The sequence below is a fragment of the Tripterygium wilfordii genome, chromosome 18, assembly GCF_013401445.1.
Source record: "Tripterygium wilfordii isolate XIE 37 chromosome 18, ASM1340144v1, whole genome shotgun sequence".
NCBI classification, from domain to species: Eukaryota; Viridiplantae; Streptophyta; class Magnoliopsida; order Celastrales; family Celastraceae; genus Tripterygium; species Tripterygium wilfordii.
The window spans coordinates 7,936,252-8,052,610 of NC_052249.1; the positions used below are offsets into that span (position 1 = coordinate 7,936,252).

The window sequence follows — 116,359 nt, forward strand, 5'->3', positions numbered from 1 at the left end:
AATTCGTTATCGTGAAAGTACCATGGATAGACAATTTCAATGTCTCAAAAAGAGCACACACTTTACCTCTCAACATTGTTTTGGACCGTGCCTTTTTCAACTTCCTTGCTCTTGTCCGCATGCCTTTCAAAGTTGGAGATAGCTTGCTAGTAACAAGGGAAGTAGCCATGAGCTCGTTGGATATTGGTGATGATGGGGTCTTTTTGCCTTCATTGCTATCACCATCCACATATTCAACAACCTCATCACTTGAAGCCGTTTTTGTCAATAAATTCACTCTCTCATGGCCTACCATATCAACATGAAGGCATTCTCTAATGACATCCGGACTCTTCATAGCCTTAAAAATTTTGAACTCAATGGTCTTGTCAAAGACTGTCATTGTGAGCATGCCCTTTTCCACATCTATAATGGTCTTTGTGGTAGCCATAAAACCACGGCCTAGAATGAGTGGTACATCTCTTGTCGGATTAGGTTCACCCTCCATATCAAGCACCAGAAAATCCACCGGAATAACAAAATCACCCACCTTTACTAAAACATCTTCAACTAACCCAAAAGGATGCACTAAAGAGCGATCGGCTAGTTGGAGAGTGACTGAAGTTGGTTTCAACTCACCTATCTTCAAAGTAGTGTAAACAGAATAAGGCATGATATTTACACTTGCACCAAGATCCATCAAGGCCTTTTCAATTTCTTTCTCTCCAATAATACAAGGAATGGTAAAGCTACCCGGATCTTTTAATTTGGGCGGGAGCTTCTTTTGTAAAATAGCACTCGTTTCTTCGGAGAGAAATACTTCTTCATGATCACCTATCTTCCTTTTGTTAGTGCACAACTCCTTCAAAAATTTTGCATATGCGGGAATAGACTTAATTGCCTCAATGAGTGGAATATTAATCTCCACTTTCTTCAAAACTTCAAAAATATCCCGATTATACTTGCTTTTCTTAGCTGGGGCAAGACGAGATGGAAAAGGCACTTTTGGAACATACTCTTCTACTTCCGGCTTTTCCTTCTCAACATGAGGTATTTTGGAAGCACTTGGCTCCACCACTATAGGCTCATCATGATTCTCACCTTCAAGCTTTTTATACTCAATCTTGTTATCCACATTTTTCCCACTTCGCAAAACAGTAATAGCATTAGCATCCTCATACTGCTTAGGATTTACCTCAGGTTGACTCGGCAGCTTTCCTGGCTGTCTTTCACTCAAGGCATGAGCAAGTTGTCCTACTTGCATTTCAAGCTTTGCGATAGATTGAGTATTACTGGAAACAGTTTGTTGCAACTGAGTCATTGACTTGCTCATCTCTGCTTGGGAATGTTGCATTGTGACTTGTGATTGAGCAAGCTGGGAAATAAGGTCCTCCATAGTAAACTTCCTTGCATCTTGAGAAGGTGGTTCTTGTCGTGGAGCTTGCCACGGTCTGGGCCCTTGATTGAAATTCTGGGGTGAAGCATAGGAGAAATTGGGATGATTCTTCCATCCTGGGTTATATGTGTGAGAAAAGGGATCATTCTGCTGCCTATGAAAAGGTTGAACTGCATTAACTTCCGCTTCAGGAAATGTCCCACTTCTAGAACATACATGAGTAGGATGATCGGTGCCTCCACAAATGCCGCAAGGATCCAAATTTCTGCTCAGCAAAGTCACTACGGCATCCAATTTCCTAGCCACAGATGCCATCTCTGTATTTGAACCACTAGCCTCATAAACCATGTGTCTAGGAGCATCAAGATCACGATTATCCCATTGTGAGGAATTTGCCACCACAGTCTCAATAATTTCATTGGCTTCAGTTGGTTCCTTAGCCATAATATTTCCTCCAGCAGCTGCATCTAACCTATGGCGGCATTCATCAGCCAGATGTTGGTAGAAGTATGATATAATCTGCCATGGCAAGAATTGATGATGTGGGCAACCAATCAATAAAGTTTTATATCGCTCCCAAGCCTTAAAAAGTGGTTCTCCCTTGTTCTGCCTGAAATGGAAAATCTGATCCCTAAGCCTCTGTGTCCTTGACTGAGTATAGAACTTCTGAATAAACTTAGCAGAAAGTTGTTCCCAAGAAGTGATAGAATTTGGTGGCAGAGTCTTGAACCAGATCTTAGCACTTTCCTTAAGAGAAAAAGGAAATAGCTTCAACCGTATGAACTCTTCAGATATGCCTTGAATTTTTTGAGTGCCACAAATCTCCAGAAAATTATCAATGTGATCACTAGCATCTTGATTTTCTGCTCCTGAGAATGATGGGAGCATGTTAATCACATGACATTTAAGCTCATAAGATAGATTTGGCGGAATGGTTGGTAATATGATGCAAGATTGTCTAGTAGAGAATTGTGGCATAGAGTAGTCCATGATAGTAACAGGAGCATTTGCATTGTTGCCAACTTCTTCACGATTTTCAGCCATGCTTGCTTGTTCAGAATGTTCTCCCAAAATTTTGTCACTAGACGAACTAGAGCTAGATGTAGGAGAAATAGAACGAGTGGAAGATTTCTCCTCAAGAAGATCCTTGTCTCTCTTGTTCCTTCGTGCACGTTCCAAGTCTAGATCAACAGGAAGAATTTCTGTATCTTGAGAACGCCTTCCTTGCATGAACTACAAACAAGAAAGAAAAGTATAAAGATCACTAATTATCAAGAAAGAAAGAGCTAAACTAAGTATGTAAGTATCTATGTATATAAACAAGAATGGATCAAATATAAGCAACCATCCCCGGCAACGGCGCCATAAACTTGTTGGGTCTAAATTAACCTTACTAGCAAGTGTACTAGTCGGCGACTACAGCACAATGATAAGCAAGGGTCGAATCCACAGGGACGGTGTTATGTTTAATCCAAATGTATATTTGTATGTATATATGGACAATGCAATCAAAAGTAAAATTCAACTCAAGATTGTTTGGTTTGGTAATTCAACTAAAACAAGCAAACAGCAAAGTGTTTTTGGTATTTTCTTAGAATTAGGATGCAACTAATGCAAATGAGATGATTTAACAAATATGAGATGAACACCAAGGCTTCGGAATCCCCCTTGGGAAATGACTTGGAATGACATAAATTCACACACATATTTGCTAATTCGGGCATAACGAATCCGTACCTAAGTCGGTTTTAGCGCACTTAAGCCAAATCTCCCTAAAATCGATTACTAGCCATCTTATTGGTCTAGGTCGGATATTCCTAAATACATTCTAGCCATCTTATTGGTCTAAACATGCATAGGAATTTATGGAGTTCTATGGAGATTAGGATTCATACAAAATTGTCACCTAATTAAAGGGAGACACATTCATAATCAAGTGTTTCAAGAAGCATAATCTACTTGACATATTATTGTCTAAGCAAATTCTCCAAACAATTTCATCCAAAAACCTAAAGTGTTGGCCAAACACCACAAGCATGAAGAAATTGCAATCAAACATAAAAGCACAAGATTTATACCCAAATCAACTCATATATATGTAAATCAAGTCATAAACAAAGTCATCAAACCCAAGGCTTCATCCTAGCCTTGGCACAAGAGATTTAGTTACACATAATGAGAGAAAAACACAAAAGGAGAGATGAGAAAATCATGAATAAACCCAATTAGTTGAGTAGATCCAAGTTGAGCTGAAGAATCTCTCCTCCTAGCTCCAAGAATCGCCTTCCCCCTCTGGTTTCGCTCCCCAGAAAATCAGTTCTCGGTTAAAAAGTCCCCGCAGCTCGGACAAATCGCGACTTAAAACATCCCAGAAAATTGCTTTTTGCGCCTAGGCGCGTTGTTTTCACGCCTAGGCGCACCACGCCTAGGCACACGCCTAGGCGCACGCCTAGGCGCAATCCTAGGCGTGCACAACTTCAAATTTAAGTCCAACTCTCTGTACTGGGTGTGTAGGAGTGATCCTGGGCGTGCACAAATTGTGCGCCTAGGCGCGTTACCCCTAGGCACATGATTAAAATGACCATAACTTCTCCATATGACCTCAGATTTGCATGATTTTAGATTCTACGGAAAGCTTGAGATGTCTAGTTTCCAATGCCTTTTGTTGCGCTCTATTCCAATAACGTGACAGAAAGTTATGACTATTTGAACACACGAAGGTCGGTGGACATTTTCTTCAATTCAGCCCTTTTTCCGTCGCTTTTCTTCCAAACCGCAATCAACCTATCAAAATACAAATCAACACATAAATACACTCATTATTTATCAAAAGAAAGCTTAAGAGGGGGATATTTCTACCAAAAACAATAGGTATTATCATACCTATCAATGGTTCAGCCCACTAGTTTTGAGACAGAGGGCAAGGAACAACTGGTATGTATACTGAAGAAATCCATTTATGGACTGAAGTAGACATCAAGGTAGTGGTATCTTAAGTCTGACGAGATTGCCACTTCTAATGGTTTTAAGGAGAATCTTGCGGATGAATGTATATATTTGAGGGTCAGTGGGAGTAGCTACATATTTATGGTGTTATATGTTGATGATATACTGCTCGCAACTAATGACATTGACTTGTTGGCTGAGACAAAGGAGATGTTGTCAAACCATTTTGATATGAAAGATTTAGGAGAAGCCTCTGTTTTGTACTAGGCATTTAGATTCTCCGTGATAGATCTAATGGTATAATCGATTGTCTCAAAAAACTTATATTGATCGCATTCTGAAAAGATTCAATATGCAATCTTATTCTCTTGAAAAAATACCACTTGTGAAGGGTGACAAGTTCTCCAAGGCTCAATATCCTAAAGATGAAATTGAGAGAGGCCACATGAAGGTAGTCCCATTTGCATCTGTTGTTGGCAACCTAATGTATGCTCAAGGGTGCACATGTCCAAATATTGCTTTTGCAGTGGATGTGCTAGGCTGTTACTTGAGTGATCCTGCTCAATACCATTGGCAAGGGGCTAAGAAAGTCCTTAGATATCTTTAGGGGACCAATGATATTAGGTTGACATATCAGCGAACCAACACTCTTAATATAGTTGGATTTTGTGACGTTGATTATGAAGGCTGTGTGGATGATTTGAAATCCACTTTTGGTTATATCTTTATGATGGCCGGACGAGCTATTTCATGGAAAAGTGTCAAACATACACTCACAAGCATAGCAAGTGGTGTGTTATGAGGTGACGTGTCACGCGATGTGGTTACGAAATTTTGTTTTCAATTTGCCAGTTTTTAACTCCATTTCTAGACCACTGAGGATAAATTTGTGACAATTCTACTGCTATATCTTACTCTCAGAACACTGGAGGCCCAAAGCGCTCTAAGTACATTGATATTAAGTTCTATTTTGTGAAAGAGAAGATAGCAGAATCCCTCATTGACATTAATGTATACACGCCTACAAGCAACATATTAGCAGACCCATTAACAAAAGGCTTACCTATATTCATGTTTCAAGAGCACATCTCCCGAATTGGATTGATAGGAGCCTAGTTGTTTTGAACTAGTGGGAGTTGTGTTGCTATTTGTATAAGCATATTATTATATGATTGCCACACGTTAAGAGCATCTATGGTGCATGGTTATATGTAATTGTTATATACTGTCCGCATATTGTTATGCATTACTGGAATGGCCATTTGTTGCAGCTACATGTTGGAATACACTTTTTTGATTAAATAAGTAGCTATTTTAATTATGTAGTCCAAGTGGGAGAATGTTAGTATTATTTTGTGGATTGGCATAATTGTTTTGTATGCAACTCATTCATAGTGTATTCAGGCCATAATGGGATGGACATTTGTTCCCAATGATGCAAGAGGCCCATGGGTACACTCTAGTATAAAGTTTTGGCTAGCTCATTGAGTCGAAAGTCTTCTCTCACATTTATGGTCTAAGCCCATTTGGTATTGCCTAATATTGTCATTAGTGTAAAATTAATGGCATAGGGGCATTTAGGGTATTTGAAACATGTGTAAGTGTGTGGAAGAGAATTCTAGGAAAATCAAGAAACCCACAAACACACACACATGTAGCTCTCTATCTCCATCTTGGATGTGCTTGAGCTAGAGAAGGCTTTCAAGAGTTGTATTCATCACCCTTTTGCCATGGCTGAGCTTCTGACGACATTTCCGAAGACAGCACCAATAACTCCACAACTACCACAAGCTCTATCAAATAATGGATATGGAGGTATGTCCTTGATTTTGTTTTAAATGGGTTTGATATGCCTTAATTGTCAAATGGATTCTTGGGAGCTTGATTTGAGTCTAACAGTTCTTACTGGCTTACATTGAAGCAGAATGTAGTATCGAATGAAACTTTTTACGAGTTGCAATTTGCTAGCTTACTATGATTGTTATTGTTATATATTGTTACTGTAGTGCAGATCCTTCCCCAATCCCTACTGTCTAGGTCCTTAGTTTTGTGATTTTCTCGAGGTCCATATTGCTACATATTTGGCTAACTACACTAAGGGTACTGCATATTTGCCTACCCTTTTAGTCTTTGACAACTTAAGCTTCCAATCTTCCATTAATCAATTCTATTTGGGACTTTTTTTTGTAGTCAATAATATGATAATATCAATTTATCACAATATGAGTATGAGTTGGGCCTGATCTTGCCCTTGAGGACAAGGACAAACTCAAAGGGGGAAGGCATGATGAAAACCAGGGTCGTCACCTTAAAAATGCATACAATCGAGCTAGACGTTTGCGTATCAAGGAGGCTGGGGAAGGTTCAGGAGTACGTTCCATGCATGGGAACATTAATGTGCATAAGAACATTAATTGGGGTTCAAGGGTCAACGATGTGGGGCATATTGGTGAGAAAGATTCAATGAAGATGCTGATGGCGTGATTCAAGGAGCAGTTAAGGGAAAGAATGGGGCTAATGAAAGTGGCTGTGATTGCCAACTCAAGATCCCGAGCAATCAGGGATTCCTAGGAGTGGGAATTCTGATTTTGTTAACTATAATTAGCAGCAATAAGGGTAGCTAATTGATGTTACCATCACTAGAAATATTTCTTTCTATAATTATCTTTCTTATTTCGTTCAGTACTGATATATATAGCTAAGTATGCAACGAAGGAAGTTATGAAATAATATCAACGAGATCTTATTCTCAACAATTGTTAGCCTTGCTTACCTGAGTTTGAAGGTTAATTAAGGCTCAAGAATACTATGGGATTCATCACACTCATATCAGATTAGCTAAATATGATTTCCCAATATTGGGGGACGTCCGATACACTAAGGACCAGACTATTCTCCTATACAAATTTTGGACCGTTGGATTTTATAAGCCCAATCCGACTATCCAAAATTTTGGCCCAAATTTGCCTCATTCAATCGATCGCTTTCTTCTTCTAATCACAATTTGCTATTCTCTCTCTTATCTTCATGCAGGGTCAGAGGAAAAATATTCAATTCAATGGTTTGTTTTATTTCTCAGGCATCACTTCCCAATCCAAAGAGATTTATCTCGACCACAAGTAGGCAGTAGCAAGCAAATATCAGAGGCATTTCAAGAGACATTTTTAACTTCATTTTCATGTCCTTGTACATCATATTCTTACTTCATTTTTATCTTCTCGCGTCTGTTGATTTTGGGATCTGATCTTGGGAACATGAGAAGCCATGATTTTAGTTCATGTATTTCATCTCTTTCCCCTAGATGCATTTATTTTCGAATGCTACACAAAACCTACATTTCTTCATGCTTCTCTTTTTCCTCTCATTAATCTCTCTTGCGGTGACGATCAGATCTCCCATTATCTACGTATTTGCACGAAATCGACTGTCTGAAGAGCGATGTCTGCTTGCTTTCTCTATTCTCTTCAACTACTATTTGAGTTAAGAGATTACCCATCCATTTGAGAGTGTGTATATCTGATAGCGAGCTCCTTCACATCGTCCGCGAGTTCTGGTGGTGGCGGCCCTGTGATCGAGATGGGAAGCAAGTCGGCTGCTGCCTAGATTTGGCGACCTATTTCAGGTATGATTCCTATGACGATGATGTCTTGACGATTACTGTTGATTTTTGATTTTTTTAAAAAAAAACTGAATTGGTGTTTTTCCTCTACTTATGATCTTTGCTTTGTCCTTGATTGTGTAACAAAACTGAATGGCATTAACGGATGAATTCAGTACGAGTTTGGGATCCGTCTATTCTTGATTGGAAATCTGGGCTTCTCCTTTTTAAGTTAAATTAAAGAACATAAATAATTTCGGCCCTTGTGTGCTCTTATTCCCAGAATGTTAACTGAATGCTTCTATGGATGAATTCACTACAAGTTTAGGATGTGTCTTTTCTTGATTGGAAATCTAGGCTTCTCCTTTTTAAGTTAAATTAATGAACATAAATAATTTCGGCCTTTGCTTGCTTTTATTCCGAGAATATGTTAGCTTTATCCAATTTTGGCCCTGTAACCAGCCAGCCTGGGGTTACAGGTGTATGTAAGTTTATGTATTCGTCCCAATAGTTATATTTTCAATTACTCCTAAATCTGTGGGTGATCTTATCTAATGAGATTGCGAAGTACATCAGCCTTGGGAATTTTAAGGTGTCGGAGCTTTCAAGAGATAGTATCAATGGACCAGAGAGATATTCGCTCTGAAGTTTATCGGAGAGCCCAAAAGGTATGCTTCTTTGTTATTTCACCCATCATTCTTTTATTTGCTTTTGTTTTGATTTTCGGGAAAAAAAATTGCAATTGTAATTGCATTTTTAGTTTTGTCTTTTGCAAATTGACTTCGTTTTATAGTTTTTTTCATCTGAATCGGTGTGTTACACTAAAAAAGCCATTTATTTGGATTTATTTCTTGATTATGCGAACTGAGTATTTATAAAGCCTAGGCCTATGACTATAAATCTATAACAGAAAAAAGGTGGAATCCAAATTGATTTCTTATGTTGGATTTGTGCGATTGACCCCAAATTGTTATGGGTTAAAGTTTTGATACTGTTGAGGCTTTGAAACATTAGCATTGATATTCTTTCTAAGCATTGTTTTTTTTTTGCAAGATTTGCGACCTAGAGAACGGTGTTGACATCTTGGTTGCTGCCCCTGCCCCTCGGAGCCTAATGGATATGGTTGAGAGAGGAAAAGTTTCTCTTAAAATGGGCAAATGCCTGGCTTTCTTCTTTTTTATAGATACACGAGGAGGAATTTGCTTATGAAACTAGGATTAAGATTAGTGTTGTTTATGGAGGAGCAACCATCGTGCAGCAGGTACTATGACGCTTTCCTCTCTTTGATGAAGTGTGAAGTTCTTTTTCCACCTGGAAAGAAAGAGATTATTGACGGTTTTGTATCATTTTTTACTTGAATGTTCACAATTGGTTATATGCTCTGGTGTATTTACCATAATTGAGATTATCGATTTGGGTTCATTGTTCTGTTCTCTGTGTGTGACTAATTTGAAAAGAACTTTCACATGATAGATTGGAGTATCACTGTAGACTATTATCTTCTTTTTTTTGTTGTGTGTATTTATTTTTAATATGTTCAAATTTGTGCGGTATTATAATATTTTTATTTCAACTGAATCGGTATCTTGCTTAAAAAAATGCCATTTATTTAGATATGGGTTTTGGGCCTCAGATTAGGAAAATTGTCCAGCAAATGGGCATGCCTCCCCTGGTAAGGGAGGCATTGCTTTTCAATGCCACTTTTCCTGAAGAAATTCAGGTCTTTTTCTCCGTGTTGAAAACTTCTCAAAGTTGAGGGTGCTTAATTGTTGTTGCATGAGGGGGGGTTACAGAGTTGGCATATATGATGTAACATTCTTTGCTGAATATGGAAAACATTGCATTAAATGTTACTCTGTTTACATTTCATTTCACCAATTGTTCACATTGTTTATCAGGTTGATTGCGTTATATTCAGTCCACAAATGATTCATTTGCTACATACTTTGATTTGAGTCTCCTAATTCACTCTTTAAGCTCTTTGATTTACTCATACAAAAAATGCAGTCGAAGTTATTATTTGTTTCCAAATTGCTCGGAGTGTCATACTGTGTGTCTGGGAGGCGGGGAGTGTGTGTGTAGCTCTCAAGTTTATTTACAACTAGCTACACAGTTTTGAATTAAATGAATTTGACAAAAAAAGAGAAGTGCATGTAAAGGTGAATCAAAACTTTTGTACGATTTGTTGAATAATCTGTCTTTCATGTGCCATTTGCAATTTTCTTCTTTGATTTATATATTTAATGTCTTCTTAGTATTTTAATGGAGATCGTCACCTCATCTCATATCTTATTATTAAGTATAAGTAAATGCCGCGCTAGCGCGGGTATACAGTTAGTCCTAGTGAGAAAAACAAGAGAAACAAACACAAGTTCCTTAATTTTAATAAAGAAAAAGAAAATCAAATATGAGAACTCATCTCCATCAAGTATTACAAAGCAAGGGAAACAAACACAAGTTCCTTAATTTCAATAAAGAAAAAGAAAATCAAATATGAGAACTCATCTCCATCAAGCATTACAAAGCGACAATGGAGAGACCATTAATTAATAAATTGAAGATGGAGATCAAGAACATGAGGCACCCACTCACTCTGTGCCAGACTCATACTAGGCGTAACTTGACGTAGGCACCAGGGGAAGGTAAGAGCGACACGATCCCCCATGGAGTATGATTGGAGTGAGATCTGATGGAGTAGCCCCAAATTTGTTGAGAAGAAGAGGATGTTATATAATAGTACTGTAAGATAGATTTAGAACAAAAATGTAGACCGGTGGATTGGCCTAATAAAATCCAACTGGCCAAAATTGGTACAGGACAATAGTTCAATACTTTGTACTGGACATCCCCGGGTCCGATTTTCCTTTATTTTAGAGAATAAATATAGAGAACTAGTGAAAAATATTTTTTCACTAGATTATCTATAATTTACCTATTTTATGACAGCTTTAGTGGTTCCCCATATTTGGGTAACCACTATAACACTACTTACTAATAAAATAATATTTGATAAAGACAATAATTGGGTGTATCATAAAAGTTAATAAAATATTAAGAAAAGAGAAATTATTATTTTAATGAAGTAAAAAATATGATAGAAAAGTGATGAAGTATTTGTGTGATAAAGAAGCTGCAAACTAGATAACAGTGGCATTTTGTTCATATTTTAAGAAATCTGTTAAAAAAAACTGATAAAGGTGCTCTTGGGAGGGGCTTCTAACAAGGCGAAACAAATCTTGACGGAGGGAGTAATGTTTTATATGGGTGACAGAATTGCATGAGTGGACAGAGAGCCCTTTATATAGTTGCTTAAGTAACTCAATCCATCAAAGAGTCATAAATGCGTACAAAACTCTTATCTCCTTCTAAGGTGAATGTATCATATCTATATTTATTTTGATTAATGTGATACATTGATATTTATAATACATGACTTTGATTAATGTATCCAATGTATCTAGGGATCGAGACTATCATGAATTAATAGAAATGGATGATCAATAAAGATGAATTTATAATGATTGATGTACATTATGTTATTTATTCAGTCCACATAACTGACGTGGTCGCGCAAAATTTTTCTAAACATGAATTTATTTCGGTGTTACTTATATGTAATAGATTGACTACCTTTAGAGGTGCAGTCAGTCTCAAATTTGGCTGCTTTATATAATTATATCTGTTTCATGTTCTTGTACTCTCTTTGGTTTGGTAATGTAAGTAGTTTGCCTTCAATCTTTATTATTTTTGGTAGTTCTATGTCGCTCTTTTGTGTCGCCACAAAGAGTACTTTTTTAAAAAAAGAAAAATTTGTCAGAGCAAGACATCCTCTCAAGCTACTGCACTTGTAGTAACCCATGTTCCAAACAATCATTGAAACAAATTAAAATAAGTAAGAACCAGAAACAAATCACCAAACAATGCGCTGTAGGTTCAAGTTTCAAATATTTGTAGAAGTTAAACCAAAAATTACGTACCTTGGATGAGGAGAACCTTTGATTGGTTTTTGTCCATATTTTCTCCAAGAATAATCATCTGGTGGAATATCAGACATTTTGAGGTTAGTCGCTGGAACACTCAGTACTCTCTTCATTCTCATCTTTTTGTATAAGAAAAAGGTAAACTTTTGTGGGTTCAAGAGTGCGTGAACTGATGCATAATTAAGACAGTTTGTGTGCTAGTGGGTGCATACATCCATGTGTAATGTAAGTGAGAAGGGCAAGTTAAGGCCTATGTTAGCGCCATAGTTTCCCAAGACCATTTCAAGGGACCCCAATAGGAAACGCACTTAACAACCCAATAAGACATTGTTACCTAATTAGTGCACTCTAATGACATAAGTTTTTGCTTTCCAATATTTTCCTGCCAAAGAAAGTAGATAGTAATCATGTCATCAAGGTAATAAGTGATTGAACAATAAAATTTAGAGTAAGAGGTGCTGGTTTTAGAGAAGGATTACATGCACATCCATATGGGAATACCATTGCTTCTCTACGGTCCATACTTGCAGGTTCATGCCACAAGCGAATATCAGAGCTTCTCTAAGGATACACTAGAAGCAAAGTAATAACAACTGAATCAGGTTCACCATTTGCGGTTAAAACTTAAAACTAACAAAATGTTGAATATTTTAAGAATCAAAACACTAACCACAACAGAAATCCCAAAATTTATCATTTACAGGCCACACCAAACAAAATTTACAAGTGAAACAGGAGTTCCAGTCTACTTTAGAAAATTACAGATGCAGCGACATTTGTATTGTCGCCGCACATAGGTTAATTCATTGCGGCGACAAAATTGTCGCCGCTAATTTCGCCACATAAAGTTATTAATGTTGTAGTGAGTGGACATGAGTTTGATTATCAGGAATGACATACCCACTAATCAACCTAGAATTGTTGACGATTTTTTTCTCTTTGCAACAAGGCACAATTATATATACCATGTAGTTTTGGACACCAAAATGGATAGGGTAGGCCCTGTGTAATAGCCTGCAAGTCACGCGCGCCAGACAAACACATGGTAATTACATGTACGAGTTCGGTATGAATCAAACTCACAATCTCCAAAGAATGAAGAATCTCTCCTAATTGTTAGCTCGGAAGTTGATTCTTATACGATGTTGTGATTAATACGTTACGCATTATTGTGTTATTATTAGTAGCACAAGAGAGGATTCAAATCTTGTTTTAATCCAAATCAAGAAGTAAGATACCACCACTAAGAGCTCTTATATTATTAATTTGAACAACAAAGATAGGGATCTCAGTAATAACTATCCCAGAAACATCACAACAGTATGTGACATGCATTTATTGGGTGTGGTGACATCATAGCAAGGGGCCCATTGGAAACTACATCTAATGAATGCATGTCACACACTGCTGGGATGCTTTTGGGATGATTATCATTTTTGTAATTTGAATTGGTTAACAACAAATTAAAACATTTCATAATTAATTGTACATTGATTTAACTTTCATTACTTTTAAGAGAAATAGATGCAAACATAATTGGAATGTATTTTTTTACCTTTTTTTTTAATATTCCACACATAATTGGAGCAGTTTAGCTAATTTATCAACTGAAATACAACTCAGAAGAAGCAAAGAGAGAGCTATGAAGAGAAGTACTAGCATTAGATGAACCCTTTTTCCTGGAAAACAAGTCTCCCACCAGAGGAATTATTGGCTTCTTCTTCACCATAACCTTCCTCTCTCTTTGACTTCCAAAGCGACCATAATTCTCTTGCTGATGACCAACGCTTAATATTTGAGCCAAAGTTGGATTATTCTCCCTCGCCGCTGCACTCTTAGCCGCTGCAGCCGCCTCAGCCTCCGCCATCTTCGACCTGTTCTTATGAAGCTCGGCATTCAACGAAGCCAATGCGATCTCGGTCTCGGACTCTCTCTCCTTCAGCAACTTCAGCTCCACCTTTGTCTCCTTCAGCTCCGCCTCAATTTTCTGCAAAGTATCCAAAACCCAATCTTCATTAATATTATTAATCTTGACGCTCGGTGAAGATGATGATGACCTAATGGTAACGGGGCGCGGTGAAGATGATGACTTAATGGCAACAGGGCGAGTATGGGGCGGCTTTGGAGAATACATTTCTCCGGTAAGAAGGCGCTCGCCGAAGATGGCTATGGCTTCCTTGACAGAGCTGAAAGGACGGGAGGTGTCCACGGTGGAGGCGTAGTCGTCGACGTCGACGTCTTTGATTTGGGTGTCCATGGTGGAGGCAGGGAGGGAGGGAGGTAGAATGAGATAGGAGAGTGAAGAAAGAGTATTATTTGATGATTGGTTTGGTGGGTTTTCTTTGCTTTTACTCTAAAAATATTACTGAGGAAGGAGATAGGTGTGGGGGGAGTGAGACTGTTGTTTCAAGGTGAAGACAATATCAGAAATTGGGGTATATGCATGGATGAGAGGGGTACGTCTTAGCTACTTGTGTGCTTATGAACCTCAAGTGAAAAACTAAAATTAAAGTTATTGCATATTATTAGTGGATTTCTTTGTGTATTAAAACATTTTAGGTACGTATGCATGTCAAATGGCTAGATTAAGATGGTTTGATCATGACATCATGTATTTATAAAATATATATCAAAATCAATTTATTAGGTAATGATGGTTTTGATCATGTATTAATGTATGCACATATCACTGACCAACCAGTGACCATGGTCACATAAGAGTAAGCTATAAGAAAGAAAAATATTGTGGACGAAAGAAACACTATAAATATCGGCAAAAAATATGTACTTATTTGCTCAAAAAAAATATAATTATGTCATAACTCATAAGGGTATTTGATGCGCATATTATTACACACCTTTTTGCTTGTGTTTTTGTTTGAATTGATGTTTTGTTTATCAAAATGATATCAGGTTCTGCATAAATTCTAAATTTTGTGCTTTTCAGCTCCTTATTGTATTTTATAAAGGATATCAAGCGAAATTGGACGTTGTTGTTGATGTGCTAAACTTACGTCCGATAGCCGCTCGATCCACACTCGAGCGTAGATGTCATCAGAAAGACCAAAGAGTTAAACTCAATAGGTGCTCGACAAACACTCAAGAGACGCTCGAGTATCCTGACAAAATGAGGAATTCGAGAATTAGAAGTTTGACTTGTTTTAGGAGTTTTCTTTGAGATTTATGTGTTTTCTTATTATTGAAGAAAACCCTAGGTGGTGTAGGTTAGTTTCCAAACGATATAAATACTTCCTTATAAACCAAGAAGGGAGGTGCATTCTCTCCAGCTTTAAATTATTAGTTTCTTTGTGCTATGTCAAGTGTTGATTGCTGTACTTAATTGACAATTGAACTGTGATGCTTAGCTACCATCTAGGTTTGATTGTTCTAATGCAATTCATCGTAGACGCCATGCTCGGATTGAGAATAGCTTCTTATAATGTAACACCATGACTATCTAGACATAGACACCATATGCTAGGATTCATGTGATCGCTACATAAGTTGTCATAGATCTAATTGTGTTCTTATTTGTTAAACTAATCTAGAAGCCATGGATAGTTACAAATTAATAATAGACGTAGTAAGTTAGACGCCATGACTACTAGATGAATTAGGGGACTAGGTCTTTGACATACATTAAGGAATTGATAATTGGCAACTAAAGGTTAAGTACAATAAAGATGGTTAAATCGAAATCCTAGCTCACCAATTTGTTTGTTCTTTGCATGTTTCTTATAATCTTCTCTTCTAATTTCATACTTGTCCAACCATAAAAAATCTTGACTTTTTATTCTGTGATACTATAGTGAATTTTGGAATTAGAATAGACTAATATTCAATCCTCGTGGATTCGACACTCGTATTTGCTAAGCTATACTACTATTGATTCGTACACTTGCGAGTATAAACTGAGTTTTGAATCACTATAATTTTGGTGGCTCGAAATCTCACATCAAGTTTTTGACACCGTTGCTGAGGATTGAAATTATTAGTTTGTTTCTAATTTCAATTTTTTCTCAGTATTGCCGAATCTTTTCTTATGTATTTTATTTGATCTGTTTTCACCAGTGAAAAATATGGACGCAACAAATGCTGAAAAAGATTATGTCAAAGCGCTGGATTGAAAATTATTCTGGGAGCAACTCAGGATGAACCAGAAAAATGTTTCATGTATGGACGGAAAGCTACGGATGTCTAGTTTCTGAAGAAATTTACGGTTTGTCAATCGAGTTTCAGACGAAGAAGAAATTGAGGATTTTGCGATGACTGCGCAGAGCCAAAGTCTACGCAGGAATTGCTTCCTGAGTCTCTTCACTTTCAGGTTGTGTCGCTCTAACTCAGTACTTTTTCTTGATGCTATTTTTCACATTAGTCCATGCAAGAAGGACATTGCATAATTCAAGTGTAGGGCCCGTGGAAACAATTTTGTTTTGTAGAAGAAAAAAAACCCGCAATGTCTTATGATTCTCATGCACAAAATTTGATGAATATAATGTTGTGATTAATTGAAGCACTGATGAATCTTGTTAAGGAATCATGCCCAATTGAGTGTCTATATCTTGAGCGTTGTTTATCTTGCGTGATCCAATAATTTGAATACTTGTATTGAGGGGTATGAGGTGACACTTAATGTTGGATACTTGTGATATGTCGGGAACATTAGTTTTCTTAAGTTACACGCCCGGAAAAAAAATTTTAAAAAAAAAGAAGGAAAAATAAAAAATATTATAAGTGGATTTTTCTCGTGGGTTTTCTACTGAGTAACTGGGCCTCTTGCCTAATAAGCAGTGAGTTTCGCATAAAAAAGTAGATCATTGGTGACTTCCACAGTGACTTGCTCAGCCTCATAGCCTTTTTGACTTGAGTTACTAGATCCGTAGGGGTGTCTCTAGACCTAATGCCCTAGGCCAATTGGATTGAGAGTCATTGGTTGAAAGCTTGTTACATGAGTCAATTAGAAAGCTTAAGGGGGTAAAGCATTGCATAAGTCACGAAAAAATTTTTGTTTGCTTTCATAATAAATTAAATAACCCAATGTGCTTACTTATTTTTGCTAATGATTTCTGATATGCTATGATTGTGTTCATGTTGAGTTGTTATTCAAATCCCTATATAAGTGTTGTTTCACATTCCATAAGCACGTTGGATATAATGAAGTCTGCGAATGAAAGCTTGTAATGGAAAATGTTGCCCTAATGCTTGGTTTGTTGGTGTGAATTTGAAAGCAAGATTGTATTCACATGTTTCTATTAGTGGAATAACTTGACATTGTGGTGTCTTATAATGTTTGTGGGTGTCGTTCTTGTAAACCATCACAAGACTATAACTCATCCACTATGGACACTTAGGGGTTTAAAGGATTGTGTCACATGCTAAGTACCACTACAATTCCTGCGACAGTGAGTTAGTTTTTTTTTTTTTAGTTTTTCTTTTTATAATTTTACTAGACGACGAGCAAAAGATAAGTGTGGTGGTATTTGATGCACATATTATTACACATCTTTTTTCTTGTGTTTTTAGTTTGAATTGGTATTTTCTTTATCGAAATGAGATCAAATTCCGCATAAATTCTAATTTTTGTGCTTTTCAACTCCTTATTGCATTTTATCAAGGATATCAAGCGAAATAGGAACGTTGTTGTTGATATGCTAAACTTGTGTAGATGTCATCAGAAAGACCAGAGAGTTTACGCTCAACTGGTGCTAGACAGACGCTCAACAGATGCTCAAGCATCCTGACAAATTAAGAAATCCGAGAATTAGAAGTTTGACTTGTTTTAGGAGTTTCCTTTGAGGTTTATGTGTTTTCTTATTATTGAAGGAAATCCTAGGAGTTGTGGGTTAGTTTCTAATCAATATAAATACCTCCTTATAAGCCAAGAAGGGGGGAGAGCCGTATTTTCTCTAGCTTTAATTTTGACGTAACAAATAATGTTGCAACAAAACAGAGAATAATGAAAATCACACAGAATACACATGTTTAAAGATATTCAGCAGACTGTCTACTCCTTAGACGAAAACAACGAAAGTTTCACTAATATGAATGAAGATTATATAGAATTTTATTGTGAAAACCTCTTGAAAGGACCCAAACCAAGTTTGGGCCCTTGTACCTTTAATAAATGTTAGTCCATTGATATGTAGGCCCACAACTTTAAAATATTAGGTTTTCATCTTAAACTAAAAAAGAAAGAGAAGAAAAAAGAGAGGCAACATCAAAGAGAGTAGGAATTTAGAAAGGTTTTGTCAAATTATTTCAAAAATTTTAGTTCAAAAAATGTTTTGTTGAGTGAGATATGGATAGAGTTTTGCTATATATTTTTGATATGGACATAATTTTAATGGTGATTTCGTATCATTTCCTACTATGAATCCTTCCTAATAAACTATCCAAAAGTGTATGTGAATTGACGAAAAAGTTTAATGTATATTGTTTATGTCTCTATTGACTTTGTGACAACTGACCCATTTGTCAGGGGACTATACTGAGTGTATTGTGACTGATATTACTATGTGACTATGATAGGGACTGTAGCAAGGCCATAGAGGGAAATAAAAGTTTTAAAGTCTTCTTCTTTTTGAATTTTCTGGTTTGTCTACTTATAAGTTTATAGCTTACAGTTTTGTTTTCCAAATGTTTTTCAGATGAAGAACTTGAGCATGGGGTGCATGGGAAGGGATATCGAAGTCATGTTATTTTATTTTGTCAAGAACTTAGTTTATTTTATCTACTTTTTTTGTAGGAAGTTTTGAGCTAAGTGAATTTGAATAAGTATCCAAACATCGATAGATTAGGATGTTTAAATTTATTTAATAAACTTTGTTTCAATTTTGATATGATAGAGTATTGCGTTAATTGTATTAATAGATTTTGAGTTTGGGTTAAGTTTGATACTTTTTAGCTTTGCATGCTTGTGGGGTTATCTATAGTATGGGGTGTTGCCATGTCTTTGACCTTCGGGTTTGGGGCGTGACAACTTAATAGTATCGGGCTAACCTTATGATTGGGTAGTTATAGGATCATGATTGTATGAGTCCATTTGAGCATTAGTGACAAAAGTTCTCTAATATTATTATCAAACAAAGCCTCAATGATGAGATATAATGTATTAAGAGTTTGGAAAAAAAACCACTTAAATTTTGTGGATTTGCAAATTTGTTTTTAATATTGAAACGGAGAATATAATGATTATATATATATTAGAAAATAGTTTTTGCATAATCTGAACAAGGTGCCGAGTAGTACAAAGATTGAAAACATCACTCAAGTGGTGCATGTCTACAAAAATTAAAAAAAAATGTCACAATCTCATAATTATGTGAAATTTGATTGAGTGACTCAAATCGACATGGTTGTAGCTACTTGAATTTGCAATTTTATATGGAATTGTGTATGTTGTGAATTGAATTATGACACTCAAATTTCGAGTTTGGTTGAATTGAATCATTGTGTGTCAGTCTTCACATGCTTGTTATGATTTTGCAATTTACGAACCAATTATGAATTCATGATTCCTACATGATTGGAGTTTATTTTTCTATGCTTGTGCCATGTAAATCTCCGAGGAAGGATTAGTATTAGGGTTCTTTAATGTGGAATCTTAGAGTCCTTTGTGTTACTGTAATTCAATGGGTAAAGATGATTAAATGTGACTATGAATTGTAGACAAGGGTTCACCAACCATTTTTTTCTTCCCTCGTTGTTCTAGATAGGAGGTGGATTGGTAAGGTGGCTAGGATTTGGGTGCATGCCTTGAAATCATATACTAATGTTTATAAGAGTTTGAATGTTTCTTTAGATTGGAGGATTAAATTGGCCAAAGGAAAGAATTGTGGTTTTTTTCTATAATAATAAAAATGGTGTTTAGAATGTCTTGAGTTAATGATAGACCTGCATAAGAGGAGTGATCCTATACAACAAGGTGGGACAGGTGGTTTACCGAATCTCGTTAAACTTGTGTCTTCCGTGTGATTGCCATTATTTTCTATTTTGTTTTTGTATTATTTGTTACGTCGAATTAAGTCGGTATTATTCACAGCAAATTGGTATCAGAGCGAGGTTCAATGGCTCTAGCTAAATTTGACGTAGAAAAGTTTGATGGTGAGCATAGGTTCAAGTTGTTGCGTGCCAATATGCACGCACTTCTGCGCTAGCAAGGGTGTGCGAAGATTTTGGATGCGGATGAGGCAGCCAAATTGTCCAAAGAGGAGATCCAGAAGTTAGACATACTTTCTTCTTTGCGGCAACCCTTGACATCTTTGGGGTTTTGTTGATTCGCTTTGGTTGGGAAGAGTGTGAGAGAGTTTGTTGCTCCAAATGAGATTTCGGGTAGTTCTTGCCATTAAAAGCTTTTCTCATTGAAATTCTATGTAACCTTCGTTCATATTAGTGAAACTTTCGTTGTATTCGCCCGAGGAGTAGGTAGTTTGCCGAACCTTGTTAAACTTGTGTCTTATGTGAGATTGTCATTAGTCTCTATTCTGTTTTCGTATTATTTGTTATGTCGAATTGAGCCAGTACTATTCACAACACTAGGGGTTCAAAGGCTTGTTGAATATACTAAATACAACCATGATATCTACGAAAGTGAGTTATATATTTCAATTTGATTTACTTTTATTTATCTTTCAAAGTTGAGTTACGAATAAGACTTCACATAGCAGTATAGTCCAGCGCCAATTTGGCACATTTGGACCTTTAAACAATTTTATCTAGGGCTAAACACCAAAAAAAAAGGGAGAAGCATGTTGGAGTCGAAAAAGAAGGAGAGGTTGGAGCCTTCTTCTACCTTGGAACTTTTGGAGTGTTCTTTTGGGTTTCTTCTATGACTCTATTAACCATATCTTTCCTTAAGTTTATCATAAACTACGTCATTTTTCTAGGGCTCTAATGTAGCCTAATCATGATAACTCAGTGATTTTAGCCGATATTGTTAATTAAGTTATTTTCCATGTTTGATTAAATATTGTTATGATTAGTACTTTTGAATATTTGTCTAACATTTAATTGATTTGATGCTAAATTGAGACATGAATGTGAAGTTTAGGTTTTCCTTCTTCCAATAGATGCCATAGGTAACATGGTTAAAAAAAGAATGTAAGATCATGACTTGTGTTAGTTTCTTAAAAATTTTTCTTATTATCTTAACTTAAATGTTAGGAATAACAAGGGTTGGTAATCAATAATACTTTTGATAATGCCAGGAATGGATTGAAGAATGAATTAGAAAAAATCAACTATCAATATGAATAATAATTGAGATTAACGTACTAAGGAAATGGGGTAGGATTGATTATGGTGAAATTAGATGCTCTAGTGCTTTAATTAATCGAATTCATCACTTATTTTTACATTCTTGTTTTCTAAATTTTTTAGTTAATGATTCAATTCTCATCATTTGGTCATTCAAATAGAATTTAGGATTAATCGTAATTAATAATTAATAAAATTGATCAATCTCGTGAGAGATTATTTTCTTGTTAGTATTACTATTTGTTCAATTTGTACAATTGCAAAGTTGCACGACAATATCATAATATAATATTTTATCAACTGACGTAAGAATTATGATGGTATTTGGTGTCTTCTATGCTGGACATGAGATATCAAAAATCCTGCTATTGGGAACAGGAGTATTGTGGTTATAGATGATGAAAATCCAGGTGTATTAGGACTTGCTGTCAGTCCAAAGGTCTTGATGATGTGTTGCACCCAGTCTGACCTTTTCACCAAATGGACTGCGTGTAGTTAGAGAACACAAAGTTGTTGGCTCGAGGTTTGCCTTCAGGAAAAAAGGACTTAAAATTCTTGTAGTGTCAATATGGAAAAAAGCAAGAGAAAGAATACTATCACTAGAATAAAAAAAGACTTCTAATGGAGGGAAATGAAAAAAATACATTCTTGAAATGCATCAAAAATTTCATTGAAAATGGATACACCTTGAGATGTAAAAAGGCATGCTTTACAAGCTAAATTAAAGACATAGCCGCAGAGGCTTTTAATAAAGGAGTGAAGACACTGGGTCTGTGGTTGATGCGGAGTGCTTGTAGACTTCTCTTATTTCTTCTTTTATAATGCTCATGATGATCACGATGATGTCTCTTCTCCTGTTTCCCTGGCACTTTCCTTACATAATCTGTCATGGGGAATCATAGGAAACCAGCTTCTTGTTGCTTGCTAGAGTGATTGTGTTAGTGGGCTTCATAATCATAACCTTCTCCTGGAAATGGGGATGATGATAGCATCTCTCTAGTCGTGCTCCTTCTTCAAGGTGGATGTAGATGTTTTTGGATATCGTGGTATCTTCCACCTTCATGATTGGTAGGCTTCGTGCTTGAGATTAAGAAAATATGGCTAAAAAATATTATCTTTCTTTAGGTGCAGGATGAACGTGGCTTTGGCTTCACAGAGTTGTGTTTCAGCTAGAAACATTTTGAGAAAAATTAGGGACATAGGGCTAACAGACTTTGATTTCTCCAAGACTCTCTTTGAGATAATCTTGCTAAAATCCTGGTTATTCCTCAACAAACAAACTTTGAAGAGGATAAATCGTTAAGACAAAAATCTTCTCATTTACAGCCTTTTGGACATTGATTTTCATGCAATCTTGATTTTTAGTAACTGATCCATGGATTCCAGTTCAACAACCACCAGACAATCCTATAAAATAAACAAACATTATAAATAAAAATGCCACGCCCTTGCCATGTGTCACCAGGAGATTGATTGTTCTTTGCAAAGCATGGGGCCCATCTTAACACTTGTCATGTAATATCCCGTCTCTAGAAAAGAAAAAAAATAATAACAAAAAATAAAAGTAAAAATAAAAATAAATTAATTAGACTTAGTTATGAAAAGAATAAAAATCGTAGGGTGAAATTGGAATGTCATAAGGGCTTACAAGAAATCTTGAAATAATGTTGGGTCAAAGTAAGAAAAAGGGAAAGGAAAATAAAGATTAAAAAAATAGAAGAGAAAAAGGGTGCAGTAGCAACGGATTCTCACTTTTAAAAAAAGACAAAGGGATTGTCTCTCGCTTTTCTCTCCAAACACATACCATAATCGACAATCACTATTCCGGTGAAGCTCCAGCCGGCAAGGGTCATTCTTAGGTGGACTCACACACATATATTAATTTTCTACAAGAAAAATAGAAGGATTAAAGTAAAGGGTGTTGCTAAAGAAACTCACTCTATCACATATGACGGATACCAAAATTAGCATTGATTTGATTTAAAGATTTGATTTTTATTGCTACACTGCAGCTCTTTCTTCCATGTCTTTTCTCCCTGTCTCACCTAAATTAGTAGCATCAAATGTTTTCCACTATTCCACTAACAGTAAGTCACACCTCTTCAAAATTGTTCAAAAAATGGTGACCAATTTAATGACTAATTAATTTTAGGGTGTTGTTATTTAAATCCACCCTATATCTATACCTATTTAAAAAAAGTTTAAAAAGTCAAGAAATGATGCTTCTCTCTCTATTGATAAAAGAGGAGGAACCAAACAAAACAAATCCTCTCTCTTTCTGTGCATGAAAAGCATCAATGTTATCATTACACTATCATCTTCCATGTCTCTATATATTATTTTATTTTTGTGTTTTTTATACTTTTTTTTGCAAAGGAAACACCACGGAGTTAATTAATTTATGTAAATTAATTAATGCAAAGAGGAACTTTGTTGATTGTAATACTAAAGGACATAGTCGTCTTTAAAAAATGACGTAGTCTGTATTTTAGTAATTGTTGACGAGCTCCGTTTCGGACAAACCATACCTTGTCGGAAGCGGAACGATGACAGACGAACACACGTGGACGCCTCTCCTCGAAGAAAAAATTTACATCAAATACTCGTGTTAATCCGTCAGCATTAGTGTTCGTTGAGTCTGATTCCCCTCATTCTCGGGAACAAAGTAGACACAGTTATTCGTTTGGAGGCCCCGACTCGAAGAGCGGGGAAGACATATTCACTCGTGCTAATACGGCTACATTTGAGTTTGTTGAGCCAGATATTTTCCAGTTTCAGGAACCAGCGAGACACAGTTGCTCCTCTACTTACAACTACTCTGTACATGCCTATGTTCGTCAGTTTCCACCTATACTTCATCCTTACATTATGCATGTACAAGACGTAAAACCTAATGGAAATTGTGGCTTTCGGGCGATAGCTGTCTGTCTTGGTCTTCATGAAGATGCATGGGTAATTATCCGATATAACTTAATAGAAGAGTTGCACATATTCAGGACACAGTACATTGCAATATTTGGCAGTGATGACCAGTGGACTCATGTTTACAACTCACTGAACTTCTTTGCATTAGATGGAGGAGCACCGATTGAGCATTGGATGACTATGTCAGACATAGGTCTCTTGATTGCTTCAAAGTTCAATGTGATATTACACTTTTTAAGTGCTGCACAGAGCTTCACGTATTTTCCACTTCGATCTACTCCACCACCGTTGTATCAACATGTTGCTATCGCTATCTGGTACGTAAATAATAATCACTACGTCCAGGTTCCATTGATAGAGGGTTACCCAATGCCTCCCATTATGCCTCAATGGGTTCACTTCTGGCATGATTGTGCAACTACATGGGCTACCCCGTATGCGGAGTGAATTCATGTGTACATGTAGTATATGCGTCCTAGGTTTCCTTCCGAAACAATTGTGTTGAAAGATTAAAAATGTAACGTGTGTTAATATGTTTGAATACATTTGTTTTAAATATCCAAGACTTTTGTGTTATTTGATTTTACCTCGTACAAAAAGGGGAAAATCGAAAATTCAATCGGATTCGACGAATTGTTGAGGTCCGTAAAAAGGGATTATAAGAAGGGAAAAATCCAAGACAAGGAACATGGGAGAGAGAGATGGCTAGACTTGCTAATAAAATTTTAAAAAAAACACTCTAATTATCATTCAATCGGACGGTTGCAATTAAGAACCTTATTAATCCCACAATTTGACCAATGATTACTTACACTAATAATGTGGTGAATGGCCATCCATCAATCATGCTTGTCATAAAGTCTAAGTGATGAGTACCATAGCTATAACCTTGCACGTGACAAAAACTTAGGCCTGAAATCATTTGGTCGACTGGTCCGGTACCCAAGGAAAGCTACTGCCGTGAGATAACTTTTGTCAATCATAAGGTGGGTTTATATAGTAAGTAGGGTGAGTGTTTTTAGAAAAACCCTAAGGTAAATTTTGAACTTAGGGTTTGTGGGTTTAATGAGTTTTGGGATTTAGATTCAATGAGAGTTTTCTTTATTCAATAACTCAAAATTAGGTTTTAATCTTCTTATATTACTAGGTCAAGTGTGGTTCTTGAACCAATTCAAGAGGAGATTTTGTTTTCTTGATTGATGGAACTAACAAGTTTCAAGGTAAGGTTTCTTGACTCAAATTGTTCTAATTAAGGTTGAGTTGGGATGAAAATAATATTGTGATAGAATTTTAATTGTTTAACCTTGAAAAATTAAGGTAGAATTGAATATCTAAGAAATGGGTTAGATTGTGGAGTATGGAATGTGGGACTTGAATGGGATGGTGAATATGAAAACTTAATGGAGTTTATTTCATTGAATAGGTTAGTGAATGAATTGGCCTGGAGTGCATGTTCCTTTCTTGGTGAGAATTTCGAGTTCACTTCGACGTAGGGATTTCTTACCCTTTTTATTTCGAAACACTTTCAAGCCACCAAATTGCTAGAATGGTAAACTTTGGTTTCCGCCTTGATTTGTTCCGAGGGGAAACAAGCCTTGATAGTTTACCATTATTTCTTCTATTATTATAGTTCATGTTGTGATTCTATTATACAAATGAATGACCCTTGGAAAGCTTGGTCAAAAACTGAGCTTTGTATGACTCTTCACGCATCTCGATGAGTGTGTATGTATATATTTGTTTATTGCACTAATGGCATGTTCTTTTTAAAGATTGCATAATAGATGCATCGTAGGTTTCAAGTATGGACTTGGAGCTTATGTTAGGTGTTGGATGTTATTTGGGCACGTGCGTGGATGATGGATAGGAGCCTTGTGATGGTCCTAGTCCATAGGATTCCCGAAACGATATTTATTATTACAGGCTGACTAGTTATTTGACGCTAGGCCAGGCGCGACAGGCTAAGATATCACTATGAGGCCAGCAGTGAGTGGTTGCGACCACATACGTGTTGACCTTCTCTCTAACAGTTTGAGATTGACGTTAATGGATGACTGGTGTTCGTTTCTTAGGATTGGTTGGATGCTAGAGAGAGAAGTAGTGAGGGTGGATTCTCGTCTGCTTATCGCCGCAGGACGGGAATTTGATCCATCGACTTGGGTGTCATTGGAGGCGGATATGGAGGTTTGGTTGGGTTGATCAGGTGCATTTGTTATATTGCATTGCATTTTGTTGCATCGATTACACATTGTTTCTCCTTCAGCCTTATTATTCTTTACTTGTGCTCTTTCGTTTTGTCCCTATTGAGCCTTCTGCTCACCCTATTTATTTTTCCTTCCCACAGGTGAGACAAGATATAGTGCACAAGCTGCGGATCAGTAGGAGGGCACGTGACGGTAGCAGCCTAGACTTTTGTTTATTCTTTTGTGTTTATTTGACACATGTGTGTGGTTATATGCGTATGGCATGATGATTGCATATTTTAGTTGTTTGAGTACATTGATGTACTAGGGTTATGACTATGGTTGATGTATGGTTTTTTTTGTTTGGTCGGGAGTGGTGTCCCGTGACTATTGTGTGTTTGATGACGATGATGGGATTTATGCATGACTATGGACCCTGAGGCTCGATTGACTTTTGATGGTGTTATATGTTGTTTCTTTATTGTGTGATCTGTTTACAGGTTGGGTTCTCCAATTTATGGGGAAATGCTATCAAAATTTTCAGTGAAATCATAATGGTTTGTGATATAGCACGTGAGGTGCTCGTTTGTGTTGTCTTTTTTTTCGCGTTCCACGAATTGGGGAGTGACATGTCAACTGACATGTAAGGGTCATTTTAGGTATAAATAGATGGACTTACCACACTATTTTAGTTTAGCGATATCACAACGTAGTTATAAATATACTTCTTATTTTTCCACCAATTATTTTAGGTTTTACTATTATAATGTACTTATCTAATAAGTTATTAACCAATAAATAAAAATATATTAGCTTACTCAATCTTATGATTATTTGACTAGTGTAATTATATGGTACTTACCTTGCATATTAATAAATACAAGCAGAAGATAAAAGAGAACCAAATCGACACGCGTCAAAAAAAATTGTTGAAGAAACCCAAATCAATGGTGAGACGATGCATATAGATACTCAAAATTGCGATTGATCGAAGCACAATATTCGTATGAAAGAAAGATCTACCAGGCATCATAAAAGAAACCAAAGCCAAGCCATAGAACCTTAATAACCAAGATCCTCACCATAACGGAACCTGAAACCAAAGCCAAGCCCTAGAACCTCGGCAACCAAGATCCTAACCATGATGAAACCCGCAAAGATACAATTCCTCACCATTAATAGTGAAACTCAGAAGAGGATCAAAGAAAATGGATTTTTTAGTGGAATTGGAGAATAAGCAGAAGATAAAAGAGAACCAAATTGACATGTGACAAAAAAAGGAATTCTTGAAGAATACAAAAAAAATTGTGTGTGATGTAATAATTCTCGCAAGTGCACAAGAGTCTACGAATAGTACAATGTATGCAAGTACGAGGTCGATCCCACGGAGACTAGTTAATCTAATTAATGTACCTAACCTGATGAATGATTGAGATTTGGGGAAAAAGGAAGAATGATTGATGTAATAAAATAAAATAAAAACAAAGAAATAAAATTCAGATTTTATATCCAATAAGAGAAGAACACTAGGGCAATGATTTCACCTAGTAATCCTATCACAAGCATCCAATTAAAAAACACACAATTATGGTTCCGATTCAAGGGTTGATTCTTTCTTAAATATGTTGGTTCGTTCGTTCGCGGTGCCAACAAATATTATTAACAATGGATTAATCCTGTTCGGTTCGCAATTTTTAACCCAAGGCTAACAACTCATTACGATCTAAAGAACTATAACAACCAATCAATCCCCTAAACCTTGTTCATGGCAGTCGACAATTGATTTCCTTAATTTCAGTTCCACTAAGACACGTGAATTCGGTTCGTTCCTTAGTCCTAGCTAGATGAATCTAATTGAGCATTCAATTGGTGGCCAATCAACCAAACAAACAATAGATTATAAACATAGAAATTAAAGACAAGAATCATGAACCAAAATTATGCATTCAATTAATTGAAGTACTTGCAATAATCATACTAGGCTACATCAAGCCCTAGCAAAGAGGTTTAGCTACTCATGTTATAAGAACACAAGAAAACTAAATATGAGAACGTCATGAATCAAGAACAAGAACAAAGAGAAAAGTTAGAGACAAGAACAAGAACAAAAGCTAGAGAATGTGGCTCTCCAATTCGTGCCTTCTATTGTGGTAGAGGACTCCCTTTTATAGTGACAAAAGCTTCCTTCAATTAATGCCAATTTCAATTCCAATTCCTTGTATGACTCGGTCTCTTTGTTTCCTTTTTCTTCTTGCCAAAATATTTCCTTCAAAGTCCTTCATATCAAAGCTTCCTTTTTTTGCCTTCCTTCTCTCACTCTTCAAAAGATTCACTTTCCTTGCTTAATTTGCTTGCCCGAGAAGTCTCTTTGAGTTGAACAACAAAAGTCCTTCCTTTGTCCTTTCTTTGCTTAATTTGTCTTCTTTTGATTTTCTTCTTATTCTTCTTTTTAGGAAACCTTACAATGCCCTCTTTTCTTGTTTGATTAGGATTGGACTTGAAATAATCCTTGAATTTGTGGGCTTCTCCGTTGGGCTTAAATCATAGGTCCAAGAAATACTTTTTTTCACCATTTTGTGCAAATTAACCTACAAACCAAACCAAAGATAAATTATGCAATATTCATGTCCATTCCCATAAATAGAGACAAAAAGAAGTGTAAATTGAGGTACAAAAAATATGTAAAATATAGTACGATCAAATACCCCCACACTTAGCTTTTGCTCGTCCTCGAGTAAAACAAAAATAAAAAACCTAACTCACTTTCGCAGGAATCGCGGTGGCACTCAGCATGTGACACAAGCCTTTAAACCCCTAGGTGTCCCTAGTGGACGAGTTATAGTCTCGTGAGGGTTTACCAGAACGACACCCACAAACATTTAAAATAGTCCTTCCAATCTCGCTCAAGCACCAAAGATGTCTTATAAACTAGTCATTAGCTAAAGAATTTCACAAAGAATCATGCTCAAATATATATGTTTAGAATTAGGCCAATATCAATACAACATATCTCAATCGAAATAGCGCACATTCAAACTCAATTTCAACTTCTCACAAGGAATTCTCTCAAGATTCACTCAATTTAGTGGTAGTAAAGTGTTTGCACTCAATTAATCTCATGAAAACAGTCCTACCATATGCTTGCTTGTCCACCCATTCTACACTATCAAAAACTTGTAACTTCATGAATCAAGAGGTCTTTATTCAAGGTTGTAATGGGGCCAAGGGTGAAGGTAAAAAGAAAAAGTGGTATAGGAAATCACAAAATTTCTAAAGAACTAGTAGAGCACACAAAAATTAGGGCATATATCATCTTGTCGGCCCAATCTTCATTCTCAATATTCAATACTCTACCAATTCTTCACAACTTCAAGATTTCTTTCACTATGCACATAAATTTTTTTCCTCTTTTATTCTTTTTTTATTCTTTTTTTTTTTTTCAGAACAATGTCAAATCATACTACATATTTTTCTTCTTCTTCTTCTTCTTTTCTTTTCGACACATTAACGCACATGTGTTCGACATCAAATTTATTCTCCACCAAATAACATCCCAAAATAAACAAGAACTCCCCCACACTTAATTCTTTTCATCATCAAACTCAACATACTAAACACCATCATCACTTGAAAAATCTCATGGTATGCTCTACTAATTCCTTAGAATTAGGTACGTAATTGTTTTTCGGGTTAAAGGGTAAGTAGATAAGTTTCATGAATAAAAAGGCTTATTTAGGCTCAAAGGGCTTTCTAGTGGATAAATACATTAGGGTATAGGCAATTTGGCTATAGAGGTATTATCCTAATGCCTCAATCATATTCATGTCATCACATGTATCAATATAGTCTCATAAAGGTTTAAAGCAAGTTCTAGAGAAACATATAATCATGAGAGCACACAAGAAAGAAATTGGATTGATTTGCATAATGTATCAGTCATATAGGCTCAAAACTCACAAGGGTAATTATGCAAGTCTACATCAAGTCTAAACGTGCTTCTTTCTCAATCAACATATCATGTTAACATTGGCCCATGAAAATTGTGATTCAAGGTCAATTCTCGTGAAAATTCTCTTTACTAACAAACTAATTTAAGACCTAAACAATTTATGTCTCATCATCGCTTTGGAAGGAACTAAATTTTTTTTTTTTTTTTTCAAAACAAGCTATTCTCACCCCCACACTTGAATTATGCAATGTCCTCAGTGCATGAAATAATGTGAAAAATAACGCGGAGAAAAAGTACTGAGTTAGAGCGATACAACCTAACTGCGAAAACATTCGGGAAGTAATTCCCGCGTAGAATTCTGTACTGAGCAGCTGTCATAAAATCATCAATTTCTTCTTCATCTGACGTCGGATTCACGAACCGTAAAATTCTGCAGAAACTAGACATCCGTATCTTTCTGTACATATATGGCTTGCATTCTGATTCGTCCTGAGTTGTCCCAGAAAATTGTTTCAATCCAGCGCTTTGGCACAACTTTTTCTTTCTGCAATTGATGCACAAATAGCAATTCAATTCAATGTGGGATGAGTGCTCTTCTATAATGAACTAAAATAATCTACAATAAAAAGGAACGAATTTACCGGGTGGGTTGCCTCCCACCAAGCGCTTTATTTAACGTCTAGGCGAGACGTAACTCTTCAAGTAGCTAAATTAGTGAACTTGGAATCCCACTTTTAGTTCATTGGGTTGTAGCCATCGCCTTCTTCTAACCACACCCAGTTCAACATCCAAAGTATGCCTTTTGTTACTTAGAATTGTAAGAGCAGTCGATTCCTCAAAAGGATCTGAATATCCTTTTTCCCTTTTTCCAAAAACCGCTTGTTGGAGGATTTTATCTTGGGGTACTTTCACAATTGAGGGGAACAACTTGTTAGTGGATAAAGGAAAGGACTCAATGGCGGGAGTATGCTTACCTCTCTCGTATGGCATGACTCTAGGTCGATTCATAGACTCAACCTCAGTTGGATGTCCTTCTTTCTCCACAATGTAATCTTTAATAGTGAGCACTTTCAGAAGAATTGAATAATTTGTGTTGTATATTCATGTTGTGAGGTTGTACATTATATAGTTACATTGAGAGCCCTAAATTAGGGAAACTAAATCAATCAAATCAACATAATTCTAGGAAACTAAATCAAAGTAATTAAAGGGAATATTTACAACCCATAATTACAAGAAACATAATATTCTCTCATAATTCCAACACTCCCCCTCAAGCTGGTGCGAAAAGATTGACGAGACCCAGCTTGACAAGAGATGACTTAAGTAAAGAAGGACCTATTGGTTTAGTAAACATGTCCGCAGTCTGAGCCGATGAAGGAACAAACCTAGGAGTGATAATGCCAGACCGAACTTTTTCCCGAATGAAATGGATGTCAACTTCTATATGCTTAGTTCTTTCGTGAAGAACTGAGTCGGATGATAGCATGATGGCAGACTTGTTATCACAGAATAAAGAGGACGAGTCTGTTACAGAAATACCCAATTCAGTGAGGAGAGAACGAAGCCACATGATTTCGCATGTACCTTGAGCCATAGCACGATATTCAGATTCAGCTGATGATCGAGAAACAACTGCTTGCTTCTTACTTTTCCATGAGATAAGATGATTACCCCGGAAAGTACAGAAGCCAGAGGTAGAACGCCTATCACTTATGGAACCCGCATAATCAGCATCAGTGTAGCCCGAGAGATCAGATGGTATATAGCATGAGAGACTAGATGGTGGACCTGACATCTCTCCAGAAGCATAGAATAATCCGAGACCAGGGCAAGATTTGAGATAACTGAGAATATGATAAACAGCATCCAAATGGGAAGTACGTGGAGAATGCATGTACTGACTAACAACACTAACAGCAAACGTGATATCTGGTCTTGTGTTTGTCAAATAAATAAGACGTCCCACAAGACGCTGATACATTGATGGATCTGATAAACAATCTCCTGAGTCTGGTGATAGCTTGAGGTTAGGAATCATAGGAATAGAGGCAGGTTTACAACTAAGCATACCCGTATCCTGCAGAAGATCAAGAACATATTTCCGCTGGGATAAAAATATGCCACGGCGAGAACGAGCAACCTCAATGCCAAGAAAATATCGGAGGGGACCTAAATCCTTAGTATCAAAGGATTTTCGCAGATCATCCTTTACCTGAACAATACCTGGGGAGTCATCTCCAGTAATAAGGATATCATCAACATAGACTGAGATAATAATGCACTTGCCCTGAGACTGGCGACGAATGAAACATGTGTGATCCGAGTGACACTGAACAAACCCCATAGCAAGCACAACTTCACTGAAGCGGCCGAACCATGCCCGAGGAGACTGCTTAAGGCCATAAAGAGATTTTCGGAGACGACATACTTTCCCCGAATACTCCCCCTGGCCGTGAAAACCTGGTGGAGGATCCATGTAGATAGTTTCGGAAAGGTCCCCATTGAGGAACGCATTTTTAACATCCATCTGATGTAGAGGCCAAGAGTATGTAGCAGCAAGAGAAACAATGAGACGAACTGTAGTAAGTTTCGCCACTGGAGCAAACGTGGCTCCAAAGTCTTTGCCGGGAATCTGAGTGAATCCTTTGGCCACAAGACGAGCCTTATAGCGATCAACCGAACCATCAGCCTGATACTTGATAGTGAACACCCACTTACAACCAACAGTGCTCTCACCAGAAGGAAGATCAACAAGGTCCCAAGTATGATTACGTTGTAGGGCATCCATCTCTGCTTCCATGGCAGAGACCCACTTAGGATTCTGGAGAGCAGAGTGGACAGAGCGAGGGATCAAATCGGAGTCAAGCTTGCTAAGAAAGGTCTTATAGGAATCTGAAAAACAATGATAAGACAAATACTTGGCAATGGGATGGTCAGTACTACTCGTAAATCCAAAACGGGAAGGGGGATGACGATCACGAGTGGGGTAACGAGGAACAGAAATAGGAGAAAGGGAAGTACCTGATTCCGGAGAAGACGTTGGCGGAGGGGCAGGAGCATACGGGCGCCGAGTATAGACCTGATCAAAGGGAACAAGAGATGGTGCACTAGGAGTAGATGATGAGTCAGGAGAAGGTGAAGGGGAGGAAGACTCGGGTAACAAAATCGGTCGTGGAGGTGATGATTGATCTGGGATGGTGAGAGAAGGCTCCACGGTCGGTTCTGATATAAGAGGGCTACCTGAGAAAAAAGGAATAGTCTCCAAAAAAGTAACATCCAAAGAGTGATAAAAGCGACGAGAAACGGGATCATAACATCGATAACCTTTAGACATGGAAGAATACCCGGTAAAAACACAGCGAATGGCTTTATCATCAAGTTTGGTACGGGAGGTACTACGATTTTGAACAAAACAGGTACAGCCAAACACACGAGGAAGAAGAGAAAACAGAGTAGTACCTGGCTGAAGGACATGAAGGGGTGTTGCACCCTGAAGTGCCCAACTCGGCGTACGATTGATAAGGTATGTGGCAGTAAGTACAGCTAAGTGCCAGAAAGTTTTGGGGACATTCATACCTCGAAGAAGACATCGAACGACAGACATGATGTGACGGTTCTTGCGTTCCGCGACACCATTTTGTTCAGGTGTGTAGGGGCACGTGAGCTGTTGAAGGATCCCATTTTGAGCAAGTTGAGTGCGAAACTCATTGGTGAGATATTCACCGCCATTGTCAGACCGAATGGCACGAACAACAGTATTGTATTGAGTTTTAACCATGTGAAGAAAATTAGTGAAATGATCAAAGACTTCAGATTTGTTTTTCATAAGATAAACCCAAGTACATCGAGTGTAGTCATCAATAAAGGTAACATAATAACGATGTTGAGAAAAAGCAGTAGTGGGAGATGGTCCCCAGACATCAGAGTGAACAAGGTCAAATGCAGCGGGAGAACGACGCATGCGAGGAATATAAGAAGTGCGTGTATGTTTGGACAATCCACAAACCTGACAATGAAATTTAAAATTTTTGCACGCTTTATTCAAAGGCGGAAAAAGCGAACATAGATATTGAAAGTTTGCATGGCCTAGACGAGCATGCCACAAATCTACAGTAGCAAGGGAAAAAACAGAGGAAGATAAAGTAGAAGGATCTAGAACAGAGGAAGATAAAGTAGAAGGATCTAGAACCGATAGTGTGGAAGCTTGAAGACTAGACAATGAGACATCAGATGAAGGTGGGTCACCAAAGTAGTAGAGGCCGTCATGCTCAAACCCCCTGCCAAAAATCTTCTTCGAAGTCAGGTCCTGTAAAAAACAACGGTAAGATAAGAAGACAACAGCACAATTCAGGTGTTTGGCAAGGCGACTGACAGAGAGAAGATTACATGTAAATTTAGGAACATAATAAACAGAAGGAAGAGTAATATCTGGAGACAAACGGGCACTGCCCTGACTACGAATTGGGAGAGAAGTACCATCAGCAATACAGACAGATTGGTTGATAGGAGTAACAGAAGAGGTGAAGGTGGAAAGCTCACCAGTCATGTGGTTGTTAGCCCCAGAATCCAAAATCCAAGTGGGATTCCCTGACTTACCATGGAAAGCAGTAGGAGTACCTGCAGCAATAATAGCTGATGACTGTAGCTGAGCAATCTGGGACTGGAGTTGAGCAATCTGGGACTGGAGCTGGCTCAAATCTGGTGAAAGATGACTATAATCCATGTCGGCAAAAGTAAATTGCCACAGTGCAAGCCAAGAAATCGTAAAATTTTACCCAAAGTTAGGCAGTAGTCGAATCAATTCGTGAAATAATCACGACTGGCAGAGATACACCAAGACAGAGATTTGCCAAAGATAACCCAACAAAGATACTTGCAACACTCGCTAAGAGAAACCGATAGACACGCGCGACGAGAGATAGGTGCGCGCAGAGACAGATACACACAAATATGTTTGAGATAGATGTGTGCGAAAAGAGACAGATGCGAACAGAGTCACGCTTGAGATAAAGAGCTGCCGAATTAGGGAAACTAAATCAATCAAATCAACCTAATTCTAGGAAACTAAATCAAAGTAATTAAAGGGAATATTTACAACCCATAATTACAAGAAACATAATATTCTCTCATAATTCCAACACTTTCTCCATTGATTTCTCACCTTGTGCTGCCTTGGGCTTGAAGGTCACTGTTTCTTCATTATTTGTCATTGTTAGCGTGCCTTTATACACATCAATTGTCATCTTTGCAGTCTTCATGAATGGTCGCCCCAAAATCAATGGAATTTCTTCTCCATGACCTTGGCAATCTCGCATATCAAGTACTAGAAAGTCAGCTGGAAAAATTAATCCATGTATCTTAACTAAAACATCTTCTAGTACTCCTTTAGGATATCGAATAGATCGATCGGCCAATTGTATGCCCACAGAGGTCTTTTTGAGTGCACCTACATTCAAAGATTCAAAAACAGAAAGAGACATTAGATTAATTGATGCACCCAAATCCAATAAAGCATGTTCAAAATTTTGATTGGATATGCAACAAGGTATAGTGAAACTCCCTGGATCCTTAAGCTTTGGCGGCAACTTCGTTTGTGATATGGCACTACACTCTTCAGTTAGTTGAACCACCTTATTCTCATCCAACTCATTCTTTTCTTGCACAGTAGAAGGTTCCACGTCCCTCTTCGGGTTTGTCTTTTGTAATGATTGCACTTCTTCTTTATTTCTTCTAAGGTGTCCCGAAAACGGGATTGGAGGGACATAAGGTCTCACGGGTGGAGCAAGTTTGTCGGGGTCAGACCAACCATTCATGACTGTACATCGTGGCTGTTCTTTTGCTTGATATGTGACAATCTTGTTCGATATTATTGATATTTTCAAATTATAATCAACAGCTTTCTGTTCTCCAAAATCTGTAGCAACTCGGCTTTGCTGCTCATCACAAACGGTAATTGCCATGGCTTGCTCTCTAGTGTTCGGATTGATCTCAGTTTGACTTGGAAATTTTCCGGCCTCTCTTCGACTCAATGCCTCTGCAATTTGCCCCACTTGAGCCTCCAATTTCTGTTGACTGATAGCCAATTGTCGCACCATGTCCTCCAATGTGGTGGTAGGTGGATTGGCTTGATTCTGGGTGTTTTTCCAAGAAAAGTTTGGATGTGCCTGGAAACCTGGATTATAGGAGTTAGAATAAGGATCAAACCTTGGATTCCGATTGTAGGAGTTCATCATATTTGCTTGCTCTTGCACAAACTCTGGGAAATCCACTCCTTGAGGGCATGTAATGGTGGCATGGCCAGGAACATGACATATGGCACATAGCTCTTGTTGAATTGTACGCCCATTCATCGCTAGAAGCATGTCCAACTTACTAGCAATGGCGTCAACCTGCGATCTCGGTGCAAAAGTGTCGGAATTATTAAGTTCATAAACACCAGCTCGCTTACCTCTGACTTCCGAATGTTGCGTCTCAATAGCTAGTCTCTCAAATAAATTTTGACATTCCGTTGGGGTCATATTCCTAATCGATCCCCCTGCATAATTATTAACTGCAGCTTTGCTATAAACTGTCAGTGCCTTGTAGAAAATACGCATCAACACTAATAAAGGCAAAGCATGATGGGGACACTGAGTTAACAGGTTATTAAACCTCTCCCACGCCTCAGAAAACGACTCATCAAGTTGTTGTTCAAATTGCATGATTTTGTCCCTGAGAGCATCAGCTTTCTGAGTTGAGAAAAAATTTTCTAAAAATTTATTTTGTACCTCAGTCCATGTCGCCAGTGAACCCGGCCTCAAACCATTAAGCCATGTCCTTGCTTTGTCCTTCATAGTGTAAGGGAAGATCTTCAACCTCAAGTGCTCCTCAGTAACTCTTGTAGACAAAGACATGCTGGAAACCATATTAAAAATTTCACGAATGTGACTAAGTGGGTCTTCCGAACTTAGACCATGAAAAGAAGCACCATGTTAAAGTGTATGGTCTTGAGCTCATAGTTCCTAGCTGCCGTCGGAAGTACGATGCAAGATGGAGATTCTGGAATGGTGGGGATGTCAAGATCACCCATCGTTTCGGCTTGCACAACCACCGCCATTACTTACAACCTAAAAAATTAAAAAAATAAAAAAATTTAAAAAGAAAGCTAAGTACACAATTAAACTAAACTAGTCCCCGGCAACGGCGCCAAAAACTTGATGTAATAATTCTCACAAGTGCACAAGAGTCTACGAATAGTACAATGTATGCAAGTACGAGGTCGATCCCACGGAGACTAGTTAATCTCATTAATGTACCTAACTTGATGAATGATTGAGATTTGGGGAAAAAGGAAGAATGATTGATGTAATAAAATAAAATAAAAACAAAGAAATAAAATTCAGATTTTATATCCAATAAGAGAAGAACACTAGGGCAATGATTTCACCTAGTAATCCTATCACAAGCATCCAATTAAAAAACACACAATTATGGTTCCGATTCAATGGTTGATTCTTTCTTAAATATGTTGGTTCGTTCGTTCGCGGTGCCAACAAATATTATTAACAATGGATTAATCCTGTTCGGTTCGCAATTTTTAACCCAAGGCTAACAACTCATTACGATCTAAAGAACTATAACAACCAATCAATCCCCTAAACCTTGTTCATGGCAGTCGACAATTGATTTCCTTAATTTCAGTTCCACTAAGACACGTGAATTCGGTTCGTTCCTTAGTCCTAGCTAGATGAATCTAATTGAGCATTCAATTGGTGGCCAATCAACCAAACAAACAATAGATTATAAACATAGAAATTAAAGACAAGAATCATGAACCAAAATTATGCATTCAATTAATTGAAGTACTTGCAATAATCATACTAGGCTACATCAAGCCCTAGCAAAGAGGTTTAGCTACTCATGTTATAAGAACACAAGAAAACTAAATATGAGAACGTCATGAATCAAGAACAAGAACAAAGAGAAAAGCTAGAGACAAGAACAAGAACAAAAGCTAGAGAATGTGGCTCTCCAATTCGTGCCTTCTATTGTGGTAGAGGACTCCCTTTTATAGTGACAAAAGCTTCCTTCAATTAATGCCAAATTTCAATTCCAATTCCTTGTATGACTCGGTCTCTTTGTTTCCTTTTTCTTCTTGCCAAAATATTTCCTTCAAAGTCCTTCATATCAAAGCTTCCTTTTTTTGCCTTCCTTCTCTCACTCTTCAAAAGATTCACTTTCCTTGCTTAATTTGCTTGCCCGAGAAGTCTCTTTGAGTTGAACAACAAAAGTCCTTCCTTTGTCCTTTCTTTGCTTAATTTGTCTTCTTTTGATTTTCTTCTTATTCTTCTTTTTAGGAAACCTTACAATGCCCTCTTTTCTTGTTTGATTAGGATTGGACTTGAAATAATCCTTGAATTTGTGGGCTTCTCCGTTGGGCTTAAATCATAGGTCCAAGAAATACTTTTTTTCACCATTTTGTGCAAATTAACCTACAAATCAAACCAAAGATAAATTATGCAATATTCATGTCCATTCCCATAAATGGAGACAAAAAGAAGTGTAAATTGAGGTACAAAAAATATGTAAAATATAGTACGATCAGTGTGTAAACAGAAATCCCACCCAAGAAAGCAGGCCAAAAAATTCAGACAAAAAAAAACATACAGACGAAACAAAAATAGAGACAAACTTACCAAAGTATGTTGTGGGTGATTTTTTGTTCAGATCTTGAACAAAGAGGTAGTTTTGAAGGGAAAAAAAATCAGAGTATCTATAAAGCAAGACATTATGATAGTTTCATAGAGATCGCGAAACAAAAAAACGGGGAGGGGCTGCCAAAGCTTGCGGGTGATTCACCATGATGAAACCTGAAACCAAAGCCAAGCCATAGACCTCAGCAACCAAGATCCTCACCATAATGAAACCTACAAAGATAGAATTCCTCACCATTAGCAGTGGAACTCTGAAGAGGATCAAAAACAACAAAATTTTTAGTGGAATTGGAGAATAAGCAAAAGATAAAAGAGAACCAAATTGACATGCGAGAAAAAAGATGTTGAAGAAACCCAAATCAATGGTGAGACGATGCATACAGATACTCAAAATTGAACTGACCTGTTAATTCAATTGCAGAGATCATTCGTGGGAGAAGCATGAATCATGGAGAGAAGAAGAGGTGCCCAATCACTAAGAGAGATGCATGGATATGTTGAATGAAAGCGTGCAGCAAAAGATAAACGCAGGGGAAGAGTCGTTTGACACGGCCGACAAAGAGTCGAGAAGAAACTTAAACGGAAAAAATAACTTTAGCCTGCCTTTTTTCTTTAAAATAATTTAAACCACTTTATTCAGTCAAAGCATTCAAAAGACATGTGACTTGTGAGTCTTGTACTATTGTTGACTAATGTATTCAGCGGGAGTAGTTTTAGGTAGATATCTTTGGAGCCATATCTCTGTACAGTGCAATGTACTTTTATTGATTATTTTATTTTTTCCTTTTAGCTTAAGATGTAAGTTTTGGTTCATTGTGAAAGGAAGAAAGTAATTCATCTCTTCCCGAATACCTTTCCTCTCTGTGTAATCCTTATGGGTTTCTAAAGGTTTTCATGGTATCGGAGCCAGTCGTGCTTCTCTTTCTTCTTCATTGATAGCTGTATTTTCTCTCTTCATGGCCACTACTGCTGATTCCCCTGCTACCACGGGTGTTCTCACTATTGGTGCTTCTTCGTCCACAAATTCCTTTGATGCTCCTCTCAATCTGACTGCAGCAGACTATGCCGTTAATAAACTCATATCACTTCCCCTCACGGGCGAAGATAACTATCATATCTGGAGCCGCACGATTCAGACAGCCCTAGAAGCTCGTAACAAGCAAGGCTTCGTTGATGGGTCCTTCCTTGAACTTGTTTCTACTGAACCTCGCTATCCTTCTTGAAAGCGTTGTAATAGTCTTATTGTAACCTGGTTATTGAACTGTATTTCCAAAGATATTGCTGCCAGCCTTTCTAGTTCTATTACGGCTCGTGAACTGTGGTTAGATTTGAAGACTCGTTATGCTGCCGCGAATGCTACCCGGATCTATGAGTTGCGTCAAGCTATGAGTAATACTCGGCAAGGGACTCTCAGTGTCACTGAGTATTATACCAAGCAAAAGATGTTTCGGGATGAACTTCTTTACTACAATAACATACTGGTGTGTACTTGCGGTTCCAGTGCTGCACTGGTCCAACACCAACAAAAGGAGTATACAATGTTGTTTTTCATGGGACTTAATGATTGTTTCTCTGTGACTCGTAGTCAAATTTTATCTATGGATCCTTTGCCCAGTATCACCAAAGTCTTCTCAATGATTCAACACCAAGAGAGACAACATACTCTCGCTCAAGCAGTTTCCTCCACCAATTCTGCTTCTATTTCACATGAATCCTCTGCTATGGCAGTTAAGGGCAATGGGTTCACTGATTCTGGGAAGACTGGTCAGGGGCGTCGCGAGAACTTGTCTTGCAATTATTGTCATAAACAAGGTCATACTATTAACAAGTGTTACAAATTGAATGGTTATCCTTCCGGCCAACCCAAGAGACAGCAACGTTATGAGAATCATCCCAAATCTGACCGTGGTTCTTTTACTGGCCATGTTTCATCCGCTGATGTGCCTTTATCACCTCAGCAATCTTTACAGATGAGTCCTGATCTTTGCAATCAGCTTATGCATTTCTTGAAGATGAACTCCAATGCTGCCTCAGCTCATGAAAATCCTCCTTCACTACCCTCTTCAGGTAGTCATTCACATTCTCCGCTGCCTTCTGTTTCCGCTGTCGCAGGTAATGTTACTTCACATTCTCTTCCTGTGCCTTCTATTTCCTGGCTCATAGATAGTGGTGCAAGTGATCACATTGTTTGCTCTCTTGATTTCCTTACTTCGGCCACACCTTTATATGACTCTTTTGTCATTCTTCCAAATGGAGAGCGACATGTTGTCTCCCATATGGGTTCTGTCTCTCTTCCTGCTGATATACTTCTTCATCATGTTCTTTGTGTACCAACCTTTACCATCAATTTAATTTCTGTGAGCAAATTGACTGCCACCCCAATGCTTGAATTGACATTTAACTCTACCACATGTGTTTTGCATGACTTGGGCACGTTGGGGAGGATTGGAATGGGGAGCATGCATAAAGGACTTTATTTCTTGCAGACTTCTTCTTCAATGATTAACTCTGTCATGGCATCTTCAACCACTTCTATTCCTTCTATGCTTTGGCACCATAGGCTAGGACACCCTTCCATGTCTGCAACTACACTTTTGCCTAAACCTCAATGTGAATCTTTTGAGTTTTGTTCCGTTTGTCCTTTAGCAAAATTGAAGCGCAAACCTTTTGTGATTAGTGTAACTAAGACGCTTACACCTTTTGAACTTGTTCATGTAGATATATGGGGTCCTCACTCCACATTATCTATTGATGGTTATAAATATTTTTTGACCATTGTTGATGATCATAGTAGAGCCACTTGGGTACATTTGATGCACTCCAAAGGAGAAACCAGATTTTTTATTCAGCAATTTTGTGCCTATATTGAAACTCATTTCAATACTAAGGTTCAGAATTTGCGTTCAGATAATGGCATTGAATTTCAAATGCATGATTTTTTTGCCACCCATGGAATCCTTCATCAAACCTCTTGTATCTACGCACCCCAACAAAATGGGGTAGTAGAACGCAAACACCAGCACATCCTAGCTACAGCCCGAGCTCTGCGTCTTCATGCTGATCTTCCTGAAAATTTTTGGAGTTTTTGTATCCTAACCGCAGTTCACCTCATTAATCGCTTGCCCTCATGCCAATTGGACAAACATAGTCCCTTCCAAATTCTATTTCATCGCCCTCCCAACTATAATGAGCGTCGTGTCCTTGGCTGTTTATGCTATGCTTCCATTCACCCTCGTCCTTCTTCCAAATTCCATGCACGTGGCCGTGCCTGCGCTTTCCTTGGGTATCCTTTTGGTATCAAAGGATATCGCTTATTTGACTTAGAATCCCATGAAGTGTTCATCTCTCGAGATGTAGTGTTTCATGAAACCAAATTCCCATTTCATTCTCTTACTCCACCTGATGAAACAATCTTTCTTCCCATGGCACTTGAAACATTATCTTCATTACTATCCCACCAAAATCTCACTCTTCCTTCCCATGACATTCCACCTGTGTTATCTCCAGCTGATGTACCTACTCTTGGTGAGCCCGAGCTCTGCACTTCTTCTGAATCTGTTCCTCATTTAGCCACCAGTAATCCTCCACGTCAATATCTTCGCACAAAGAAAACCTCTTCTTATCTCAATGACTATCAATGTCATCATACTGCATGCGTGTTCCCATTCCAGGTTGCTCCATCACCCAAGTCCTCTTCTACACCTCTTAATGGTAAGCATCTTCATTATTCTAATTTCTCACCAGCTCACACTTCTTTTTTATGTGCTATTTCCTCACTTCATGAACCCTCTAATTTTGCGGAGGCAGTCAAAAATATGGTCTGGCGTAAGGCCATGGATGTTGAGATACAGGCATTGCAAGACAATCACACTTGGGACCTTACTTCTTTACCACCCGGGTGACGTGCTATTGGATCCAAATGGGTCTATAAAACCAAGTTCAATGCAGATGGTATTGTTGAACGCTATAAGGCCCGGTTAGTGGCGCAATGATTCACCCAAAAGCCTGGTTTTGATTATACTGAGACTTTCTCCCCTGTGGTAAAAATGGTAACAGTACGTGTGTTTCTAGCTTTGGCTTCAATGTACAAATGGCATTTACATCAGCTTGATGTTCAAAATGCTTTTCTCAATGGAGATTTACATGAGGAGGTATACATGCACCAACCTCCTGGATATCAAACATCACATCCGAAGTTGGTTTGCAAATTGAATCGATCGCTCTATGGTCTCAAGCAAGCTTCCCGTCAATGGAATGCGAAATTTTGTTCAATTCTCCTTGGTTATGGTTTTTACCAATCCAAGTCGGACTATTCCTTGTTCACTCTCAAAAAGGGCAATGGTTTTGTGGCTCTCCTCCTCTATGTGGACGATATGGTGATCAGTGGAACCTGTACAGCTCTTATTCAACAGGTTAAGGATTATTTGAAATCTTGTTTCAAGCTCAAGGATCTGGGCCCCATGAAATATTTTCTTGGTCTTGAAATAAATCGATCTTCTAAAGGTGTAATGATTAGTCAGCGGAGATACACCTTGGATCTCCTTCAAGACTCGAATTTTCTGAATGCTAAACCTCTGGCTTCTCCTACTGAGCTCAACACGCATCTTTCTCTTCACTCGGGGACTATCCTCACTGATCACGGCCTTTATCGTCGTTTAATTGGCAGGCTTACTTATCTCACTTTAACCCGACCGGATATCAGTTATGCAGTGCACAATTTAAGTCAATTCTTGCATAAACCCACTGATCAACATCTTCATACTGCTCACCGTGTCCTACGGTATTTGAAGAGTTGTCCTGGTCAAGGGATATTCTTCCCTTCTACTCCATCTCATGATATCCGAGCTTACTGTGATTCGGATTGGGCATCTTGCCCAGATTCTCGTCGATCCGTGAGTGGTTTTTGCATCATGTTTGGAAATTCTCTTGTCTCTTGGAAATCTAAAAAGCAACACACAATATCACGCTCCTCGGTTGAAGCGGAGTATCGAGCAATGGCGAATACTTGCAGTGAACTTGTATGGCTTTCTACTATTCTACATGATCTCGGTATTCGACGTACTCGACCTATTCCTTTATATTGTGATTCACAAGCTGCCATTCATATCGGGAATAACCCTGTTTTTCATGAGCGCACCAAGCATGTTGAATTGGATTGTCATTTTGTACGCGAAAAGGTTCAACTAGGTTTACTTCTACTTCTTCACTTCGCTACTATAGAACAACCAAGTGATTTTCTCACTAAACCAGTTTCAGTAAGGCAGCTGCTTCATCTTCTACACAAGCTCAACGTTATTGATCCATATCGTTTAGCTTGTGGGGGGTGTCAAAGCATTCACAAGACATGTGACTTGTGAGTCTTGTACTATTGTTGACTAATGTATTCGACGGGAGTAGTGTTAGGTAGATATCTTTGGAGCCATATCTCTGTACAGTGCAATGTACTTTTATTGATTATTTGTTTTTTCCTCTTAGCTTAAGATGTAAGTTTTGGTTCATTGTGAAAGGAAGAAAGTAATTCATCTCTTCCCGAATACCTTTCCTCTCTGTGTAATCCTTATGGGTTTCTAAAGGTTTTCTTATTCCACGTGACAACTACACATTCACTCTGGAATCTGACGTGGATCACTGAGGCAGCTATATTTTCGCCTTAGGACTCCGTTTTTATATATGTATATAGATATCAATTGGTTATAATGTAGTTAATGAAGGTCTACAGGGGAAACAGTTAGATGATGCAACCCAAAATTTTTTTTGTGTAACCAGAAATCTATCTAAAACATGATCACATTACTCTAGGGGTATTATTCTAGACAATCAATTACTTTATGATGTGGTTACTCAATTTTATTATTAATTGACTATATCAATTATGATTAAAAAGTACTTTTATTCTAAGTAGATATTATAAATTTAGTGTAACTCTAAGAAAATTATAAAAAACTATTCCAAATTTATCATTGGATAATTGACAAATTGACCTATATAGTTTAAGTATTTTTGTTTATGGCAGTGTCACATAAGTATACGCCTCTTAAAATTAATTGATTAATATAAAAGGAATGATTTTGAAATAATTTAGGATAATGTTTGTATCAAAAATAGGCCCTACACATCAACTAACACGTGTCAATATGAGCCCCACAATTTGTAACGAACATCCAATCTACTGGTGACATGTGACAGAGGCAGGGTATTTTTATCTCTAACGTTTATTCATTTTGTAAAATTCTGGCGGTTGCTGACCTAGAATCGAGGGATCAGTTACTACAAATCAAGAATATTTGAATTCCAGTGTCCAAAAAACTACAAATCGGAGAATATTTGTCTTAAGAGTTTATTCTCTTTTAAATAAGTTCATTGAGGAACAACTGAGATTTTAGCAGAGTTATCTCAAAGAGAGTACAGGAGAAACCAGAGTTTGTTAGCATCGTGTTCCTGAATTTTCTCACAAACGTTTTTAGCTACTACACGACACTAAGAGGTCAAAGACACGTTCGTCCTACACATCGAGGAAGAGGACATTTTCCACTAGTGTCATCGAAATGGTTGTTGTTAGCTATGTTCTCACAACTCCAAGCACGAATCCTATAAATTTGTAAGGTGGAACATATCACAACCTCCAAGAGTGTCCACATCATCCAGATTGACATTTCACGAATTTTAAGTCCATTTTCTGAAAGGCAAACCTCGAGCCAACAGCTTTGAGTTCTCTAACTACACATAATCCGTTTGGTGAAGAGGTCACACTCGGTGCAATCCCCTATCAAATCATTTGGAATGACAGCAAGTCCAGACACACCTACGTCTTTAATATCTACAGCCTCAATACTCCTGATCCCTAATGTCGGAATTTTGACATCTCTTGTCGAGCGCAAAAGACGATGTACAAATAATTAATATTTATCTAAGATTTTTTTTAAAAGACATTTTTCGTCATTTTCTCATATTTTTTAAAAAAAATTTAAATCAGGAGTTAACTTTAAATGCCCAATTTCGTCATTTCCTACAATGACATTTGACCGGCAGGTGATTTATTACCTGTTAGTGCCGGTTGCTACAATGTTGAAATATAAAGTTTGACTTCGCCTTTTTTGACAACTGAAGAAGGAAGTCTGTCTCTCCGACTCTCTCTCACGAACTCCTCAGTCCTCGTCTTGCATTCGACGATGAAGAGACCTAATTCTTTCCTCGTGTGCCTTCTCCTCTCTCTCTCTATTCTTCTTCCTCTCTTCACTACTTTCTCTGCAGCTGATTCCCACTTTGAAGGATTTGAAGCCGACGAAAACGACGACGAATCGTTCGATTACAGTGACTCCTCCGATCTTCCTCCCCGCACAAGAGTCCCTCCAGTAGCCCTGTCTGCTTCAGTCCCCGATCCTGTATCAGATTCGGATCCTCATTCCCCACCCGAACCCGACTCCGATTCTGCATCCCAGTCTCCTCCTCCGACTAAAACAACAACAGCATCTGCCTTCGATTACTGGGACGAGGACGAATTTGAAGGTCTGCCTCCTCCAGAATCGATCCTCGGAGACTCCAAATTTACCGATGATTCCACTCCCGCCGAAGAGCCCAAAACGACGGAGCTGAACTCCCGGAACGACACCAGTACCGCGGCTGCCGGGACTACGAAGCCGAAATCAATTTTATCTTACAAGGTCGAAATCGTTTGTGTATCTTTCTTGATCATTTTTGCTATCAACTACTTCACCGGGAAAACAGAGAACGAGAACCTTGCTTTGGCATGGGCAGCGAAGTTTGCCACTAAGGACTCCATATTTGAGAAGAACTTTAGCTTATTGGGGGTCGGCGAGGGTGATGACTCGCCATTGTTGCTTAAAGAGGGGCATAATGTGTTTAAGTTTTATGCAAGCGGTCGCAGGTATTGTCAGGGGCTGCTGGCGACTATGGAGTTGAAGAGCAGACACGATCTGATGGCGAGGTTGTACAATATGATCGTTCCCTGCAGGGATGAGATAACTTTCGACGTTTACATGAATGAGGATGTCATGGATCACGTGGTTTTTGCATTGGTCAAGAAAAAAGCAGCCAAAACGATGCAGAAGGAGATGAGAGACTTGCAAAGGTTTGCAGGAATCCTGGCGGCTCCCCCTGGAAGTGGAGTGAGGAAGTGGGTGACAGAAGACTTGTCCGTGATCTCAGAGTCAAAGGAGGTCGCGGGGGATTTGATCACTGAAGCTGTGCTTGACCAGGTTAGTTTTTGATATGAATGTGGGTTATTGATGATTCATTTGTGTTAAGCATTATATGTCGGTATCTTGCAGGGGTACTCGATGTTTTGCTAATCTGCTCATTGTTTAATTTCTTTCATTACTGTACTTATTCTTGGTTATTAATGTGTTTTTAAATCCTTGATGTTTCAGTTTTAACTTTTTTATTTCCTTTAGAAAAGAATAATGATAGTTTTATTGTGTGCAAATATCAATTAGTGAAATTAGTGTTTCAGCTTATCTGTTGTTATGCTCTGGCTTTGGGCTTACTTGGTTATGTGATATAAATCTTGATCTTCTGAGTTTATATATCTCTACATTGTTGATTGTGATTTTAGAATTAGCCTAGTGGTATTACAGATTTGAGGTTATGTTTTAGTCTATAAGTACAATTAGCACAATTCAGTCATGGTTTTGAGTGCCCATTTTAAAGAAATAAAACTTCGCAGGAGATAACACAAATATGACCATGCTAGCATGGTACACTAGACATTTTCTCGCATGGTTGTATAATAACCTGTTTCGTCACTGCTAATCAACTAACATTTGGCTTTTGGACCACATCACAACTTAAATGAAGCTCTTTCTTTCACGGAATTCCTGCTGATATTTTTCTTCCTCTTGAAAAGAAAGAGGCTACATCCCTACCTATATATTCTCTGAGAAATCCTAGTTCAACTAGAACTTAATAAATGCAACATCCTAGTTACTTGACCTCCTATCTAACCAACTCTTGACCATGTATACTGGTCTTGAAACAAAAAAGTGAACTTGAAAAATTACACTCATTGAAAGTTCATTCTGCTGCAAATTTTTAAAATTGACCAATTATCCGACTCCAAATTCAAGGAACTATGAATCTAAAAACGTAGTTAACTTCTTGTTTTTTTTTTTTTTTGGTGAGTGAGCATTGTATAGAAGAAAGGAAAATTGTACAAAGTACGAGGGGCATACCCCAAGAATAAACCCAAAAGGATACAAGATAATTAAACCAAGCCAAAAGCAAACAAAACCCCCATGAGGAAACCCACGGGAATCACACCCATGCAGTCCATGCCTATGGTCAATGTAGTTAACAACTCAATGTAAATAGGAAATGGTGATAGAAGACATTTAATACACTTTATGTGTTAGTTGGACACTTGGACCATAATTATGAATTTCAATTACTTCTAACCATGCTTTTCCCTTGTGTTCCTTTTTGCCTGTGATTTGTACCATGAATTTTCTTCTGGAAGTTTTGATGATTGAATATTTTGTTGAAGTTTTGTTATTAAGATGGATGTAGATTCCTTGCATAGCGTTTTTGACTTTTCATTGGCTGGCAAAACCCTTGGGTGGTCCTTTTGGTTCATTGAAAAGATCCTAAATCTACTTTCATTTTCATCTCCCTACTGGATCATGATGGAATAGAGTTTACCTGCGTAATAAGTAATTTGGGTTCTATTGCACCTTCTCTTCTAGTGGTCGTGCTGCTTGTCTCTGAATGCTATATAGGTCAACAAATTTTTTGTATGTCATTCACTTGGGTCACCCTTTGACAAGAACATAAAACCTGTCTGAGGATATGAACATTAAAACCAACTAGCATGCTAGTTGCGGCTTCGCCATATCTCCATGCTTTTGACAAATGATAAATCTCATCCGGGAAGTTGAAATGATCAATGAAAAAAACACTGAAAAGTAATGCCATATGCAGAATTCAAACCATGTTATCTGCAGCTACCCGAACATCTTATGACCAAGCCACACACTGCAGCAATACATAAAGAGTGCTGTTGTTTTATTTATAAATCATAAAATGATCAAAATTACAATGTTGGGTTTATTTGTTTGTGACTGCATAGTCAACAGAAGCAGCTGGATCAATGGCTTGAACATCAAATTATTATTTGTTAACAAATTTTTGTACCTATGTCCATTATTTATCTGGAAGAAAGGACTTGTAGGATTATCAATTCATTAGAGTCTGATTTTGATAGCTTCACAGACATATAGCTGGTGAAAAGATCTTGTTTCCACCTAGAAAGCATGGATACGGCTGTGAGGTTGCAGTATATGTATCCGATACTTATTGGATACGGATACGTCAAAATACGTTTAACATACGTCTACAAGACGTATTTTTTTATTCACAATTTTTTTTTTTTTTATAAATTGTGACATCGACTTCTTGCTGAGACTTCGACATCGGCTTCCTCTGGTAAGGCCTCGATTTGAGTCTCTTGCTTTGTTCGACTTCGACTATAGAGATCAACAACCACAGAGATCAACAACCACAGAGATGACAACCACAAAGACGACCAAGGATTGTTGTTCTACAGAGATTGACGACCACAGAACAAGGATGATTTGATATACAAAGATTGATCAACCCATTAAAGGTAAGGTTTTGCCTATTTTCGAAAAAAAGGGAAGAACTTTAAGCAGAGATCAGAAATAGAGTGAGAAAAGAAGAAGCTGGAGGAAGAAGAACAAGTGAAGGGACAAAGCTTTGATTCTATTTACTTGATCAGAACATAAGGTTTTGATAGAAAGAGGAGAATGAGGTCTCTTCACTCTGGAGATCTACGCTCTAGCGCCTTCTCTCTTTTCATTCATTGTTTTTGATTTTTTTCCCCACATAGGACTCCTCTTCTACAGTGTGGGGCTGGGCTTTTCTTGGAATGGGTTGAACAAGTCTGACTTGGGCTGAATCTAATTATTTTAACAGTATTGTTATATATATATATATATTTCATTATATATATATATTTATTTATTTATTCAACGTGTCCCTAACGTATCCGTATCCTACTTTTTTGAAAAATCACGTATCCGCGTATCCGTGTCGTGTCGTATCCGTGTCCCGTGTCAGTATCCGTGCTACATAGGTTTCCACTTCTGAAGTTTGAACTTTTTGGCATCATTTCTATATAAAATACTTAAAAGCTGAAACATTTAGAACTTATGCGTCGCGCCAAGTGGCGGTAGCCAATAAAAGTTTTGTATTAGAAAATTAAAAATCTATGTAATATACTAATATGAACGGTAATTATATTTGAACTCTTTAAACATATATATGGTAGTACTAACTTGATTAAAATTCTATTACTATAATATATAAATATATATATATATATACACACACACATGTACATTTACATTGAAAAAATAACTTTATATATAGTATTTGTTAAAATTTAAATTTTGTATTTTTATTGACACCTCCCGCACATTGCACGTCCTCCCAACTAGTTACTTAATGGACGCCAAATTGTTTTGGGATAAAGGAGGATGATGATGATGATGATTGCTCAATTATATTGAAGTTTAGACGCAATTTCTTTATGTACTCTTTTATCATTCAACTAGAGCTTGTGATTTATATTATGGGGTCATCATTGATTTGCTAACAACTTATTTAATTTGTGGTTGTGGCCTTGGTTTCCGGGCAATTATGTGCATTTACATTTTCTTTGTTTTGGAAAAAAAATTGTTTGACCAAATTGACCCGCCATATGCTTAGATTCAATCGTATCTGATTTGCTTCAATGATTTCTTGATTTCATGGCATTATTCCCATTAGGCGTGAATAAAAAAGGTGCATTCTGTTCTTGATGCCTCACAGTTATGTTATTGGGCTTGGTCTATGGAACATATGTACTCAGTCATGCAACTGTACTATTTGTCCATTTCCGGACATGCAATATAGTTTATGAGCTTTGTTCTGCAGGTTTTTGGCGAAAAAGCTTTTGGGAAGTATGGCAAAGATTTCATCTCAATGCATTTCTCTGATCAACACTCTGGCACACACAAGAAAGTACTGCAATTCAAGTATGCCCTCCCGGATGCCAGCCACATGGCTGATATGACTCGTTTAGTGGCTCTCATACCCTATTACATTGATTTAATAGGGCGGTACAAGCTTAGCTCAACGGTGGGTGACCTTATTGTCAAATTTTCTACATCAGTAATGAATTGGCAACATATGTAATATATGGAAATGCTACTTGTGCAATTGCAGGCCCGGTCTAAACCAGAGGCAGCCAGATTGAAGGCTGCTCAGGAGGCATACAAAGAACTTCAGAATGCTAGGCAAGAGGCCTTGCAGAAGAAGAAAGCAGATAGTAAAAAGATGATGGAGGAGGCCGAGGCAAAACTTAGTGCAGAGGCTGTTCGCAAGAAAGAAGCGAAAGAGCGAGCACGTCAGATGAAGAAAGGAATGCCTAAAATAAAGATGACCCGTGCCCACTAGCTTTTCATGTCATTGGCTAGTGTCATGAACTTAGCTGTTACTAGTTCTTCCCTTTACCCAAGTTGTAGGTGGGTTTCATGTGCTTTCAGTAAGTTCTGGTTGATCTACCCTGATAGCGACTTGACTTTCAAAGGTTGTACGTCTTATTTCAGCCTATTCAAGTCCAAACCATTGAGACCCCTTAGAGGTTCTAACCAGGGAGCACGCAAATCTCAAAACGGCGTAATTTCACCACCAAAAATTACTTCTCCGGCAGTGTACTTTAGGCGCCAATTATTTTAGTCTCATCAATACCACATAATACATAATTTTGAGGAGTTACGAATTTATGGAAACAAGAAGATGCAGAAACTGTCGAATAAAATTTATTTTGCCTAATGATTTGGTACTCTCCTTTTTGAGCTTGAAGACAAGTGGCACACTATGTCCTACATTTAAACTGTAAGAAAGCTTTCTCAAAGTGTTGAAACAGTCCCCGTTTACGCCGCAATATCTTTCTGGGTAATATTAGTAGGTGATGGTTGAGGTATGTGTGGTCTCTAATGGTTCTCTTCTATTCAACAAGATGATGAAATACTAGAATTTATGGGTAAGGCTAGGATGAAACATCTCTATAAGAGAGCCACCAAACAAAGATTAAAGACTTTGTATATTCGGCCAAAGCTTCCCTTCATGCCATGTTTGATCTTTAATTGAAGTGCAGGTGATATCTACTATATCTAGTATTCTAGTGTTGGTGGTTTAGTGTAACTCTTAAAAATTTTTTGAAATTGGCCAAATCCAGTCAGTTTGATGGGAGTGACACTGGTATTTCGTGAAAAAAAAAATATTTTAATAACCCAACCGAACCGGCCAGTTTAATCGGATGGAGTGAGAATCATTTTTAGAGACATTGGTATTGCGTGAAAAAATATTTTAATAACCCGACCGATCGGCAAGTTTAACCGGTTGGACTGAGAATCATTTTTAGAGAATATGTGCAGTGGAAAATTCGACAAGTGTATAATATTCAAATCGGTCGATAAACTGATGAGGTGATGGTGGTAATTTAAATATTATTTAGACCATTATATGAGAATTTCTCTATTAAGTAAGTTCATTTGTTATAACCTAAGTTATGAATTTGTCTATTAAGTTCGTTCATTTGTTATGACCTAAATTATGAAGCATTTGATAAACTATAGAGCCTTCCAACAATCCACAAATCACGAGTGTCAGGCTACCTCACGGAGAATTAATGTGTCAACTCGTATTTGGAGGCGATTGAACCCTGATGGAGAGCATGACTAACACTAACACACTCTTGAGTCTTAACCAACCAAGGACAAAAATTGAATCCTTTTTTAGCAAAATTTGAGATTTTACTGACAATGCACTCAATATTTTTATTGTCAACGACTAATACTAATTAAATACAGTAGTTAAAATAGCTTTTATGACTAATTCAAGATTTTAACAAATTGATTGAAGGCTTCTTTGTCAACGAGAACCCTGAAAAGGTTTCATCACATACTAGAAAGTCTTAATAACATTTTTGTTCGCTGAAAATTTGACTAGATTTGAATGCATGCATATGATTACACTTCCTAACATCGGATTCTATCTTTTAAGTGATGCCATTGGCAGGATACCTCTGAATTTCTTCTTGAAGACCAGAAGAAGAGCAGTCCCGACCAGTGGCCAGGTTGTTGCAAAGGCTATGTATGCAAGCAGCCAGATTGAAGTCTTACTCCGTCGCAAAAGCTGATTCAGGCATTTTTGTGCGGGACCAAATGAATTGTTAACATTTTGCTCTGATTGCGATGCAGTTCTATTTTTGAACTGTGATTTCTGTGTCATGTTATCATCGCTGTAAATATCCTGTTCATCCGTGGCAGTGTGAACCGTATGCTTGTTGGATATATCTTGATCCTCAAACATGTCTTCTGCCAAATTTTCTGTCTGCGAGTTGCCAATCACAGCTACAATTCCTTCTTCCGTAACGTTCACGTAAGGCCCCTCACCAATTGAGGATTCCAATGGGCTGGACAAGCTCAATGGTTGCGCCTGCAAGACAATGTGTAATCAGATACCATGATATGGTTGTTTCTGAAAACTATTGCATGGATATTTAGTAATCATGAGTCAGAGAAAGAGACAAGGGTGCAGATAATGAGCAATGCAAGGATTCTGATATTATAATGGACCACAGAAACATTCAAGAACCCGTACAGAAACGAACCCGTATAGAAACAACTACAGGAAACATCAATTCAAAAGAAGTTTAGTCCAACTAACTTTCATCAAGCCAGATCATCATCTTTGACAAACTCTGCAAGCAATTTTCTTCCCAACAAATGCAACTAATTTATCTGCAAAAGTTGATGATTCTTTTTTCTGCGCAAAAATCTAATCACAATTCCAATCATGGGAAAGCTCATTTCACAGCTATAAACTAGCATGAGTAAATTTATTGCAAATTTGTGGTACTTGTAAGTCTTTCGACTAGATTATAAGGGAGTTGGACCTGTGGAATAAAGAATAATTTCAAAGAAAAATCTTGAGTGGTAAAATAGCAAAGACAAAGAAGAAAAAGATGCATATGGTTCGCATGCAGGTTATATTTTCCCAAAAAAAAAACACAAATAATTGAAACCAATAGGATAGAGATAACCTCGTAACTTAACAGAACTCATTTAATTTGCAAATAGCTTCTTATTGCTTCATCACAACCCAATATGTAGACACTTAGACACACACATATAGAGACTAGTTTTGGCAGGTAATGTGATAGAGTCCCACATCGGTTAGGAGAGCTAGTTTTGGCAGGTAATGTGATAGAGTCCCACATCGGTTAGGAGAGCTAGTTTTGGCAGGTAGATAGAGTCCCACATCGGTTAGGAGAGCATCACAACCCAATATGTAGACACTTAGACACACACATATAGAGACTAGTTTTGGCAGGTAATGTGATAGAGTCCCACATCGGTTAGGAGAGCTAGTTTTGGCAGGTAATGTGATAGAGTCCCACATCGGTTAGGAGAGCTAGTTTTGGCAGGTAGATAGAGTCCCACATCGGTTAGGAGAGCTAGTTTTGGCAGGTAGATAGAGTCCCACATCGGTTAGGAGAGGGGAGGAAGTGATGTATATAGGTGAGAGGTATTCCCTCTCCTTAGTAACCAGGCTTTTCCCAGAGAAGGGCCTGGCTACAACCCCCACCGGGCCCTTGGGCTGGATGGTCTGGGCCAGGCCCAATGGCCTGTGGATGGGTTGGGGCTTGGTTATTGAGTGATGGTCCCATCCAGCCCAAGGGCCCGATGGGGGTTGTAGCCAGGCCCTTCTCTGGGAAAAGCCTGGTTACTAAGGAGAGGGAATACCTCTCACCTATATACAGCACTTCCTCCCCTCTCCTAACCGATGTGGGACTCTATCATAATGACATTACTGATTGCTTAGAAATGGAAATCATGGTCTGATATGTTTCAAAGAGTGTCAAACTCCTACATACAACATGCAACACAAAAAAAAAATTTAAGCCCACAAATGGATGAGTGCACATCCACTTGTGTGTGTTTAGTGTGGTGCTGTGATTGGTAAATCCCAAAACATTCATTATTCATAAAATGATTTGCACCTTTCTTTTGTTTCTAAGAGGGCTACATTGTAGAACGCTAAAGAATTCATCAACAGCCCTCACCCACCTGCAATGAAACAAAGAACAAATGATGCTACTCACGTGGACAACTCGACATCATGATGTAAGCCTGTAACTTGCAATCATAAAATGGTGAAAAAAAACACACCTGGACACACATACAGAGTGAGACACAAGCCAGCATGCATACACCATACTATAAAACAACAGGAGAAAGCAAAAATTACCACAAGCTATTTGCAGTTAATCCTTCGAAATAAGCTAGATGTCCTCCACGCTTTGTTGTAGCGAGGATAATGTTTTCATTTGCTCTGTACAAGAATCAAACCCCACATGAATTTGACATAAAATAACTTAAATCGGTAAAGCAAGGTTGCTGGCCTTGCGTTTCGATGCTGCAGCACATCGAACTCACAGATAGGATATCATGGACTCCAAAAGTTATTCTGAGAACATTTGTTGTTTATCAACAGTAACAAGAACAAATGAGGAACATGTTCAGATGCCTTCCCATCTGGTTCCGCAATAGCAGTATGTCCGTTCATTCCATATGAGTACCGAAACTACAGCTATTATTCAAACTTACTTTGAATGAGAACTAAGCAGTTTAATTGATGTGCAACAGCCTGCGACTACTTATTTAGTCAGCACGCATAAATGGTTTTCCTAAAGTAATCAGATGTCAGCCATTTTACCAAGGATCTTTTCCCTAAACCCACTTTATGCTTAGTAGAGACAATTACCAATTATAGTTGATTTACCAATCTTCATTGTCTAGGTAACAGTCTAGGTAACATTCTCTTGAAACTCATTACTCCTTTAAAGTACCCACAAAGGCATTAGGACGGACCTTGGCTGGTGGTAAATTTGATTCACCACAACCCAGGGGTCACAGACTAAAATTCGGCAAACAGCCCTTGGATATGGGGGCTAATGCTGTGCATATATCTTTTCTGATCCCTCTTCACTGTCGGAGCGTTGTACAAGGGAGTAGTTTAACTGTTAATTAGGGCGGTATCCACTTTCATGTGATCTTTACAAAACTAAGAGACATAATGTGGTGGCATTATCCTCCAGCAGCAAAGAAGCTTTAGAAAGCTGTGTTATTAAGTGTCAGTAAAATCCCAAGGCTCATTTTCAAATTACTTGGTTCTCTGGTCACTAACAATCTATCGGGAACTAATGTTGCCACAAATTACAGGAGCAAATGCTGTCATAGTAGGAAATTCTAAGGTAGTTTGGACATGTACAATATAGAGATATTAATGCAGCAGTAAAAAGGTTTGAGAAAAAATTAAGCAGCAGATACTAACAAGAAAAGTGGAAGACCAAAAACAACATGGATGAAGGTGATAATATCATAATAAAGCATATAAATTATATCAGAATAGGGGTGACCATAGCTTTAAAGAGGAATGAATGGTGGAGGAGAATCATATCGAGGATCTGAACTCCAAGTAACTTCTGTTTACCCCACTTTATTTGGGATAAGGGCTTTGATGATGATTAGGAGGAGGATATTGTGGAAGTATGAAATCAGGAAAACTTTATACCTGCATTCATCCCATGGAATGGCTTCCCTGGTACATACTGGATCATCCAGGGAACTGATGCATAGAAGAGGCACAGATACACCTCCCACAAAACTAACACTAGTACAACGCCTGTAATATGTATCCACTGTCTGGGACAGTAAACAATCCACTTAGTAAACAAAGCATAAACTTGAGAAATACAAAACAAATTTTACCTCATATTTTGCCAAAAGGCGGGTAGCATAGTTGTCAAAATCTCGAACAGACCGCAACTGTTGCAAGTACAAAGGAAAAGAACCAGAAGTATTAGTTAGTTAGAGGTAAGCCTGATTTGGACAAAACATCTACCAGACTGGAGGAATACACCAAGGATAAAGAGAATCTGAGATGAGATATCAACCAGTATGACACTTTGTTACAGCACTGAAAGCTTCTTGTTCCTTCAACTATTTTGGTAATTTTGTAAATTGACTGGTTGTAAATTAGCATAATGAATGAATTTCTTCAGACTCAAAACTTCATTAGCATCGCTCTAAGTTAGTTCTTCGTCACTGATATTTATTTAGAGACCAGAAAACTGCTGAGCACATAATGAAAGAAGAAGGAAAAGCAACCTTCTTAACGCCTTCCCAATCTGCTATACGAGACAAAACTGACTGATGCCTATGAAAAATCACAGATATCATGCAGAAGAAAACAAAAATCAGAACCATGAAGCAGCTGGAAATTTTAACAAAATTAGTTCATTAAGGATGACTGCCAGGAACAAAAATTGTAACATGAAAGAAACTTGGTAAAAGAAATGATATAGGCATACTGTTGGGCAAAATCTTGTAGGCCAAATGCTAGCACTGTGTTGTACAACTTCTGTACAAGCCTTCGGTTAATGAACCTGTCACATACCTACAAGGAAGGTAAAAAGTATAGAATTTAGAAGAACAATAAAAAGAAAAATAGCAACTACAGTAGGGCTCCAAATGGCCTTTAGTTTGGTATAGAACTCCCATGAACATATTTGGCAACACTCCCAATGAAGATTTGTCATTTTTGCACGAAATTTCATAGTTCATCTCCACATTTTCCAATTTTTACATGAAATTTCATAGTTCATCACTTCATTCAGAAGAGGCTATAAATTCAGACCAAAATTTCAACTGGAAAAGGTAAGAGATTGAACCCATTAGAAATCATTTCCTCATGCTTTGTTATTTGTAACCAAATTAAAAAATTTTAAAAAAAATACTTGCATCACATAATATAAACACTGACCAAGAGGTCCCAAGGAGAGCATACAGCTGCAGCACCAGAAAGAGGAACATTAGCCCCATCTTCTCCCAGATATTTTACCTGCAAGAGATACTCCATTGTAATTACTAAGTTCTTAAAGAATCCATTGAACTTATTTACATTGCAAGGAGACACAGAAACAAAAAAAGTTCTTTTATTTGCAACGGCCGACAAAAGATGACTTATGTAGCTAGAGTACAATGGTGGATAACCAAGATCTAGTCTCCAAAATGGAGGCCTAACAAAAAGGCTTGTCATATTACAAGGGAAAATCATAAGTATTTGTATTTCTTTCTTGAATTATACCAACTTTTACAGCCGACCTAATCAACATACAGAATGAAAGGGTATGCACTCCTTTGAATATGTGCAGCTATTTAAAAAGTCTGATAAAAGGCCATGACAACTTTAACATGCAAGAAAAATCACTATTCTACAATTGAAAAATGGAGAACAAATGGCATCCCAATAAAGTTAGTTTGTAAAGCAATGTAATTTGGGATCGTCATACTTAAGATAAGATACACAACGGTAGCATAAATGATACACATCGGGAGCATAAAAGAAGAAAAGGGTAAACGGCAAACAACACCTATGCACAAGGCTCCCATAATGGGACCTTACCCCCACATAATATGTGGAGATGCTATTTTCAGGAATTAAACCTATGACCTCTAGATTGCACCCCTGTAGCTCTTCCACTGGGTCACATGTTCGCCCATATAAAAGAAGAAAAAGAAAATACGAAAATCCAGAAAAATTATATATACCAATATATTAGCACCAATACTAGTCCCAACAGCAAATAGAGGAGCTTCAGGATATTCACAATGAACATAGTCAACGATTTTCCGGATATCCTCTGTCCATCCAGCATTATAGAAGCGATCAGACTGATCAAATCACAGCAGCGACCTTGTTAGCTAATGATCTATAGAAACACTTAGAAAGTAAAATTGAACATTGTTGCGAACATCTAAATACACAATTTCGTGTGTAATAAAGTTCACAAAGAATACTATAAAAATAATACATTTGTACAAACAGCAGGGAAGACAGTGTTAATGATATAAATGAAATTTGTCATCTAGCACTTCATCTAGTAAATGAAATTCCAATGTTGAAATATCCAGTTCAGTGAAAGCCCATTCCTGAAGCATGAACGAGTTAATTATCCAAAAAAAATGAATGAGTTTTGTCCTATATAATGGACAAAAAATAAACTTAAACAGTGGTGAGATGAACCACAATGTTGATGATATAATAAAAGCATTCTCATGATGCTAAGAAAACTTTTCCTTTTAATCGTTTCACAATTTGAACTGTCAATATTTTTCAACTACTTAGAATTTTTATATGATAAATGATGCAGATATGCTTCAAAAGTATTTATAACAAGGACTCACCGTCATTGATAAGCCACCAAGTCCGCGGTGATTGCTTATAACGACATTGCAGCCCTGCCTTGCCATCTTGAAAGCAAGATGCTTTATGTACTGCGACATGTTACATGTTTATGAGAGGGAGAGTAGTTATATCTATAAAAAAAAATAGTAGAGCGGACATATGGCTATCTAGCAAGTGTCTAGTTTTCAATAATTTCAACAGTATTTACCTAAAAGTACCAAATTTAATCAAATCAACATTAAGGAACAGTTACAACGGAGATTGGAGATTCAGTTTGGAAGGGAGGAAAAGAAAAAAAAAATGAACAGTACTTACAGCAGCAGTAGAATCACTTGTTAGGCCAGGTATGACTATAACAATTGGAATGTTATCATTTCTTAGAGATATAGCATTCACTTGGGAGGCACCTTCACAAACTGTTAATCACAAGTTCATAAATAAAAGAATTATGTAATTTTCTGAAGGGGGAAAAAAAAGAAGCAATATTGTGGGAACTAAGAATTTGCCTCCGGCCACCTTTAGATGTTGTAAATAAATTTCTATTCGACAACAGAACCACGCAAGTGTTTAGTAACCTACATGTCATGTATTCATCAAAATTTATGGAGCAACAATTATATTTGCCATCCTACATCCAACATATACATAATCAAGTATACAACAGCCAATAGCAGGACCAATACTCGCTAATTTATTTCTCATCCAGGTTCAAATTCATGTATAAAACATACAGATTCAAAATTAACTTGTCAAAATAATTAGTACCAACCATCAGAATACATAAGCCAATCCAGAGCCATTGTCCCACCATCTTGTGCATGGAATATGCGTCTAAGCAGAAACAGTACATTAGTACTGAATACTAACATAAAGGCGCAAATCATAAGATTACTACAATAGAGAATCATTCATAACTAACCGCCTATAGCTGAAACAGGGAGGACTGCCAAAAAAGCTCAGATAAGTTGTCTGGAGATGAGGACTGGAAAGCCATGGAGTAGGCAAGTATCTGCAGACATCAACAAAGGAAAGAAATAAGACCAATAAATCACAACAGCGATATATCGTGTACATTCCAGAAACAGGACTAGACCCTGAGTGCTAACAGCCGATAATGCATTTTATAAGAGTAATTTAATAACAAATTTGGCTATTAAAAATTTCCACTAAAATTCAAACAGGATTCCCAGAAAATTGGCAGTTCTTATGAGAAATTATGTTTGGTTATGCATCCTCTAAATTACATTTGATAGATAATGCCAAATTGTCTATGATCTAACTAGTGATTAATTCACTCAAAAATACCAAAATGTCAGGAAAAAAACTCAAAGCTTCAGTCTCCCAACTTCAAATTAGGCCGTTATAATCACAACCTAACCACACCAATCTTCTGAACCAGTTAATTTTCACCTTCCGTGAAGTAGCTGACACTTGGAACCAACCAATTTGTAGAGCTCGGAGCTTAAATTGCAGGTGAGCGACACCGGGTCACCGCGAAACCCCGTGATCACATCGTGAAGGAAATGAATTTCCAAAAAATTGTAGAGGAAGAGGAGAGAGATCCAAAGCAAGCCTAGAACGTAATGAGAGATTGGAATCAGTGAGAGAGCCTTGAAGAGAAGCTCAGAAGGAGAAAACTCCGATGTGCCCTCCGATGATACCAAGACTCTCTCCATAGAAGCTGTCATGTCACGTGGACTTCTGTTAAGCCGAAGAGGATTTCTTTTTTTTAGTGAGGAGAGGAAGGGTGATGCTTTATAAATCCGGGTGGCAGGGGTCTGCTGTAGTAAAAACTACAGCAGATCCCGCTGTAGGTAATTTGGGTCGCAAAAAATTTTTATTTTATTTTGAAAAAATTATAGATGTGTAGTTTATGATCTAACGAATCCAACGATATATTTTTTGTTCAAAACAAAAATCATATGCTATATGAAAAATGCTTAACAATTTTAGACCGTCGGATATAAACACAAAACATTCAGTGTCTGGATCAAGATGAATTTGATTTTTGTTTCGAACAAAAAATATATCGTTGGATTCGTTAGATCATAAACTACACATCTATAATTTTTTCAAAATAAAATAAAATTTTTTTTATCCCAAATTGTTATTACAGCGGGGCCTGCTGTAATTTTTTTACAGCAGAGCCCCGGCACCCTTATAAATCCCCATTTTTACTTGTCACATCTCTTTTTCTTGGGATCAGAGCTTTTATGATTTTATTTTCAAATCAATGTGATTTGACTTGGTCCCACAAATCATTACAACATTATAATTCATTATTTTTTAATAAAAAAATGAGACCCACGTTTATATTATTATTCTTTTACACCTTTTTTATTATTTTATTTATTATTCGTTTTAGCATTTATTTACTTAACAATTTTATTAATTTAATATATATTATTATTTTATTTAATATTTTTTAATAATTTGACTTTAAAATAATTTATATTTTATTAATAAATCATATTATTAACACTTTAAGATAATTATTTTAATTTTGATATAAAAATATTTAATAATTTATACCCAAAATTAATTTAAATAAAAATTATATTTATTAAATTAATAGAGTAGATTTAATGGGTAATGCTATTTAGACCCACTTTTTTGCTACTTACATCCCCTAATGAAAAGACATAATAGGAAGTGTCAGTGACAGAAGTACAGTATACTTTGGACAATGAATACCCTAGATCTACAAAACAAACGGTCACGATTTACTTGTCATTTCCCAAGAAGATCACAACAATGACGTACATTGAGGCGTTCGTTTAAAATTCAAGTATTTAGTATTCAATGGAGAAATAAGTGGGCCCACCTATTCCTTTTGAAGGGTTTCTTTTTTTAAAAAAAATAATTTCCTTTTAGATAAGACCATTTGGTTGGACTTTGATTCGCTTTTTTTGAGTTTTCCTACTTGTGAAGTACCTACCTACTCACCCTTACTATCTCATTCTCTCTCTAGCCATAGCTACAGCTAAAACTGTCTAAAGTTGGGAGTCAGTTGCTTCTGAGCCTTTAGTAGTGTACATATCTTACTACTCTCTCGTTTGTTTAGAGTATAAAGTACAATCAATAGGATTTTTTTTTCTTATGTATCATCCATATAACTATTATTTCTCAATCTAAGGACATTTGTAATGGTAAATTGTTATTGGGTCAACATTTTATGTAATAGAGGTGGGATCGGGCCAATATTTTTGTTGGCCCAACAAATAGGACACCATTGCAGTTGTCCTAACATCCAATTCTAAATATTTCTCAATCTATCACTCCAAATCTATGTGGCAAACTAATTCTGAATACTTGTCTACTTTTCATTGAGATGTCTCTCTAAAATGGTTGTGATTTCACGTATGGTATCTCTCAAAGTTTGTTTGTCACAAGAATTATGAAATTGTCAAGCCTAGAGAAGTAGATTTGACCTTAAATTTGTCACATTTTGATGATGATATGACTATCCTACCGGTAGGATACATAAGTATCCTATCGGTATAGGATACATAAGTATCCTATTGATAGGATACAATAATTAGACGAAATATTTATTTTTAAATTTTTCCAAAAAAATAATATTAAAAAATATTCATTTAAGATATATATTGAAGTTCACAGTTTTCAAAGGAAAAAAAAGAATAAAGAAGGTAATTAATTAATTACTGCAATTGTTGGAGTATGAATAAATGAAATAAATAAATTTGTTTTGGCCCTAAATGGTCATTTCACTAGAAACCTAAAAGCAAATGTCAGAAGACAAAAGAAAAAAAAAACCAACAGATCCTCTTCCTTTCACATAAAGGTGACAGCGGTATATATGTGGGGCCAATAAATTGGGTTGTGATTAGACACTATTCATTTCAATAAAACTGACAATTGATAGGGGGTGGGAGAAGTAAAAACGGGGGGTGGGAGAAGTAGCGCCGGGAGAGGAAACTCGATTGGTCTAGCTTCTCAGAGCAAACAAAATAGTGGTTTTTTGTGGGGTATGGGTATGGATAATATATGAAACTTTGTGTTTTGGAATTTAGAGAAAAATGACCTCATCCACTAACAAAAACGTAAAAATAACCCATTTGATAAAAAAAATGATAAAATGACCTCCATTTAGTTTTCAACTAGTGGTGTACCCACGCTTCGCACGACATATAATTATAATTTTATAATTTATATTGTATGATAATCATCTTAAAACCAACTACAATATATTTTTTATATAAAAATAATTTGCACAGCATACAAATTATACAAATTATGTTGTCCAAGAGTTTATGCGCATACTAATTCTTCCAAGAGTTTATTGTTTATGAGGGTACACCAAGTCCTGTCACTTGTCTCAGAAAAGCGTGGGACCCATAATTTTGTAACGTTCTCAGGGTACACATAGCATCATTATAATGTTCATGGAGCTCGTGTGAATTTTCTCCACCTTACGTACACATAGCATGCCAAATTATCGTTTTGATCCAACAGTGGACCATTATATTAGCTGGAAGACAGCACATGGCAGAGCCATGGGAACCAGGGATGCCTCACAAGAGTGTGGGACCTACAATTTTGTAAGGGTCTATCTTGTTTTAATGCAAAAATAATATCACGTTTTAAGGGCAACTATAATGGTGTCTTATTTACTGGACCAACATTTTTGTTGGTCCGATTTCGTCTCTATTACATAAAAAGTCAAGTCAACCACATCTCCCAATATGGTTACGTCAGGAAAACACATATCCTAATATAACCACATCAGTAAAACACAAATTTCTATACATTATTCATTCCCATCCAACATGGAAGCCAACAACATTTCATGTTTCCATCTATGTTGTCCCCAACAAAACTACACCAAAACACACAATCCCAATACAATCACATTAACAAAACACGTCTCTCAATATAGTCATATCAATAAAACACATTTTCTAATACAACCACATCAATAAAAGACAATATCTTTATTGGCCCAATAATAATTTATCATTGCAAGTGCCCTAAAGGTACCCACCCTACCCTAAACCTAAACCTAAACCTAAACCTTTAAGTCAATAATTCTCACACTCACGTGGATCCCCCTACCTATTTGCCATTGGTTGCACCAACTCCTCTTCAATTCATGCATAATATATATATATATAGACACACACACATACATGTATAGGTGTGATAGATCCATTGCTGACGTTTTCTGGTCATAGGGAACTACAACAAAAACTAATCATTATTTAATTACACAACTTATTATTTAATTGTATTTAGGCAAAGTAAAGCCACTTCTTAGACCATGCAAATTTAATGACCTAACAAAAATCAATACTGGGTCCCAAATTTATAAGAGGTAAAATCAAATAACACAAAAGTCTTGAATATTTAAAATAAATTTATTCAAACATATTAACACATGTTACATTTTTAATCTTCCAACACAACGGTTTCAGAGGGAAACCTAGGACGCATATACTACATGTACGCATGAATTCGCTCCGCATATGGGGTAGCCCATGCAATTGCGCAATCATGCATGAAGTGAACCCATTGAGGCATAATGGGAGGCATCGGATAACCCTCTGTCAATACAACCTGGACGTAGTGATTATTATTTACATACCCGATGGCGATAGCAACATGTTGATATGACAGTGGTGGAGTAGATCGAAGTGGAAAATACGTGAAGCTCTGTGCAGCACTTAAAACGTGTAATGTCACATTAAACTTTGAAGCAATCAAGAGACCCATATCTGGCATAGTCATCCAATGCTCAATCGGTGCTCCTCTATCTAAGGTAAAGAAGTTCAGTGAGTTGTAAACACGAGTCCACTGGTCATCACTGCCAAATATTGCAACATACTGTGTTCTGAATATGTGCAACTCTTCTATTAGGTTATATCGGATAGTTGCCCATGCATCTTCGTGAAGACCAAGATAGACAACTATCGCCCGAAAGCCACAATTTCCATCAGGTTTTACGTCTTGTATATGCATAATGTAAGGATGTAGTATAAACATTACAACTTGCATCTGGGTTTTACCGGCTTTCTCGCAGTTTGAAATTTATGTTGTGCATTATATACGATCTTAATGGTAGACACGTTGTCTAGATTATACTTCTTCAACGATGTGAAGATATCTCGTGGCTTCACATTTTTCGTAGACAAATGTACCATCAACTGGATTTCGAATTCAGAGAGTCGACCAGGGTATGGATGTCCCTCCATATATGTTGTAAGGGCATGATTATGTGTTCCACATACCACCCTTACCATCAAGTCATCACCTGTTCGCATTTTCACCCCTTTCAATCTAAAAGGACAATCAATTTTTTTTGTGCCTGTAACCTTCGTGGAGGTTTTCTTGCTTTTGTACGTGCCATTACGGTCACATTGGAATAAAAGTCTAGGACTCTTTCCAATTAGACTAGTCTCTGACGTTTTAATGACAATGATATATCCTAAACTGCGTCCAGTATTTTGAATCCAATCAATAAAAGATTGGCACGAATTGAATACCTAAAAATGTATTAATTTTGTTAGGAATTAACAATTTTTTATTACAAATTGACATAATAAAACATATATTAATTGAGTTAAATATCCTACCATGTCGGTGGAAAATTCCTCCACATTTTCGTCAACATTTTCATCAACATTTGCGTCAAAATTTTCTTCTTTTTTGTTGTATTTTGTGTCTGAGAATATCATCCTGAGAACAATAGATATTCACTTGAGCATCTGTAATTAATGAAAAAAATTTCCTAAAACAAATAAAAAGTTGTATATTTATCTTATCACTTGAACCACTTGACAATCGCAGATCATTGGCCCAAATCCTCAATTGATCTAAATTCATTCCATATGTTGGTATGTATATTGCCCAGAACAACCATATATATGTATATATAGATTAATGGTGTTAACCTTGAAGTTGTTGATGGAACTAAAGAGTTACACCCTTTTACAGAGAATATATTCTCTGCAAATAAAGAGTTACACCCTTTTACAGAGAATATATTCTCTGCAACTAAAGAGTTATACCCTTTTACAGAGAATATATTCTCTGCAACTAAATAGTTACACATTTTAACAGAGATTATGTTCTTTTTAGACAGATAACACAAGACAAGACAAGACATGAACATACTTATCACTAGGCTAGGTAAAAACCCAAGATTTTTATAAAATTCAATAATAAATTCGAAACGAGGCCCAAAGGCTTAAAATATGTTTTGGAAACCCTAATCCAACTAAATTAAAACATAATTAAAATAAAACATGGGAAAAGGTAAACTCCGAGCTTTGATTGCAAATATGAGGCCTTAAACGAACTCGGATGGCCAAAATCCATCGAACGTCTACGCCATAAGGCATAGAGTATGATTTCTGTCATTGTTCCGCTTCTGACAAGGTATGGTTCACCCAAAACGGAGCTTGTCAACAATTACTAAAATATCGGGGCTACGTCCTTTTTTAATGATGACTATGTCCTTTTTGTATTTTAAGCTTCTTCCTCTCCAATTTTACGCAGACTGGTACGACTAGGATCTGACTGTAGAGGCTATCACCACTTACTGTGTCTAGTTAATTACGAATAGCAAGCAAGTTTTATGGAAGCGAAAATGACGTGCACATGGTGCGGAACGTGCTTCCAAGCTATCCGTCGTTTCCATCTATAATTTTCTACTTTCATTATTTTTTAGGGTCCTCAAAATTAATTACAACAATCAAAATCTTTATAGTTTTTGATCGGTTTTATGAACCCAACGATATAATTTTTATTCTAAACAAAAATCAAATTCAACATACGTACACATCAAGTTCTAAGGTGTCCCAAGCTTAATGCAAAATTAATGTTCCTGGGACCATCAAATCATCAATTTGATCCAACAGTGGTCCCCTAGGAGACAGTGGCAGAGCAACACGGGGACCACGGAGGCTCGGCATCCCGTGATTCTTAATAATTTTTTTATATACATATAATATTAAGTAATTTATATTAATACAAGTATAGTATAATATCAAAATGAGCAAAATTGTGAATTTTACCATACACAAAGATTCATAACAATGAAATAATAAGGACTGGAATGACTAAATTGCTCCGAAAATTTTATCTTTCTCATAATTTGGTTGCCTCGCATGTTTAAATTTTCAATTAACCGTTTTTAGTTTTCCATTAAAATGGACATTTCATTGTCATTATTGCAAAATATGTATATATTTAGCTTGAAAATATTTTGTCTTGAATATTCATCGAAATATCATTCAATATGTTGTATTGTTGTAAAATAGCCTTAAAAGAGATTTTCGGGGGCTCTGTCCCCGAAACCCCATAAAACTTTTTCAAAAAATAAAAATGCAATAGTCCATCTCATTATGATTTCTTGACTCCACTCCTACCGACGTTAGATGACTGTTTGTTTGGGCTTTTGCTGCATGTACGAGGGTCCGAGGGGGAGGGGATTGTATCAGAAAAATACAATTGTATTCCATCTTGACGCAGGTGTGAGGGTCCAAGGAAGAGGGGATTGTATCATAAAAATACAGTACACCAAGTCCTGTCACTTGTCTCACAAGAGTGTGGGACCCATAAGTTTGTAACGTTCTAAGGGTACCCATATCATAATTATAATGTTCATGGAGCTCGTGTGAATTTTCTCCACCTTACGTACACACAGTATGTCAAATTATCATTTTGATCCAACAGTGGACCATCATTTTAGCTGGAAGACAGTGACATGGGGACCGGGGATGCCTCACAAGAGTGTGGGACCTATAATTTTGTGAGGGTCTATCTCGTTTTAATGCAAAAATAATATCACGTTCTAAGGGCAACTACATTAATGGTGCCTTATTTGTTGGGCAACATTTTTGTTGATCCGGTTCTACCTCTATTACATAAAAAGTCAAGCCAATCATGTCTCCCAATACAGTCACATTAGCAAAACACATATCCCAAATATCAGTAAAACACATATCTCAATATAACCACATCAGCAAAACACCTATAATTTTGTAGGGGTCTATCAGGTTTTGATGCAAAAATAATCACATTCTAAAATAATTTATCAACTACTCCAAATCACACATCTTGATATTCTAAACTAAACAATTTCTAAACATGCATATTGATTAAGTCCATCTAAATTAACATTCAAATCAAGCATACCAAACAAATAGCTTTAATCCCTAAACATGCATATTAAATCATCTAGCATCCTAAATAAAATTAATTAACTACTTTCCATTATTTTTCACTGTCCTATTACAAAAGTTTCAAGTGCTTGATTGACAAGCTTGATGGAGTGTTGGAGTTATAATGTTTTGAGTTTATATCTGACTATTTAAAATTATTATTTATTTTTCATATTGGATATGATTTTTGTTTAAAACAAAATATTCATTATTCAATTCGTTGGACTAAAAATTACACATATATAATTTGAAAAAATAAAAAATAAATTATTTTACAGAACCCCGACACTCCATGATTGGAGATTTTTGTGCTATGACCTATAGATTAATCCAATACATCAAAAGACAAAGCAGTTGAATTCATTTTAATAGATCAATATCAATTTCGATATATTTAAGTTAATAATATTTTTATTAAATACTATTTTATGAATTTATATTATTCCATGAATTGCTTAATTAAATTTCTTTTAAATCCATCTTAAAACATATTTTACTAGTGTTTAGACTCGTGCGATGCACGAATAATAAAAAGGTTTTATTGATCTTATTGAAATTGATAGAACTAAGCTTGGTCTTCATCAGAAATATACAACTTCTAATTGAGATAAACTTTTTAGATAGCATTTTGTATAGACCATTTTAGTTGTAAATCAATGTCATTGTTGCTGGTTTCTTTTATTCCTACTACCAATGATATTGGATGACTCTGATTCTTAGAGTTCAAGAATATTGTCAAGCTTCATGTTAGTAGGCGAAAAAGTAAAAGCTTAAGATCTCTCCACGAAATGACTGTTTTAGTCACCGATAGAACAAAAGGAATCGAGTTTGAATTTTCTTCTCTATCAATTTTTCGATTTCTTTTCTTTTTTCAACATAAAAACTGCCATTTGATTTTCTGTTTCAAGAATATTGTCAAACCCTGATAAAAAAAAATGTTAACTTTGAACCTATTGAAAACACAATTACAAAAAAGAAAAAGAAATAGTGTACAATCATGACCTTTAACACAATTTCGTTTGTGAAATCGAGTGAATACATAGGCAGCTCTTGAGATATGTTCATGAAAAAAAACAATAGAATTATTTTTGTACTTTCTATATAGAAAACATACCCTTGTGGCAGCCTATATACATCTCCTCTTCTTGAGTTCACTGTCTTTATTTCATTGTTCTGTCCATCTCAACCTTCCGGTTCCTGGACCCAAAAAATCACACAACGGCATTAAAACAACAAGAAAAAATATATATATAGTGAGAGTGGGTGAGGGAGAGAGAAAGTGAGATGTCATTTTTGAATATATTTAAAAATTAGATAACATTTGTGCCTAGAACCAACGAAGTAAATATAAAAAAAGAAAAATAAAAAGAAAAATTGGATAATATATGCTTCTCTCTGTACTGTAGCAAGCCTCTTCAAATCTTGCATGTCCAGGCAAACGAACCCAATGTTGCTCAACATAAAAACGAACCTGATAAGAAGTTCAAGGAATAGTTGAAATTCAAATTGTTTAGTTCATTCACATTTCCACAATCCACAAGACGCAGAAACCATAAGTACATTTTGGACTCATTCCGGAAGAGTCATCTTTGATGTACAAAACTACACAAATGCTTTTATATAAATTAATGCTTCTATATAAATTAATTTTGGGACATTGCCCAGTTCTTATAACACATCTATGATACCAACAAGAAAAAATCTGGGACAGAAGCTGGAATTGGATCGATGAGTACCCTTCTTTTGCCGATGCGACCTCGCCGGAGACGGAGAATGAATTAGCAACCGATCCAAACCTTCTTTCCTCCCTTGCCTACTGCCCTTGAGAAAGGGGATTCCCCTGATTCGACTGAGATCTCGATCTCTTCTTTCTGCGAATGTGCCTGCGTCTCTTTATGTCCTTTTGGATAGAAATGTAGCTTCGTTCGGAACAATCGGCTTCGGGGATAAACGGGATCTCTTGGTTAGGCGTTTGCCGATGCAGATGGAAATTCGTTAGAGGGACGGCATCCTTCTGTCGCCTGTTAGCCACACCAGACCAAGATAAGGCAACCTAATCAACCAAGACTCAGTCACGACCTTTGTAACCTCACTGCACACTTTCTATATATCTGTCTCCATCCAATCAAACCTTGCTGCATTCTGATTTATATATTTTTTTCTTTGTCCGGAGAACGCTCGACCGAAGGAATGATTGATTCACAAGGATAATTTTTACCCCCAACGACAAAGGAACGAGCATTTTAGGGGACTAGCCCGCCTCCATAATATCAAATATAATTAATTAGCCATTGTTACATCAATGGAATGATAACACAGAAATAAAAAGCAAGCATGACAATTTACTCATTTACCATTGTTTCCACAACTGAAAGCATAACCATAATCGGTGATGATTAACTCGTTTATATATGTTTAAAGTGTGGATTATCACAATCTTTTGAATATATTTAAAATCTTTTAACTGTTGGTTTTCACAATATTTTTGAATGTCTTTACAATATTTGAAAAAAATCATTGAAGTTTAAGAGATATCCTAATATCTATATCTTTGATTTAAAACATATCATTATTGGTTTATGAGGAAAAAATTAATTAATTTTATAAAATTCTTGCAAGTTTTGAAGTGAAAAAAGTTGAAGTGCCTTTTACTTTTATATATAGTATGATAACTAAAATATAATAAAAATTGATATATCTTAAAAATAATAAGAATTAAAAAATCTGAAAAAAAATTAGAAGTTTGGGAGAGAAAAAATGTAAAGTTGTATTATATTTTTATACATATTTTTTTTTATAATTAGTAATAAATAATAGTTATATTAGATAGATTATAAAATTAGAGTTTAGATAAAGGATAATTGAAATGGTTGTTAGACGATTCTGACTAAATAATTAAAACATAATAAAAAATTAAAATATCTGAAAATAATAAGAATTAAAAAATCTAAAAAAAAAACTTGAAAGTTTGGGAGGGAAAAAAATGTGAAGTTGTATTATACTTTTATATATATATATAGATAGATGCCTAATATACCCTTACCCTTAAACAAATCCGTTATATGTTATATTCTCTTATCCTCTTCTCCCGAAACATAAATATATCTAACTTGCGACAAAGCTGCAACCTCAATATTCACTTGCCCTCGATCGGAATACCCAGATCAACAATATTCATTCTTAATTCGCACAGATATGATTACAAGTAAGCGCGCGCGCGCGCACATACACACATATATATATTGGTCATCTTTGGCTTCATTTACTAGTCTTGCTATAGTCGTGCAAATTGCTCGAGCGTTTTATACAGTCGATCAATATATGTTTTGGTCGACCAATATACGAGTAAATATGTTGAGCAAAATGAATTTTTGTTTTTGGTTGAGTAACGGTTGAATTATCTAGTCGAGTATTATTATTTGGTCGAGCAACAGTTGAATTATCTGATCGAGCATTATGTTTGGTCGAGCGATATAAGTTTTAGTCGAGTATATGTTTTTGGTCAAGCAACAGTTGAATTATCTGGTGGAGCAAATAATTTAATATTTGGTGGAGCAAATAATTTATTTGGTCGAGCATTTTTGTAAGTGGTCGAGCAAACAGGTGAATTATCTGGTCGATCATTACATTGCTTGGTCGAGCAATATGTTTTTTTGGTGAATCATTTATCATTTACCTTCTTTTTTTTTGCAGGGATGACATCATCATTAATGATACGATTACGTATTCGGAGTTAGTGGATATGATCTATGAGTTGTTTGGAATTGTTAGTAATTCACATGTTTTGGAGTTGAAGTTTGCATATAATGCACACTTTGACATGGAACCGATGGTCTTACGTAATGACCGTGACCTCAAATTCTACTTAAGACAAAATGATGATCCTCGAAGACATGCTACTCCACTTTGTGCATCAATTCTTCCTATACATGAAGATAAGGTTCCCTCACAAAATGAGAGTTTCGTTCCCAAACACAATATGAATGCTTAACCAGTCAATAAGAATGCTCGACCAATAAATTGAAATGCTCGACCAATAAATATTATTTGGTCGAGCAAAATGAATTTAATTGGTCGAGCATTTTTGTACTTGGTCGAGCAACATGTGATTTATCTGGTCGATCATTATATTGCTTGGTCGAGCAATATCTTTTATATGCTCTAGCATTATATTTACTTTTTTTATTTTTTTTGATCGAGCATTTATTAATATTTGGTAGAGAAAATGTTTTTAACGATGGAGCAACATTTTTTGTCTGGTCGTGCTTTTTTTTTGGTGAATCATTTATCATTTACTTTTTTTTTGCAGGTCTACAGTTGATCTTCATTTAACTTATCCCTGACATTCCAAACTACATCTGGTTGGGAAAAGTTTGACACTTTTGCAGGAAAATGCTGACTCTCTGGAATAATGTAAGCCATTATAAACCTAAGATTAAAAAAATAAATGAAATAAATATGAGTTAACAATGATCGACCAGTTATGATAGACCAATAAATTGAAATGCTCGACCAATAAATTGAAATGCTAAACTAGTAAATTTGAATGCTCGACCGGTAAATTGAAATGCTCGACCACCAAATTGAAATGCTTGACCACCATAAAAAGAAATCTCGACCAGAAAAACCCTAAACTCGACCACAGGCTCTTAAAATGTCCGAGAAAGGTTCAAACACTCGACTATGTCAAAAACTTCGTTTTTAACTGTGCAAAATTGTTTTGAGCAAACTCATGCAGTAATATGGAACCAAACAAAATGGGTGAAACCTCACGAAACCCGTAATGGCAAGTAAACGCAAACAAATTATAACCAGAATCATTTTTGAATAAATGGTAAACTTACCTTGGAGTATTCGGAACTGTTAATCAAATGCAAACCGTTGTAGTTGTAGTAGTTGAGAATGAGAATGAAACTGTGTTTGAAGGAGAAACTGAAAGGGATTTCAGGAAACGGAAATGAATAAGGGAGGGAAAGGAAAGTTAGGGTTATTTTGGTCTTTACCAATATAAATTAGGTCATTATTGATCTGATTATATTGTGAAACGTGTTTTGTTATGTGGCTGGGAATAGAATCTAACTGTCTTTTGGAGTTGTACAATTGTCTTATTTTATTGACGATATATAATACACATATGTGGAGTTTTTCTCTTATACGGACTCATTTTACAGTCTCAAAATGCGGACTCATTCCTCAGCCATATGATCTCTTCAATGGTTCATATTAGATTCCAAAAAAAAAAACCTCACGCTCGTTGAAACCCCTCACCCAATCCTCTCCCTTCCTCCGCCTCTCTTGTTAGAACTTCACCAGACACAGTAACTCCGATGACGAGCTCGTGTCTTTACTCGACCAAGACGATTGAAGCGACACATGGCACCTCCTCTTCCTCTTCACTTATCTTTTCGGTTCGGTGACCGGACCTCTATTTTGAGGTCCTAATACTATCTAATTAGGAGGTTCTAGTGCTTATAGTAATTCATTTGTGTTTAAATAAAGTAATTTTACCCTTATACATGTTTCCCGTTGGTTCTGCAGGAAATCGAGCTTAAATGACTGAATTGGGCAAGTTGGAGCACTTTTTGGGCACTTTTTGCTGTGAGGTGTCGGGACTTAGATTATGAAGATATTCTTGAAGACTACAAGCTCCAACGGTACACTAATCTATGGCCGCGATTGAATTGTTTTGAATTATGAATGAATTAGATTACAACAAGACTTGAAGGGTTAAGATGATCATTTAAAGGTGAATCCAATGGTTGTGCATAAGACAACATTCTTGCTTGCAATGTTTGACTTAAAAGAAGATCTTACTTGATTTTTGGAGTCAAAGATGGCTGCAAGTTGCTACACATTTAAAAGGAAATTGTTGGAGATACCAATGCCAAGATTTGGTGCAAGTTTGATCAAATGGTCAAAGATGACAAAATTGTTGGAGATACCAAGGTCAAGATTTGGTGCAAGTTTAATCAAATGGTCAAAGATGGCTGCAAGTGCACATGACAACTCAAATCTTGCAAAGCTAGACTTGGAAAATAATGCAAGTGCAACGGCTACATATTGCAAGGTTGAGATTTAATGATCTATTCATTCAATGGCCAAGATTTGCACATGTAATTGAAGGTCGAGATTTGAAGATGGAAAAAAGATCCAATGGTGGAAATCACAAGAGCTTGGAATCAGACCTTGTTCGGACAAAGTTGGAGGCATGAAGCGTTCGGACAAAGTTGGGGTAAATCATGTATGTAACCAATGGGAAACGATTTTATAAGGGTAGTTAGGTATTTTCTATTGTAAAAAGAGAAGAAAACCCTAAGATTTGTTTTGGCTTGCTCATTCATTGACTTCTCCAAGAGGAAGCCACCATAGGAGTAGTGTAGATCTAGTTTCTCTCTCTAAGTTTTCTTTGTTGTTTTTGGTGCTTTCTCTTGATTTTGTATAAACTCTGATTTAGATGACAATAGATTGGATGTTTATTGCAACAATCATGAGTGGGTAGTTCTCTTCTCTAGTTTCTAATCCCAAAAGGTGGATGCAAGGTTTCGATTACTCAAGGTATGTTCAAAGAATCGTAGCTTCGATTCTTCTCTTTTAATTTCGTGATAGTTGTGTGAGTGGATATATGAGAATGACATATTTGATTGTATTCTTGGATTGTCTAGTCTAGGGATTGCATCTAATGTGTTTGATTGAGAATTGTTAAACCCATTGCATGATTTCCTTAATTAATTGAGTTTTCCATTGCATAGCTATTAATTATGTGTATTGATGATGGGGTTTTGGGTTAATTTAGGAATGTGCATGGGAGAGTTATGGTTAATTGATCTTTGAGTTTTGGTGCTAAATGTTTTATTTTAAATACCAAAGACAATTTGGATAAATTTGATGCAAAGAGTGACATTGGAATATTTTTAGGATATTCATCATCATCTAAAGCATATAGAGTATTTAACTCTAGAACTAAAATTGTGGAAGAAAGTGTAAATGTTAAATTCGATGATATGACCACACTTGCTCCAAATGTGCGTATAGAAAATAAATTTTCAGATTTGGAACATCCTTTGAAGCACAAAAATGAAGGTACACATGGAGTACAATTGCTAGAAGAAGATGAAGATGATGTCCCTTTGGTGGAGAACTTAAGGGAGATGAATATCTCAAATGAAGAAACACCACCAAATGAAGAAAGTGAAGGTGAACCCAAGGGAAATGAAGAACAAAATGAAGCTGAAAATGCTATGGAACAACCGGGTGTTCACAAATACAAGGTGATGAATTTGATGCAAAGAGTGACATTGGAATATTTTTAGGATAGAAACATAAATTATCTTTGGTATTTAAAATAAAACATTGGGGACAATGTCTCATTTAAGTTGGGGGGTGAGGAATTGTGAATCCATTGTGAAACTTGCTTTATTTTGGTGTGCTTTGTGAATATCAAAAATTTGAAAATTTGAAAAAAAAAAAAAATTTCTTGTTGTGTCATGCTTGGATAGTGTGGTTGGTATTAACTTTTTCAGGACATGCTTCGTTTCTCATGATTCTGACCACTTTTGAAGAGTATGGTATGACTTCCTACCCTCTATCTTATTGTGTTGTGCTTTGTTGTTCATACATGCTAGATGGACTTTAGGAGGGGACGGGTAGGTGCTTTTGGGGATTCACTACCAATTTGACTGTTAATTTCTTATTCTTGTTCACACGTGCAAGTGTAGAGTAGGTTCCTTGGTTTCTTTTGCTAAATCAATGCATGTGATTGAGTGGGATGACTATAATCAATTTCTCTTGGAATGATTGAGACCTAGTTTGATATAGAATTGTGTAGTTGAGCAGACATCTTGGCATTGAAGCATTTGTATGACTGCGTTTTTGGATCCTTTTGTCTGAAAAATTACCCTTTTACCCTTCTCATTCCTTTGAGCCATTCTTCATTGATATACATTGGGTTTTGGGTGATTCTCTTCATTGATATTCATTTGACATCTTAGCGCGTGTTCTTCAATAGCTTTGTAAACATTACATTTGATTACTGAGAAGTGTGATTTTTGTATTTTGCCACTTGCTTGTGAACTTAGGATTGAAAGATTCACTAGGTTGAGAGATTTGAGCTTAGCCTATTCATTTGTGAGTGATTATAAGCCCTAAATTTCTTTAAGCCTTTTTAGTTCACTTACAAGCCTTGTGTGAACCACTTCCTTAAATACTTCCCACCTTTGGTTGCAAGGTTGAGTATGAGCTTGAAAAAGATAAGTCGGTAGTGATATTACCCTTTCTTATGTTGAAAAAAAATTGAAAGTTGTTGTATAAATGTTGTTTATTCTCAGAAAAAGAAAGAAAAAAAAAAGAAAAAGAAAGAAAAAAAAAAAAGAAAAAAAAATGTATGCAATAAAGAATCTTTTGTGTGTAAAGAAGGAGAAGTCTTTGAAATTGTGGTACAATGGAAGGGGTGACAAAATGAGAATTTAGCTCACATGTTTGAACTTAACCTTGCAACTTGTCACCTAGTTCCAAATTCTTCCTACCTTGTCCCTTAGCCACATTGCAAACCATTTAACCTTTTGATGAATTTGATTCAAGGTAAGCAAGCGAGTTGGCGGATGCATTAATTGCTCTTGTAGGTGATTTCTTTCTCAAAGCTATGCCCATCCAAATTATCTTTTATAAACACATACATTTAATCCAATTGTGTAAGTCATTTACTTAGCACAATGTTTTTATATTTTTGTGTACATTTGGGATTGGGGATTTATGAACACCAAAAGGTTCCGTAACAAGGTTTTACTTGTGTGAATGTATTGAGTTGTCTTGCTTGATTGCACTTATATTTTTCATAGTATAAAAATGTTCTTAGTCATCTTTGAGGGGATTTGAGATTGATTTTCTAAAGATTTTGCATGTCTTCAACTAGCAGGGAAATTGGGGGATTAGCTCTATTTCTTGCATGTGAGAACTTAAGAATCATTTATGGTGCTTTCAAAGTAATAGTGGATCCCTTGGCAAGTGTTTGTGGGTATCGCTCTGATAAGCCCTCACGAGACTACAACTCGTCCACTAGGGTGACCTAGGGGTTTAAAGGCTTGTTGCATATGCTAAATGCAACCGTGATGCCTACGTCAGTGAGTTAGGATTTTATTTTTAGAAGTGTTTGCATTGCTAGGGACTAGCAACGTCTAAGTTGGGGGGTGTGACCGGACCTCTATTTTGAGGTCCTAATACTATCTAATTAGGAGGTTCTAGTGCTTATAGTAATTCATTTGTGTTTAAATAAAGTAATTTTACCCTTATACATGTTTCCCGTTGGTTCTATAGGAAATCGAGCTTAAATGACTGAATTGGGCAAGTTGGAGCACTTTTTGGGCACTTTTTACTGTGAGGTGTCGGGACTTAGATTATAAAGATATTCTTGAAGACTACAAGCTCCAACGGTACACTAATCTATGGCCGAGATTGAATTGTTTTGAATTATGAATGAATTAGATTACAACAAGACTTGAAGGGTTAAGATGATCATTTAAAGGTGAATCCAATGGTTGTGCATAAGACAACATTCTTGCTTGCAATGTTTGACTTAAAAGAAGATCTTACTTGATTTTTGGAGTCAAAGATGGCTGCAAGTTGCTACACATTTAAAAGGAAATTGTTGGAGATACCAATGCCAAGATTTGGTGCAAGTTTGATCAAATGGTCAAAGATGACAAAATTGTTGGAGACACCAAGGTCAAGATTTGGTGCAAGTTTAATCAAATGGTCAAAGATGGCTGCAAGTGCACATGACAACTCAAATCTTGCAAAGCTAGACTTGGAAAATAATGCAAGTGCAACGGCTACATATTGCAAGGTTGAGATTTAATGATCTATTCATTCAATGGCCAAGATTTGCACATGTAATTGAAGGTCGAGATTTGAAGATGGAAAAAAGATCCAATGGTGGAAATCACAAGAGCTTGGAATCAGACCTTGTTCGGACAAAGTTGGAGGCATGAAGCGTCCGGACACCCGTCCGGACACCTACGGCGAATCTGCAATTTTCTGCACCGAAATTTCAAGGGCATTTGGGGTAAATCATGTATGTAACCAATGGGAAACGATTTTATAAGGGTAGTTAGGTATTTTCTATTGTAAAAAGAGAAGAAAACCCTAAGATTTGTTTTGGCTTGCTCATTCATTGACTTCTCCAAGAGGAAGCCACCATAGGAGTAGTGTAGATCTAGTTTCTCTCTCTAAGTTTTCTTTGTTGTTTTTGGTGCTTTCTCTTGATTTTGTATAAACTCTGATTTAGATGACAATAGATTGGATGTTTATTGCAACAATCATGAGTGGGTAGTTCTCTTCTCTAGTTTCTAATCCCAAAAGGTGGATGCAAGGTTTCGATTACTCAAGGTATGTTCAAAGAATCGTAGCTTCGATTCTTCTCTTTTAATTTCGTGATAGTTGTGTGAGTGGATATATGAGAATGACATATTTGATTGTATTCTTGGATTGTCTAGTCTAGGGATTGCATCTAATGTGTTTGATTGAGAATTGTTAAACCCATTGCATGATTTCCTTAATTAATTGAGTTTTCCATTGCATAGCTATTAATTATGTGTATTGATGATGGGGTTTTGGGATAATTTAGGAATGTGCATGGGAGAGTTATGGTTAATTGATCTTTGAGTGTGAAACTAGGGTGTTAGCCAAGCCGAGCCCCAAGGGGGAACATTAATCCATAATATTAGGTGCTTATCCCTTTGCGTTCATCGTAGATTAAGAGACCCGATGGCCTACATGTATGAATTGAAGTCTTATATCCCAATTCTCTTTGCATATGCATGATTGATAGTATCACACAATGCATTATGTATGGTTGTGTGTGTTTGCAATGATACCTTGAGTATGAGAACCGAGTAACCACCGGGACGGATTAGAGACTAGGTTTTTAATTAATTGTTTTAAATCCAATTTGTGCTTACTTTGATTACAAAATCGCTCATGCTACCGAGTCATTCGGCCCATTTCTTTTACTTGCTTTTATTTGATATTCATTGTGTTTATTAGTGTTAGCTAGTCATTTGCATATCATTCACTTCAAATTTGCATTGCTTCCTCGTGGATCGATACCGGACTCACCGGTTTATTACTTGACGATACCCTACACTTGGGGTAAGTACACACACTTTGGTGTCGGTCATTCGGCACTAAATCGTGATTCTTTTTTTGTTGGGTTTCGATCGAATCTTAGAAACCCACAAATAAGATTCACTAATAGTTTCTTCTCTTTTCTTTCCTTTTACTATTTTATAGGAGAATTTAGAGTTAGATTTGTGTGGTTTGTTACTGATGTGTTTTACGATGTTGGTGTAAGAGAAAACAAATTGTGTTCTTGTTATCTTGTAGATCTTTGATGTTTGATGGTGGACATGGAGAATTGTTTTTGGGTTTTAGTGAATCAACTCTTTGTGAACTCATAGTGACTTTTGGACCCTGCTAAGGATTGGTTCTTGGTTTGACAATTGTGGTTTGGGATTTAAAGCCCTTGAAGAAGTAACAATTGCTATTGTTTTTGATGAACGAAGAGATTGAAACAATTGAATTGCGAGAGATAAATAAGTGTTGGGATTATATGGAATTACAGGGTCTGGTTTTGGTTTATGTTTCAAATGACAATCTGTTATGGGGATTTTGGATTCTAAAGGTTCCTTGAAAAATAGAATTCCAAAGGTAGAGGTGAGTAAGAGTTCGAGAAAGAGAACGTACGAGAGACGACTGGTTCAGCGCGCGTGAGGTTTTTCTGTTTTGGAATATAATCTCAACCGTGAAAGAGATTGTACGGCTGAGGAATGGGTCCATATTTTGAGACCATAAAATGAGTCACTATAAGAGAAAAACTCTGCAATATGTGTATATATGTGTAGAGGAATTCTCATATGAGGCGTTAAAATGAAGTCTTGAAAAATGAGATCTTGATTTTTAGGATTCATTTTTATGGTTCAAAATATTTTTAAAATTTAGAAAAAATAAATATATATTTTGCTCGATCTTACGAACCTAACAATATTTTTTTTGTTGGAAATAAAAATCAAATATAACCTAAAATGTATATGAAATTACTTTGTTTTATATCCAACTATCAAGATTTATCATGCACTTTTCTTATATATATGTATACACACACGTACACCTATCACATGCACACAATATATATAATGATATATCATTGTACAACTGTCATAGTATGAATAGTACATATAAGTGGACATATATATACACATACCTATCACATAAGGCATAGTATTGCATCATGTGAATTACCAAGAATGACATTTCATACTTACATATATATATACACACACACATGCACACATATATACACACACGTTCATCTATCATATGCACACAGTATATATAATGATATATCATTGTATAACTATCACATGATGCATAAGTCTAAATACAATTATCTCCACATTGGCCTCGTCCAAATAGGTGTCAAACCCTTAACCAGAGAAGGATTAGATACCCTCAATCTTATTATGTCTACGTGATTGTAGACTATTAGACTTTAATGATTCTCTCTTAGGAACGGTAGAGAAAAGTCTCTGCGGTGGTCCAATCTATTTTGATTGTTACCCAAATTTCACCGTCTCCTTAAGTGATCAAAATCTATTAGATACTTTAACATTAAATATCAAAACTCACAATTATAAGATGACAAGTGGTTCACTTCCACTTTTCTCTTATTTATCGGATTCATTATAAAGCAATGTCCTTTGCTTTTGGATCAAAAGCGTTGCGACAATCCCCGAGAGGTGAAACTCTCTTAATCCAAACCGATATTGGTAGATCCAACATGACTATACCAAAATCCATCAAATGGAATGAAGTAACCTTACTAAAAACATGGGAATTACAGGATGCTGTACCTCCCACAAAAGTAGAAAATACAAACATTGAGTACATCTCTCAATCAAACGATGGAAAGGTCGAAATCACTTTCGGCTCTCGACGTCATTCAATTGATTTCCAAAATCTTCACATAGGATCTTCTTCAAGTTCCTTTAAACCACCATTTAGTCCACAAAGTAGAAAGTCCTTTTCTACATCAAGTGTCAAATCCAATATTAGACCTCCACCAAGCACCTCTTATCGTTCCAATATACGAGGAGTGGATACCTCTAGTACAATACCAAAACCCTTTTACGACGTCCAACAACCCGAATCCTCATTGGATTTCCAAACTGAACAAAAGGATTCACCTCCAATGTCACCAACTTATTCTCAAATGGTAGATGACTCTGCCATTCCTGAGTTAAATGTCTTAGACAGCTCTGCTGAGTTTGTCATAGATAAAAAATTCGTCCAAAAAGAGTTTTACTCAAAAGAAAACACTTTAAAACATGATTGGTTTCTTTCCAATTACAAAGACAAAAAAGAGATTCAATCCAAAAAGAATATTACGATTTTATGAGTAATCATAGAATTCAATTATTATTCTTTGACTGGTTCAAAATGACTTCCCCCATAGGGAATGATTATCCTTCCGGTTCCCTCTCGGTCCATACTACCACTAGAGTCCAAAAATGGCAGGATATGACTCAAGACACTGTCATCGAGTCTGAACATCCACCTTTAACCCAACTCAAGCTTGAATACAAAAAAATCCCTATAGTCGCCACTCCTTTTAAGATGGCCAAGACCGATAAGGAATTCAAAAACTTGGTTGAACAAAACAATTTCACAAATCAACATTTATCTACAATAGGACAACAATTAAATCGAATAGAAGATTATGTCCAAAAACCACTCCTTCGTCCTAGTTTGGACAAACCGGTTTTTAAACCTTTTGAAATCCCTTTAAAATTGATCAAAACCTTAAAACCAGAAAACAGTGATTTCATAGAGGCCTTAGATAGTAAATTAAACCAATTAAGGAGTGAAATTGTACATTTCCCTTCCTTACAAATCCCGGATACTCCGGTACCATCTTCCAAACCTGCACTGCATAATCTCGAAAAGACTGATGGTCATATTGATAGTTCAGATCTCGAGATAAACAAAATGACTTGGCAGACGCCACAAAAATTGTATTATTCAAAAACAACTGCACCAGATCTTCTTTTAGAAGAAAAACAAACCAATAAGATGAAATACAATGCCGATACAATCTATGAATGGAACATAGATGGCATGTCTGATTACAATATCCTTAACCTTTTACAACAAATGACCACAGTAAGCAATGCTTACAAACCAAAATGGATACCACTGATCAAGCGATTGCTAATTTGTTAGTCGCTGGTTTCACCGGTCAATTAAAAGGATGGTGGGATTACCATCTCACATCATCTCAACAAAACGAGATCCTTAGTGCTGTCAAAACTGCTTCTGACGGTACTATTATCAAAAGCGAATTTGGTGAAGATATACAGGATGCTGTTGCAACCTTAATATTGTCCATCTCAAAACATTTCTTAGGAGACCCTTTCAGTATTAGGGATAGGTCTTCTGAACTCTTAGCAAATTTAAGATGCAAAAAACTCCATGATTTTCGACAATACAAGGATACTTTCCTAACCCGTGTCATGATGCGTCCTCACAACAATCAACCCTTCTGGAAGGAGAAGTTCTTAGCAGGACTTCCGATTCTATTAGGAGACAAAGTTAGGGACAAAATTAAGTCACTTCACAATGATCAAATACCGTATGATCAACTGACATATGGTGATTTAGTTAGCTGTATACAAAAGGTAGGATTACAATTATGTTCTGACATTAAGTTACAAAAACAATTAAAATTTGAACAAAACAAATTTAAAAATGAATTAGGATCCTTTTGTAAACAATTTGGACTTGAGGAAAACTGTCCAAAAAATAAAATTATAAAAGAAAAATATGATAATTATATGTCAAATTATCAATCTCGGTCTTCTAGATTTAAGCATCCCGCTTATTATAATAAACCAAATTTTCGGAAAAATCAAACATCTAAGACAGAGAAGCCAAATTTAGAAACAAAGTCTGTAGTTTGTTTCAAGTGCAACAAACCAGGACATAAGGCACCATACTGTCACCTGATCAAAAAAATTCATGAGCTCGAACTCGATGCTCCAATCTTAGCAAAATTAGAATTACTACTCTTAAACACTGATGATGAGACATCGTCAATTAGTAGTGATACTGATAGTGAACTCCAATTAGACGATTTAAGTTCCTCTTCTCCTGAATGCAATATGCTTTCTCGAGACCAGAGTTTCTTTCTTGATGTGGTGAACCACATTGAGGATCCTGAAATTAAATTAGCCTATTTAGAAAAATTAAAACAAAATTTAGACAGGCCAAGCAAAGATGTAAAAACACCAGTAGCCACATATAATTTGAAAGACATTTTGTCTAAACATGACAGAATAGAATCCCTTTTTAAATTTAAACAAATTAATGACAATTAACACATAGCACACAAATTTGGACTCTAATGATTATCCTAATCAATATTCAATCCAATGCAAGATGTGATACAATATAGTGAATGACCAAATATCAAATAATCAAGATTTGCACAAAACAGATTTTCAAACAACACACTGCGCACAGATTTTTCAACTCAGGTTTCACCTATCAAATAATGTCGAAATGCAACAAAATTCTATATGCAATGTCACAACACCTTAATAAACACTATATCAAAATTTCAGATCAAAATTCAAAGTTTAAGTAAGTCTGCTAATCTCGGACAGATTAGGGTTTTGAAAATCCTGCAGTTTGAAACAAGTAGTAAATATAAACAAGTAAACGAAGAAATCAACACAGCGATTTATAGTAGTTCGGAGACCCTTCTCCTACGTCTACTACCTAGATTCACCAACCTAAGATTTTCCCAACTCCACTAAGGTGTGGTTTTAAGAGACCCACAAAACTCCTTACACCAAGGGTTTCTAAGAACTCCCTCAAACTTCAATGTTTACAATTTCCCCTAACAAAGGGAATTTCTCAATGGGATTTTCAGCCAAGGTTCTCACAGGTTACCTCAAAGGTATTTGGTGTGAAACTCTCAAGATTACAGCAACACTCTCAAAGATAGGATTTTAAGAACAAGAGAGGTTTAGATTGTAAGTAAACAAAGCCTAAAGGATATAGGAACTTCCCTTTTGCAAAAGCAAGAGTAGTGAGAAGTCCTTGATTGTAGAGGCTTGTATTGGAGAAGATTGTTGTAGTTAATAGCAAGAAAGCTTGATGATTGATGTACTTGATAGCAAGAAGTTTCTCTCAAGGACAATTTTCAATTTGCTTCTCCAAGTTGTATGAAAGGGAAGATCCTCTTTTAAAAGGCAATTCTCTCCTATGCTTGCAGCCATTGGATCAAACTTCAAGAGTTGATCTCTACCATCCATTGCAGCTCCTAATCTTGGTCATTGATGATTTGAGCAAACAAATCTCCACCATAGAGCATATAGACGTTGGAAGCTTGAGAGAAGTCAAGTTGTACCTTTCTTCCATAAATGTTGTCACAAGCGCAACCCTTTGATCAATCTATGTCTTCAAATCTTGACCATTCAAACTCTCTTTAATTCTCAACCATGGATGTAGATTGTACTATGCCATCTTGTCCCTTCATTTTGAATCAAAGACTTCAAAAGTGATCTCTTAGTCAAGGACCTTGTTTGATTGCACCAACCTAACTTTCTTGGTAGCACATGTCTTGAGTGAAAATGTCAAACAAGAATATATCACTAATGATAGAGAGGACAAGGTTTGTCCCACATGTTTGAAAAGAGTTGTATCTCCATGAAGACCACAACCAATAGCCTCAATGTTGGATTCATTCAACTTGATTAAATGCCTTAGTGGAAAGTTGGCAAATATAGGATTTTTCATAGTTTCCTAGAGCTCCAAGCTCATTCTTAGAAACAGGACTTTGACCACTCTTGAACATACTGAATTCTGAGCCATATGAGACCACAATGATGATTAACCTACAAGGAAATAGGAGGTAGAACTCCCCAATTGCATGTAAGCTCAAAGAGCTTCATATAGAGCGCATAGGTTAATTACATTAGAAAAACAACCCAGAAAATTCAAATTACTGCATGATAAATCATTTTATATGTATTAGAATGTCCATGTAAAATTTCATAACAATCGGAAATCGTTTGGTCACTCAACCAAGCAATTAGATCACTAATAGTGAAACCGATAAATTCTAAGTGTAAATTCAAAGTCATTTTGCAAACTCAGTGTAAATGACCTTTTCTCTTGAACTTTACTAAATCAAATATGTTCATAGTGATGAAACTAAGATGCACACGAAATTTCATTTAAATCGGAGTTCATTTGGTTTACCACGTTCACAAAGAACACATATGCACAAAATTAGGTAAAACCTAGTTTTGGCGGAATTTAAGCATATGACCAAATATATATGTGATGCACTTAATTTCTCATGATTATAGTCCTAGAACATATATTAAACCTTCATGTGCATGTGGTTCAAGTTTCAAGTCATTTGGGCCTAAGTTGGTTAAGATATGATAATTGGAAAATTGATGCTCTAACTTAGTCCATGTATGTTTGTTTTCAAAACTTAATTTCCAGCACTATCTCAAAAATATATAGTCAGTTAAATTCAATTCATATAAATCAAATATTGCTTTAATGTTTCATTATCATTTATAAATGATTTAATATCATCAAAATTAGACATATAGGACCATAGATCCAACAGTAGCCACATATAATTTGGAAGACATTTTGTCTAAACATGACAGAAAACCCATAAAATGTGATGATGGTTTTTCGGAATTACAATTTGAGATTTTTGAAATCAAAAATGAAATCAAGATTCTTAAAAATAAACAAATTAAGGATCGTTGGCAAATCAATGAATTGGTTCAAATTATTGACAAGGGCAAAAGTTTGCTTAAGTCAGAAACTCCTAGTGAGTTGGAAGAAATTGAAAGAGCAAATCAAATTGAGACTGAAGGAATTCTGGCTGATAGTTCCTATCAGGAAGAAAAACCATTTCTTGGTTTATTATCACATCTTATCATTAGTCAAAAATGGTTTATCAAAATCAAACTCAAAATCAAGAATTCCTATTCTTTTGATACAATTGCTTTGGTTGATTCCGGAGCAGAATTAAATTGTGTTCATGCAGATTTAGTTCCACATAAATACTGGGAAAACACTATTGAAGGAATGAAATCTGCCAATAGTGATGATTTAAAAATCAAATTCAAATTATCAGAGGTCACTATTCAAAATTCTGGAATTAGTTTTACCACAAATTTCCTTGGTATTAAAAATATTACAAAAAAATGTCATTCTAGGAACTCCATTTTTTGATATTATCAAACCTTTTCAAGTTGATTATGATGGCATCCATACATTGGTACTGGGAAAATTAGTTCATTTTCCATTTATTAATCAAACTGTTATCTCTAATATTAACCTATTAAAGAAGCAGGCTATACATTGTTATAGCCTCAATACACTAAGTTCTTTTACAGATACAATGAGCGGCCACTCGGACAGAGGTCATGGCCGAGGAAGAACCTCTACACCAATGACACGATTACAAGAACAAATACAATCCAAAGCATCATATGCTCTGGATACTCCAATCCTGCCAACGAGATCATGGGCTGACATAGCCGAGGAAGAAGATCACAAATCAGCCTTAAAAGGTAAACAGGTAATATCTTCTTCATCTACAATTCCAAAACAAATTTTAGAAAATCCGGAACTCCTTGCATGGATTTCCTCTTTACAAACAACACCAGAAACTGCATTAGGCATTCTGGCTCAAAAACAACCAATTATAGAATCACTAGTTGCACCTACAACTAGTTTAACAATTTCTGACACAAAATCATTTTCCAAAGGACCTTCGGTCGATCTTGTTTCTGCAGCAGAAACTGCTTTAACAAAAAATAGGGCTTTCGCCTCCGAACCAAAATCCCAATATTTTGAAAAACGAACTTTTCAAAAGGTCATCCTTATGGAAAAGGAATACCATTGCAAACACCCGAACCAAGTAGTTTCAAAAAATTTCCCCCCAAATTGGCATTTTATGCCACAAGACCTACGAAAAACTCAAAAATTTTATGAGTTTATCTTAGTAGATTCTGATTCCATTTCCATTAAAAAATATCACACTCCTGACCAGACAATGATCACTCATTGTACTGTACAAATCCTTCAAATAATTACTCCTTCTTCTTGGGGACAAGAATTAAGCAAATATAAAAAATTCTCTCAAAATTTTGATCCTTTGGGATACAATTACTGGGATTTTCAGGAAGCTTGGATCAATGCTTTCCTTTATCAAAACCAAGACCAAAAACACTCTTGGTTTTTCTACTTTAAACCAGATCAAAATTATGATTTTCCTTATTGGTTCAATGAATGGTGGTGGTACCACGGACCGGTTCCACAAATACTACCTAAAAATGTCCATGAGGGTTATGACCTTTTCCCGTCCAAATATCAACCTAAGGACAAGTCCTTACCTCCGTTATTATATTTGTTCTCTTCATTTGCAATATCATGGATATCAAACTGGGTTTATGATTTTCATACTGAACCAAATTCACAAAAATTCCTTATACGTGTTTTCAAGTGCAAATGGTGGGATAAATTTAATCCCTGGAGGGCTTATCCTGATAATATCAAAAAATAGCTTTCAGCAAACAAAACTTTTTTAAGGACCCCAGTGAAGGAACACCAGAACTTCCGAGGGATAAAATCATTTATCAGCTCAAAACTGGTTTCAGCCAATTCAGAAAATGAATTAACTGAATTTCTCCAAAAAACTCTTTCTGAATTAAAAACCAGCCAATCCTCTGTTCGATCATCTATAAAATCTTCCGAAAGCCTTGAATCAGATGATCTCCTAGAGGATTGAAACTGTTCAAACCCAGTTATGGTTTGGCTATTCCACCGCAAACGGTCGGTGGTAAAGAAACAATCAAATCCGTTGATAGTTGGAGACTTTACTAAAAAGTCCAAAACACCCATGCGATACCTAATCAAATCTAGGTAAATGATTTGGCTATTCCACCTCAAACGGTCGGTGGTAAAGAAATTATCAAGTCCGTTAAAAGCTGGAGATTTTGCTCAAAAATCCAAAAATGTCACTGGGTAAAATCTCAAGACCAGGTTCACAGCAAGCTGGCGCAAATCCACCTATAGTGCCTGCTTTTCCTGACAAAAACAAAAGAGACGACATACTCATTAAACAACACCAGTCGTCAAAACTACAAGAACTCGACAGCGCTACAGGACAAAGCAAAAGCAACAGTGACAAGAGTGAAAGCTACAGGGATTCGGCGCAAAAGTTAAAGTAGGCCAAAATATTCCAAAAAAGCTTTTCACTTTTAATTCAAATGTCATGCTCTCTCCATCTATATAAGGAGAAGACATGTAGTTAAAGGGGGGTTCACACCTTAGAACAAAAATCTCTAAAACTCTCATTCTTCTGAGGTCTCTTAGGAGCTCCCGCTAGTAGATTAGTTTTTAAATAAGCTTTCATATATGCATGCATACATATATGTTTGCATAATTTATATGCTTTAAACAAAAAGCCTACATATATACTTATATGTAGCCGATATCTATACAGATATCGCAATTGTTCTTCAAACAAACAGATATCCATACAGATATCTGTTATCAATCAATCAATACAGATATCATTTGATATCTTTTATCAAATCTTCTTATCAATTGCTTGGCTGGTTCTACCGCCTCAATGTTTAAATTATTTATGCTTCCAATATTCAACTGCTGCCACCTCCACCAGATGGTTTAACCACCAATGGATGGTTTTATCCAATTTTTATTTATCCAATTAATTTTAATTTTATTATGTTTATTATTTGAATTTATTTTATTCTTAATATTTGTTTAAATATCTGTCCATAAACTGTTTAATTTATTGATTTAATTTTAGATTTCTTTCTTTATGTTTTTGTTTATGTCTACTTTAAGACATATCACAGGCCTCAATTGCTTGTCTTAAGTCTTCTCGCATAGTCTCCTCTCCGCTTGCCTTGATCCTCGTCGTCTTGGCCTGTCCGTCGGCCCTTACTGCCTGCCCTCACCCACAAACGCCAGCATGACCGGCCCTATATTTCACAACTACCGGCCAGACACCAACCCAGACCGTAAGCGACACAGACTCACTATTTTAGAAAATGTACTTGCCTCTGGCTCCGATACCAAGACGACGATGATCAAGGCAAGCGGAGAGGTGACTAAGGGAGAAGACTTAAGACAGGCAATTGAGGCCTGTGATATGTCTTAAAGTAGACATAAACAAAAACATAAAGAAAGAAATCTAAAATTAAATCAATAAATTAAACAGTTTATGGACAGATATTTAAACAAATATTAAGAATAAAATAAATTCAAATAATAAACATAATAAAATTAAAATTAATTGGCTAAATAAAAATTGGATAAAACCATCCATTGGTGGTTAAACCATCCGGTGGAGGTGGCAGCAGTTAAATATTGGAAGCATAAATAATTTAAAGATTAAGGCGGTAGAACCAGCCAAGCAATTGATAAGAAGATTTGATAAAAGATATCAAACGATATCTGTATTGATTGATTGATAACAGATATCTGTATGGATATCTGTTTGTTTGAAGAACAATTGCGATATCTGTATAGATATCGGCTACATATAAGTATATATGTAGGCTTTTTGTTTAAAGCATATAAATTATGCAAACATATATGTATGCAAGCATATATGAAAGCTTATTTAAAAATAACCTACTAGCGGGAGCTCCTAAGAGACCTAAGAAGAAGGAGAGTTTTAGAGATTTTTGTTCTAAGGTGTGAACTCCCCCTTTAACTACATGTCTTCTCCTTATATAGATGGAGAGAGCATCACATTTGAATTAAAAGTGAACAGCTTTTTTGGAAGATTTTGGCATACTTTAACTTTTACGCCGAATCCCTGTAGCTTTCACTCTTGTCACTGTTGCTTTTGCTTTGTCATGTAGCGCTGTCGAGTTCTTGTAGTTTTGACGACTGGTGCTGTTTAATGAGTATGTCGTCTCTTTTGTTTTTGTCAGGAAAAGCAGGCACTATAGGTGGATTTGCGCCAGCTTGCTGTGAACCTGGTCTTGAGATTTTATCCAGTGGGATTTTTGGATTTTTGAGCAAAATCTCCAGCTTTTAACGGATTTGATAATTTCTTTACCACCAACCGTTTGAGGTGAAATAGCCAAATCATTCACCTAGATTTGATTAGGTACCGCATGGGTTTTTTGGACTTTTTAGTAAAGTCTCCAACTATCAATGGATTTGATTGTTTCTTTACCACCGACCGTTTGTGGTGGAATAGCCAAACCATAACTGGGTTTGAACAGTTTCAATCCTCTAGGAGATCATCTGATTCAAGGCTTTGGGAAGATTTTATAGATGATCGAATAGAGGATTGACTGGTTTTTAATTCAGAAAGAGTTTTTTGGAGAAATTCAGTTAATTCATTTTCAGAATTGGCTGAAACCAGTTTTGAGCTGATAAATGATTTTATCCCTTGGAAGTTCTGGTGTTCCTTCACTGAGGTCGTTAAAAACATTTTGTTTGCTGAAAGCCATTTTTTGATATTATCAGGATAAGCCCTCCAGGGATTAAATTTATCCCACCATTTGCACTTGAAAACACGTATAAGGAATTTTTGTGAATTTGGTTCAGTATGAAAATCGTAAACCCAATTTGATATCCATGATATTGCAAATGAAGTGAAAAAATATAATAACGGAGGTAAGGACTTGTCCTTAGGTTGATATTTGGACCGGAAAAGGTCATAACCCTCTTGGACATTTTTAGGTAGTATTTGTGGAACCGGTCCGTGGTACCACCACCATTCATTGAACCAATAAGGAAAATCATAATTTTGATCTGGTTTAAAGTAGAAAAACCAGGAGTGTTTTTGGTCTTGGTTTTGATAAAGGAAATCATTGATCCAAGCTTCCTGATAATCCCAGTAATTGTATCCCAAAGGTTCAAAATTTTGAGAGAATTGTTTTATATTTGCTTAATTCTTGTCCCCAAGAAGGAGTAATTATTTGAAGGATTTGTACAGTACAATGAGTGATCATTGTCTGATCAGGAGTGTGATATTTTTTAATGGAAATGGAATCAGAATCTACTAAGATAAACTCATAAAATTTTTGAGTTTTTCGTAGGTCTTGTGGCATAAAATGCCAATTTGGGGGGAAAATTTTTGAAACTACTTGGTTCGGTTGTTTGCAATGGTATTCCTTTTCCATAAGGATAACTTTTTGAAAAGTTGATTTTTCAAAATATTGGGATTTTGGTTCGGAGGTGAAAGCCCTGTTTTTTGTTAAAGCAGTTTCTGCTGCAGAAACAAGATCGACCGAAGGTCCTTTGGAAAATGATTTTGTGTCAGAAATTGTTAAACTAGTTGTAGGTGCAACTAGTGATTCTATAATTGGTTGTTTTTGAGCCAGAATGCCTAATGCAGTTTCTGGTGTTCTTTGTAAAGAGGAAATCCATGCAAGGAGTTCCGGATTTTCTAAAATTGGTTTTGGAATTGTAGATGAAGAAGATATTACCTGTTTACCTTTTAAGGCTGATTTGTGATCTTCTTCCTCGACTATGTCAGCCCATGATCTCGTTGGCAGGATTGGAGTATCCAGAGCATATGATGCTTTGGATTGTATTTGTTCTTGTAATCGTGTCATTGGTGTAGAGGTTCTTCCTCGGCCACGACCTCTGGAATTAGTTTTACCACAAATTTCCTTGGTATTAAAAATATTACAAAAAATGTCATTCTAGGAACTCCATTTTTTGATCTTATCAAACCTCTTCAAGTTGATTATGATGGCATCCATACATTGGTACTGGGAAAATTAATTCATTTTTCATTTATTAATCAAACTGTTATCTCTAATATTAACCTATTAAAGAAGCAGGCTATACATTGTTATAGCCTCAATACACTAAGTTCTTTTACAGATACAAAGAGCGGCCGCTCGGATAGAGGTCGTGGCCGAGGAAGCTTGGATCAATGCTTTCCTTTATCAAAACCAAGACCAAAAACACTCGTGGTTTTTCTACTTTAAACCAGATCAAAATTATGATTTTCCTTATTGGTTCAATGAATGGTGGTGGTACCACGGACCGGTTCCACAAATACTACCTAAAAATGTCTAAGAGGGTTATGACCTTTTCCAGTCCAAATATCAACCTAAGGACAAGTCCTTACCTCCGTTATTATATTTTTTCTCTTCATTTGCAATATCATGGATATCAAACTGGGTTTATGATTTTCATACTGAACCAAATTCACAAAAATTCCTTATACGTGTTTTCAAGTGCAAATGGTGGGATAAATTTAATCCCTGGAGGGCTTATCCTGATAATATCAAAAAATGGCTTTCAGCAAACAAAACTTTTTTAAAGACCCCAGTGAAGGAACACCAGAACTTCCAAGGGATAAAATCATTTATCAGCTCAAAACTGGTTTCAGCCAATTCAGAAAATGAATTAACTGAATTTCTCCAAAAAACTCTTTCTGAATTAAAAACCAGTCAATCCTCTATTCGATCATCTATAAAATCTTCCCAAAGCCTTGAATCAGATGATCTCCTAGAGGATTGAAACTGTTCAAACCCAGTTATGGTTTGGCTATTCCACCACAAACGGTCGGTGGTAAAGAAACAATCAAATCCGTTGATAGTTGGAGACTTTACTAAAAAGTCCAAAAAACCCATGCGGTACCTAATCAAATCTAGGTGAATGATTTGGCTATTCCACCTCAAACGGTTGGTGGTAAAGAAATTATCAAATCCGTTAAAAGCTGGTGATTTTGCTCAAAAATCCAAAAATCCCACTGGATAAAATCTCAAGACCAGGTTCACAACAAGCTGGCGCAAATCCACCTATAGTGCCTGCTTTTCCTGACAAAAACAAAAGAGACGACATACTCATTAAACAGCACCAGTCGTCAAAACTACAGGAACTCAGCAGCGCTACAAGACAAAGCAAAAGCAACAGTGACAAGAGTGAAAGCTACAGGGATTCGGCGCAAAAGTTAAAGTATGCCAAAATATTCCAGAAGAGCTTTTCACTTTTAATTCAAATGTCATGCTCTCTCCATCTATATAAGGAGAAGACATGTAGTTAAAGGGGGGGGGGGGTTCACACCTTAGAGAAAAGATCTCAAAAACTCTCCTTCTTCTGAAGTCTCTTAGGAGCTCTCGTTAGTAGGTTAGTCTTTAATAAGCTTCATATATGCTTGCATACATATATGTTTGCATTTAGTCATATGCATTAAACAAAAAGCCTACATATATACTTATATGTAACCGATATCTATACAGATATCGCAATTGTTCTTCAAACAAACAGGTATCCATACAGATATCTGTTATCAATCAATCAATACAGATATCGTTTGATATCTTTTATCAAATCTTCTTATCAATTGCTTGGCTGGTTCTACCGCCTCAATCTTTAAATTATTTATGCTTCCAATTTTAAACTGCTGCCACCTCCACCGGATGGTTTAACCACCAATGGATGGTTTTATCCAATTTTTATTTATCCAATTCATTTTAATTTTATTATGTTTATTAATTGAATTTATTTTATTCTTAATATTTGTTTAAATATCTGTCCATAAACTGTTAATTTATTGATTTAATTTTAGACTTCTTTCTTTATGTTTTTGTTTATGTCTACTTTAAGACATATCACAGGCCTCAATTGCCTGTCTTAAGTCTTCTCCCTTAGTCGCCTCTCCGCTTGCCTTGATCCTCGTCGTCTTGAATAATTTAAAGATTGAGGCGGTAGAACCAACCAAGCAATTGATAAGAAGATTTGATAAAAGATATCAAACGATATCTGTATTGATTGATTGATAACAGATATTTGTATGGATATCTGTTTGTTTGAAGAACAATTGCGATATCTGTATAGATATCGGCTACATATAAGTATATATGTAGGCTTTTTGTTTAAAGCATATAAATTATGCAAACATATATGTATGCAAGCATATATGAAAGCTTATTTAAAAACTAAACTACTAGCGGGAGCTCCTAAGAGACCTCAGAAGAAGGAGAGTTTTAGATATTTTTGTTCTAAGGTGTGAACCCCCTACTTTAACTACACGTCTTCTCCTAATGTAGATGGAGAGAGCATGACATTTGAATTAAAAGTGAAAAGCTTTTTTGGAATATTTTGGCCTACTTTAACTTTTGCGCCGAATCCCTGTAGCTTTCACTCTTGTCACTCTTGCTTTTGCTTTGTCCTGTAGCGCTGCCGAGTTCCTATAGTTTTGATGACTGGTGCTGTTTAATGAGTATGTCGTCTCTTTTGTTTTTGTCAGGAAAAGCAGGCACTAGAGGTGGCTTTGCGCCAGCTTGCTGTGAACCTGGTCTTGAGATTTTACCCGGTGGGATTTTTGAATTTTTGAGCAAAATCTCCAGCTTTTAACGGATTTGATAATTTCTTTACCACTGACGGTTTGAGGTGGAATAGCCAAATCATTTACCTAGATCTGATTCAAGGCTTTGGGAAGATTTTATAGATGATCGAACAGAGGATTGGCTGGTTTTAATTCAGAAAGAGTTTTTTGGAGAAATTCAGTTAATTCATTTTCTGAATTGGCTGAAATCAGTTTTGAGCTGATAAATGACTTTATCCCTTGGAAGTTCTGGTGTTCCTTCACTAGGGTCTTTAAAAAAGTTTTGTTTGCTGAAAGCCATTTTTTGATATTATCAGGATAAGCCCTCCAGGGATTAAATTTATCCCACCATTTGCACTTGAAAACACGTATAAAGAATTTTTGTGAATTTGGTTCAGTATGAAAATCATAAACCCAGTTTGATATCCATGATATTGCAAATGAAGAGAAAAAATATAATAACGGAGGTAAGGACTTGTCCTTAGGTTGATATTTGGATTGGAAAAGGTCATAACCCTCTTGGACATTTTTAGGTAGTATTTGTGGAACCAGTCCGTGGTACCACCACCATTCATTGAACCAATAAGGAAAATCATAATTTTGCTCTGGTTTAAAGTAGAAAAACCATGAGTGTTTTTGGTCTTGGTTTTGATAAAGGAAAGCATTGATCCAAGCTTCCTGATAATCCCAGTAATTGTATCCCAAAGGATCAAAATTTTGAGAGAATTTTTTATATTTGCTTAATTCTTGTTCCCAAGAAGGAGTGATTATTTGAAGGATTTGTACAGTACAATGAGTGATCATTGTCTGGTCAGGAGTGTGATATTTTTTAATGGAAATGGAATCAGAATCTACTAAGATAAACTCATAAAATTTTTGAGTTTTTCGTAGGTCTTGTGGCATAAAATGCCAATTTGGGGGGAAAATTTTTGAAACTACTTGGTTCGGGTGTTTGCAATGGTATTCCTTTTCCATAAGGATGACTTTTTGAAAAGTTGGTTTTTCAAAATATTGGGATTTTGGTTCGGAGGCGAAAGCCCTGTTTTTTGTTAAAGCAGTTTCTGCTGCAGAAACAAGATCGACCGAAGGTCCTTTGGAAAATGATTTTGTGTCAGAAATTGTTAAACTAGTTGTAGGTGCAACTAGTGATTCTATAATTGGTTGTTTTTGAGCCAGAATGCCTAATGCAGTTTCTGGTGTTGTTTGTAAAGAGGAAATCCATGCAAGGAGTTCCAGATTTTCTAAAATTTGTTTTGGAATTGTAGATGAAGAAGATATTACCTGTTTACCTTTTAAGGCTGATTTGTGATCTTCCTCCTCGCTATGTCAGCCCTTGATCTCGTTGGCAGGATTGGAGTATCCAGAGCATATGAAGCTTTGGATTGTATTTGTTCTTGTAATCGTGTCATTGGTGTAGAGGTTCTTCCTCGGCCACGACCTCTGTCCGAGCGGCCGCTCATTGTATCTATAAAAGAACTTAGTGTATTGAGGCTATAACAATGTAGAGCCTGCTTCTTTAATAGGTTAATATTAGAGATAACAATTTGATTAATAAATGGAAAATGAATTAATTTTCCCAGTACCAATGTATGGATGCCATCATAATCAACTTGAAAAGGTTTGATAAGATCAAAAAATGGAGTTCCTAGAATGACATTTTTTGTAATATTTTTAATACCAAGGAAATTTGTGGTAAAACTAATTCCAGAATTTTGAATAGTGACCTCTGATAATTTGAATTTGATTTTTAAATCATCATTATTGGCAGATTTCATTCCTTCAATAGTGTTCTCCCAGTATTTATGAGGAACTAAATCTGCATGAACACAATTTAATTCTGCTCCGGAATCAACCAAAGCAATTGTATCAAAAGAATAGGAATTCTTGATTTTGAGTTTGATTTTGATAAACCATTTTTGGCTAATGATAACATGAGATAATAAACCAAGAAATGGTTTTTCTTCCTGATAGGAACTATCAACCAGAATTCCTTCAGTCTCAATTTGATTTGCTCTTTCAATTTCTTCCAACTCATTAGGAGTTTTTGACTTAAGCAAACTTTTGCCCTTGTCAATAATTTGAACCAATTCATTGATTTGCCAACAATCCTTAATTTGTTTATTTTTAAGAATCTTGATTTCATTTTTGATTTCAAAAATCTCAAATTGTAATTCCGAAAAACCATCATCACATTTTATGGGTTTTCTGTCATGTTTAGACAAAAAGTCTTTCAAATTATATGTGGCTACTGGTGTTTTTACATCTTTGCTTGGCCTGTCTAAATTTTATTTTAATTTTTCTAAATAGGCTAATTTAATTTCAGGATCCTCAATGTGGTTCACCACATCAAGAAAGAAACTCTGGTCTCGAGAAAGCATGTTGCATTCAGGAGAAGAGGAGCTTGAATCGTCTAATTGGAGTTCACTATCAGAATCACTAATAACTGACGATGTCTCATCATCAGTGTTTAAGAGTAGTAATTCTAATTTTGCTAAGATAGGAACATCGAGTTCGAGCTCATGAATTTTTTTGTTCAGGTGACAGTATAGTGCCTTATGTCCTGGTTTGTTGCACTTGAAACAAACTACAGACTTTGTTTCTAAATTTGGCTTCTCTGTCCTAAATGTTTGATTTTTCCGAAAATTCGGTTTATTGTAATAAGCGGGATGCTTAAATCTAGAAGACCGAGATTGATAATTTGACCTATAATTATCATGTTTTTCTTTTTTAATTTTATTTTTTGGACAGTTGTCCTCAAATCCAAATTGTTTACAAAAGGATCCTAATTCATTTTTAAATTTGTTTTGTTCAAATTTTAATTGTTTTTGTAACTTAATGTCAGAACATAATTGTAATCCTACCTTTTGTATACAGCTAACTAAATCACCATATGTCAGTTGATCATACGGTATTTGATCATTGTGAAGTGACTTAATTTTGTCCCTAACTTTGTCTCCTAATAGAATCTGGAGTCCTGCTAAGAACTTCTCCTTCCAGAAGGGTTGATTGTTGTCAGGACGCATCATGACACGGGTTAGGAAAGTATCCTTGTATTGTCGAAAATCATGGAGTTTTTTGCATCTTAAATTTGCTAAGAGTTCAGAAGACCTACCCCTAATACTGGAAGGGTCTCCTAAGAAATGTTTTGAGATGGAGAATATTAAGGTTGCAACAGCATCCTGTATATATTCACCAAATTCGCTTTTGATAGTAGTACCGTCAGAAGCAGTTTTGACAACACTAAGGATCTCGTTTTGTTGAGATGATGTGAGATGGTAATCCCACCATCCTTTTAATTGACCGGTGAAACCAGCGACTAACAAATTAGCAATCGCTTGATCAGTGGTATCCATTTTGGTTTTATAAGCATTGCTTACCATGGTCATTTGTTGTAAAAGGTTAAGGATATTGTAATCAGACATGGCATCTATGTTCCATTCATAGATTGTATCGGTATTGTATTTCATCTGATTGGTTTGTTTTTCTTCTAAAAGAAGATCTGGTGCAGTTGTTTTTGAATAAAACAATTTTTGTGGCGTCTGCCAAGTCATTTTGTTTATCTCGAGATCTGAACTGTCAATATGACCATCAGTCTTTTCGAGATTATGCAGTACAGGTTTGGAAGATGGTTCCGGAGTATCCGGGATTTATAAGGAAGGGAAATGTACAAATTCACTCCTTAATTGGTTTAATTTACTATCTAAGGCCTCTATGAAATCACTGTTTTCTGGTTTTAAGGTTTTGACCAATTTTGAAGGGATTTCATAAGGTTTAAAAACTGGTTTGTCCAAACTAGGATGAAGGAGTGGTTTTTCGACATAATCTTCTATTCGATTTAATTGTTGTCCTATTGTAGATAAATGTTGATTTGTGAAATTGTTTTGTTCAACCAAGTTTTTGAATTCCTTATCGGTCTTAGCCATCTTAAAAGGAGTGGCGACGATAGGGATTTTTTTGTATTCAAGCTTGAGTTGGGTTAAAGGTGGATGTTCAGACTCGATGACAGTGTCTTGAGTCATATCCTGCCATTTTTGGACTCTAGCGGTAGTATGGACCGAGAGTGAACCGGCAGGATAATCATTCCCTATGGGGGAAGTCATTTCGAACCAGTCAAAGAATAATAATTGAATTCTATGATTACTCATAAAATCGTAATATTCTTTTTGGGTTGAATCTCTTTTTTGTCCTTTGTAATTGGAAAGAAACCAATCACGTTTTAAAGTGTTTTCTTTTGAGTAAAACTCTTTTTGGACGAATTTTTTGTCTATGGCAAACTCAGCAGAGCTGTCTAAGACATTTAACTCCGGAATGGCAGAGTCATCTACCATTTGAGAATAAGTTGGTGACATTGGAGGTGAATCCTTTTGTTCAGTTTGGGAATCCAATGAGGATTCGGTTTGTTGGACGTCGTAAAAGGGTTTTGGTATTGTACTAGAGGTATCCACTCCTCGTATATCGGAACGATAAGAGGTGCTTGGTGGAGGTCTAGTATTGGATTTGACACTTGATGTAGAAAAGGACTTTCTACTTTGTGGACTAAAGGGTGGTTTAAAGGAACTTGAAGAAGATCCTATGTGAAGATTTTGGAAATCAATTGAACGACGTCGAGAGCCGAAAGTGATTTCGACCTTTCCGTCGTTTGATTGAGAGATGTACTCAATGTTTGTATTTTCTACTTTTGTGGGAGGTACAGCATCCTGTAATTCCCATGTTTTTGGTAAGGTTACTTCATTCCATTTGATGGATTTTGGTATAGTCATGTTGGATCTACCAATATCGGTTTGGATTTATAGAGTTTCACCTCTCGGGGATTGTCGCAACGCTTTTGATCCAAAACCAGAGGACATTGCTTTATAATGAATCCGATAAATAAAAGAAAGTGGAAGTGAACCACTTGCCATCTTATAATTGTGAGTTTTGATATTTAATGTTAAAGTATCTAATAGATTTTGATCAATTAAGGAGACGGTGAAATTTGGGTAACAATCAAAATAGATTGGACCACTGCAGAGACTTGTCTCTACCGTTCCTAAGAGAGAATCATTAAAGTCTAATAGTCTACAATCACGTAGACATAATAAGATTGAGGTATCTAATCCTTCTCTGGTTAAGGGTTTGACACCTATTTGGACGAGGCCAATGTGGAGACGTGACCGGCAGGGGACACCCCATCCCCCTAACCAATTCCCATACCGATAATTAAACCCAATAAACATATGTAATAATAATAATGATAACCACCTAAACCACCGGAGTAAATATATAATAGCGGATTCGTAAAATATATCCACTCGATACCAAACCGTGTAATATACACAAAATACAATACCAAAATCCACGCCCTGCTAGAGTAGTCGGCTCGAGGCTACACATCAGCTCACGCAACCCGTCACTGACCACCATCTCTCGTACCGAACTCACCTGAAAAGGAATAAAGAAGAGGGGTGAGCTACAAAGCTTAGTAGGGCGTAGAAAGGAAACACCGAAATCAAAAAAAATACAAGAAATCCAGGAATATGATGCAGAATAAGCAATCATCGACAATCCAATCAGGGAATATAGTAGCCGATAAGGCTATATAACGCTGTAACCACAAACCCCGGCCACCAGAAATCCATAATCCACTCCAAAATCCATAATTCATAGTCCGTAATCCATAATCCACCCCTGGACCCACCCTAATCCTCGTAGGGTGTCTCCCAGTCCAGGTCCACACCGAAACTGGATGAGGATCGGATATCCCGATAGCATAGCCTACACCAGAGAGCGTCCCCTGTGATGCACCTCATCTCAGACGGTCTACAGGTACGTACCCAGTCTATATATATATCATCCATCGTAAATCCATATCCAATAAATTGGGCTCCTATATGGGCCCCACAGTCTACATCAATCACCTCCAATCACCTCCAACCACCCCACTCCTAAAAACAATCCAATAATCATAATCAACTAGGAATATAAATAAACATATAACAAGCCGTATTTCCACCCCCGGAAACCGATAAAACCACCATATAATAAGAGTCCGTGAAACCGGAACTCCAGAATCACAAGTGAGAGTAAGAAAACCCCTACCTGAAAATCGGAATACCAATACCAAGCGATGAGCACTATTTACACCCCCAACTTAACTAAGTACACCCCATTCTAAATAAACCCCAGCCTAAAACATAACATTTATAAGTATACCCCAATTTCGATTTTTTAAAAATTTAACAATCTGCACCCCATAATTTCAGCCGTTGGATCTCACCAACGGCTGAGATTAGAAAGAAAGAAAGAAAAAAAAAACTTTGTTTCATCAAACCCTAACCTTACAACCATCCTCCGCCGACTAATTCCTCTTCACCTTCACCTTCCAAAGGCAGCCCCATCCCCCAACTTCCGAGCCGACAAATTCCCCTCCACCTTCATCATGTTATCATTGCTTGCTCCATCATGTCATCATTGCTTGCTCTAGGTAATGGAGCATTACTTGTTGCAGCACCCATTTGAGCAGCATTTTGTGGAAGTGCAATGGCAGACATGGCTGGCTATGGTGGTGCTGCATATTGCCTTTGTTCCCAATAAAGGTAGGAACTTGAGGAGGTAAACAAGCTAACAAATCGGTACTGCACTACTGCTGGTGCTCCCATTGTTTCTTGAGCTGTTGCTGCAGCTTCCATTCAAGCTTGGGAGTGACTCTCTCTCCTCTGGTAAGTGAAGAAGGAGGAGTGAAGGGAAGAAGAAAGAGTGAAGGGAAGTGGTAGGGTCAATTAGGGTGATATTAGATAGATATTTTTTTGTGATTTTGGGGTGTCCTTAGCTAACTCTTGAGTGCAAATAGTCCTCATCATACCAAGCACGCGTCCCTGATTAACCCCTGACTCCGAAAGTCAACTCGCTCAGAATCTCAATCGGGCTCACCTTCTACACCGGAAAACATAAAATACGAAAATCCAGTGAAAATACGTTCGGTCGACTATAAAAATCAACGGTCAAACAGTATCGAACCGGGTCAAACAGTGTAAAACCGATCAAACTGTGTAAACCGGGTGAAACAGTGCCAAACCGGGTCAAACCGGGTGAAACAGTGCCAAACCGGGTCAAACCGGTCAACACACCAGTCAACTGAGTCAACTCGGCCTGACTCGGTCAACTCGGCCGAAACCCATTCAACACTTCCGCCGACGATCCGGCCACCAAAACCGATCAAACCACACACCAAATTGAAGAGCTCGAAGAGATGAACTCATAGGTACCTGAATCAAGCCAAACCGTTGTCGGAATCGGCCGGATCGACCAAAGAAACCCACGGTGGTCGGAAACTTCAAACTCCGATATCTCCCTAACCACAGCTCCGATCGACGTGATTCCACTTGGGTTATACTCGTCTCACTCCTACGCTTCTTTTGGTACCAGCTCTGACCGTCATCGTCGTCGGAATCACAAAATCACTGTCAAACCCGTTTAAGAGAGAGAAAGAGGAGAGAGAGTGAAAATCGTGAAAACAAGAGGGTGTTTTTGAAAATTTTAAAAAGTTTTGGTATTTAATTAATTAATTCATCTTTTCACTGTAGTCCCTACAGTTTTTTACCGAAATGCCATTGTACCTTTATAAGACATATACACGTATTAAACTTAAAACAATCATAACTAATCCCATTTAACTCCGATTAAGGTGATTCTTGTCCCAAAAATTTTCTTTTTAAATCCCCCACTTATGAAAAATATTTCCAGATTTTTATCTTAATTTAATTTTTATTCTCCCCAAATCCCGGTTCGCGATCTTCGAGGTTCACTCCACCTCGATCAACGCGTCAAAAAAACTATGAATAGTGTAAAAATCAGGTCAGGATATTACAGTATGGTGCCTTATGTCCTGGTTTGTTGCACTTGAAACAAACTACATACTTTGTTTCTAAATTTGGCTTCTCTGTCCTAGATGTTTGATTTTTCCGAAAATTCAGTTTATTGTAATAAGCGGGATGCTTAAATCTAGGAGACCGAGATTGATAATTTGACCTATAATTATCATGTTTTTCTTTTTTAATTTTATTTTTTGGACAATTGTCCTCAAATCCAAATTGTTTACAAAAGGATCCTAATTCATTTTTAAATTTGTTTTGCTCAAATTTTAATTGTTTTTGTAACTTAATGTCAGAACATAATTGTAATCCTACCTTTTGTATACAGCTAACTAAATCACCATATGTTAGTTGATCATACGGTATTTGATCATTGTGAAGTGACTTAATTTTGTCCCTAACTTTGTCTCCTAATAGAATCGGGAGTCCTGCTAAGAACTTCTCCTTCCAGAAAGGTTGATTGTTGTCAGGACGCATCATGACACGGGTTAGGAAAGTATCCTTGTATTGTCGAAAATCATGGAGTTTTTTGCATCTTAAATTTGCTAAGAGTTCAGAAGACCTATCCCTAATACTGGAAAGGTCTCCTAAGAAATGTTTTGAGATGGAGAATATTAAGGTTGCAACAGCATCATGTATATCTTCACCAAATTCGCTTTTGATAGTAGTACCGTCAGAAGCAGTTTTGACAGCACTAAGGATCTCGTTTTGTTGAGATGATGTGAGATGGTAATCCCACCATCCTTTTAATTGACCGGTGAAACCAGCGACTAACAAATTAGTAATCGCTTAATCAGTGGTATCCATTTTGGTTTTGTAAGCATTGCTTACCATGGTCATTCGTTGTAAAAGGTTAAGGATATTGTAATCAGACATGCCATCTATGTTCCATTCATAGATTGTATCGGCATTGTATTTCATCTGATTGGTTTGTTTTTCTTCTAAAAGAAGATCTGGTGCAGTTGTTTTTGAATAATACAATTTTTGTGGCGTCTGCCAAGTCATTTTGTTTATCTCGAGATCTGAACTGTCAATATGACCACCAGTCTTTTCGAGATTATGCAGTCCAGGTTTGGAAGATGGTTCTGGAGTATCTGGGATTTGTAAGGAAGCGAAATGTACAATTTCACTCCTTAATTGGTTTAATTTACTATCTAAGGCCTCTATGAAATCACTGTTTTCTGGTTTTAAGGTTTTGACCAATTTTGAAGGAATTTCATAAGGTTTAAAAACTGGTTTGTCCAAGCTAGGACGAAGGAGTGGTTTTTGGACATAATCTTCTATTCGATTTAGTTGTTGTCCTATTGTAGATAAATGTTGATTTGTGAAATTGTTTTGTTCAACCAAGTTTTTGAATTCCTTATCGGTCTTGGCCATCTTAAAAGGAGTGGCGACGACAGGGATTTTTTTGTATTCAAGCTTGAGTTGGGTTAAAGGTGGATGTTCAGACTCGATGACAGTGTTTTGAGTCATATCCTACCATTTTTGGACTCTAGCGGTAGTATGGACCGAGAGTGAACCGGAAGGATAATCATTCCCTATGGGGGAAGTCATTTCGATAAATAAACAAATAATAAACATAATAAAATTAAAATTAATTTGATAAATAAAAATTGGATAAAACCATCCATTGATGGTTAAACCATCCGGTGGAGGTGGCAGCAGTTTAATATTGGAAGCATAAATAATTTAAAGATTGAGGCGGTAGAATCAGCCAAGCAATTGATAAGAAGATTTGATAAAAGATATCAAACGATATCTGTATTGATTGATTGATAACAGATATCTGTATGGATATCTGTTTGTTTGAAGAACAATTGCGATATCTGTATAGATATCGACTACATATAAGTATATATGTAGGCTTTTTGTTTAAAGCATATAAATTATTCAAACATATATGTATGCAAGCATATATGAAAGCTTATTTAAAAACTAACCTGCTAGCGGAAGCTCCTAAGACACCTCAGAAGAATGAGAGTTTTAGAAATTTTTGTTCTAATGTGTGAACCCCCCCCCCCCCCCCCTTTAACTACATGTCTTCTCCTTATAAAGATGGAGAGAGCATGACATTTGAATTAAAAGTGAAAAGCTTTTTTGGAATATTTTGGCCTACTTTAACTTTTGCGTCGAATCCTTGTAGCTTTCACTCTTGTCATTGTTGCTTTTGCTTTGTCCTGTAGCGCTGTCAAGTTCCTGTAGTTTTGACGACTGGTGCTGTTTAATGAGTATGTCGTCTCTTTTGTTTTTGTCAGGAAAAGCAGGCACTATAGGTGGATTTGCGCCAGCTTGCTGTGAACCTGGTCTTGAGATTTTACCCAGTGGGATTTTTGGATTTTTGAGCAAAATCTCCAGCTTTTAACAGATTTGATAGTTTCTTTACCACCGACCGTTTGAGGCGGAATAGCCAAATCATTTACCTAGATTTGATTAGGTACCGCATGGGTTTTTTGGACTTTTTAGTAAAGTCTCCAACTATCAACGGATTTGATTGTTTCTTTACCACCGACCGTTTGCGGTGGAATAGCCAAACCATAACTGGGTTTGAACAGTTTCAATCCTCTAGGAGATCATCTGATTCAAGGCTTTGGGAAGATTTTATAGATGATCGAACAGAGGATTGGCTGGTTTTTAATTCAGAAAGAGTTTTTTGGAGAAATTCAGTTAATTCATTTTCTGAATTGGTTGAAACCAGTTTTGAGCTGATAAATGATTTTATCCCTTGGAAGTTCTGGTGTTCCTTCACTGGGCTCTTTAAAAAAGTTTTGTTTGCTGAAAGCCATTTTTTTATATTATCAGGATAAGCCCTCCAGGGACTAAATTTATCCCACCATTTGCACTTGAAAACACGTATAAGGAATTTTGTGAATTTGGTTCAGTAGGAAAATCATAAACCCAGTTTGATATCCATGATATTGCAAATGAAGAGAAAAAAATATAATAACAGAGGTAAGGACTTGTCCTTAGGTTGATATTTGGACCGGAAAAGGTCATAACCCTCTTGGACATTTTTAGGTAGTATTTGTGGAACCGGTCCGTGGTACCACCACCATTCATTGAACCAATAAGGAAAATCATAATTTTGATCTGGTTTAAAGTAGAAAAACCAGGAGTGTTTTTGGTCTTGGTTTTGATAAAGGAAAGCATTGATCCAAGCTTCTTGATAATCCCAGTAATTGTATCCCAAAGGATCAAAATTTTGAGAGAATTTTTTATATCTGCTTAATTCTTGTCCCCAAGAAGAAGGAGTAATTATTTGAAGGATTTGTACAGTACAATGAGTGATCATTGTCTGGTCAGGAGTGTGATATTTTTTAATGGAAATGGATTCAGAATCTACTAAGATAAACTCATAAAATTTTTGAGTTTTTCGTAGGTCTTGTTGCATAAAATGCCAATTTGGGGGGAAATTTTTTGAAACTAATTGATTCGGGTGTTTGCAATGGTATTCCTTTTCCATAAGGATGACTTTTTGAAAAGTTGGTTTTTCAAAATATTGGGATTTTGGTTCGGAGGAGAAAGCCCTGTTTTTTGTTAAAGCAGTTTCTGCCACAGAACAAGATCGACCGAAGGTCCTTTGGAAAATGATTTTGTGTCAGAAATTGTTAAACTAGTTGTAGGTGCAACTAGTGATTCTATAATTGGTTGTTTTTGAGCCAGAATGCCTAATGCAGTTTCTGGTGTTGTTTGTAAAGAGGAAATCCATGCAAGGAGTTCTGGATTTTCTAAAATTTGTTTTGAAATTGTAGATGAAGAAGATATTACATGTTTACCTTTTAAGGCTGATTTGTGATCTTCTTCCTCAGTTATGTCAGCCCATGATCTTGTTGGCAGGATTGGAGTATCCAGAGCATATGATGCTTTGGATTGTATTTGTTCTTGTAATCGTGTCATTGGTGTAGAGGTTCTTCCTCGGCCACGACCTCTGTCCGAGCGGCCGCTCTTTGTATCTGTAAAAGAACTTAGTGTATTAAGGCTATAACAATGTATAGCCTGCTTCTTTAATAGGTTAATATTAGAGATAACAGTTTGATTAATAAATGGAAAATGAATTAATTTTCCCAGTACCAATGTATGGATGCCATCATAATCAACTTGAAAAGGTTTGATAAGATCAAAAAATGGAGTTCCTAGAATGGCATTTTTTGTAATATTTTTAATACCAAGGAAATTTGTGATAAAACTAATTCCAGAATTTTGAATAGTGACCTCTGATAATTTAAATTTGATTTTTAAATCATCACCATTGGCAGATTTCATTCCTTCAATAGTGGTTTCCCAGTATTTATGAGGAACTAAATCTGCTTGAACACAATTTAATTCTGCCCCGGAATCAACCAAAGCAATTGTATCAAAAGAATAAGAATTCTTGATTTTGAGTCTGATTTTGATAAACCATTTTTGACTAATGATAAGATGAGATAATAAACCAAGAAATGGTTTTTCTTCCTGATAGGAACTATCAGCCATAATTCCTTCAGTCTCAATTTGATTTGCTCTTTCAATTTCTTCCAACTCACTAGGAGTTTCTGACTTAAGCAAACTTTTGCCCTTGTCAATAATTTGAACCAATTCATTGATTTGCCAACGATCCTTAATTTGTTTATTTTTAAGAATCTTGATTTCATTTTTGATTTCAAAAATCTCAAATTGTAATTCCGAAAAACCATCATCACATTTTATGGGTTTTCTGTCATGTTTAGAAAAAATGTCTTTCAAATTATATGTGGCTACTGGTGTTTTTACATCTTTGCTTGGCCTGTCTAAATTTTGTTTTAATTTCTTTAAATAGGCTAATTTAATTTCAGGATCCTCAATGTGGTTCATTTTTAAATTCGTTTTGTTCAAATTTTAATTGTTTTTGTAACTTAATGTCAGAACATAATTGTAATCCTACCTTTTGTATACAGCTAACTAAATCACCATATGTCAGTTGATCATACGGTATTTGATCATTGTGAAGTGACTTAATTTTGTCCCTAACTTTGTCTCCTAATAGAATCGGGAGTCCTGCTAAGAACTTCTCCTTCCAGAAGGGTTGATTGTTGTCAGGACGCATCATGACACGGGTTAGGAAAGTATCCTTGTATTGTCGAAAATCATGGAGTTTTTTGCATCTTAAATTTGCTAAGAGTTCAAAAGACCTATCCCAAATATTGGAAGGGTCTCCTAAGAGTTGAGATGGAGAATATTTTGGTTGCAACAGCATCCTGTATATCTTCACCAAATTCGCTTTTGATAATAGTACCGTCAGAAGCAGTTTTGACAGCACTAAGGATCTCGTTTTGTTGAGATGATGTGAGATGGTAATCCCACCATCCTTTTAATTGACCGGTGAAACCAGCGACTAACAAATTAGCAATCGCTTGATCAGTGGTATCCATTTTGGTTTTGTAAGCATTGCTTACCATGGTCATTTGTTGTAAAAGGTTAAGGATATTGTAATCAGACATGCCATCTATGTTCCATTCATAGATTGTATCGGCATTGTATTTCATCTGATTGGTTTGTTTTTCTTCTAAAAGAAGATCTGGTGCAGTTGTTTTTGAATAATACAATTTTTGTGGCGTCTGCCAAGTCATTTTGTTTATCTCGAGATCTGAACTGTCAATATGACCATCAGTCTTTTCGAGATTATGCAGTGCAGGTTTGGAAGATGGTTCCGGAGTATCCGGGATTTGTAAAGAAGGGACATGTACAATTTCACTCCTTAATTGGTTTAATTTACTTTCTAAGGCCTCCATGAAATCATTGTTTTCTGGTTTTAAGGTTTTGGCCAATTTTGAAGGGATTTCATAAGGTTTAAAAACTGGTTTGTCCAAACTAGGACGAAGGAGTGGTTTTTGGACATAATCTTCTATTCGATTTAATTGTTGTCCTATTGTAGATAAATGTTGATTTGTGAAATTGTTTTGTTCAACCAAGTTTTTGAATTCCTTATCGGTCTTGGCCATCTTAAAAGGAGTGGCGACGATAGGGATTTTTTTGTATTCAAGCTTGAGTTGGGTTAAAGGTGGATGTTCAGACTCGATGACAGTGTCTTGAGTCATATCCTGCCATTTTTTGACTCTAGCGGTAGTATGGACCGAGAGTGAACCGGAAGGATAATCATTCCCTATGAGGGAAGTCATTTCGAACCAGTCAAAGAACAATAATTGAATTCTATGATTACTCATAAAATCGTAATATTCTTTTTGGATTGAATCTCTTTTTTGTCCTTTGTAATTGGAAAGAAACCAATCACGTTTTAAAGTGTTTTCTTTTGAGTAAAACTCTTTTTGGACGAATTTTTTGTCTATGACAAACTCAGCAGAGCTGTCTAAGACATTTAACTTAGGAATGGCAGAGTCATCTACCATTTGAGAATAAGTTGGTGACATTGGAGATGAATCCTTTTGTTCAGTTTCGGAATCCAATGAGGATTCGGGTTGTTGGACGTCGTAAAAGGGTTTTGGTATTGTACTAGAGGTATCCACTCCTCGTATATCGGAACGATAAGAGGTGCTTGGTAGAGGTCTAGTATTGGATTTGACATTTGATGTAGAAAAGGACTTTCTACTTTGTAGACTAAAGGGTGGTTTAAAGGAACGTGAAGAAGATCCTATGTGAAGATTTTGGAAATCAATTGAATGACGTCGAGAGCCGAAAGTGATTTCGACCTTTCCGTCATTTGATTGAGAGATGTACTCAATGTTTGTATTTTCTACTTTTGTGGGAGGTACAGCATCCTGTAATTCCCATGTTTTTGGTAAGGTTACTTCATTCCATTTGATGGATTTTGGTATAGTCATGTTGGATCTACCAATATCGGTTTGGATTAAGAGAGTTTCACCTCTCGGGGATTGTCGCAACGCTTTTGATCCAAAAGCAGAGGACATTGCTTTGTAATGAATCCGATAAATAAGAGAAAGTGGAAGTGAACCACTTGCCATTTTATAATTGTGAGTTTTGATATTTAATGTTAAAGTATCTAATAGATTTTGATCACTTAGGGAGACGGTGAAATTTGGGTAACAATCAAAATAGATTGGACCGCTGCAGAGACTTGTCTCTACCGTTCCTAAGAGAGAATCATTAAAGTCTAATAGTCTACAATCACGTAGACATAATAAGATTGAGGTATCTAATCCTTCTCTGGTTAAGGGTTTGACACCTATTTGGACGAGGCCAATGTGGAGATAATTGTATTTAGACTTATGTTTTGAAATTGATTTTGAGGTGAATAATTTAATTGTTTCGTGACTTTTGAATAGAGGCACATCACGCTCCTCGGTTTTGATTGTATAATCTGTCCTATTTAAAATTGATAACTTAGATTCTTTTTTATAAATTTTGTTAATTTCTACTCGGGGAATATCCCAAGTATCAATTGATCTATCTAAGTTTTCAAGATTAATCTCCTCAGCGTTGACGATTCCATCGCCAACAACTGAGCTGGAGGTAGACATTGATCTAAAGAGTGAGCTCATGTCTGAACTCAGGTACGGTGACCTACGAATTGTTTCCTATAGGGTTTGATACATGCCTACCATGGTGGGAAGAGGCCACGAGGATCAAGGCAAGCGGAGAGGAGACTAAGGGAGAAGACTTAAGACAAGCAATTGAGGCCTGTGATATCTCTTAAACTAGACATAAACAAAAACATAAAGAAAGAAATCTAAAATTAAATCAATAAATTAAACAGTTTATGGACAGATATTTAAACAAATATTAAGAATAAAATAAATTCAAATAATAAACATAATAAAATTAAAATTAATTGGATAAATAAAAATTGGATAAAACCATCCATTGGTGGTTAAACCATCCGGTGGAGGTGGCAGCAGTTAAATATTGGAAGCATAAATAATTTAAAGATTGAGGCGGTAGAACCAGCCAAGCAATTGATAAGAAGATTTGATAAAAGATATCAAACGATATCTGTATTGATTGATTGATAACAGATATCTGTATGGATACCTGTTTGTTTGAAGAACAATTGCAATATCTGTATAGATATCGGCTACATATAAGTATATATGTAGGCTTTTTGTTTAATGCATATGACTAAATGCAAACATATATGTATGCAAGCATATATGAAGCTTATTAAAGACTAACCTACTAGCGGGAGCTCCTAAGAGACCTCAGAAGAAGGAGAGTTTTTGAGATCTTTTCTCTAAGGTGTGAATCCCTAGGAAAGTAGTGATAAACTTGGTATGGGAATTTTGTATGGTAACCTCAGATAATTTGTAAAGAATGTTTAAGGGTTCTCCATTGGCAGTTGTTATTTCTTCAGTTGTCGCTTCCCAAAAGCATTGAGGAATTAAATCTGCACGAAGACAGTTGAGGTCTGCACCAGAATCCACTAGAGCTATGGTGTTAAAGGAGAAATTTTTGATCTTGATTTTGATTGGAATAAACCATTTTTGGATAGTAATGTGGGATAAAATCCCAAGAAGGGATGTCCCCTCATCATCAAAATTGATTTCTTTTTTGGTTTTAAAGTTTTGTTGTCAGAATAAAATTGTTTTTGGACGAATTTTTTGTCAATGATAAATTGAGCGTCACTGTCTAAGACATTTAACTCAGGAATGGCAGAGTCATCTACCATTTGAGAATAAGTTGGTGACATTGGAGGTGAATCCTTTTGTTCAGTTTGGGAATCCAATGACGATTCGGGTTGTTGGACGTCGTAAAAGGGTTTTGGTATTGTACTAGAGGTATCCACTCCTCGTATATCGGAACGATAAGAGGTGCTTGGTGGAGGTCTAGTATTGGATTTGACACTTGATGTAGAAAAGGACTTTCTACTTTGTGGACTAAAGGGTGGTTTAAAGGAACTTGAAGAAGATCCTATGTGAAGATTTTGGAAATCAATTGAATGACGTCGAGAGCCGAAAGTGATTTCGACCTTTCCGTCGTTTGATTGAGAGATGTACTCAATGTTTGTATTTTCTACTTTTGTGGGAGGTACAGCATCCTGTAATTCCCATATTTTTGGTAAGGTTACTTCGTTCCATTTGATGGATTTTGGTATAGTCATGTTGGATCTACCAATATCGGTTTGGATTAAGAGAGTTTCACCTCTTGGGGATTGTCGCAACGCTTTTGATCCAAAAGCAGAGGACATTGCTTTATAATGAATCCGATAAATAAGAGAAAGTGGAAGTGAACCACTTGCTATCTTATAATTGTGAGTTTTGATATTTAATGTTAAAGTATCTAATAGATTTTGTTCACTTAAGGAGACGGTGAAATTTGGGTAACAATCAAAATAGATTGGACCACTGCAGAGACTTGTCTCTACCGTTCCTAAGAGAGAATCATTAAAGTCTAATAGTCTACAATCACATAGACATAATAAGATTGAGGTATCTAATCCTTCTCTGGTTAAGGGTTTGACACCTATTTGGACGAGGCCAATGTGGAGATAATTGTATTTAGACTTATGTTTTGAAATTGATTTTGAGGTGAATAATTTAATTGTTTCGTGACTTTTGAATAGAGGCACATCACGCTCCTCGGTTTTGATTGTATAATCTGTCCTATTTAAAATTGATAACTTAGATTCTTTTTTATAAATTTTATTAATTTCTACTCGGGGAATAGTCATGATGCGTCCTGACAACAATCAACCCTTCTGGAGCCGATATCTATGCCGATATCGCAATTGTTCTTCAAACAAACAGGTATCCATACAGATATCTGTTGTCAATCAATCAATACAGATATCGTTTGATATCTTTTATCAAATCTTCTTATCAATTGCTTGGCTGGTTCTACCGCCTCAATCTTTAAATTATTTATGCTTCCAATATTCAACTGCTGCCACCTCCACCGGATGGTTTAACCACCAATGAATGGTTTTATCCAATTTTTATTTATCCAATTAATTTTATATATGTATATATATATATATATGTATGTATGTATATCTATCACTTGATGGATAGTATTGATCATGTGAACTATCAAGAATGACATTTTATACTAATATATACATGTACATACATATATACAAACACGTTCACCTATCACTTGCACACAGTATATATAATAACATATCATTGTATAACTATCATAGAATGCATAGTACATATATTTGGACATATATATACGTATACCTATCACTTGATACATAGTATTGCATCATATAAACTACCAAGAATGATATTTCATACTGATATCATTGTTAGACTTCACGGGCAAATAGTTTTTCATATTCTACACAAATACATGACATGAGTAAGCTGTGCAAAAATTATGAGCTTCATGAAACAACTCATGTGTCTGCATCTGAAAAAGAAAAAAATGATTGAGGGCTCATCAAACAGAAGATGGAGCATATTTCGACAGAGACATAGAAATAAGCTGTTTAAGTGGAGCAGATTGATGCAGATCTAGAAGTATTACATGCAAATGAGCTAAATCAAATGGAACCTATGAGCCAAATGTTTGCCCAACTTATTGCAATAATCACAATCTAACCTAGGACACGCATAATCATCCATAGAAATCGCCAGTCATCTCTTAAGAATCTTGTCCAAAATTACTTCATAGAAAATTACACTTATCCACCTCACATGTTCAGATAAAGATTTCTTATGCATCGAAAATTATTTTTAAGGATCAAAGATGATCTTAAAAGAACATCCACTTATTTCCTAACTATATAAGTGCATACATAGAGATTTCAAATGATCAACATATCAAATGATCATTAGTAGACTTTACTTCTTCAGTTTGTCGTCAATCATGAATCAAGATCACAATAAAATGCAAGAATAGTCTTACATTCATCGATAAATTCAAATTATAATCTAACATTCATCCATAAATCCAAATTACAACATTACAAATAAACAAATGGAAGTCTTATAGACAATTCGATTGATATTATTAATCCATAGCTTAAAACAATCCAAAACAATACAAATTATAATAATCGATAAAAAGAAGCATATAGATGCAGTAGTCAAATCATAATACATTTGTCTTTCAATTGTTTATTGAATATTGCGCTTCATATACTAAAAGTGTGGATTCGCGCTTTGAAGCAATGCGATGTCTTTGCATATTGGTGAAAAGGGGATTCATAATCGAATTTAGAAACACAATTAACTCTTTCTCTAATTGGATGTTTTGAATTTAGTTATCTGATTGGTATCTATACCTTGAAAGACACTTTGTGAAAATTGTATTGAAAGAAGATCTAAAATAGACTACCTTTAGATAACTTTAATCATGAACTCTACTTTGAAATTAGAGTTAACTTGGATGAGTTTGTGTCTAAAGGTGATGTATGCTCACAAGTGATAATGTACTTGATTGAAACAAATGTGTTTTGTGCTTGAAAGATCTATTTATACTAATAGGAATGCCTTGAGTCATTGAATTTTATATCTTTCAAGTCGTATAGTGATGCATCCAAGAAAATGATAGATGCCCCAAATAGTTTTGATATATGTGCAACTTTCAAACATGGCCCCATCACTGACACTTTCATTCATTCTCAAAAACAGTATTTGATTTTGAATATGAGCAAGCAAATAGGTAACATTGCTTTTCAAACTTAGCACAAGTTTAAGATTCTTGGTGCTAACATTGAGGTGCAAATCAACTAAAATAGGGTAAACATTTCTTTCGAGTTCTTCAACACTGGTATACAATATCTACATAGAACATCTACATGTTTCAATAAAATTCCTCAAAATCCAACATATCAATTGATTGCATGATGATTCATTCTATGAATTGGCTCATGGATTTTGTGGGATTTTAGACATGATTATGGTAGAATTATGGTGATTTAAGTTTTTGAGTATGAAAGTAGGGCATTAGCAAAGCTGAGCCTTATTAGAAACCTTGTGTGTGTTTGGCAGAGCGGTTGTATTAATTTTCAACGTTAGCGACTAAGCTGTGAAAAAAAACTGAGCTTAAAGCTCTGAAATAAATTGTGAGATGTTTGATAAAGTTGTTAACGGTTGTTAGCGATTAAGAAGTGTAAAATATATTTTGTTTGTATTATTATTAATTTATAAGTATAATTTATTAGGTAAAAGTTGTAATTAATTTAATTTAATATTTAAATAATAATTTGATAAGTATAATTATTAATTTATTATTAACTTATCATTATAATTGTTATTTTATAAGTATATTTATTAATTTATTAGTATAATTATTATTATATTATTAACTTATAAGTATAATTATTAATTTATAAGTATAATTGTCTAAATAAAATATGAATATAGAGTATTTAATATAAAAGGTTGGGACCCACACAAGAAAAAATATAATAAAAAAATCTATAGCTTTTAGATGTGGGACCCATATCTTTTTGGCGTGGGTCCCACAAAAAGTTTTAAACTGCTCAAAAAGAGCTTTTAAATTCAGCTTTTTATTTGAGGGCGGTACTATCTCATTTTATGGGTAGTACTGCCCTACTTTTTGATGTGTTTTTGTGCAACGGACAGCGAAAGTGGGACCGTTTTGAGGCTCACTTCACCAAACAGAGCCCTTAATACATAAAATTAGGTGACTACTACTAAGTTTTCATCGTAGGCCAAAGAACTCGATGACCTCCATACTTGTATTGAAGTCCTCATGCCCAAATTCCCTTGCGTTTGTATGATTTTTTAATCACACGTAATTTCATTGTGTATGGTTGTGTGCTTGCATGCTAAATACATTGAATATGAGAATTGAGCATCCATGGACAAGGATTAGAGGCTAGAATTTTTTATTAATTGTTTTTTGTAAATTCTTGTTCATTTTGTTACAAAATCCCCTATGTTACCAAGTCATTCAACCCCTTTTTACTTTATTTGCATTGATTTGTTATTCGTTGCGTTTTTAGTATAGAGTTAGGTTTGCATTTCATCCAATGAAAAATTACGTTTTGCTTCCTTGTGGATTACATCTCGGTCTTATCGAGTTTATTACTTGCCGACTACCCTACACTTAGGGTAAGTACACACACATTTTAGTGTTGGTCAATAGGGGAACACTTTACCAAATGTAACCTAAGAGTAAGACTATTCGCACCTTTATCTTTACACGTAAATTTTGTTAGCCTCTATTTGGATTGAAAAATAAAGAGCTAAGTGGTATTAAGGAAGGAGGAGTTAAGTGAGAGGGAGTTATGTGAGGGGACCATCCATACTCACCCTTGCTTGGATAGAAAGTAGATTTAATGAGAGGTAGAGATAAAAAAAAAATGAATCATTTACTTATATATCCCTTGAAATTGTGGAGAGTCGTCAAAAATTGAAAGGTGCAAATATAGAAATGAAATTTACTATTTTATGTCATCACAAAAACACCCAATTTAGAGAGTTACAAAAGTGGACAAACGAGAGTAGTGGATGGAGAATTCCCCTCTTCATCATACCCTCCTTAACCCATTCCTCCAATTCAAATAGGATGAAATTATTATTTACGACCCTCAAAAAAATAAAATCCAAACAAAAAGCAGAAAGCAGGATAATTTTAACAGACAATTGACACTAAGAGCACTTTGGACAACTTAATTGTAAAAAGGTCATAGGCCTTTTTAAAATTATAAAAAAGTACAATTTAAGGGTAATTTGGTCATCTGACTTAAGACATTTTTTGATTTATACCTACAATACCCTTCTTCTTTTTCTTCTTCTCCCTCCAACTATCCA

The 116,359-nt window shown here is 36.2% G+C and overlaps 4 protein-coding genes, 2 long non-coding RNA genes and 2 other non-coding genes across 10 annotated transcripts; 4 read left to right on the top strand and 4 right to left on the bottom strand.

Moving 5' to 3' along the window:
- Positions 1-1,907: 1,907 nt before the first annotated feature.
- LOC119984904 lies at positions 1,908-2,014 on the top strand. The gene has a single exon (XR_005465002.1). It is a non-coding gene; the product is annotated as a small nucleolar RNA R71 (small nucleolar RNA).
- A 5,129-nt stretch (positions 2,015-7,143) lies between these two features.
- Positions 7,144-9,393, top strand: LOC119984662. The gene is made up of 3 exons (XR_005464950.1): positions 7,144-7,943; positions 8,496-8,587; positions 8,973-9,393. It is a non-coding gene; the product is annotated as an uncharacterized LOC119984662 (long non-coding RNA).
- Positions 9,394-13,389: 3,996 nt separating this feature from the next.
- LOC119984714 (WEB family protein At3g51220) lies at positions 13,390-14,292 on the bottom strand. The gene has a single exon (XM_038828794.1). It carries the CDS (start codon positions 14,154-14,156, stop codon positions 13,503-13,505), a length of 654 nt encoding a protein of 217 aa, XP_038684722.1. The 5' UTR covers positions 14,157-14,292; the 3' UTR covers positions 13,390-13,502.
- A 20,703-nt stretch (positions 14,293-34,995) lies between these two features.
- Positions 34,996-37,119, bottom strand: LOC119983418. The gene is made up of 4 exons (XM_038827105.1): positions 35,772-37,119; positions 35,514-35,660; positions 35,376-35,435; positions 34,996-35,228 (listed from the first exon to the last, which is right to left on the bottom strand). Exons 1-4 carry the CDS (start codon positions 37,117-37,119, stop codon positions 34,996-34,998), a joined length of 1,788 nt encoding a protein of 595 aa, XP_038683033.1.
- LOC119984900 lies at positions 36,827-36,933 on the top strand. The gene has a single exon (XR_005464998.1). It is a non-coding gene; the product is annotated as a small nucleolar RNA R71 (small nucleolar RNA).
- Positions 37,120-46,008: 8,889 nt separating the features above from the next.
- Positions 46,009-51,575, top strand: LOC119984345 (uncharacterized protein At5g49945-like). Its single transcript, XM_038828248.1, has 3 exons — positions 46,009-47,123; positions 50,857-51,060; positions 51,148-51,575. Exons 1-3 carry the CDS (start codon positions 46,077-46,079, stop codon positions 51,376-51,378), a joined length of 1,482 nt encoding a protein of 493 aa, XP_038684176.1. The 5' UTR covers positions 46,009-46,076; the 3' UTR covers positions 51,379-51,575.
- LOC119984346 lies at positions 48,025-50,848 on the bottom strand. Its single transcript, XR_005464881.1, has 2 exons — positions 50,023-50,848; positions 48,025-49,163 (listed from the first exon to the last, which is right to left on the bottom strand). It is a non-coding gene; the product is annotated as an uncharacterized LOC119984346 (long non-coding RNA).
- A 1,224-nt stretch (positions 51,576-52,799) lies between the features above and the next one.
- Positions 52,800-61,000, bottom strand: LOC119983593 (embryogenesis-associated protein EMB8). 3 transcript variants are annotated; one of them, XM_038827269.1, is made up of 14 exons: positions 60,652-61,000; positions 60,161-60,250; positions 60,011-60,072; positions 59,557-59,657; positions 59,241-59,330; positions 58,605-58,727; positions 57,817-57,894; positions 57,365-57,450; positions 57,162-57,210; positions 56,763-56,819; positions 56,566-56,696; positions 55,161-55,208; positions 54,992-55,058; positions 52,800-53,424 (listed from the first exon to the last, which is right to left on the bottom strand). In XM_038827269.1, exons 1-14 carry the CDS (start codon positions 60,927-60,929, stop codon positions 52,978-52,980), a joined length of 1,707 nt encoding a protein of 568 aa, XP_038683197.1. In that variant the 5' UTR covers positions 60,930-61,000; the 3' UTR covers positions 52,800-52,977. The 3 variants fall into 3 exon arrangements, with proteins under 3 accessions (XP_038683197.1, XP_038683196.1, XP_038683198.1); XM_038827268.1 differs by lacking the exon at positions 55,161-55,208 and adding an exon at positions 55,240-55,323; XM_038827270.1 differs by lacking the exons at positions 55,161-55,208; positions 56,566-56,696; positions 57,162-57,210 and adding an exon at positions 55,240-55,323.
- Positions 61,001-116,359: the final 55,359 nt, after the last annotated feature.

Excerpts from the sequence above, each read along its gene's own strand:
- LOC119984714 (XM_038828794.1), bottom strand. The coding sequence starts at position 14,156 with ATGGACACCCAAATCAAAGACGTCGACGTCGACGACTACGCCTCCACC.
- LOC119983418 (XM_038827105.1), bottom strand. The coding sequence starts at position 37,119 with ATGGTTTCCAGCATGTCTTTGTCTACAAGAGTTACTGAGGAGCACTTG. Across the intron at positions 35,436-35,513 it reads TGATATGCGAGATTGCCAAG|GCACGCTAACAATGACAAAT; the intron begins GTCATGGAGAAG and ends ATGTGTATAAAG. Across the intron at positions 35,229-35,375 it reads CAAGCCCAAGGCAGCACAAG|CTCTTTATCTCAAGCGTGAC; the intron begins GTGAGAAATCAA and ends CTAATTCGGCAG.
- LOC119984345 (XM_038828248.1), top strand. The coding sequence starts at position 46,077 with ATGAAGAGACCTAATTCTTTCCTCGTGTGCCTTCTCCTCTCTCTCTCT. Across the intron at positions 47,124-50,856 it reads CTGAAGCTGTGCTTGACCAG|GTTTTTGGCGAAAAAGCTTT; the intron begins GTTAGTTTTTGA and ends TTTGTTCTGCAG. Across the intron at positions 51,061-51,147 it reads GGTACAAGCTTAGCTCAACG|GCCCGGTCTAAACCAGAGGC; the intron begins GTGGGTGACCTT and ends GTGCAATTGCAG.
- LOC119983593 (XM_038827268.1), bottom strand. The coding sequence starts at position 60,929 with ATGACAGCTTCTATGGAGAGAGTCTTGGTATCATCGGAGGGCACATCG. Across the intron at positions 59,658-60,010 it reads TTGGCTTATGTATTCTGATG|TTTGTGAAGGTGCCTCCCAA; the intron begins GTTGGTACTAAT and ends TGTGATTAACAG. Across the intron at positions 57,895-58,604 it reads GTATTGGTGCTAATATATTG|GTAAAATATCTGGGAGAAGA; the intron begins GTATATATAATT and ends TATCTCTTGCAG.